At 39.7% G+C, this 144,179-nt stretch overlaps 2 protein-coding genes across 2 annotated transcripts in view; one reads left to right on the forward strand and one right to left on the reverse strand.

Moving 5' to 3' along the window:
• Window positions 1-900: 900 nt before the first annotated feature.
• Window positions 901-111,281, reverse strand: OSBPL10 (oxysterol binding protein like 10). Its single transcript, XM_071561136.1, has 12 exons — window positions 110,933-111,281; window positions 81,426-81,601; window positions 79,612-79,691; window positions 69,355-69,546; window positions 50,560-50,770; window positions 41,535-41,689; window positions 24,244-24,390; window positions 17,275-17,758; window positions 8,129-8,315; window positions 6,523-6,705; window positions 4,619-4,772; window positions 901-3,862 (listed from the first exon to the last, which is right to left on the reverse strand). Exons 1-12 carry the CDS (start codon window positions 111,217-111,219, stop codon window positions 3,818-3,820), a joined length of 2,301 nt encoding a protein of 766 aa, XP_071417237.1. The 5' UTR covers window positions 111,220-111,281; the 3' UTR covers window positions 901-3,817.
• Window positions 111,282-135,111: 23,830 nt separating this feature from the next.
• GPD1L (glycerol-3-phosphate dehydrogenase 1 like) overlaps window positions 135,112-144,179 on the forward strand; it is a 27,461-nt gene continuing 18,393 nt past the window's right edge. The window contains exons 1-3 of the mRNA XM_071561146.1: window positions 135,112-135,234; window positions 139,806-139,983; window positions 141,283-141,423. Of these exons, the coding sequence (XP_071417247.1) occupies window positions 135,182-135,234; window positions 139,806-139,983; window positions 141,283-141,423 (372 nt within the window). The 5' untranslated portion in view covers window positions 135,112-135,181. The remainder of the gene's footprint in view (window positions 135,235-139,805; window positions 139,984-141,282; window positions 141,424-144,179) is intronic.

The following is a 144,179-nucleotide window of genomic DNA, read 5'->3' on the forward strand; positions in this document are numbered from 1 at the left end:
CAAGCATCTGGCAGCCAGTGTTGCATAAGTTTTGTATCTCTTAATCATTACTGTTGAGAGCAGTGAGGCAGACAGTGCTGTTGGTAATCCCAGAAGAAATATTTTGACTTGTAGAAGCAATTTCATAACATAGGGGGAGAAAAGTCATTAATTAAACATCTTGATAGATTTACTCTTGAAAAAGCAGTTGAATGCTTTGGATTAGCCTTCTGTACTGAAAATAAATCATATTTGGCTGTGGCATAACCCAAGTGTGTAAACTGCTCCAAGACATGGCCTTGAATCAATGCCATGGGAAGGCAAGGAACACAACTGGGCAGTGTTTCCTACCCTATTTACAGCCAGTGTTGTTTTCTGTTTTGCATAAAAACAGTGTTCCAGCAGATAGTTTCCAACACTGTGGTTGAATGTTTAAAGAAAACCAGAAGGGCGTTACCTAACACTTGAAAAATGTTGACCAGGATCCTTGTGTAGTCTCTAAGCACATTTTTCCTTCCCAGGCAAGTGTCCAATGCTGCAATAATGCAGAGTTGTGTTTTAAGAGATATCAAGAATCTGTTAAGATCAAAAGGATTTCCAGAAACAAGGGGTCACCTTAACCTATTTCTTTTTTACTTGTCAAAATAAGGTGTATGTTCCCCAGCCTTTCTTAAAGCCATGGTTCTGCCCAGCCCCATTTTCCTTGGGTAGAGCTGTCCAGCTTAAACAAAAACTTACCTACAGCGTGTCTCACAGAATGAACAGGGCACAAAATCCCAGAACAAGCCAGGATTCAGCTGGCAAATGGCTCCTCAGAACCCTGCAGGCACAGGTACCCAAGTGCTGCACAACTCCTGGGCAGCCAGGAACTGGTACAGGCAAACTTATGCTCCCATGGAAAGAGAGAGGGCGTCCCACTACTAAAGGAAACAAATCTTTTATTCATGAGCATTCTCATTTTAAATTCACAAATTATGAAAGGAAGGCAAATCAGAAGAGACTGCCAGAGCATCTTTTAAATGATAAAGGTATAAATTTTTCTTCTGAACATTTCTAATTTAGGAAAGAAAAAGGTTGCATAGGCTTTCTACAGGTGTGCACACAAAAAAAATTGAAGTACATGAAGGTTTTACATTACAATTCAGTGTACATTGGCTACTTGAAAAGGAAAGTATTTAATTGCAATTCCAAGACAGCTATTGGAACGACCTACAGAATAAGGCTTATGAATATTTACTTTTCAGTCCTGTGAAATATACCGAACACATGACTATCAGAAAAATAAAATGACACTTGTGAATCCTATTCTGGAATCTCTCACTGATGGGATCTTTTCAGAAAAGACTGTTTCTGTGTTTGTGTCTCCCAAGTCACTTTGGGAAAGAACCACTTGTAATGGCATCAGGGGATTCTTACAGCATCAGAACAAAACAAAACATTGATCAGAGCACAAGTGGAATGTTCTTGGCATGCAGAACAACCAACCATGCAGACAGAAAAAATCTTCAATAAAATACAAGCAGAAAATTACTCAAATTTCTCCTTAAAAGAAAGGCTACAGCATCTCTGTAGCCTCAACAGTCACACCATCAAAGCTGAAGGAGGTCTACTCCTTCAGTGGCACAGGCCTGCATGCCTGACACAGAGAGGTTTGCAATGGCTATTTTAGTGAGTATGTCTTATTCTTTGGTGTGTGAGAGAGTTCTGGGAGGATGTTCCATGTGTTTCATTCTGCTTTGTCCATTGTTCTTTGTGATGATACTACAGGCTGTAGCAATACTTCTAGGTACTTACAGACTAACCTCTAGAACGTGAGTGGATCCATATAAAGTGAATTCTTGCAGGTGATAACACATTTTCCTGATGATACTTGGTAGAAGTTCGGTAAATACTACAACAGCATCATTTGGTTTTGTTACAGAAAACTATTACATCAACTATTCCTAAAAAATATTTTTTTCCTTAAAAAAAAAAGTGTCAGGTACAAAACCAAGCTCATACAGTCCACTTCTTTTAAAAAATAGGATTTAAATCATTTAGAATATTAATCTTTCTAATGTGCAAAAGAAAAAAAGGACAAACAAGCAGACAAAGTAGGATGTAGGAGGAAAAGGAAGCCACACCTTCATTAAATAGGGATCTGAAGCTCAAATGTAAAGATCTATTAAATATTATGTCCAAAAGAACAACTAATGGCATGTTTCCTTGTGTACACACCTCCGCTCAGCCTTTTCATTTGTTCAAGAGATTGACACCTACCAAAAAACCAAAATGCAGGATGCACAAGGACTGATGTGAGCAGTGCTTTGAGCTAAATATCTTTGTGTAACATCTATGAAGCATAAGTTAGTGTATTAAGATAGCAGACAAAAGGCACAAAATTAATCAGTACTACAGACAGGTTAGGCATCCATGCTACTGTGGGTTAGAAATACAGTGGTTTCTTTACGGGTCACTGTGGAAAGGAGCACTGAGCAGAAGTCAGCACATTTTACAAGTGCCTTTTGCTGCCACCTCTCTCAAAAACATCTTCACTTTCAACAAATACAATCTAAAAAGCAACAAAGCCTTAACACACATTTAGAATCCACTCTCAGTGTCACAGTGGTTTCCTTACAAAGCAAGTAAATTGTTACTTTTACATCAGAAAATTATCTGAGAAGACTAGTTGTATCATCTCAACTCATCCAAATGTTTCCTCTGGAAGCAATCCCCTGGGTCAAAAGGATAAGAAACTGGAATACAGGACTGCTTGGAGCCCTAACACAGATTAGGGACTCTGAGTAGCTCTTTTTCCAGAGCAGTCAACAGGACCCACCTCTGGGCTGGTGGGGAAAGCTCACACACAGCACAGCAACACACAAGGATGGGGCTCCTGCACAGCCTGAATGCACCAGCAGTGGTTCCACTGGAAAGGCAAAGGCTGTGACCAGCAGAGCCCAGTACTGCCATGCCTCTCCTACAGCGGGTGGAAAGCTGAGGCAGGAGTGAGCTGGAACACTGCAGTTTCATCTGCCAGAAGGGATTCAGTGGAACATTCAAGCCAGCAGTGCTGGCATGACAGTAGCCAGAGAACTACCAGAGCAGCTGGTCAGGGGTGACCAGAGAGATCAATTAAACAGCTGAAGTATGAACAGACAGAAGAGTGAGGACACAACGGGTTAGTGCCAACAACATTCTTGAGAAGGTATTGCTACTTCTTACAGGATGGCAGAAAATTCACACTCGTAAGTGACAGGAAACATGCCCTTAACTCAGCATCCCAAGAGCGAGCGCAGTCAGTGTATCATTCTTATGTCAAAGTGAGTTACTTGGTGACTGCTTAGACAGAACAACTGCCATTAAGAGACACGTCACATCTTAAGTGCAAAACATTTTTGGCAAAAGTGAAAAATAGAAAAACCTTAACCAGTACTAATAAAAAAGTATTTTCTTAAATACTAGCACAGGGCCTGATCCTGCAAGCACACAACTCGGGGAACCCCAGCTGCGCCCAGCCAGAGCTCTGTGCCCTAACACTTAGAGGAACAGGTCTTTGAATCGCTGTTAGTGTTTGTACTTGTTTACATGTAGTGTAAGTAATACACACACAAACACAGACACACTGTGTGTACATGTGTGTATTTATGGGTGTGTGCATGTGTGTCTGTGTATCTGGACACACAAAATGGTTCCTGAATAAACTCGAGCTCGGGTTATTTTGAGATGCATCATTCACAGTACGGAGCTTCCCGTGGGGATCTTCTGGTAACAGGACCTATCCCATGACATCCTGAAGTTACATACTGTATCAATTTAATGCCTTTCAGGTAAAGTTATGAGCAACTGCTCTCTGCCATCAATGGGTCTTCCAGAGAGGATTCAAGTACAGCCAGCCATCGCCCTGCAAGAAAATTAAGGAGAGTTTACAAACAAGATTTATAAATACTGGATCTGTGTGTGTGTCCACATAAAAACTAAAATAAGACTAAACATCAAAAAGTCACTCCTGTCATCTGAAAATTCTGTGTTTAATGAACTGACAAGTAATCAGGGTGGGAGGGAAAACTACCAGGGGGAAGAGAGGCAATGGGAAGATGTAACAAATAAACTGCTGGTTTAATAGCTGCACACACTGGCTAATGTGACAACAATTCCCTCTGTCAGTATTAATTCCCCTCCACCTTTGCTGCAAGAAAGGGCAAAGACAAACTCAGTAAAATCTATTTCCTTTCACACAAATGAAACCCAAGATGTGTTTAGGATGCCCATGCTTAGTTACATTGGATAAATATCCCTAGACTCTGCTCACTTGAGTGTGCTGAGACCAGGATTAGCAGAGGATGTGATCATGCAGCATTTGCAAACTAAGGGCTGGATTTTACAGAAAAACACACTGCTTTAAGGGCTTAACATTAAGTACCAAAAATCCACATCAAAATAAATCTAACTGAAGAAAAATGAACAAGTTTATACAGTAGAGACATGGAAAAATCCATTGATCTTCAAGAGCCAGACTCTGTCAAAAAGAGAATTTAAAGCAATGACTGGTACAGAACATTAGCCCATGGTAAAACCCACAGACATTCATTCACCTGTACCAGCATCCTCCTCTGTGCAGAAACACACAAAAGAGTCTAAAACAAGGGACTCCAAGTACCTCTTTGACAAAATATTTGGGTTTCCAGGGTGTTGCGAGAGCTGCTCGCTGCCTCTCCTCTGCTCGCTGTCTCTCTTCAAGGCGGTGCTTGTGTTCCGTGGCTGCATCGATGTTCCCTTCCTTCAGGGAGTTGGTGACATGCTGCCACAGGTGCCTGGGGGTGGAGAGGGAGCACAAGGCACAGAGTGAGAACACCTCTGGCACAGCCCAGTGCCGAAGCTGGGGAGTTGCAGGCCACTGCCATGCTCTCCATGCTGGTTTTGCAAGTCACAGAGCTTGGGAACCATCACTCTCCTGGGATACCCATCGTGTTTGTGGACCAGATTTTCAGATTTGTCCAACTCCTGGTATTTTGCCATGCAAGCTAATTTTCTTGGCAGCTTCTGTTCATGTTGCTGACTCTTCACCACCTGAGGTTTCTTTTCTCAAAGCAGGTGGATTGATTTCCGGTTCACATTATTTACTGATGATCCACCCTCAAAGGACAGGCATTTATCCTGTGCTTATTTGTGGTTCATTTAAAGGAATGTCAGCCAAAAGCCAAGAGTGCATTAAATTGGGACACTGACTGTTTCCACCAGGTCACTAACAGAGGAACTGATGCACTGATCCAGGGAGCCCTTCTGGGTCTGTGCTCTACATTCCCAGTTACAATAATTATCAGTATATAGCCAAACGTGTTTCTCACACAGCTGACACTTCTGGATGCAATGCCTTATATCAGCCCAGCAGAAACTGCCCAGAAAAACACTGAAAAGAATATTAGAATCACAGAATGGCCTGGGTTGGAAGGGACCTTAAAGACCATCCAGTTCCAACCCCCCTGCCTTGGGCAGTGACACCTTCCACCAGACCAGCTTGCTCAGAGCCCCATCCAGTCTAGCCTTGAACACGCTCAGGGATGGGGCATCCACAACTTTTCTGGGCAACCAGTTCCAGTGCCTCACCACCCTCACAGTAAGGAATTTTTTCCTAAAATCCAATCTAAACTTGCTCTCTTTCTGAAACCAACTGCAGCTTTCATGTTTCCAGGATTGTATAAATGAGTTTCTGTTTTCTATTTGATAAACTGCAAATCCTGCAGAGACACTGGTTGGTTGCAATTTGCTTACTAGTATCTAAAATATACAGTAAATACACTGAAGAGCTACTAGTTTCCTTATTTACTGCATTCTTTTTGTTCCAAACTACAGGGGGAAATGAGTTTATGGATAAGCAGTCTTACAAGGAGAAAAATTATCTGACCCTGCACAATGACTCAAGACACTGTTGTACAATAAAGATGTTTACAGATAATAACTTTAACTCCTGATTTTAGATCCTCCAATAAAATGTTCCTAAATTCAATAAAAGAATTGATTTTTCTGAAGATAAGCATCAACAGTTATTGACAGTGAATAACAGAGTATGTTTTTTCCTAATGTACCTAGTCAGAGTTAGGTACATGATGTGGGTGCCAAGAGCCTTAAAACCACGGTGTGTGTCTGTATTTATAACTCACATTGCACCACATTTTATATACTTATATATACATATTCTAAAATATATCAAACATTAAATACCAGTTTAAATTATATGATGCAATACTACTTGCAACAAACTGACTAATTTGTCTGTCACGTTGCAATCACTCAAAGAAGCAGGTGAAAATACCGCATTACCGTTTTCCAGACGCTCATTAACACATCCATGCATTTTTCCTATCTACAAAATGGATGTGCTCATCACTGCAATGTAATTTATGCTCCAAGGAAGCAATACCCAGCTCCAGCTGTCTGTGCCCAGACTAATGTGCTGTAGGAAGGGAGGCATTTCTGAACCACACCATTCAGAACTGCAGTTTGCTTCCCTGCTCTGTTCCCACCAAGGGTCAGAAGCAGAGCACTGTAAGCCCCTGCCCTTACCTTGATTCCAGTGGGCCTTGCTTTGCTATGGGCCTGATCTTTTTCCTGATAACAGGCAGCTTGTTGGTGTCGATCACTTTAGTGTCTCCGTTGCTGTAGGTAAATTCCAGTGTACCATTCCACTCTCCCTGTGCCTTGCACACAATGGTGTTGGTGGGATTGTGTTTCACTTCAGCTGTGACCCTAATACAAGAGGGAAAGAAAAAGGACCACAGAAATAACTGGTACCATTTATTATCAACATATGAAAGCACCACATGGCTATGGTTACAAGCAGCTTTTTACACCTACAAAGCAATTTTTCAAACAAAGTAGTGATGCTGTCTCCAAAACCAAAGGACTCATCCCAGGAAAGCTCTTCTAACACAGCAACAGCTTTGAGATGACGTTCTCCCAAAGTACAGCAGTAGCCCAGCTTAAAACTCTGATACTCTGCTCTAACCCAGAGCTGGCTACCTCAGCAGCCCCAAACAACTCCTGAACTTCGTGTGACATTTTCAATATATGTTATCTCCACACCTGAACACAATGCTGTCAGAGACCAATGTCAAAGACTGCAGGTACCTTTCTTTTCTTCCTTTAGCTCTGCAGGGTTATTTTTCAGCTGCTGAGAGGCAATGATTAAAGCCGTCTCAGCAGCCCAAGAACTAGTCTGAGAGTCAGCAAAATGGACAAGTAGGACTGAACAACCAAAATGCAGGGGAAAGTTTTATATGTATGTCTACAAACATGACATATGTGCTTTAGCAAGGCATGTCAACTAATCTGTAAACTAAATTACCAAACTAATACCACACAACTTTACCAAATTTTCACTCACCTTGATGGCATGAATTATTAATATCCACTTTTCAGAAAAAATACCTGTCAAACCAGCCCATGCAGATATTTGCCTGAACACAACATTGAAATTTTTGACAAACATATGGAAGAATAATTAGACCAACTGAAATCAAACAGAGGTACCCATATAAAAGCACAGTCTTCTCATGGACACTGTGAGAGCCCAGAGTGGAACAAGAAAAGGGTCTGTGTATATTAATGATTGTGGCATCAACTTGAGCATGGAAGCAAGACAGGAAGCTGTCTTACACAGTGCCTCTTCACACCCTTAATAAAGGGGAACAAAAGACATGTAAATAACAGTTTCATTATCTGGAATTTCAGTACAAAAATGGGAGTCCCCAGTAGGGAGCTACCACTACAGGCAGTGACATTTTCGCTCCTCTCCAGGAGCTCCACCTGGAACACCAATTCATCCACAAGACACACAGAAGCAGCAGCTGATGTAGCAGAAATATTGCCTTCTCCACATGCATTTTTCTCATCCTGCATTTACAGCATCTTTTACAAGTGACAAAGCCTGGAGAGATACATTCACTTTATTTTAATGAGAGAAATATATCCAACTCAGTTAAACATCATAATATGTATAACTACAATAAACTGTGCTCTACAGATGTAAGTCATCTCCAACACTAATAGGAAAAGGAATTCAGGTATCTGTCTATAAAATATTCGAAGAGAAGAACTGAACAGACACCCCAAAGTCTTTCCACTGCAATCCAGTAGCAGGTAAAGAGGAGTGAGACAGTAAGTCCCGTACCTGTGGACCTTCCCTCCATAGAATGGCTTGGTGTGGAACGTGACCGTGGCGGAATAGCCCGTTCTGGCACAATTGATGTTGACTTTCCCTCCAAGCTCCACCCATGGGATGGTAAGTATTGAGCGAGCATAGGCACTGGGCAGGGTGAAAACATACTCCTCTTCGTGCTCCATCAAGTGAAGAACACCTGCGGAGGAAGAGGGTGAAAGTGAAGTGATGAACGTTCACTGATAAAACCTGACAATCACTGACCAACTAATTACTGTCAACAAAATGTACATCCACAGAGAGCATCATGAGCAGCCCTCCTTGGAGGAGGGTACTGTCTGCTAAGAAAGAAAGTCGGCTCTCTGCAACAAATTTCTCCCAACAAACATTTTCGAAAGCACAGATTTAATGTGTTCCCTGGGGTCCCACAGGGTAACAAACAGCTTATCAGATAATCTGACTGGATTACTCACTTTGTATTACTAGCAAGCAATAAACTGTTAAAAGCTGGGAAAATTTCATGCAAAAAGCCACACTGAAAATTCAGTTGCTTGCTCAGTGTCAGATCGTAATCTGCCTCCAGAAAAATCATGGGCATGGCCAAAGGATTCTTCACCTCTCCATTCAGTCTGGCACACCCACGTCCTCTCCACTAATTTCCTACTGATGCATTTGTTGGTGGGAGTGAAAGGCTCTCTCTAGGTCTGCATGGGTACAACTAGGAAACATGCCATCTAGAAATCCCCCATTAAGTTTGCTCCTTAATTTCCAAATCTCTGTTTTCCCACACAGTCTCTGCAAAAATCTTGCATAACCAAAGAGGGGCCCAGCAGGGTCACGGCTCTACTACCACCAATACCAGTGTCTCTGCCAGGCAGAGAAAATTACTGGCAATTGTATCTCATTCTGTAAAAGTTCCTCCATCCTCAGGACTATGAGGTTGTAACTAGAAACAACATGCAACAGCAGTGATTTTTCAACATTATTTGGAACCACAAAGACAGTTGCCTGCCTGATCAGACCTTTGCTTCCCTTGGGGTTAAGGATACAACTCTATCCCTGCCATAACCGTAGTCTGGTCTTCAGGAGAACAGGACATTAGACCAGGTAAAGAGCACCATAAACTGTGCACGCAGAGCAAGATCACGCCAAATGTCTGTAGTGTGTTGTTTATTAGAGTTTTATAGTCTTCTGTGTCCAGTTTATTAAGAGCTTAAAGGCAAAAATGACAGCTTTTATAATATTTTTTCACAACAGGGACTGAAAATAACCCATCACAGGAAGCACTCAGAACCCAGAAATATTTGGGAAAAAAATAAAAAAAAAGAGCAGGAAAGTTATCTTGACATAGTAATAGTATCTGTTTAGAAACAGGATGAGCTTGGGCCCATTTGCCTTCACCCTGCGGCAGGCAGGGGAAAAACACACTGGTAGTGGTATTGATTAATCTATCAGTTTGAGCGAATAAGGACACAACTTTTTCAAAGTGATCTCACATTTAATGATGAAAACGCACTAAACAGGAACACAACACTACTACTGCCAACAAGAAAATATGCCTTTAATGCTGTATGAAAACATAAAACCTAAAAAGACATTCAAAACTTAAAAGCACAGAGCTCTAACAGAACCATGATCTTAAATATTGGCTCCAGCTCACAAAACTAAATGCACGCGCAGGAAGCTCTGCAACTTGTCACTTCTGCATTTTTTAAACTGTTCCACAGGAAAACATTTGCAAACCAGAACACATTTATGCAGTTGTTCTCACAACCTGTGCAACCCCAGCCTGCCAGCAACAACACAGCCAGTGCTCCTACTCCAGCAGGTCTGACCAGATGAGTGGGGAGTGCAAAAGCACAAACACAGAAAAGACTCGTCTCAAAATGATCTTTAATCATTTCACCTTGGCAAGTTACAAGTTCCTGGTCTCATGTGCTGCACCCTCACCAGCAGAGAACAGCCAGGAAGACACAACTGGAAAACACACAGACACAGATTTTGCCTCAAGCTTCCTTGACTTCACATCTGCAGACAAATACTCTGGACTGGTTGCTCAGAGCCACATCCAACCTGGCCTTGGATGTTTCCAGGGACAGGGCATTTACAACTTCTCTGGGCAACCAGTTCCAGTGCCTCAACACCCTCACAGGAAAGAATTGTTTCCTATTACCTAATTTTAACCCACTCTCAGTTTAAAGCCACTACTCCTTGTCCTGTCACTACACACCCTTGAAAAAGTCTCTCTCCATCTTTCTTGTAGGCTCCGCTCAGGTACTAGAAGGGAAGCAGAAGCTTTAAAATAGATGATGACATTCAAAAAGGAACAAAAAGCCAATGGGTATTGATGAAACACAGAGAGGAAACATGACCATCTGTAGGTGGTCATTTTCCACATGGAATTATAACAGGTTTTAGACTCTTTTCTCCTCCCCTTCCCACTTGTTCTCCACCATCTTCATTATGGTCACAGGCAAGAGACATGTGTAGCCACCAACTGTGGAAAACAGTGTGTGGTGCCACCCATGAGGTCATGTTTCCTCAGTGTTAATGGTCTGAGCACAGACAACTCCTCACACAGTGAAAAAGCACTGTCCTGAAAGCATCAGCTTCCAACATGACAATTTGGAGGGTTTTCTTGTTGTGAGGTTTGTGTTTGGTTTTTCTAAAAGACAAAAGGTCTAACAGCAGTGCAGCAGGCAAGTGTGGTGTTCACTTCTCTGGGAGAACCTCGCTGTATTTGGGAACCACACCTCTCTGTGAGCTTCTCCAGAGCCCCCAACCTATCCGAGCCCTGCCACCCTCCTCTGACCATTACTGCACGTCCCCACATGAGAGCAAACTGGTTGATGAACACAATTCCCTTCTGGGTGACTCTAGGTTTGCTTTTGCCCCTCTGATGAGGTCAGGAGCTTTTTTCCTCCCTCCTTGAGTAGGAGGGATGCAGAGCTGCAATGCACACTGCCAAACACTTTGAAAGTGAAGAGCAAACAGCAGCAGTGACCTTCAATGTAAATATTTAACCACCACAGCAGGTGAGATATTAAAAACTGAACCCAGCTCTCTTGGCAGTATTTTTAGCATCTGGTAGCATACTGTTTGAATTCCTTAAACACCTGAATAAACACACTTTTAAATGGAGTGCTATCTCACTTGAAATACGACTCCAGCTCAATGATTCTAATCTAAGAGAGATTAAAGGGCAGATCTGAAATAACCACAACTTGATAATACTTCTAGCATTAACTTGACTGTTAGTTTTGCATTCCATTATTTGCAGAGTCCACATGCAGAACCTCATTTGACTGAAGCACCATGAACACTGTGGCTGCACTGCCACCTCTGAACAGAGAGCCCTGATCTCTCAGGCAAGAGGGTGCCAAAATCACACCACGAGGCAACGTTTATTACCAGTGTCACAAGAATTCATGCCCAGCCCTGCTGCATTTCAGTCTTTAGATATTAAAAGCAGAAAAACTAAACCCTAAGAGTTACATTAAAAAGTGTTGTGTAATTTTAACATCTGCTTATAAGTACCATTACATTGCAACTGATCTTTAAAAATATCTGCAGGAAAATACACAGGCCCTTTTGCTTTCCTTGCTTCCCTGCTGTAAAGGATTATTCATGTTTAGTTTAAAATTGGCTGTAAGTAAATACATGTCAAAAGTTGTAGATGATTCTCCCATTTTCAGTTTTAGACTCTCCCATTTTCAGTTTTCTGCTCTCACATCAAAGAATTCTTTCAAAATCTGCAAATTCTTTAAAAACAATCTTGAGCATTTAAAGGCAGCTATTATGCACAGAAGAATCAGATCAGGACTCTGGGAGGACCAGTGGATTTAGTAATCTAGTTTATTAAAAAAATGACACAGAGTGCAGAATTTTGCATTTTCCCCTTGGTATGTTCTCAACACCATTTACTCCTCCTTTTGACTACAGCAGCCTATTCAGAGTCACACTCCTCCTGATTCCTCAGCCTGCACTAAAAGAAGTGATGGTCCCAACATATCATTTCCCCAGTCTGACTCTTACATGTCCCTTAGTGATGCTGCAGCTTTGCCAATTGATTTTCCAGTAACACATATTGACAAAAAACCCAGAGGAGGCCCAGGCTCAATAAGCTGCTGAAGAGGCACGTGCAGTGTGACACTTCCCACTGACTGCGCCTCCAGAGATCAATCTGGACAACAAATGGTACGTGGGACACAAACAGCACGTGGCAGTTTCCTGAGTTAAGGGGCTCTTTGCTCTGCGTGCACTATTTGTAACTGGGCACTAAGAGGAGTAAGTGAGGTTCGAGATGAGCCCCACACAGGTGTAAATGCATCACCCATGGAGCAGACTGGCACAGGGAAACAGGAGGTGCCAGAATGGGGCTCTTATCATCTCATGAGCACTCCAGCCAGCTGTGTTGCACTGCTCATTTGTCAAAGACTGGAGCCACTTGCTAAATTAAGTAATGAAGGCCATGCTATATGGAAACTGTTCTGAAACCACAGGGCTAAAAAATATTAACACAAAAATTAGCACTTAGGACATAGCTCCAGTTGCATGGACTAAATCGATCTTTGGGACTGGTAAATTAAAAAGCCTCTAATTTCACTGGACTAGAAATTATAGACATGTACAGCTATGAATACATACACATCCATATAGCTGAAAAAAAGAAAAAAAAGAGAGAAAAAAATATATATTTCACTTTCTTTTAGATTTGTCCTGTAAAGAGCACTGAATCTTTTCCCTACCCATCAAATCTTTTCAGGGCTGATTTCAATTTAGAAAATAATTTTTGGAAGCCTATACCTCACTAGTTTTTAGAACATTTAAAATAGCAGGAGTAAAAACAGCAGACATAACTAGCCACTTGATAATACAGAGCAATCCACTTAAATGTACTTTATGCTCTCTGCAAAATTAACCCATGAATCAAAGATGACACTTTTTGTTGGATTTTGCTGGTTTGGAACAAAACCCAAGAGCAGAAAATGCACAGGCACAGCCCACACTGAGGGGTGCTCATCATGGCTGTTCCCACTAAAGCATCCTTGCCCTACAACCAGTATCTGTTTGAAGATTCTGTGGCACACATAAAAAACGATTAAATATTTACATTGACTCTCCTATCCCTTGCTAATTTAAATCTTAATGTGATCCTATTCATTACAGCCCCTTCTCCCCCCTCACTCTCTCATTAGTACATAATTAACGTTAACCAGAATTAGGGACTGCACAATGCAACATGAAGCCTTTTATGCAAAATACCTTCTTTTCTATTCAGGGTAGCTTTCTCATGAGGAAATTCAGAGCTGACTACTCGGAAGAATGGGGGTTTTGTTATATAGTGAAGAAAAAAGTTGAGACATTTAATTAGCAAGCCAGATTTAGACCCCTCATAACCAGAGATGAAGAAGGGCGAGCATATAAAACAGCTTCTCACATGGATTTCCAGCTGTGCTCTCCCACTTTTTCTGCATCTCTGCAACTGAATAAACAAACAAAAACCACTGACAAAAAAAAAAATCTTAGTCACTGTGAGGTGCAATATACAGGAAAAATAATACAAATAAGATACTGAGCTGTACCCTTTGTACAACACCATTCTGTTCTTAAATCTACTCTTTAAATTCTTTTAGAGGGCTTTGTACTTGACACTCCATGCCAGCTTCTAACAACAAAGCATAAAAAGCAATATGCTCTATATATCTAAGGACATTCTAAAAAACATGACACAAAACCACCACAGAAACATTACCAGCATATTCCTTTCACACTGCGGGTCCAAAAATTCAGTACTACTTTACCTCTGCAAACAGCCAACTACAGTAGAAAAGGCTTCACTGAAATGTTTGAAGGACACACAAAACTATTCTGCAGGGAGGAAAGTTTCAGAACATACCACAGTTGCTTCTGTTCAACATTAAGGCCACAATGAAGTTTCAGGTCATCATAGAATGGTTTGGGTTGGAAGGGACCTTAAAGATCACGTAGCTCCAATCTCTCTGCCTTGGGCAGGGACACCCCCCACTAGTCCAGTTTGCTCAGAGCTCCATCCCACCCAGCCTTGAACACTTCCAGGGATGAGGCAGCCACAAACTCACTGGGCAACCTGGTCAAACAAAGCTCTTCTGATACAGATCTGACTAGAACAAGATGGGCACTCTCTAACACTGAATTATCCAAATTATTAATTGCAGCTCTGTTTGGAAGGAATTTACCCAACAATAGCATATGATTAGTTTGGCCACCCAATGTACCTTGAGGGGACGGGGGCAGGGAGGGACCGGAAAAAAAGGAGAAACAGACAAAACTCAGGGTTTTCTACGAGTCATGAGATGTTACTTTGTCTCTTATCAAAAGCAGGATCAGTTATACTTCATTCCCAAAAAACCTCACTTAATCTGCTTTTAATACTTTAAAGTAAGATCCTACAAGCTTACCAGACTACCTCGTTGTGAGAAAGCTTCTCCTGTGAGGTGGTTTTGGTTTTTACCTACCTTAACTAGCTTTGCACACCTTCTGACTAACAATGTGTCTTTTCACAGTCTAAAGCACGAATTGCTAGACTAACTCAGCCCATATGAAATGCTGCAAGCCTACAATGTCCCTAAATACAAGGGGGAAAAAATCTCCCAATTGTATTTTACATTAAAAAATTATTAGGCCCTGCATTACCCAACACGTAGGCAGTTAAATGCCTCCCTGACATCTGATCCCATCAGATCTCGGAAGCTAAGCAGGGTCAGCCCCGGATCAGTACTTGGATGGGAGACCTCCTGGGAAATGCCGGGTGCTGTAGGTTCTAGTCCTGAGGACTTCACTGTCACTGTCCAAGCTCGCTCGGCCGTGGCAGATGAACCTCAGGACTTAAACGGTGGGGCCAGTTCTGCGACCGCTGAGCCTCACCCAAAATCCACTGCGCAGGCTGGAAGGGCACACCCACGTGGGGACAGCCCTTCCCAAATCTTTGTTCGCGAAGCCGAGCCACACACACCCAACACGTAAATACAGACACAGGCTTTCCACATTTTCAGTCCAGCAGCTATTGTTTCCATTTCAGCAATCTATTCCCTGGTACCTGTGCTGACCTCAATCTACTACAGAATTTATACTTACGCAGCCCATGAAAAAGAAGCATCTGCAGTAGAGTCTAATTTTTGCACAGCTTGACAAATCTACACACCAACTTAATTAGAAAGACTTCCCTGGGACTAAAATAAACAAACAAAAAAAATTAAAGAAAGCGCAGTTCTGAGTGAAGAAACCACACTGGAAAGTAAGCATTTGAAACCAAGGCTGGCAGGCTTAGGCTGGCTGTTTCCAGATGATAGAAAAGCTTCAGTGGTACAACTTTTTGCTGCCCATTACCAGTCCTCAACATGCCACAAAAACACTTGGGCTGCACCGCGGTTTCTCTGTCAGTTCCCAAAAATGCTGTCACTGTGGAGCTGCATGCTTCTGCACTGCTTCCATGAACAAAAACCACAAATGGTTAACTATAAACTGGTGAACCCAAACTTCCCCTCAGAACGCCCATCACAAAGACAGCAGCAAACCTTGCAATAAGAGTTTGCCATTGTAGATGTTCCCCAAAGCCACCCGGCACTCCTGGGATACCTCCAAGATCATAAAAAAAAAGGGCGACAGGGAAGAACTTATTCTCACAAGCACACATTAAATAATCCTTGGTGTAGCAGAGTGGTTAATTCTTAGACCCTTTCTCTCTCAAAACTGGGACACATCAGGACTTTGAAGTCTTAAATAATCCCCACAGCAGACACCCCCAATCCCAGGGAACTGTGTGCGCTAGCAGCAAAAGAAAGAAATTTCCCTACTCCTACATAATCATAAGTGACTTTGTGTTTAATTTTATTTCCATTAAATAGTTCCCTTCACTGAGCAAAAGAGTACTAGAAAGGAACATGTACTGAAAAAGTGCAGCAAGATAAGCCAATGACTCAGGCTGGCAGTAGTACAGACAGGAGAGTGACAGAAAGACCAATTTCCCTTCTGACACTCCCTTTCCTTAACTCTGTAATAAAAGCAAAATACCTAAATCATAGGAAGGAGGAAACAGCAATGCTATTACAGACTTTGTCATAATTATATCAAATACAGTAGTAAGAAGTTTCACCTCTCTTCTACAAAAAAGGGAATCTATTGCCATCAGGAAAGAAGCTACTGTAAGTCCTTTTCGCTGGCTGAGTTTGTCCTTTAGTTCTAGCTGGTAGAAACAGCTGAATATATTTTTATGTTTTGGTGCCATCAATAAGCAGAACCAAATCACTGCCTTTCCCACTCTACCTTTTTACTAACTTTAATATAGCATTTAACATAATGGTGACAAAAAAAGCATTTACTGTAAGCTGCCCTTGTACTTGTGAGACTACAGTCTAAAAACTGTTTAAGACAAAGCACTTAAAGACCATGCACAGGATCTTAACTTCAAATGGCCAAAGCAACTCAATTACCTCAAACCACATTAATGTCAATGCATTAACAGTCAGTAAGGACACCAATACATGTAGTGTTTATCAGTTCAGATCATCCATTAAGGATTTGCTGATTCCCTGTATTTCTGAATACAAGCTGAACAATGACTTGTCACAAAGCAGACTGAACATATATGATACAGAAAATCATGATTTAGACATCTACTACATGACCTTTTAGACAGCTTGAGAAATCCACTAACCTTGCAAACACTATAGGAATCATGATTCTTCACCAAAACTATGAAAAAGAATGTTAGGCTTATATAAATACATGGCGTTTTCCCATTGCTTTGTTCCAGTTGGGAATACCAAATCCCATATTACTTCGAAAGTGAGCAAGACAAATAAAAATATACCTACAGAATACCTGTCTGTAGCCATTTCTTACTGCAATTTAATTATATCTTAAGTACGGCCATATCTATATTAACAGACTCTCATCAATATGAGCACACATTTATACACATAATGTGCAGTTCACATTCTGTCTGGATAGAAGAAGCTTCCATGAAGTCTACAGTTTTAATTCCAAAGCTCACAAAAGCAAACAGTCATAAGGTTAAAATGAAAGGTCAGAGGAAGCAGGAAAACATATGCACTTCTGTTGCATTGACACCCAAAATATGAGCTCAAAAAAAATCAAAATAAAAGGACTTTTCTTACCTTCACCTACCATAGAAACACCTATTGACATGCCCATAAACTTGCTTTTGGTCCATACGTGAGTGTTCACACACATTTTCTTCTCTTTGCATTCACAATAAAAGCAAGATACCGGTGGATGATGGGACACTTGTTCAGCTACAAACCTCAGCTTGTAGCATGGGGACTGGTCCTGGCTAAAATCCTTGGTTGGGTCCTTAGAAACCGTGGAGGCACCATTAGTTCTGAATGCTTTCACTTTATCTTTAGGCACATCCCACGAGCAATGAAAGGTTTCACCAATTATAGGGTTATAGGGCTTCTTGGCAACTGCTCCCTTTCGGCCTTCGTGAAAAGCTGTGAGATAATACTCCACAAAGCAGATAATTCTTTCCTCCGGAGTGGCTCCAGCTGCAATTGACAAAAACAGGTCTGGATGGGCCATGAAATTTGCATACATCTCCAGCAGGGATCTTTTCTCCAAAATAAATGTTGGAAGCACTACCTGTATGCAAAGCAGACAAAGGCAGATATGATTTCCCCATGATCAAACTACCAGGGGGAAGGGGGGAAGAACAGTTAGGACAGCTGCAATTCTGGCCTTGCCAAGTCTGGGGACAGTGTATTTTCTTCCCATGCCACAGCAATTTAATTTTCTTTGCAGTGTAAATAATGAGCAAAGGAAAAAGCAGTGGCCTTCATACCCACACAGGCTGCTTCCTATTTCATTATGATTCTCAAGAGCAGCTCACACAACAGGGATGGGCTGTTCCGCTCACATGGAAGTCTGTCTTTTCCTCTCCTCTTAGCTAACAAATCAGTCATTGTTTTCCTTGTTTACAGGACATAAAAACATACTTGAATATAAACTAATTTACATCAAACATCAACAAAACAAACTAATCATAACCCTTCTAAATGGGAAGGGCACACCCTCCCAAACTAACAGAAGATGAGTATTTTACATAAAAATTCACATCACCAACCTCTAAGTGGTGGAGAGTCTAAGGAGTACATCTATCCATTCTATCAAACATCTGGGTTCAGTATTTCCCTCCTGGGTGCCTGACTACAAATGTATTAGGTCCCTTACAGCCTCTAACAAATCAAGGAGATACAACCAAAACCAAGCCTCAACTGTACTTCAAGGGGAAAACCATTCCAAGGACCCTTTCCCCCAAGAGGCTATATATGCGAGAAAACACTCCCCATTTGACTCCCTCTGCCCTACACGATATGTCATGTTCCCTCACAACTCCCAAATCAAAACCCCTGCCATTCCTAAGCTCTCCTGTCAACCCCAGCACATCCCCTCAGTTTGAGATGGTACCATGCCACAGTGGTGGGCCCCTGCACGGCTTTGTCTTATTTCAGAGAAGTTGAAACAAAACCTGCACAAACTATTACATTCGTATCCTGGGACTAGAGAAGCTTCAGATGGCCTCAAAAAAGATCAGCACTGAGCACTAAGCAGTCTGCCCTGGAGGGAGCCCTCCCCAAGTGATTTGGATGCAGCCTGGAAAGCCTCCTCTGGCAACGCAAATGTTGCCAGAGTGACTCAACTCACAGTAACACTTTGTTAAAAGTTCCCAGTGAAACATCCTGGGGGGCACTGCAAGATAAACAAGCACTACAGGATGTAAAATAACATATTTATCTTCCTTCTTGTTCCCCCATGCTCCACACCTTACACAGGACTGTCCAAGGGGAGCTCAGTGGCTGCTGCTGCACCACCAAAGGAATTTCTGTCACACACAAATTCATCTTGAATTAAAGTGGCTCAGCAATGCCAGATGCAGACCAACAGCTGTCCTCTATCAAAGCAATTCTTCTGTTTTCCAATTTGATTATTCAGTGCATTTACCTTTTCCCTTTCCCAAAAGCAGGGGTTATTTACAGCAGGCAGGGAGCCACCCTTCATCACAAACACATTTGCCTTCCCTCTGCTGCCCCAGCTTGCTATTCTAAGTGGGAGCAAAGCACTGGGATAATGAAATAGAAGTTGTCAAACTTTTGTTAATCATTCAGTTCCTTTCAAAGAGAATTTGTAAACACTGAAAAGTAATTCCAGTCACAAGGGTTGGAGCACAGACTTTACAGCTGCACAGTAAGTCATGGCACCTCCAGTGCTCTGTTTGGTAACATGCCTGCTCATTCGCCCTCTCCTTCTGTATATTAGAGCTACACACAGACAGTCTTTTACAGGCTAATCATTTTTTACAAGTTTAAATATAAATCAAGCAAATTTCCATCTGTAATACTCCTCTGACTCTACTCTGTAAGGCTGAAGGACTCCACGGACTTCATGTAGTTTCTGCTACCAACCTAATGAGGCCCCAAAAGATAAAGGACCTTAATTTCACACTACATGTGGCAAATTACTGAGTGCTAAAGACAGCCTACAGTCCTCAGGGTGGTGTGACAGCAAGGGGGCAAGGAGATTGGTTTTCAGAAGTGAAATCCAAAACTTTGAAAGGCAAAGTGGAAAGGCAGTAGATTTACTTATTTTTAGTTCTTTAAACAATTCCATCTTACTTGCAGCATTCTCATTCTGACCAAATATTCATTACCCAATATAATCTTTTGAAAAATGCAATTCAGCAACTGAGATCCTCAAGCCAGCATCTCATTTTAATTTAAATTGTACACTAAAAGATCGGGTTATCAGAGGGGAAAGTGACAGGAAAACATAAAAAAACCCCATCACTTCCGCCTAGAAATAACAGTAGTGCCTATCATGAGTTCACTGCAGAGACTTGAAAGGGCAAACTCATTTGAATAAACAGCACTCTGCATCTCGTTATGTCCAAGAGCTTCTCTCTAAAGACAGTGACCTTTATTAGTACCAAGAGAAGAAAACTGCAGACCATACTTAAGATTATGCAAATTTTATGGTACAGTATTAAGACTGCTGTGGTTTCATCCTGTTGACTTGGTCTCAGGCTTCATATCTGCTCCCTCAAGTCCTAGGTGTGTGCTCTGCAGCTACATGTTTAACACAGCTACACCAACACAATCACTAAATGAGATGTTACAAATCACTGGACCCTTGAGTTTCAAGAATCTGTTTAAAATCTGAATAAACTCCACCTCAAATGATCTTGCTTCAAAAGCCCAACTAAGCTGGAAACTACATCCTTAATTGTGGCAGGAAAGAATCCACTGAGTTACTGAATTGTTCCCGCACAAGGAGGCAGATCTACACAATAAAAATACTTGAGTTTTTAAAGTTTAAACAACTCCAGTATTACAAAACATTGCCTTTTACTAAACAACTCACAGTCTCAAAGTTTCAATGTGCAACACCACCACACACTAATACAGTAAAAAAAAAAATCCTACCAGTCTTGTTTTTTTTTTTTTTATTTGGCTCTATCTTGGTCTTGGAAGAAATGAGAAAAATAGAAAATACACATCTGGAAGTACACAGCATTCTTCTTGCCAGCACTGGACTCCCATGCACTTGTGCTAGCACTCTACCTTCCAAGGGAATGAGGTTTTTGACTCTTCTGCAGCCAGACAGAATTCACTGTTCAGAAAAACACACTTAGGACCCATGTTCTTTATCAGGCTTTGGACTGGGCTACAAAAATATTTTTTTTGGTAACTGAAGTCAGAAGTGCCTAATTTTGAACTCTGAGAAAAAGCCAACACAACAACCAACTGGACAAAAGAAACTCTCTAGAATAAATATCAAGATGCTAAGGTCTGAAGCAAAAAATCTCCTGACAGCATTTTAAAATGTTAAAATAACCTCTGTTCCTATTCCTTCTCAGGCTTCAGGTGAAAAGGATGCAGTTTAAGAGGCACTCCTCTGTTTCCACTGAGATTAAAAAGGTGATATTGGTTCAAAACTTGGCTGTAACTTCCTAGATTTGAATTCACCTATACTTAATTAGGTCTGAATGCAATTGAAAAAACTAAGAGCATGGCTTCTTAAGAACAGAGATATTTATCCCCACTACCACTTCCTGTGAGCAAAACACAGGTGTCAGCACTGTTCCCTGCTTTCTTCAGAAATCCCACCAAGGTACCTCATGCTGAGATACCATTCTCTTAGAGGTACAAAAGCCTTTCCACTGTTATCTGTGTCATCGTGGGAATAAAATAAGCTATTTTCATGCCACCCGCATTTTAAAATTACAAGGTAAAAGTGTATTGGCAAGCAAAGTATAAACTTATGACATCGTGATCATAGTACAATGTTAATTTACAACAGGCTGATATTCTGCAGAATTACTGGCAGCCCTTTTACACAAAATGGCAATCTTTTATTTTTACACATATTAACTGTGTAGGGAAGGTGAGAGAATGGAGGGAAGTGATCACCCATCTGTACAAACTGCTAGCATTAACTGCAATCCATTAGATGCCATTTGCCAACAAATCTATCAGGCTGTGAGTGGGTTTTGGCACTATTTTTCATTTTTTAAGAGTCTAAAGAACAAACCACTTAGAAACTTACTTTTTCCCCAGCAATTCCAATTTTAATTCCAATTTAAAGTCCTAGCCTAGTCCAAGGCATCACTTTTGTACTATGTTCTGTTGCTGTGAAGTATTCCCCCAGCCAACTGTCTCTAGCAGCTGTTGAAGTCTATTTGGCCACCACAGAGTCCAGCCTGTTCTAGAAAATCCCCTCAGATTTGATACTTCATTGCAGATGTTTTCCTTCACAGCAGTTTTTACTGTTTAACTCCTCATCAAAAGGCACAGCAGCAGGAGCGAAGCACCTCCACAATGTTAAATGTGACTCTCATCACTGGGAAACTGCTGACAGCACAGACCAGGCCAAGGCTACCATATGCCATCACCCCACAGGAAAAGATGCTGTTTCCTCTGATAGAGAACATGGAGGTAATGACCACGCATCCAGAACTCAAAGCTACCAAGGGCTCAGGGAAGCTGTTTGTTCCTGTGTGTGTGTCATGTAGCAATCCACAGCTCACAAAATGAACCAAAGAAAGAGCCCTAGGGAAGAAGGCAAAGGAAAATGGAAACGTGCAAAGCATCCTCTGATACTAGCAAGTACTGTGCTACAACCACTTCAGCAGAGGCTGATGAGCATTAGAGTGATCTGAAATCTGACTTTCAGAGGAATAATGAAAAATGGGAAGATGTGCAGCCAACAAACCCAGCTTTACCATCACATGTCTGTGGCCCTAAGGGCCTCATGCCAGTAAGCAAAGTTGGTACAAAAAAAAGCAGCCAGCTGTCCTGTTGTTTTTTTTTTAATCCTCAAAATGGGCAGAAAAGTGATGTGCACATGTGGTATGTCTCATTAATACTTATCATATGTGTATTCGTGCATCACACAGACTACAGACAGATTTAACTCTGCCATATGCCTGTTTCCCTTTTCAGAGGGTGGGTATTATACACAGGCATTCCTGCCTGCTAATATTCTGCCACATTACACATGTAATAATATTTGTCACTATCCTTGAAACGGTGCTCCATGAACAACATATGAAATATGTTATCATATATATATTTACCTTCCTACTTTTCTTATAAATTGTCTACACTTCTCCTATTTACATTAACTGCATGTCTTTGGGATTTTCCTCCTCTCCTGTGACAAAAAGATGACAGTGGAAATCAGGAAAGAAAAAACTTGTTTATTACCAAAGACAAAACGTTTTGAAGACACAAGAACTAGAGATAAGAAATCTTAAGTCTAGTTTGAACATTATGGACTCAGACAGTCTGAGCAAATCCACACAGAAAAGAGGGACAGCTAAGAAAAAGCAAGGAATGTAAGAGAAACAAAACCAAAAGTGAACTGTATATAACCCCAGACATACTAAGAAGTGACAGGTATAAATTATTCACATATGAAATGATGAAACTTATGTTCTAACATTAATTTCTATGCAGCTATTCAACAGCTATACTTAGCAACAGAACAAGGGATTGCTCAGTCTTAAAAATTTAAGTATTTTTAAATACTGTCATTTGTTCCAGAGGAAGCAGGAAAGATTATACTGAGGAAAGCTTATTTTGTAAGAAAGTTATAGTAAAAATAGATTTTGATTAATATGGAAGATCAAAAGGAAAGCAAATGAACTCTTCTGAATATCAAAATGCCCATGAGAGAACAACTTCTGCAAAGCTACTTCATGAGCAAGGGAAATCCTCTGGTCATTCCAAATGCTTTATTATTTGGAGAGTGTGTGAGAATGAGCTCTTCTTTCTTGTGGGAAGTGGGTTGTAGGAGATTTTTTTTGAGGGTTTTTAAGTAGAAAAACCCTTGTGGAAGGAAAAGGTACTCCATATCTTTAGAAAAATCCACTTGATTGGAATGCAGACTATTCAGAAAGAACCATTCCCTGCTCTCACAACATCTACCTCATTTCCAAAACTCTAAAGACTTATAGGAAAATTTCTCAGACACTGAAATTGCTCTGGTCATATCAGCTTGGATAAGCTCATGATAAGACTAGTTCCAGGACCAGAAGGATGTACAGAAGGTCCAACTAATGAGCTACTTAGCACAGACAAGAACAGTGGCAGACTGAAGACTACAATTTCTTTACCATCACAGGTTTTTTTGAAGCTGACATGTAATTAAACAGAATCCAATCCACAAAGCAGTAATATCAGCACGTATCTCCTCCATCCATACAACTGCCATTACTGTTCCTTAAACCCTCAGCGCACACTGACTTAACATACATGTGGGATACATACACGCCACAGCGTTGCTTTCAAAGACTTGCCAAAAAATAAGCAGGAGTTTTTGGAGGGTTTTTAGTTATTTTTTACTTCCCTCCCCCTCCATATCTAAAATATCTGATGTGGTTGCTTCATGAGAAAGCCTGCCTAGGAAGAAACAGCATTCCATAGCTCTCTGGAACAACACCTTTATAGAGGCAAAATCCCTTATCTATAGAGGCAAAACATGCTAACAGGAATCAGATGCACACACACACACAGAAGGATGAGAAGAAATAATAATGAACAAATAAAAAAGAGATACAGTGTTCATACCCTGGTAAGGTCCATGCCAAGTTTAAGCTGAGAGATGAGATGAAGAATTACACTACGTTGATCATCCATGACTCCTAAATCCTCCTCTTCATTATCTTCGGTATCTGTCATTTCATCTTCGACAAGGATCAACTCAGAAGCTGAATGCTGAAATGAAAAGAAACGTCACAGTCTGGACAAAAAGATACAGTATGAGGGGGTTTTGCCCACTATATATGTATGAAAATGAAGCTGTCTCAACAGAACTGAAGACAGCCTCTGTTAAAACCAAGAAAACATACAAAGTCAAAATAAATTTAAAAATCCAGTAATAGATTCATAAAGCATTTTGATCCTTTCTTCACAATGAGAGTAAGTATCAGATGCTAATTTCCACATTACCTTCTCATATCTATATTGCAGTGATGCCAGATAAAAATCGTAACATATAAATGAGTCTTCCTTTCATTAAACAGAAGTACAGCTGAAAATTAGTTTTCAAGAATTTATTTCATAAATCTCTCCAGCAAATACTCACATGTCATACATAGATGTTGCATGACCTGATTTCACACTTTCCTTTTTTCTACTTTCTCTATCCAACTTATAAGTTAGATATCTAAGAAAGTCAAAACTATCAACTGAAGGATATAAAAAGACAACTACAATTGAAGAATATGCCTTTGTAAAATCCCCACAGACATTAGATTTTGGGGGGTAGGGCAATGCCATGATTCTTTATGACATTTGCAACACTTTACTCCTTCCCAGCACAATGCCAACACTGCCCAGTTTCCAGAAACACAGGATGAAGAGAGAGGCACTGTGCCATCCCCTTCAAGAGGAACTTTACAGCAGACACGGATAATGACTTGTGATATTTTAATTTTCCTCAGGGTGTACAATGTATTATTAACAATAATCTGAACAGGTGGTAGTTACTTTGTTCAATCCATTGAAAACACTCTGCAAGCCTTCCAGATATGTATTCAAATAAGCTTTTTGTACTTCAAGGAGAAAAAAAAGTTGGATTATATAGCTGTAAAATTACAGCCCAGCATTTCATTATTGCCCAAGGACTCCGTGCTGTACATGAGACAACACTGCAAAAGTTAGCACTCTGTCATGCTGAACAGCGTTTCTGCAGAAACAGCTACTTTGTTACATAAAATGAGACATTTTTCATCTCACTGTGCAAGCCCATGCAACCGAGAAGTTTCACTAAAAGCAGCTGATACCCAGAAGTGGGTTTCAAAGAAATATTTCTGAATGATGACATTAGAGACCCCTCAGGTGAACAGCAGCTTGTGTAAAGAGAGCTCTGAAATTTAGTAACTACAGATGTTTCCAAGATTTGAATAAAGTATTTTCTCTTTCTTTTTTTTTTAATTACATACATGTTTAGGTAGCTATTCCTAAAAGAATAGCTATTTGGTGAAACCCAAGGACATCTGCAAGACACTTCACAGTTGCTTTATTTAGAAAGTAGAATATGTAGATTACATAAAACAGAATCTGGTGAGCTGTAACCTCAACAGCTTGGAGCTTTTCAAAAGGACAAAACCACACTTTCTTCTTCCCACTCCCTCAGAAAATAAAAGGAGAGAATGATAAGCCCTTTTCTCCCAAAACGCACAGCATTATTCTCCAACTGACGCCTCACTGACAAGTTCAATTAACATAAAACCTGACAAGCTCATACAGAATCATCAGTCAGGGAGGCAAAGGCAGCACAGCCTGGCTCAGTCATACAGGCGACCATTCGCTTGGAGGGAGCGTGGAAAAAGCAGTATCAGGACTTACAGTAGATGCTTCCACAGGAGGCTTCCCTTTGATCCAGCTTGACCTCATTGAGAGCACCGAGCTACCAAATAAGCTCTGCTGCTTCTGCTACTGCCATGAACTGAGCTTGCGGCAAACAAGCTCCAGCAGGAATTAACAGCGCTAGAAAAAAAAGCACGGGAACCTCCCCTCCTCACTCCCACCCCCTCTTCTTTTTTTTTCCCCTTTTTTTTTCTTTTGCTATCCAGTGGGCAGGAGAGCGTGCACCGGATGGCAATCTGCTCCTTGCATTTCCAGTCACATGGCACTGAGATCAGTGAGCTTAAGAGCACACAGCTCCAACTGGGAAATGGTGCTGCTGTTCCCAAAGGATATCCTGGTCAGCTGTTCTCCAGAAGGGAGGGGAAGACACACGAGTGTGCACAAGTGTGAGAGAGTAAAAGAACATGTCGGCAGGTAACACACTTTAAAGTGAACATGTAACATCTGTGTAACCTTTAGCTGTTAATAGCATCAGAAAACAAATAAACTACCCATTCACAATTCTGCAGAATAAATCATATACTAAGAATTTTCTTTTTCGCTCAGAGATTGTATATTCACAGAGAGACGGAAAATCCTTCTTTCTTTCCTGCTAAAATAGGTATTAAGTTTTCCATGTCTTTTAAATGTTACTAACAAAATAGCAATTGCTTTTCATTGCTACCCTATGAAAGGTCCATAGTCAGGGCAAGCCACTGTATAAACAGAAGGTGCTCAGGAAAGCAGCACTCGCATTGCTGTAAATGGAAGACTTTCTGCTCATTGGGAAGGGTAAGTACAATGTAGAATTAGGATCAATCGTGTATAATGACCGTACTGTAAGGACTAAAATTTTAATTACCTTAAATATCCCTATTTTAAGGACATGTGGAAGGGCACAAAAAACCCCCACAAGTCTACTATTACACTTATCAACTGTACTAGTGACCTTCAGCGAATGACAGCATTTGCCTGCATATTTTATCACTTTCCAAGAAAAAGAATTTAAAGAAGCAGTTTACAATTTATGCCACAAGAATTGAAGATCAGTCATCTTCAGCAAGCAAGACCTTTTCTCTGCTCCCCTCTCTCCATTATCTTTCCCAGGTAACTTCTGTAGTGCTTTTTAGGACACATAAAATAGACATTTCTTTAACTAACATATTTTCTTAAAAAAAAAGACCATATGTAAGCTTAACACAGGGTGAGTCACAAAATACAAAGCTAGTGTATCTTTGAAGTGTCGTAAAGTCTTTAATTCTTTTTGTTTCCACGAAAATAACATGCAGTTTAGTAGTATCCAACATTAAGCACTCAACAAAATGCAAAAGATGATGTCGAGTGAGATTATCCTCTAATAGCAGGTTTTCTGAATTATCAGACACAGATAAACTTTGTTTTTAGCTCCTCCTGTAAAACATAACTGCAAAACTGACTGAGGAAAGCAGCATGTGCTCCACTTCTGCACGGTCAGAGCATAATGCAAAAGCCATTGAGCTGTGCAGTGCCCAGCCTGGGAATGAACAGCACAGCCTCACTTAAGTGCTGACCCTGAGAAATCCAATACTGAGCCCGTTAGAAACCAGCATCAAACAGGGGCTTACATTTAAAATCATTTTAATCAAAAATCAGTTCACAACATTGGGCTGAAGCACCAGGGTATTTCAGAAAAATTTGAATAGAAAACAAAAGATTATTTCTAGAAATCCCACAAAGGGATGCATTTCAAAGTTTAAACACCAAAGACACAAAAACACACACTGGCAGAGAGCTATTTTAAACAGGTCACCTCATTAGAACTGGGATCAATTAATTTAGAGAGGTCATCTGCTGGGATACAAAACGGATATATTCTAGTCAGCAGTCTCCATCAGAAAACATGCTGATCCTTTTTTAACAGATGAAACCTGAAAGGGAAAGAACTTGTTTCTGAAGGAAATATTTTGCATTTTAAAAAATTACTTCAGGAAAAAGATGCTTGGACAAGGCTGTCAAAGGCTCACGGAGTTAAAAGCTGTGCTTCCATGAAAGGGCAAACATGTCTCTGTTCTTCTAAAGCCTCTTCCACAAGTTAATCTTCAAATTAACTGCTGTGCTGGAAATTAACTTTTAAGTAATTAATACAGATACATGGCTCAGAGTTTGGGTTTCCAACATATTTCACAAACCATATCAGTCAGAAATTATGTCAAAAATGACTGGATTTCATCCCTTTTATTTGTTGGAAGGAGAAAAAGGAACGCATAGAATCACAGTCTCATTTAGGTTAACACAGAACTCTTGTGATCATCTTGTCCCACATCCTGCTCAAGCAGGCACATGTAGAACCAATTGCTTAGGACTGTGTTCAGCTTAGTTTTGATAATCTCCAGGAACTGAGACTCCACAACTTCTCTGGGCAACCCATGCCAGTATTCAACTACCTACACAGCAAAAGCACATTTTCTGATGTTCGGACTGATCTTCATGTGCCTCTTGTCCTGTCACTGGGCACTATAGAGAAAAACATTTTTAAATACATTTATAAGATTCCCCTGAGCCTTCTATTCTCCAAGCTGAACAGTCCCAGCTCTCAGAGTCTCCTCATATGACAGATGCTCCAGAACCTCCATCACCTTTCTGGGCCAGTGCTGGACTCACCCCAGTAAGTCCATGCCTGTCTGGCACTGGGGAGCCCAGAACCACACACACCACCACAGATGTGGCCTCACCTCTGCCAAGTAGAGAGGAAGGACCTTGACCCACTGGCAACACTCTTCCAAAAGCAGCCCATCATGCTGTTGGCCACCTTCGCCACAAGAGTGCACTGATGGCTCCTGGTCAGCTTCTTGTCTCGCAGGATTTCAAGGTCTTCCCTGCAAAACTGCTTTCCAGCCAAATGGCTCTGCTCTTGTACTGGTGCAGAGGGCCTTACCCTCAGATAATCCCAGACACAGGACTTGGCATTTCCCTGTGCTGAACTTGAGGAGATTCCTCTCTGTCCAGACTGTCATGGTCCCTCTCCATGGCAGCTCATCAGCCACTCCTCCCAAGTTTTTTATCACCTACAAACTTTCCCAGAGTGCACTCTGCATCATCATCCAGGTCATTAATGAAGATGTTGAACAGCCAGCCCCAGTAGTGACCCAGTAGTACACCACTAATGACCAGCCTCCAACTGGACCTCGCACCACTGATCACAACCCTCTAGGCCTGGTTGTTCTAACAGTTTTTAATCCATAACACTGCCTGCTGATCTAATCCATACCCTGTCAGTTTGTCTATTAGGATGTTATGGAAGAGAGTCAAAAACATTAGCAAGGTTGAAGCAAACAACATCCACTGATCTCCCCACATGCACCAAGTTAGTCACTTCATTGTAGAGGGCTATCACATTGCTTAATCATGATTTCCCTTCTAAATCCATTATGACTACTTCGGATTGCCTTCTTGTCCTTCATGTGGTTGGAAATGCTTTCCAGGGTCAGTTGCTCATCCACCTTCCCAGGGACTGACGAAAGACTGACAAACTTGCAGCTGGCCCAGATGTTACCACCAATGCCCCTTCTCATCCTTCTTGAAGACAGGAGTGACATCCACTTCCCTCTAGCCTTCATGAACCATTCCCAAACTCCGTAACCATTTATGTACAACAGCTGGTCAGTTTTCTATGACACTGAACAACTCCCTCCCTGCATCCCATCAGGCCTCCTGTAGTTATGTGTGTGCAACTTAAGTGCTGCCTAACCTGCTCCTCCTCCACAAAGAGGAATCAGTCTTCCTCCAGACTTTCCCTCTGGCATCAAAGGTCTAGGATTCCTCATGGCTACTGTTACCAGTAAAGACTGAGGTAAAGAAGGAATTGCAAAGCTCAGCGTTTTCTCCATCACAGTAGTAAGCAGAGACCATGTATATCCTGACAGGGACACATTGAGGATTTGTACAGGATTCATAAGGTAATTCCTCGTATAATTACACAAAAATACTCTAAGAATCTTCATTCAGGAATGAAAAAGTTTTTATATATTATAAAATGGATTGTCATTGGGAGCAAGAGGATTAATCTTAGGAACTTAAAACATCCAGATAAAAATACATTATTTTATAATATTCCAAGGGAAGTATTCTTTAAGTCCTACATTCAAAAAATTGCAAAAGACTGTTAAAAAAAAACAAAAGCACTGTATGAAACATTTCTGCATCAAGAGGAAGACGGAATAAGATAGCAGCAATATTAAACAGAATTAACATTTTCAGACTAAGCAAGGATTGACATATTTTCTGTAGAGTCCTCTAATTATCATTGGCTCTACTAGTGCACATAAAAGTCAAAGGCTTCACTTTGATTTTCAGGTTCCCTTCAATAACGATATAGGTTTGCAAGCATCATTTACACTTGCATTTGTGTAACTTGAGAGCTTGCAAACAGGTTTTCCGTGGGTGTAAGATTAAATATAACTCTGTAAGGTCAGGGAGCTTTAGCACATTTACAGTAATGTGAGAAATTGGCCCCATAAGATTTTCAGCAGTTTCAATACCAAAGTTAGAATTCTTTTTGTAAAGCAGATACAGTAAAAATACCTCAAAGTAGTAACATATAATTAGCTGTTAGCTTCTTGCAGGGCTTGTTACTGCATTGGAACTGACAAAATGCACTGACTTGTGCATCACTTGTCCTCTCTTCTTCCATCAGGTACACACACACACATTTAACTGCACTTACTACCAGCTGTAGGATGCACCTGCTAGAAACCCATGCAAGCTTACTGTACCCATCCTTCATTAGCACTGATTTGACCCTTAAATGTAGTTTGGCCAGTAAGTTGTACTTATTAAACTATTTTATGTAAAAACTTACACATTAACATGCTGTTGCGGTGGGCTGATCCTGGCTGGGTGCCAGGCACCTACCAAAGCTGCTCTATCGCTCTCCTCCTCAACTGGACAGGGGAGAGAAAATATAATGGAAGGTTCATGGGTCGACTTAATAATAGGGAGAGAATCACTCACCCATTACCTCACAGCCAACGCAGAACTCCACTTGAGGAAATTAGTTTATTACCAATCAAACCAGATTAGGGTAATGAGAAACTAAACCCAAATCTTAAAAACACTCCACCTCCCCATCCCTTCTTCCCAGGCTTAATTTTACTACCTCCTACACCTCACCCACAGTGGTGTAGGTGGACAGGGAATTGGGTGCAGTCAGTACTTCACACCTTGTCTTGGTCACTCCTTCCTCCTAAGGGGAGCAAGGACTCAAGATTCTTCCCCTGCTCCAGCACGGGGTCCCTCCCACAGGGGACAGTCATCCACAAACTTCTCCAGTATGAGTCCTTCCCATTGGCTGCACCTCCATGGGTCTCTTTCACAGGGTGCAGTCCTTCAGGAACAGAAGGCTCCACAGGCTTCACTGTGGACCTCCATGGGCTGCAAGAGGACAGCTGGACTCACCACAGTCTTCACCACGGGCTGCAGGGAATCTCTGCTCCAGCACCTGGAGCACCTCCTCGTCCTCCTTCTTCACTGACCTGGGTATCTGCAGGTCCTTCTCTCACAGTCTCACTCCTCCCTCTGCTGCTGTTCTGCAGGGTTGGCTTTTCCCTCCCCTTCCTAAATCTGTTATCCTAGAGGCACTACCACCACTGCTGATGGCTCAGCCTTGGCCAGCACCAGGTCCATCCGGGAGCCAGCTGGCACTGGCTCTGTAGAACACGGAGGAAGCTTCCAGCAGCTTCTCACAGAAACCACCCCTTTAGCCCTCCCACTACCAAAATCGTGCCACTCAAGCTAAATCCTGAAACATAAACTGAAACACATTTACTTCAAACTCACCCACTGTGAAGACTGATATCTGAAATCGTCATTATCCACACACTTCTCTAACTTCCAAATGCATTGTCATTTACAGATTATCGACCTAAAGCTTAACTGTAAAGGAGTAACACCTTTTTAAATCCAACAAGATCTCTTTATATAAGGTTTTCCACTCTTCAAGAAAAGTTCAAATAAAACAAAATAGAAAATACTCTTCTCAACATTTACCACTACACAATCTAAGCAAAGGAAGGCCAAAAATAGGGCTGGAAAAGTGGTGCTGGAGTGAGCTCAGGTCATTGCTTGAGCCCTGTCCTCCATCTTACTGTAGTCTCATTTATGCTTTGTTCCTCGTGGCCCCATGACTGATCATTGCAAAGAATGAGTACATCAAGGATAAAACCTCAAACACAACAATATACCATATGCCATTGTAATGTTGGCATCTGGATACCTAAGTTCCAAAGACTTTCAAAGAGAATTAAGGCTTTATTTTTTTTTTAAAGCCACTTAATGAACTCGGAACCGAAGCAGAATTTAAATGGAGAATTTAAAGAGCAAAACTTATTACCCCTGTACACTTCTATATTTCATCCTGAAAAAGGTTTCTTAAAGGTAACAAAATAGGCAGACTTAGCTCAGCTGCATTTTTTTCATTTACTCTGAATATTCATAGAAGCTGTTTACTGCTTCTGTCAGAAGCTTTTGCTTTAATTGCTGGGAGAAATTTGTCATAGTATTAACATGAAAAAGGCTCAAAGGGGAACCCACCCCACTCAAGCCCCCCAAAAAACACACCCACAGTCACACTTTCCCTAACACCCAGTCATTATGGTTTCAATATAAAAATGATGAACCAAAATTAATTTATAAAATACAAAGCAAATAACAGATAATGCCAATCAAGTGAGAAGGATTACAAATAAACAATTATGCAATTAAAAAGTGAACACAGTATAACTTACAAACAACAAGGTTACGGTAAACAAAAATATCACTTTCTTTTTGTCATCTACATATAGAACCAATTGGCAAGACATCTGCTTTCTCCTTCATACAACTGGATGAAGGAAAAATGGCATAATAGGAAGATTTTCTACTTACCTTGAACTACACATACCAAGAAAAACAATCCAGGCATATTTAACTGCTCCATCTGAGTGTGGGGTCAAAGCTTTTATGTAATCCTAGATATATTATTCAGCACCGATAGGTGAAACCTGATATTACTTGGTAGAAAAAGTTTACATCAGGAAAGAATGTCTCCAGAGTGCCAGAAAACTAATTTCTTACCCAATTTATTATTTATGTTTGGTAATGCAGATCTCCAGAGAAAATAAAACTCTTCAAACTAGAACTATCAATGATTAGAACGTCTCTTTTTTTGTGTGTATGTATAATTTGTATATATTTTGTGGTTTGTAGTTTGGGGCTTTTTCACTGCATATGCTAAACACACTTGATGTTCAGAAAATCTCTCCAGCTGGGGACAAGTGCAAGGATCAAAGTGTGGCAATGTGAGCAATCCGTCTATCACACAAGATTAATTGGATACAACATGTAATAGCAGAGACATCTACTGAACCAAGAAATACCTACTCCTCGTTAGGAGATAATCCCAGCACTGCAAAGCAAGCAAGCATAGAAGAAACACATCTTGGTACCAATACTGTGGAAATAGAGACAAGCTGACATATAGACAACACAAGCAAAGCAAATGATCACAAATAGGTCTGCAATCTTATTCCTTCTCAACAAAAACGATCTGCCAGGCATCTGGAGGAAAGCACATTTTCTAGATAATCACCATTTAGAGAGCTTTACTAATACCTTTTTGTTCATGTTTTCCCGTAGTATGTCTGGGAACAGAAGTCTTTTCATCATTAAAGAGCAAGCTCAGAAAGCTTTCATTTCCTGCACTGCAGATGACTTTTACTCTGACCTGTGACCACATTCAGGGCTAAATGTAAAAATAAGGCAGTGATGAGGACCAAATAATGTAAGAGATTTCAGGAAAAACAGGGCTAGTTTCTTGTTTAAAGAATAGGAACACATCCATGTAACAGGAAACAAAGAGCACCTCTGTTTACGATGCAGCATAGCCTGTGTAAGGCTACTCAGAAAAAAAATATTTGAAATTAATCATGAAAGCGATAATGTTTAAAAAATAAAGAATCAATCAGTGACTAAACATCCTGTTAAACAGAGATCTTCATCTGGGTTATGTCCAGCACTGTAATCATGTTATGCACCAAATAATGTTTGTTGGACAACGTTGTCCCTACATGTCCATCTCCTCTTCATAAGACAACTCCTCTTGCCAAAGCTGATTTTCATAAACCTTACACAGTCAGTTCTGAAAATTGGCTGAAAAGCAGCTAATTCCCAAGCATGTAGTCCACAGGAAAAGATTAAGTACCAAGCACTAGTCCACACCTCCTATGAGCACCTTTCATAAAATAAGGGCTACTGAAGTACAGTACTGTTTAATCCGAACCCTAAAACACAAGAGGACTTTGCAGTATTGCATAAATTCAGTAAGAATCATGAATAAATATATTTTATCTCTGGTGTCATCATAAAGGAACAGTACCATGAGACTATAAAAAAATGCACAAAGAGAAAAGCCCCATGGACTTGTCCTAAATTGCAGCAAAAAATCCTTGCAGGCCAGCATAAATCAGCACCATCAGATACACAGCATCAGACCATAAACAATTCTAACAAAACCTATTCCTAATGAACTACAGCTACCAGTGAAGAAAAATTTCCTGAAGATACTCAGTTTTATTTTGAGAATCAAATTTTTTAGAAGCAAGATGTCTATAAATACAGAATCTGACACTATCCAAAATAAGTTACTCAGAATGTACACGCTTACAAGTCACACAGTGCAGCAGAACAGGTTCCAGGCACTGGCCAGGCAGCACTTCAGACTATGAGGGGTCTGAAAGTCACACACTTGTAACTTCTGGGGAGCTAAAGACAAAAGACTGCACTGAGCTGCAGGTCGGTGAGGTTCTTCAGCCCTCATATTCCCATGCAGGGAAAGACAAACACTTCTTGCTAAAGGACACAGAAGGTGGGTCTCCAGTTGGTCACCAGACAGTATAGCACACTGATAAGGAAAGGTATCCTCCTCAACTGGGGTTTTGTCACTGGAGCAAAGGTTCTAGAGAAACTGTAATAGTTTTGCAGGGAGCTCATGGGACCCTCCACTGTTGGAGGTGTTCAAGATTTGAGTGGACATGGCACTGAGCAAGCTGATCTGATTAGCCCTGCTCTGGGCACAGTGCTGAGCTGCAGGACCTCTTGAGGTCCCTTCCAACACACAGTACTCTCTGATTCCATTATGCTTTTGCTGGCAAAGGCCTGTAACCAAAACATTAAGTGACAGAGCTGAAGTCATTCAACCAGCTGTAATTCTTTTTTATGTCACTTTCTATGCTAGCTAAGAAAATTTATGGTGAAAACTACTGCCACATTAGTCAATAATATACCATTCATGTATGCAAAGAGGGCACAAAAATATGGACAACTAAAAATTTAACCTTTACAGTCATCTGGTCTTGCATTACTAATCTACATGTAAATCCAGTTCTCACAGTCCTATTTCTTGTATGCAATATCACATGTCAGCATATTTATAAGAGCACAGAAATGGTAAAGACATATTAATACAAGCAGTATTAACAATCTTTCTTCAAGACAACACATTTATTAAACCACCCTGACTCTTTCCACAATACACACTTGCATTGCTGCAACACAACAAAACTACAACAAAAAAAAAAAAGAGAAGAAAAGCTGCCTCAAGTCTTTCAAAAGAAAACCAGAACATTACAAATCATACCAGGAGGTTTAATGCATATGTGAAACAAAGTGAGCTTAGAAGATTGTCATCTTCTGTACATCTAACTTCTTGAGGCCAGCAGAAATCTCTGCTTGCAGAGCATCCAAGAAGTGTTCTCAGTCTGATGAATCGTTTGGTCCATCCCAGACTGCAAAGACAACTGTGCAGACTCTCTACACTACAATGAAGGAGAGTCCTGTCTCTTTCATCTTCTTTCAACTCCTTCCTCTGAAGCAAAGTTTTACAATTAAATACTTTTATTCCAGCTGGTTTTTTTTCACATTTGGGGTTTTTCAAATAGAGAAATCCCTAGAATTCATCACCACAAGCTGAAAATCACTTCTTTTTTTTTTCTAGTAGGACCAGATGGAACAGTTGAAGCCAGTTGGGATGATGCTTCAGCAAGCAAGATAAAGCAATGCCAACCTGAGACAAACACTCTCTGTAGAAGAGTTCAGCCCAACTTACTGAAGTCTGATTAAGTAATTAATTCTTAAGGAGATGGGTAAACTTACTAATGGGCAGTAATGACAAACCCACATACAAAAATATAATAAGAAATAAAACTAAGAGCACAAAGCAAATGAATTGGCACATAACAAATCAGCACACAACCCTGAAACAAACTTAACTCTGGCTTCAGAGTTCCTTTTGCAATGGGCACAGGTTTTATAATGAACAGAGTAAGCAACTGATCCATTTTAACTTCATTTTTAAGTCTTACTGCAGGGGAATTCAAGTTCTTTATATTCCAATGATTAGTTTTCACTAACTTTCAGTAGTAATTATGGAACACTACATGAATCAGAGCCTCATGTTTATTCAGACTGGATGCAGATTTTATACTAAAGCTTCATATTTTTATTTTACATAGAATATTCATCTCAATTATATAGATAGCAGCTGGAAAACATGCATTTTGGAGGTGGGAGTGACTCAACAATATGCAATGGCTTTGGCTGGAGCCCAATTTTCATTAATTATTTGCATAAACAATTTTACTAGAGGATTATTTGCTGACACAGTAGCTATCCCAGAAAGCTAGCAAAAAAACCCTAAAATCAACATTAGCTAGATTATCTTAGTCATTGTCAGGGCTGCTGTAGCAGGCTTAGGGGCATTTAATTCTACTTTTAGTGTAATTGTACATTTAATCCTTAAATACACGTTCCCTTGATTATCCTTAAATATACCTTCAATTGATTACCTCAGATTTCATTTTATAGATGGTCTGCACAGTGAATGGATTAACTGCTACCATCTTTGCCTAGAGATTAATTTAGCTATCTCAGTCATTACAGACCATTCACTGTGCTCTTTGGCCCAAAAAACATTAAATCATGTAGAGGACAAAAAGCAGAGCACATGTAGAAATCCTGTAATGTCTGTACTAAACAGTGAAAAGGGACTCTGTGATACTGCCAATGTTATTTTCTCATCCTGATCTGTTCTTCTTCCATTATTGCACTTGTGGCAAGCACTGTATGTTCAGGGCTAAGCTCATCTCACAACATCAATTATGCAGATTTATGGCAAGTACTAAAAGGAACTAGGAAACACTACGAACAAATTATACTAGCAAACAATCCACAGACCTGGGCAAGACACAAAAAAATTAAAGGTAATGTTGAATTAGAAATAGTTTCTTTCATTTTGCTTAGTTTCTAAAATTACAGGAGCATTTTGAAAATCATTTTTGGCATCTCTAACACATTCTGTAATAGCTCTAAAGTCTCAAAGTTCAAAGTCATAAAGTCATCATTTTTATCTTACCTTCAGATAAAAAACAAATACAGCTTGAAAGAAAGTGTCACCCGAAGAAACAAGGAAAACTACAAACATTTAAAATTAAAAACTAAACAATTCAGCACCTCCTCTAAACAGCACAGTTGCCTCTTACAGTTGAAAACATGAAGGTTCAGACCATCTAGGGCACTAAAACTTCTTTAATAACCTGGACTTGGACTGCCCTTGCAATCATTATCACAATTAAAACCTGGTTAGCAGTTAGATAATCAGAGCTAAGAGCTCAATCCTGCAGAGCTAAAACTTCAATCCTATTAAAAAGACACTTCAATATGGAGCACGAGTGCAGCTGCTCGTGGGCACAAGCAAGGGAAACTAACTTCCACAAGTTAGGAAAGCAGAGAACCTGCACAAATACCAGCTCCCCAGGATGGAAAGAATCAGCTGGCATGGCATTTTAAGGCATAAAAATCACACGAAAAGAGCTCTATCACAGATGTAGCTACAGCTCAAATTTTTAAATAATCCTCAACTAAACTGTTAGAAAATGAGTCCTTCCCTTTCAGACCCCACATATCAACAGCCTGTTACCCATTTATATTTGGCTGTCAGGGGAAGCATTTGGCCTGCAGCTACATTTTGTCAGCTTAGAGTGGGAATTCTGACACCTCAAATGACAATTAATTGAACTGGAACAGTAGCTCACACATGGAAGTGACTCACATCTTTATTCTACTTTGGCACTGAGTTTATTACTATAAGATTCAAAATAATCAATTTCAGCATTTCTCAAAAGGAATTTCAAAAGTATTAACCCTTAAATGAAGCAAGGTCCTGTTTATGGCAGACTGAGTTTATTACTACAAGATTCAAAATAATCAATTTCAGCACATCTCAAAAGGAATTTCAAAAGTATTAACCCTTAAATGAAGGAATCAAGGTCCTGTTTATGGCAGACTGCACACAGACCGAGTTCACATCACAGCTCTGGAGAGTGTACTATGGCATATTCCATAACAGATTTGTCCTGTTCTGCTTTAAGGGAAAACCCTACAAAATACCTTGAAATTATAACACAGCTTATGCCAGAAAGTCCAGAGTGGTTCACTAGGGGATGCACAGAAGTATTTTATATCAACTCACATCAGATGGAGAACAGTTCTGTTCAGTTCAGCCCTTATCGCCGCTTCCTTCCACCTGATCTTTCAGGTGGACAGATCAAAAAAAAAAAAAAAAAAAAAAAAGGAAGAAACTAACTAAAACTCAGATGCTTATAAAGTTCTTTTTTTTAAAGTATGGAAAATAAAAGACAGAAGTTCTCGATCTGGCAATTCGCTGTCAGGGTTATTTGTTTCAGTGAGGATAACAGGCTTTAACGTCATGCAGCTTTAACCTACATCACAGCCCTAAAAAAACTGAGCAGGGAAAATGAAGCAGCATGGCAAAATAGACAAGGAACACATAAAAAATAATCTCTGCCACAAAATCTTTTGTTTTCAGAACTAGTTTAAGCAAGATCTCAAATGATATCCCTGTACTTGGAAGCAAGAAACACCCTAAAAAACCAAAGCAAGTGAACAACATCATATTATCTAAAGAGAATAATCTTTAGCTGCTATCTTATTTCACCAGAGGAGAAACTTGGCATTTGTGAAACCCTGACAGTGTGACAGACCAAAAAGAAAACTTTTACTTTAGTTATCTACATCATGAAAACTCAACTCCAGAACCTACTACACTGCTCAAGAATGCTTAAGTATTCAAAGAAAATTGCATTAGATGAACCTTGCTGTTTCAGAGAATTGTGAAGGTCCACACTCCTTCATAAACATATAAAAACCATGGCAGAAAACAAGTCATTGTTTTGTTAATGATGCCGCTTAACACACAGCTGCAGTGTCTGAATGTTGTGCTGAAAATCACCAGTTATCCCTATCCACACTCACCACCTGGTCCTGCTGCCAGGAAATTGCTGCCACTGGCAGCTGGATATGTGGGAAAGATTCCTTAGCAGCCACCCACATCCCCCAGCTCTGCCCCAGTGCAACATCTCTGTTCTCTTCTGGAAATCACTGCTGATTTGCTAAATTTATCTTTTACTTATAAGTAACATTCTTTCATATAAACAGCCAAGTCTGTTGCTCCTCAAGGGTAGCCATTTAATGGCTTTTTCTATTTCAGGCTACAGGTCAATCCACAATTTGTTTGGTCTGTACATCCACTATTTCAGACTCAGAGCCAGCCAAAAGGCTCCTCCCATTCCTTTGGGGGTGTATCTTCTGACGAAGAGATAGAGGTTGTATCATAAAAACTACAGACTTTTAATACAAAAATCTAGGCCCAGCCGAAGAAGAGATTTTGATAGCACTGATACAGGAGCCAGCACTCTCTTCTCATAATTTCTGTAAGAGCAAAACTCATTTCTTTTGGCAGGTGCATTTTGAAAGTTGAGGCCCATTAATACACCACCAGCTTCTACAAGAAATGAGAATGATCCAGTGCCTAGTTGGTTGGGTTTTTTAAGGAAAATGATTAAGAGAAATAAGCTTCATTTGAACAACACTTGTGTATTCCTCTTTTCTCCTACACTGAGGGTTCTGCATTACAAAGAGTGCTACACTTCCTTGTTTGTATCAATCTCTCCAAGGGTAATCCCTTCTCAATAAATCATGAGTTCCACAAGCAAAGCAGTACTCAAGCCACACACACAACTCAGTGTCTTTCATCAGCAAGTGAAGGGAAGGAGATTGGGCTTTAAAAAAATTGGTCATTTAAAAGAAGTCATAAATGGATCAACTCAACTGTAAAATAAAACCTTGACACAAGTGAAATCAGCTGCTTCTCTATGTTCTTGCTGCAAAGCTCAAGCTTCTACATCCCATTTGGCTTTAGTGGATGATCAAGAACAAAAAACCAAACTAAAACAAAAAACCTAATGAAACAAATGGGTTCAATAACTCCCAAAACAATATTCTTAAATAGCTCATCTTAAAAAACACACTGTAAGAACTACAGGTGGCTTATGTGAAAAAGAAATTAGACAACTTCCTAATAAAAAGCTATTACAGGTGATTCACATGTTATGATTAAGAGACACCAGGAGTAACAGAATTTGAAATTACTTTCTAAGGAAGAGGACCAAAGTAACATGTAATAGTAAACAGAAAAATGTGGTTTATCATCATATTTTCTGAACCACATTGAAATCAAGATACTACAAAAGAATGGGAAAGACAACTTTATTGATGTTCTCATCCATTACATATTTTGTTAAAGGTGATAAAATTTAACTTAAGCCATTCCACATTCACTGGTAGAAAAGGGTTTCTTCAGCTCTTTCAAAAACGTCTTCCCAGTTCCCCAGGTCTCAGGTGCTCCAGGTGCCCTGTAATCTGCAGGGTCTCAAAGTGAAGTGTTTTCCTGGTGGGCAGCACTGGTAAGTGAAGCTGAAGAAATTTGTCATGGTGGGAGATTTTCAGTGCATGAGATGTCTGACACGCAGCTGTGAGTCTCCTCAAAGAGTCGATGCTTCAGAACTGCCCTTTACCAAGTAAATGCCACAAAAGCACAAATCAACTGGCTGGCGCAGGATGATGTGGACAAGTTCTGTCCATAATCACTTAACAGGAAAAGGAATCAGAAAATAACACAGTTTTTCAACTCAAAAAATACTACAGTTTTATCAGCTCTAAGAATCTCTATACCCAAGAGATGCCCAAGAGCAACATGGAAGAACAAGTAGCAAGCAAATGTCATGGTCCTAGTGCCTCCCGTCTATATCAAACCAGGATGAAAAACAAATAGCTTTTTTTGGTCACCAGTACAAAGAAATGTGTACCCACAGTCTGTTGACTGCTTTTTTGACTAAGAGACTGTACACTTGCCAAAGTTCACTGACCTAAGTACCTCAGAGAAGCAAAAGCACAGAGCAAAATCACCAACATATTTTTCAAGGTTGTAGAGTGCACTTTTGCATGAAACGGCATTTGCACAACTAATTTCAAACAAAGAGGATACTGCAAGGACAAAAGTACAATAGTGAATTAACAGAAGTATCCACCATTATACATGGTTTGCATCTAACTAGTGACCAACAGAGACCAAGCATGCTCACCTCTGGGTTTGGGTGTAGCGTCTGCCCGTCCTGGGATGCAGATGGTACTATTGCCCACGTAATGTTGGCACTAGCAGATGATAAGGAGCTGAGGGCACCATTTTTCAGCTGTTCTTGGGAGTGTGACTTGGGGCCAGGCCATCCCAGGATACCTTCTGAAGCAGAAAATAGGTGTCAGCTTACAAGAGACAGATCACAGACTTTTTCCATTCACATAATCATTCTACTAATCTAAATGAATTGTTATCTCTTCTCTGCTTCCAGGCACAGTTTTACTTTAGGAACAAAAAATCATGTACTTTATGAGCTACCTTAAGGAATTTCTCAAATTGTATCCCTGCTTTTGGAAGCAAGAAACACTCTAAATAACCAAAGCAAGCATCTTATAGGCCAATTTAAGTGTATTTGGTTTTTTTTTAAAGTCAATGAATGTTAGCCCTACCACCAGACTGTATAATCCTTATGTATTATTCCATCTGGCACACCTTGGTAATTAAGCAGATATTCTCTACCCACTATTTTCACAGTTATGAAGCTATCTAAGTAAACCCTTCATTTTTCCTGCCTAAAATGAGAGTTTCAAGCCTAGCAGCTGTATTTTATTTCTGTCTGTACTAGTCACAGCTTTTTCTAGATTAAGTGGTCCCAGGACAAAGAAGTCTCACTAGAAATGTACACATTAAATATGAATCAAACAGAACTTAACATCAGAACAACCCCTGTTTATGGGGGCACTTGATTTCCTGGATGGGTCTGTATTTAAGGATGCCATGACTGAAAGAAGGATCAGCTAAGGCAACTGTACTGTTGTTCCTCCCTTACTGCTCTAAAACACAGTATCAACAGTCCAATCAGTAGCCCTCAGCACAGAACTTAAATTTCAGCTATTAATTACACGCTGCTATAAATTGTAGAGATATGAACAAGAAAACTGCAGCTCTTCAGTCGTTACCATCATCTGTATATGAATATACAATTAGTGCCACAGGGAGGAACTCCTCTCATCACTGACAAGTTTTCAAGGTGATGCAAAGCAATGCAAAGTACATTAAAGAACATGCAGTTTCTCTTCTCCATATCACCAGGGTTACCAGAGATTGCACCCTAATTAAAGTAAATGGTTTGATCTGGTGAGGCAGCGCTGGGTAGTACTACACTAACACTTTCATTATTAAAAAACAAGCCACAAATCCTACAGCTGAATTCTCAGCAAATTTTAAAGATAAAACAGTTACAGAACATTGCTCTCATCCAAAATGGCATTAAGTTACAATGACATGACAAAACTTCAGATCTACTTGCTTAGCTTTTGTGGCACCATCTTTGGCTGAAGAAAGTGTAAAGAAAGCATAAGCAAATAAGTATAAAATGATTTTCAAAGATCTAACTAACCAACAGGAGAAAAAAATCCAGCTTTTTCTCTTTTTTAAATGTATATTTCATACAATTACAAAAATTTCCCCTTGCCAAAAGAACATCATCTCTGTGGCTCTGCTGTCAGGAGACATCAAACATGTGTGAGAAAATGACAATATCAAACAAAAGGTCATTTTCTTGGATTGGTTCTAGATATTGGCCCTACACCTCAGGAAGGTAACACCTGCCCCCATTCCAAAGGCAGCATTTAAATCAATACTCCCTGTTGGTACACACAGCAAGGGATGAAGGGCACGGCAGTCACAGCATCCTCAGCAGTCACTGTTCCTCAGTTTGCTGCTAGGAAAAAAGGATAAACCCAGATCCCTCAAAACAAGCTCTGATTGAGGAGATAATCTGGAGGTTGTCTTGGCAGATGCAAAATGGGCTCTCACTGCATGGGAGGGTGGAATCACAACATCAGCATTAACAATAAAAGTCAATTGGAGAAATTAAAATTAAAATGTTGGTTTCTTGGAAGAAAATCACTTATTTGAAAATCATTAAAAATGTTTACTGTTTGGGCAGATTTCAAAGACAAAAAAACAGCAAGTTAAATTTTTTTCACTTTTTCCCTTTTGAATAGCCACAGTTTTATGGAGCATGCCTATGGTTCTCACCCTTTATTACTTTGCAGCAACAGATCTCAATCTATTTTTCTGTTTCTCCCCGTCAAACAGCTGAATATTGGATTGATTACTACTGATATTTTCCTATTAAAACGACACTAAAGAAACTGAACTGACTTCTCTTTGTGCCAGCCTTTGAAAATTCTATCATTTCCTGGGGCTATTCATTTTCTCTTTGCATGCACAATGTATTCGGCCTTCACTGTAAACAGTTACTTTTAATTTTTTTCCCCAATTTATGTAAATAAGCACAATATAAAGCTCCCATTTGAATGAATACCTTGTGCTTCAGGGGAAATTCTGAAGTGTGAACATTTACTTCACCATCACTTTCATATTTTTAAAAACACTGTACTGGTTCTCCTCTTCAGTACAAACCCAAGACTGTTTCATTCATGTTTCTCTGCACATTTTGGTCTCAGAGAAACAGAAACTGTTAGACTCAGGCAAGCACGTTTTTCCTTCTGCCCCAAGGACAACACTACCCCCACAAAACCAGAAATCTTGTCAGTTTAATCAATTGTTAAACAGAGCTTAAAAGCACATCATGATCTCGCTAACACCAACAGGATGCCAAGAGTTAATGTCCAAAGGACAATAATAAAGCACATGTGTTCCCTCAACACCTCTGCATATGACAAAAATTGTTTTGTTAAACTGGCTGCCCGGAACATGACTACTTTGCAGAATAGAAATATGCAGTAAAAGATATTAGTCATAGACCACGGAAATCTAAATAAATAAAAAGTCACCTCTCTGAAAAAGTTGAAAAAAAAATCATGCCTTGTTTCAAACTGCCATCAGGGAACATTTGATGATCTTTAATCTACAAATCTTACTCCGAGATGTCAGCATTCCCATATCATCTGAAGGGATCTACAATATCAGCCTACTTTTCAGGCAAAAGCAATGTAAGATGAGAGAACTTAACAAAAATAATCTTAAAATCAACTAAAACTAGAATACAATCTCCATGTAGAAAGTGAAAGGCCACAACAAGATGGCTCCTACTTCACTCACAGTATCAGTTTTCCAAAAATTTTCCCTACAGTTTTCCAGGTTTTCTTTCAGTTTTTCAGTACACCTAAAACGTTCTCATCTGCACTTGTACAAATTTTTCTTACCACAAAACAGTAGAGGTAGTTGTTGTCTGTGCCATATCAAATCAAATCAAGTTCTTTTATTGGAATTCACTCTCTGGAAACTAAGCTGCCATTTTAAATAACTTGATCCACTCTGATGGAGTTGCCATCTTTGCCACTTCATGGGAATCAAAAATACCTATCACAAGTTCAATTCCTGTTCTTATGGAGACTTCAAGGAAAAAAAATATAAAAACTAAACATGTTGTGAAAAAGTTTATCTTCAGAGTAGGAAGAAACTGCTGTCACTGGTTTTTTTTCAGACAGACCTTTTTCTCTGTTCTGAATCACAGCCAAAGACAACTGGCAGAAAGGTAAATTGAAATCTATTTTGATACATTTCAAAGTCCTAAAGGAATTCTCCAGGTAGGCAGTCACAAATTATATAAAAGCATTCACAGCCACACAGCTACTTTACTATTTGCTTTAAGACTATGCAAAGCACTACACTAACTAAAACAAAACATCTGTTTCTGCAGCAAACAAGACAAAATTAGAAAGGATGTACCAAAGACACAACTAGTAAAATCAGCCAGATCTCTTCTACCTGCAGGGTGTTGGTCCTGTAGTTCCAGGAGTGAAAACCAAGGTCTGATTCCTCTGAAATTTCAGTGCATTTGTACATATAAAACAAGAGTTCTTGCAGAAAACACCTGAAAATTAGCTCTTTTTCCTCTTCCCCTCAACACCAATTTCCACTGTGATGGACACACAGCAGACAAATCCATCAAGGCACATAAACAAAGCACAGCATCCCAACACAACCTACTATCCTTTCCCTACAGCAATGCTATAGTTCACAAGCATCTGTTTCAGAGGGCATAAGAAGCTTTATCCCACATAAGTGCCCTCAGGAGAAATGTGTTTTCCCTTCTATAGATGCACAAATCGGTAGGGAGGGAAACTTTCTCCAAAGAGAAAGCTTACAGGACATTTTTCCATTAGGCAATGTTGACAATTTCCTTCCATTGCTTCTGATTTTCTAGGTACCTGATGAAACTTCAAATTTACTTTTGTATAATAATTGATGCATGAAATATGCTTAACACCTACCTCAACTCTGTAACAAGAACCTTTCTAATTTTAAGTCCTCAGGTCTTGATTTGTAGACTACAAAACCCCCACATCTATTGATTGCACTCTTACAATATACTGTAACTACACTCTAACAAATAACCCCTTAGCAACGCACTGGTAGCCCTTGAGGACAGACCAGTATTAAACCTGGATTCCTTCCGCTGCTGGGGATGGATGGGACAGTTTTGTCTCTCCACTGAATCCCCACAGGACACTGAACCAACAACAGCAAGAGGCAGCTGCATATCTGCTTTTCAGAGGAGAAAGACAACATTGCATTATTTGCTGATGCTCTGTGGGGGCAAAAAGCAATGTTATCTTGAAATGAAAGAACATATAAGTAATAATGTATTAGCCTTTAGATAGAACAGCAAATTGTTCTGCTTATTCTTGACAAGTCTGGCGATGCAATTAAGGGAGAACTGACTGATCATGCCAAATTTAGTAAAGTACACCAGTAACAAAGAGTATGTTCTTTCCTGCCTTCTTTGCTCACCTTCCCTGCCCAAATGCCTTTGGAGGCTGGGGGACGGATAAGCACGAACAAGGACTTATCTGCTCATTTTTCTCTCTTGTCATGTCAGCTGCAAGAGAATTCCTACTTGTCATTTGTCACCAAATTGAAAGCATCTACGTTGCCTTTCCCATCCATTTATTTTCTCCAAAAAGGCGGCCATAGAGACTATAAAGTTCAAGTATATCCACACACACCTCCAGAATCACCTTCAATCCATTTGCTGCCATGGGAGCCAAAATAACAGCATTTGCACATTCAAATGAACCTCAGAAAGTCCAAAGTGAGGATGAATTTAGCTTTTGTTTTTGAAAATCTTCAGAAAAATGAAACATTCTGTTTTATACTTTGGAAAAGTGGGCAAGGGAGAAATAAAAAAATATAGGAGGGAATTCCTATCAGGCACATGATTTATTCAGTAAATTAATTATTCTGTAAAACACAGACTAAAAGAATTGATTGATCTGTGCAGGTTGCCAATACAAGAGAGGATTCTGTCTGCCAAAACACTAAAATAAAAAAACAGATTTACAACACAAGATGGTAAAGCTACATTAAAACAAACATAAGTTTGCTCTGCTCACAGTTGGAAGGAAGAATGTTAACCATGCCAGTCAACAGGCTTGGGGGGCAACTCTTCTACCAGAGGATACAGAGGTGAAAAGAAATAGCACTAGAACTTTTAAAGTTTGAAGTGAAGAAAAAAAAGTTTCTTCTTCATGTTTTTATTTTAAAAGGCACCTGCTACATGTCTAGATGCCAAATGAACTCAAGCTGGTGACCAGCAAATACTTTACATGTACCTAAGTGGTGACATTCTTGGCTAAAAAAGAAAATCCTTGGTGTTTTTCTTCCTCCTACAGAAAGAGCAAATTTCCAAAACCTGAAGAAGTTAGTATGCAATTCCTCATCCTCAACTCACACTACGTGTAACCAATACTTTCAGCTAATAATACACGTCTCCAGCACATTTTTCAATGAAAGAAAAAAAATTTTAAAAATTTAGCCAGTGATCAGTGCACGCATTTTAATAATGACAGCTAGAAATTATTTTGACATTATTTGACATTATTTTGACTAAAAAGTACAAACACAGAGAGGATTTTTCTTCACTGAGTGTTCTTGTTGATGCACTTCCAAAATCAAGCATTAACAAAAAAGACAATCACAAAAACCCTTCCATGAAGCTTTAGAGTGGAAATAAAACACGTATTGACTGGCCTTCAAGACAAGATTGAAGATTTCAGCTTAACCTTCATGTCTGCTTCTAGGCTTGAGCTCTAAGACTGACAACTCATGAGAAACGTGAAGTGGAAAAATCATGTCATCCTTAAACTATTGCATGACAAAGGATGCCATAAAAATATTTTAAGTCATGACCTACACAATTGCAGATTCTGGACAAGATTCCACTAAAGTAAATGTCAAGCTGCTTTCCTTCTACTTAAGTTACTGGAAAACAAAGCAATAAAAATATTTACATCAAAAGAAAGGAGAGCTTTTTTTTTTCCTGTTTAAAACAATAAAGGTCTGTAAATCCATTTAAAATAGAAACTATTTAATTCTAATTTTCCTGAGTGCTTTCCGTAGGTAGTAGGTCAGAAATTCCCAGCTACTTTAAGTCCTTGCTTTAGAAGCTGCAAGGCCTCCAGTGCACAGGGAAGTCAGCAAGGCTTGTGTAATTGGCCAAAGACCTCCAGGACACAACCAGAGCAAAGGTACAGAGAGAGCAGATACAGATCTACTTTAAAGGCAGTTCTCTCTCTTTTTGGCATAACAGTGAGGGCTTTCAATGCTGAAGGAAAGTAAACTTGGGGTAAATTCAAATCACCCAGGCTAAGCCACTGATATTTGTCACACTCCTCCTGAGCAGGGTTGTGCTGCCGGGCTGGACTGCACAGCTTCCATGGACTGCAGGCTAGAAGCAATAGAGTAGGTTATCAAATTCCTATCTTGTCTCTCCCAACAGAATTCTGTGGATCCTGCCCCACAATGCCTACCCGCATCTTTACACTGTGCCCCAGGCCATGAGACAGCACTGGGATGCAAACACTCAGCAATAAATAGCATAGGGCCATCTCACAGGAAAGGTGTCTGAGACTTTCCACCAGAGGAGCACATGGCTTTTAAACTAACAAAAGCCATCTTCACCTGACACTGACAGTAAAGGTCATCTTTTTTTTGCACCTTCTGGGTATGAAATTAAAAAAACTCGCCTGGAGGACACAATCGAAATATATCATCTCAGAGTTTGCTGGAGGATTACTTAAAAGCATTAGTCTGAATAGGTATGAGAGTGTGTGCAGCTTTGATGACTCAAACTCCACCGACTCAGCAGAAACATTCAAATCTATCAAAGCATGCCTGGAAAAGATTAAGTGTGTAGGAAAATCAGTAATCAAGACTTGTAGGCCAGGTTCTTTCAGGCAACTGTGTTGCATAACAAGGCCTAGGGAAAAAAGAAATTGTTTCACAGACCTTCAGTCAGGGAGAAGAGACTAAATATTTCAGCAGCTTTTAGTTCACTTCTTTTTTTTTAATTTTTCTTTTTTTTTTTAAACTTCCATACCAAGGAACAGCCCACGCACACACTGAAGAATTAACTGCTTGCATCCAGGTTCTCACAGTTACGCCAAAGATGCTGGTGTTACAGAATTTTGATTCCTGAAAGGACTCCTGTACAAGTCTGTATTCTTAAAAGGGACAAACAAAAACACTTACTACATTTTATTAAGTGTTTCAAAGTCATGACTTTCTTTTTCTTTTATTATTCCTCAAAAAAATTGGGGATTCCCTTTTAGCAGTTACTAATGTTCTATTTGCTTTTCTCTGTTCTTGTCCACAGATCCTCAAAAATCATTATCAAGTCAAAATAGAGACACCGATTTAACAGAGTACTTGGACTCAGATTCAAGGACATGTAACTTAAGTCATGACAGTTCACTTAGAACACACAGACATGAAAAACAACCTTCAGTGACTTTGAAACGAGAAAGTGACTTTTCTTTAAAGGATGCTTTTCATCTTTGTTTCAAACCATTCTCTTTTGGAATAAAATTATATTAAAGAATTTAATTAAATACACCTTATCATTACTATTTAGGTAAGTGCAAGGGTTTTTTTCATTTTATACAAGAAAACCAAAATACAGAAATAAGATTTTTTTTAATTATGTTCCTTTATGAAATATCGGAATCTGGATGTGGGAAAGACATAACATATCATAGCATCGGTGTCAAATATGTTAACACTTTTTTTTCAATAACCATTTTTACACCATTTGTCTACTTCTCAGCTAACCCTCTCACATTTCTATTCTTCTCACAATGGTAATTGTACCCAGATGCCCCAGCAGCCCTGAGGGCATATCCTGCCCTGCAGTAAACCCACTGCAAGTGAGGACAGGAGGTGGGTTGTTGTGGAAGCAAACACAAAAAGCCACTCCATATCCAGAGTTCTGCTGCTGCTGCTTCTCTTACATCAACTCCTGCTCCTGTTCTTAACACTCAGCAGTGCAGAGTATGAGTGGGAAACACTGACCACCATGTCAGAGGGCTGAAGGTCCAACTTCCAGTATTATGGACAGAGATGTAGAACTGAGTGGACTGAAAATCCTGAGCTATGTGGGGACTCAGAGGTTCATGCTTGCAGAGCTTAATGCAGAATCACACTGACATTTTAGGCTCATAAAAATTTGCCAAAATTCTTTTTCTTTAAATAGCAGCATGGTGAGCTCTTTGCTGATTTAAATAAAATCACAGACTGAAATAAATCCAGCATCCTTCCATGTAGAAAACTAGAAAAACTATTTTCACTATAGCACGGCATAACATTAAATGTATTTTTATCAAATAAATCTGTATTGAGATTTCAATGAGGAGGGAAAAAAGGAAGAGGGGAGCAGAACAGGCCAAAGCAGGGGAAGCAAAACAACCAAACCAGTTCCCCACTGCCATTAAGAATAATGGTTGATCTACCTCTTCTCCATGCCCCCTTATTTTTTGTGTTGGTCTCATCAGGACCTGATTTATCTGAGAAGACTTAGGACAAGCTCTTTTCCTTCTTTCTTCTGATTTCAATACATTCTGTATTTTTTTTAAACAAAGAGTTTGATGTTTGACACTGTAGCAGCTCACAAGCTGCTCCCCCCAGTTTGCCTCCTTGAGGAATGGTTAATTTTGCTTGCTTCAGTCTTATAATATAATACCTCAAGGCATAATAATAATACCAAGAGAGCTTGTGCTCACCTGATGACAGAGTCCTGTTATGATGATGGCCCACTTGGTGCATGCTTTGCTGCAATAGACTCAGGCATTCTCCAAGGCAGCTCAGGGTGGCAGCAGAGGTAGCTTTTAAAAGTAGCAAGTCCTGATCCAAGGCAGAAAGTGGCCCAGAACTTGGGAGAGCTTCAATGGCTTGTACAAGATTCTTCTGTTGTCCTTCAACTTGGCTCATGATCTGTAAAGGTCCAAAAACATCTGCTGTCATAGGAAATACCACTGTGTGGCTGTTAAACTCTTATGGATTGAAATAGTGACTAAATGTGAAGAACTATCACAAATGGATGGTAATGTTCTGATCCAAACATACCATACACTTACCCACAAAACCGATGGGCTTGAGACTACCAAAGGCCTGTAAAAATGTCAAGACTATGTTAGAGAAAATCATCTCTTAAAATAGTAGGTTCACAGTAGGTTTAATAGTGACTCACACTTTCTGAAAGTCTTTGTAGGGAAAAGTGTGAAAATTCCACTTCCTTCTCCATTATTAATTTAGGTTTAGATTTTCTTGCCTTTGTATGTGATCTGAGACACTCAAGAAAGTTACAGTGTCCCTCCTTCTTCTTTCCTACATAAAATGTCTAATCGCAGTTTAAAAAACAGACATTATTCATTTCTCAAGCACCAGTAAGGAACTGTTTCTACAAAATATGGTAACTTGTAAGTTCTCAGACATTAGCATAGGATGCAACTTAGAGTACTTATTTAATACCAGATATGGATACCAGATGTGAGGGAGAAAGTGAACCTGTTTCTAGGTTTGGACCATTCAGATGAAGATGAAATGAGTGCTTGTACAGCAGACAAAAGCATTATTTGAGCAGACTGCTCTTTCAAAACCCTAAAGCTGAAAGAAAAAGGACATGTACAAAACTTTTCTCCGCTTTTACCATCTGTAGCCTGTAGGGAATTACACAGGTACACGACAAGCCTCTTACACTTACCTTGCAAAAAACTTACTGTAAAAACTTACAGGTTTACACTCGAGGTATCCAAAGCTTTCAGAAAAATATATCTGAAGACATCATAATAAACAAAGATTCAAGCTCCATTTGTCCACACTACTATACTGTAAAAAGGTATTATGAACTTCACAACTCTTTTATTACCATTATTATATTTTCAAAGTATATTGTGTGCTTCCTGTAGCCTCCCTATGCTGTTATAAATATACTGATTAAAAAAGTGTATGTTGAGTGCACCAAAAAGCTAGAAAGGAAACTGAACTCAGAGACGCAAATAACCATTCTTGCAAAAAAAGAATTACATGAAAAGCTGTTGATGCAGTTCAGAAAGAAATTCAGCCAAATGCCTTGCTGAACGTTACAATGATATTTTAATGATCAACATTTAAAACAGAGGCCAGCACTTCAGTAGAAGCCAGAGACAGGTTTAATTCCCTTGGACAGAAAACAACACCAGCCAGAAGGCGACCCAGAACCCCTCAATAGGCAGCTTTAGGGACCCACCACAGTCCCAGGCAGTGCTCTGCTTTCACAAGCTGAACTCCACAGCATGGACAAGGGGGTTGTGCTCCAAGATAAAGCAAAACCAAAATCACCACAGTCATATTCATGCAAATCTTCCTCCCTCAGGAAAAGGGTACATGAAGGCAAACTGGAGGAATAACTAGGAGAAAAAAGATGACTATCTCCCTGTAAGACTAAACAATATAATTGCATGGCAAACTGCTTCTCTCCTTTTCCCATCCTGCACGTGAGTGGAAAACTGAAAACCTGACATTCTCATGCTTCACAGCAATAGAAATGTGTTATTTTCATATCTAAGTGACTAGTTTTCCTACTTTCCTTTTTTTTTTTTTTTTGTGAGAAACAGCTTGTATTTCCAAGATTTGCTTCCACAGGAAATAAAATCAAAAATAAAACTTAAAAAACTTCATATATTTCAATTATTCTTTCACCCTTAATAAAGTACAATTATATTCTACTGAAGGTAAGACAGAAGAATAATAAACTGGTCAGAGAGCTAAGGAAACATTTGGAAAATTAACTGAATGTTTGCAGTTATCATCCAGCCCAAAACATTATAGGCTTTTATCAGCCATATTCTTCCTAGACTATGAGAAATTTCAATAAAATCAATGATTTATTCTTCTTTTATCCCAAACAAGGTGTTGCTTTGAGTCTTACTGTTCTGTAGCTGACCTGAGATGGCTTTAAAGTGCCTTTTGATCCATCCTTTCATGCTACAGTTGTGACACCAGCAGCTGTTCTACAGACCTGACCCCGCAGAAGACACAGCAACTTCTGTGTAGGATTCAAAGTATTAGAACTTGCTGAACATTTACTTTTTAAGCCCTGATCAAAACCATACAGTTTAAGGCACTGAATAACCAGAACAGAGGAAGAGCCCCACTATTCTAGAGAGCGACAACAACTCTGTGGCCAAAAGGGCAAGGATATAACACACATTATTGAAATAACTGAAACTTCTTTACATGTTTGCCAATTTTCATTTTAAACACTCTGATGAAATATTTCAGGAGAGTTTAAGTATAGTTGCTCTAAAAAGAGCAAATCAAAGAGGAGTCAACAAAAACACCAAACCAGGCAAGATGAAACTCAATAAGCAGAGTAACCCTTAACAGAACAGCCGCTAAGTTCTGCAGCTGCAACATTATCCTCCGGCTTACTGGTGGGTCTGCTTTTTGATCTCTCCCAGTACAGAAGAGGCAGAATGCCTGACTTATCAGCACTCTAAGCCAGTTTCAGAACCTGAATAAGAAGCTCTGATTTTGAGAAAGATAAACTGTAACTTTCTTTTTCCAAAGTGAAATAACTTGCTTGATTTTGAATGACTTTGCTCTTACACAGGTTATTTTTGCACCTTACCATTCTCCATCCTTTCCATTTGTAAATACAGACAGCTCAAAGGAGTAATTCTCTACTTCTGACAACAGCAAAGGCCATTTTTGCCCCAGTCTCCTCACCAAATCTCAACCCAATGTTTGTCTTATATATTACATATTCTTCTCTAACATAGCAAAGAAACTGCATTTTTCAACAAATACACTGAAACTTCAAAAATACAACTCTAGGGTAGACATAAAATAGAAAAACCTGGAACTATTAGGACTACATGTATTAAAAGGAATTACATGCATGCAGACATCTAGCATTAGTAGGCCTGCATTTACTTAATTGTAAAACGTTCAGTAAGAGGAAGTCTCATGGAAGTGAGACACCATCTCATACACATGGTTTGCTCTTTTCTCCATCTTCTGCCTGCTGTAGGAGAAGAAGCAGCTGACACGTGCTCTCTATCAAGAGCTGCTCCTGAAGTTTGAAGGAGATTCAGACCTTTTAGCCTGGCAGAAATTCTTAGGTATTGCCTGTGTTCTTGTGGTGGGTTGACTTTAGCTGGATGCCAGGTGCCCACCACTCCCCTCCTCAGGTGGACATGGACAGAAAAAGTACAACAAAAGGTTCATGGGTAGAGAGATAAGGACAGGGAAGTCTCTGCCATTCCGTTCTCCTCGCTCTCTTCACCTGATCCGGCACAGGGTCCTCCCACGGGAGATGCTGCTCCATGAACTGCCATCAGGAGTTTCCCACAGGGTCACAGCCTCCTTGGGGCATCCATTTGCTCCAGTATGGAGTCCACAGGCTGCAGGTTGATACCTGCTTGCTGTGGACCTGCATGGACTGCAGGGGGACAGCCTGCCTCACACCATGGTACAGAGGAATCTGCTCTGGCACTGGAGAACCACCTTTCCCTCCTTCTTCACTGACGACCTTGGTGTCTGCAGTTGCTCCTCTCTTCTCTGGCTGCTATTGAGCAGCAGTTTTCTCCCTTTTCTTCAGTCTGTTATCCCAGAAGTGCTACACCATGGCTGAGGGGCTCACCCTTGGCCAGCAGAGGGTCCGTCTTGGAGGCAACTGGCATTGGCTCTGTTAGACACAGGAAAGCTCCTGGCGGCTTTTTATTTTTGATTTAAGGCTTCAATCTGTTTCTGAGACTGTCAATTACTAAGTGTAATAATAAACTCTCTATTCAAGATTTTTCCTCCCATCTTACAACAAAAACAAATAGAAACTTCTAAGGAAGAAACTGAATATCCACACCTGAATGGAAGAGTATATGACTGCTCTTGACATGATTTTATTTTAAATGCTCTTGTTATTCAGGCTCCAGGAATAACAGGCCTAAGTCTGTTTGTCCAGGCCAAATGTGTATTATGATATTCAGAACATCTTCCTTTCTAGAATTAGTGTTCCTACAGGATTTCACCAAACTAATACAGTGCATCACAACAACCTAAAGCAAACACCAGCTTTATGCCATCTATAAAACTACCCGATCCACAGCTGCTCAGGGGCATCTCCCAAGACAATGACTTCAAATTCCCCAAAGCAAAGTAAGAATGATATCCATATTACCTCGAAGGGCAAGCAGACACTCTCCCTTTGTCATACAGGAGCTGGCCAAGAAAATAGGTAGTGTCACCAATCCTGTATTTTGATGTAATGATTTAAATAATTCAGAAAATCCTACCCTTCTTTTAGAATCTAAAGCATGAAGATTCTTCAGACCGCCCCAGCCACAATCTGATACACACATGAGCAATTTCAATTTTAAATTTAGTCTGAATTTTAATATTAATCACATATATTGAATTCTTTTATAGTTGATATTAGGATATGCCTACCCATGTGTACAAAAAAATCCAAAACACTCCAAAGAAGGAAAATGTTCTTTTAGTGCTGAAACCCCCCAGAAATTCTGTATCGTCAAGCTCTTCTGTGATGTGCTAGAAATCATTCATCAAGGAGACATTCTGCTCCATCAGTTAATAACTCTTTGTCTCTACCGTGGTAATCTCTGCACACCATCACTAGCAGCACATTGCTGACTTATCTCTAGGCAATTCCTCTGAAAGATTTAATGCAGTGATTTTTATTTCTAAATCCTTTCCATTACTGACTGCATGCAAGTTGAAAACAATTACTTAAAAACATGGGAAAATAAACACAACAATAAAAAATGCTTATATGAAAAACAGAGCATCTGTAAAAATAAATAGTTGTGCAGAAAAATCTTTAGATATTTAAATAGTAATAGAAACACAACATGCATCACTCCCTTACAACTAAGTCAAGATGTTCTTATGAGAAGTTTACTGCTTACAGAGCCTGGTAAAGAGCCAGTTTGCTGCTTCATGGGGGTTTTGGCAGGATTTGGTTGCTTGCTTGCTTTGTTTGGTTTTTTTTTTTTTAATAAAGTGTAATATGAAAACACAATATCTCTCTCACACACACACACACACACTTTCTGGAAATACTGGTTTCTTGCTTTGTAGGCAATAGTACCAGAAGAAAAGCACTTCAGAAAACACTGGGCAAGGACAGGAGGTGAGACCAGCTTTTCTAACTACTCAGCAGTGTATGAGGACCTTGGTTCTCATTGTTAAACATGGACATACCACAGGGGTTTGGGGTTTTTTTCTGTTATTTAATATTAAACAATGCCTTTCTTAAAAGCAAAAACAGATGAAGGACAGAAGAGAAGAAAGTCCACACACAAAAACCAAAAACCTTCAAGTCATTGTAAACCCCATACAATGGGTTGCCACATGAATGTAACATCAATTCCGACCTTGAGAAAAGACTCGACCTGCAATCCTGACCTGTATTTCATCAACAACACAAAATATCATATTATGAAAATCAAAAAGTTAAAACAGACAACTAGTATCAGTAAAAGGAGAATATACATATATATACCCATACCTATATATACACACACATCCACCAAGAACATATCGAAATGTAAGGTAACACCTGGAACTCCAATGTCACTAAAGCAATCACACCAGTCACTAACTGGACACATTAGCTGCCAATCCAGCTCAAGTTCAAAATTCCCACACCATTTCCAATACAATTTCACACCTTCAACTATTTATTCTGAGAAAGAGCATAACCATACATGCAAAAAGACTACGGTAAATACTGTTAATCATCAGCTCAAAAGGTATACCTTGCCAATTGACAATTTGACAAATTAAGGTAACTTCTACAAATGCATTAAAGTGGGGGCGGGGGGGAATGCAAGGAGGGGTTTGGTGGTGTTCTAATTTAATGCATTTTTGTTTTGACTTAGGCAGAACCACTACAGAGCAAGTGAGCTTTTGCCTTGACCTGACTTCTGGAAAGCATTCTCAGACTACTCAAGGCCACTTGCTCTGTGCATCTTACTACTCAACAAAAGACATTTTCTGAAAAGGACTTATAGACTTCTCTCTTTTCTTCAGGAAAGTCAGATAATAGATCTTTTAACAGGATTCCATCAATGGCATGCAAGCCAGGAAGGCAAAATTACAACTCAATACATAACTAAAGTGAAGGAGCTATACACAGAGGTTACTGCTGGAAGTACTGCAATATCTAACAAAAGTCTCTTACCAAGACAATTTTGCATTTCAGCTTTAAAACTGTCTAGTGTAGAAACAGGTATGAGACCAGATAACTAAAACCTCGCTTATTTTCCACAAGCAGCATATCTGCATACCTCACTTCCAATAATACCTGAGCTCTGGACCAAAAAGAACCTCCTTGAGCCAAACAGGAGCAAATTCTACCCACAAAGCTTCAATCTGGATGAAGACCCACCATAGCCTCTGTGAACATTACTGTGCTAATGAGAAAAAAGATTTTAAGAAAGGATCCTAGAACACCAAATGAGATATTCTGAAAGCATCATGGAAAGATGGAACCAGATAATAACACCCGCATCAGCTGTCCTTTCTTGATCACTCCTTCCCTCCCACAACAGAGAATGAGTACAAAATTCTCCTTTATTGTCACCTCAGGGTAGCAGCCAGCTTGACCTCAATTATCTTAACTCAGCAAACAATGAACAGTAAAATTGGAATTACTTGTTATATAATAGTTATTAAGGCTTAGACACATACATCCTATCAAAAAAGCTTCAAAGGAGGAAGTTAATTTTCACTTGGCATGTAATTTGCAGACAGAGAGACAAGAAGTGACAGAACAAACAGAACTATGCCTCTGACAATCAGGATGGAAGCCAATCACCAGGGTACGATTCTTCTTCTCTTCAGACCTTGCCTCCACTTTCCTAATTCAATTTCTTTCCTCCAAGGAGAATGAAAACAAGCTCCTCCCACCCCCATCCATTATTTTGTTCTCTATTCCCTAACCAGGAATCCACATAATCTCTGTTATGGGAAAAACTGAAAAGCCACTTGCTACATACCTTCACTGCCTCAGCTAACAAAGCATTATTTCCTTTGGGGTTTTGTTTTGGCTTTCTATGCTCAGCCTTCTCACCATGACCTCAGCAGGGTGGCTCCTTGCAAGGAAAACCTTACAGAACAAGGATCAAATGTCACTAGGACAGAGCATAAAAGCCAAGTCTAAGACAACCAGGAAAGGAAGCAGAACTGGCTCAATTTTTCCCTGTTCTTACATACTCCTCCCAATCTGCTGCTTCCACTCACAGTGCTGCTGTTCCACTGGTCACCATCAGCATCTCCAGAGGCTATGAGGTCTCCATGGATCTGAGCACAGGATTTACTCTCCAGGGAACAGCTATTATTTACCTACTCCTATCATGAACATTTTTAATTGGCTGGTTAATTTATTCATATACTAAACATGATCCTATGCTCCATTATTTACACATTAGATTTCTGTTTCCTATCTTCAAATTCTGTAACTCAGACACTTGCTGCATATCCTTATGCCTCCCTGACATCCGATCCTGTCAGATCTCGGAAGCTAAGCAGGGTCAGCCCCGGATTAGTACTTGGATGGGAGACCTCCTGGGAAATGCCGGGTGCTGTAGGTTCTAGTCCCGAGGACTTCACTGGCACTGTTCAAGCTCGCTCGGCCGTGGCAGATGAACCTCAGGACTTAAACGGTGGGGTCAGTTCTGCGCACGCTGAGCCTCACCTAAAATCCACTGCGCAGGCTGGAAGGGCCACACCCACGTGGGGACAGCCCTTCCCAAATCTGCATTCGCGAAGCTGAGCCACACACACTACTATTCTATTTTGTGAAGACAAAATAGAATTAATAATTCACTAATCATTTGATGAACTACAGACTTCTTACTCATTGGCCTGCTACCCTGTAGCTTACTATCACACCTCCAAGCTCCCTTGCTATTAGTTGCACAGCTGCAAAAATCAGACTGTATTCTGTAGGTCTGCATACTATTGCTTTAATCCATAAGGGTGCTGGATTTGGAGGAGGGAAGAAAAAGGCAAGACGGGTCTTCTTTGTTGGGGGGTCTGGAACCCTTAAACATTCCTTGCAGTAGCAGAGGAGGAAGATTAATCTATCTTCACAAGAAATACTCAGTCTGTTGCAACTCAGGTAGAGGGAAGGAAGCTCCTCCCTTCCTTCTATGCTTTAAAACAGGCAGAAGCTCAGCAAGAAAAGGAGCTGACCTAACAACCTGTTTTACTAAAGCATCTCTCTGCTCAGAAGAATGAAGGATACACTTGTAAGATCTGTCTTCAAATACCAAAGAACATATGACATGTCTAATTGTCAGCATTCTCCAGGACTTTATACAGACGCTTTAATCGTATGCAAAACACTCTCAAGGACACCCTGAGTGTTCTCTGTGGGTTTCTATAGAACTCTGCTTCTTACATCGGGAAACAGAGACACCAGAGAGAACTTCAGAGCCCTTGCAACACATATGCCAGTTAGTAAAGAGGATTTAAGCAGTTCTGGCAAGATCCCTGAGAATGCCTGCAAAACAGCTCACCAACTTTAGACCGAAACAAATCAGATGCTTTTCCTTACCACACTTCCTTATGACTACAATTCCAGACTCAAGGTTAAATGCATACTTTCTGTATTCAATCTTTCCTTCTCCTCACCTGAGAAATGAGCTACTGAATGACAGAAAGGCAACTGGGGCAGGGGTGAGAAGACCTTGTGTCCCTGCAGACAGACTCAGACAAAAAGTTCTGATTTTGCCAGAGAATATTTTAGAAGACAGATAACCCTGGATTTTCCAAAACAGAGGATGCTTTTAATCCTAATCAATACTCTGAGATATCCAGCTTCCCTTGAGTGGCTTCAAATTTTATAGCTGGGGAAAAAATAGCTTTTCCTGTCATCCTTCCAAAATCTCCCAGTTATTCTGAGAATCCCTTCTTTCTCTCTCCCAAACCAACAAAAACTTTAAAATCTCTTCCCTGTGGAAAGGAAGATTTACAAACAAACCGAAGTATTATAACACTGGTGGAAAATAAAAATCCTCTGATAGTGTCAGCTGTCTTAAGAGTGTTTCATGGAGCTACTACACAAGTCTTTAGGTGAGAAGGGAAATCTTTTTAGTAAGAGCTGGCTGCCATAAATACACAAGGACATGATTCAGAAAAATTGCATCAATGAGCATTGCTTTTCCCCACAAATCAGAGTGAGTGGGCTGTTTTTCTGCAAAATGGTCACTATCAACCTACCACTGGTCACTTTGCCACTGGAGAGAGGTGTCTGGGAATCTGGCACATTGCAGGGGACATGACAGGTTTTCTTTTTTGCCTGTTGCATTACAGCTCCCTGTGAATACTCCACACATTTAAGAAACACATGACATTTGCTACCAGATGTACAAAAACACAACTACTAAGTGTTGGTGGGTTCCCCAACTGTGATCCTTTTTCTCGAGTATTTTCTAATCTCCCAGCTCTATCAGCCATAGCCTACTAATAATCACCTATTGAGCTTTAGCATTTACTATCAAAGACAACTCAAGGGGAACAGAATGTTGGTGTCTTGAGCTAAAACCATAGAGAAGAGAAAAAGCAAACAGTTACTCCCAAGGCTGTTGCCCGCCCCCCTCAAGTTGCTTTCAGTGATCCAGAACTAAAAATTAAAGAAGGAAAAGAAAGGAGTCTGCAAGTTCCAGTAAACCTTGGATGGCAACTGGCTGCCATCTAGCCAAGCAGGAAGTACACTGTTCTATTTTAAACCACAGAATGCAGCACTGAGAGCACAGTTTATAAAAAGCACCTTGTGGGAAATTATTCTTATGCAATTTTACCATAAAAGTTACCTCCCTAAGTCATTATTTTTAGCAATTAAACATTACTCATAAGCAGATGTTATTCTATGGGCTCTTCTGAGAAGCAGTTATTCTTACACAGTTCACAAGCATCATTTGGCTGAAATTAACAGCTATAGCACACGGTTGGAAAACATATTTTGATTACCAGCAATTAAGGCACATTTGTGAACTTCAAGCATTCCAAAGAGCACCTAAAAGGTTGCTGCTAGGCATTAAGTCAACATCAGCAATCACAGGAAATTACTATGATATAGCATACTATTGATAAAAGGGGGGATTTGGACTGAGTGAAATTAGTCTTCAGAAGAAATAAGGCCATGTTGAACGTAAGTTATACATTTCAGCATGAGGAGCTTCAAGGATGAGGAGATTTCTCTCAGAACACTTGGTGCTAGAAAATATAACACTGAATCTTTTTTAATTTTTATTATTCCATTCCACCTAGGAATACAAACACATATACAACCACTCAAGATAGCTCAATATCCCATACAGGATTTATACAAATTTCTGATGGACAGTTCCAGTGCTTCCTCCCTTTCCCAAGACTGCTTATATATCCTTACACCCCTCCTTCCAATTAGCCATCTAGCTTGCAGTGTCCAAAAATAAAACAAAATTTTGTTTCTGCCGTTTAAAAAACTCTCAGGTGTGCACTATACACTGGAATGACTTTCAAGGCAGATATTACTTCCCCTTCCTACAGTCAATTCACCTCATGTTTTCTGAAAAGCACGTGAGCTGACAGCCTCTTGCCATTCTTGAGTCTTGAATATGGTGTACCTCTAGAGCTTGTGATAAAGCGTTCCAAACCCATCCCTTGGCCTTCTCCCCATATCTCAAAGCTGATTGACAACTGGTTTAAGTTGACATCATTAACTTACAGCACTCAAGTGATTCAACATACACTCCTATAATTTTGAGTAGTCAATTTGTGACATACTGTAATATTGCTTAAGTATCTTTTTACAGCAACTTTTCCACAAATCCATGCCTTTTGTGTCTGCCACCCTATACCTATCAATAACATTGCAGTTGAATAACTGGGGTTCTCAGAGAAAAACTGCAAGCACTTATCCCAGAACACAGCAGGAACCATCAGAAAAACATGCTAAGAAGTATGTGTAAGAACGTAAGACTATGGGAAAAGAAAAATACATGAACCATAATAAAAATTAGAAATAATTCATCAATCACAGGTCTGAAATAAGATAACACATAGCTACCCCCAAATGCCAGGCAGTAGAAGGATTGTAGGAAAATTTATGTCCCAAGTCAAGAACACTAGACATAAAGAACATTAATCTTAACGGCGTTTCACACACTGGGCCGGGGGAAGACACACCTTCTGTTCTTCTCAGGGCTTTTATCATCCCTGGCCCCCTCTCTATGGGGGCCTTTGAACATGTTTGCAAGGACTTATCTTTTACTCATACCAAGGACAGTTTCTCTGGAATGCTGGAGGAAAAAAACATTTAAAATTGTCTTTGGGAAAGATGTTTCTAGGCACAGAAGTCCTCCTAAGCAAAACAATTCCAGATCTCCTCGCCATAAATCTTACAGAAGGGTCTTCTATCCTTACAACAGTTATACTTCTAGTAGCTCTAACACAAAGCTACTTTAGAGCATATGTCAGATTTGGGCAGATACAGTTCAGCTTTGCTGGTTGGATGATGTGTTACTATCCATCATCTTCTCAGCTGTATTTTAAAAGCACATTGTCAGAAGTCAGAGCTGCAATCAAAAGCCTCCACATAACACAGATTCCAAGGCGCTCCAAACCTGCAAGCCAAGCATTACCAAGATCATAGTAAGGACATGTAACAAAACCTGTTAGAGATCAGGCCTTTGTTAAATAACTGAAAGCTACAGTGCTTACTATTCATGTTTATTGCAAACTCAAAATGTTTCCTGGGTTTCTCAGAGCAGCATACAGCACTTAAGGTGTTACACAAGGAGCTGAAGATTATAGTAAGCCCCTCAATAAAAGTATATAATAATGCAAACTTAATGGTATGCTTAAAATATATGAGCCATTTCTATGGTTACTTTCTCCTTGAGGGCATTTATGTAAGTACTTTCTGTACTTAATATTTGAAACTTGGCTAGCCACCTAATATTACATTGTCATCTATTACCACTGAGAACATTCAAAAATATCTTCTACTTAATTTAATAAAAATAGCATGTAAAAAATAGCCCATGTATCTTGGAAGCAGTAATTTGCATTATAAACAGAGCTGCAGAACATGCCCCTTGTCATGTTCAGGGTTTGCTGTGATACTGCCTGCTGCACCAGCCAGGCATCCAGAACCCCACAATGAAACCCAGGCCATGAGATGCAATGCCCTGATCTGAGAAAAGATTTACCAAAGTATGTTTTCTCTAAAGCTTCAGTTTCAAAGTGCAAACTCTAACTTGAAACTACTGCAGTACTTGTGCTTTAACTGTGAAAGAAAACAGCCTGTAGTTTGCAAAAAATGCAGGTATATGTATGATATGCTACGCTGTTTAATATATGCATATAAAACAGTTGAATTTTGTACGTAAAACAGAAGTGACAGTTTGGAAGGTACACAAAAGCTGAAGACTGAATTCCCTTCAAATCTGACTTCTCTCAAGCTTCCTTGGAAACCTACCATTTCTTGAAATTCAATGAAATGCTTTAATAACTGTAAAGAGTAATTTTAGCTTCTGTGCAAGTTCTAAGAAAACAAATGCTTCAGCAATCTCTGAACACAGTTATACACATTGTATTATCCCTAATTTATAAACTGCCACTTATGAAATGATCAAAAATCATCATCTTTGCACATGCTCAATTACTACTAAACTACAGGCTGAAAAAAAATCATGACAAGAAGCCATGTTTAAATTATTTATATTTTTCAGATTTGGAGCAGGAGTATATCAGAAATAATGAGCCAGGTTCACTCTTGACATAACCTGTATGGGCAAACTAATTTTAGTAGAACATTTGCTCTACGATTCCCATAGCAACCTTAATTCTCCCTGCCTGGGTATCTGGAATCCAGAATGACACAACCTTTTGAATACAAAACCAAATGCACAAAACAAAGTGTAATTTAGGAAGGTGTAACTTATATGCACCCTTAGTGACCTCAGAAATATTGCAAGTGCAAGAAAAAGGTTCAGAGATCACAAAATTACTCAGCTCATGTTTATGTGATAATAACTATTGCTTTATAATATTAGAATAATCTACATCTCCTTACCCCCAAACTGAGACAGGTAGTACTACTTACTGGATAATTTTTATAAGCACATGTACATTTACTACTGTGGGAGGTACCAGAGTGACACTGTCAGAGATTGAAGCATCCCTTTTACTCCCTGAGGAGAGGTGTTTCTATTTATCTTAGCAGTATTAACTTGAGGTAGAATAAACAGACATAGGAGATGAGACATCTATAGACAAGTCAAACAGCCTCCAAAGAAAATGCCACAGAAGGCACCAAATAACTGCATCTGTCCCACACGCTCTCAATCCTGGTTTTGTCTGTAAGAAGATAAGAGCAGGCAATGACTCAAACGCTGCTGCACAGCCAGAACAGTTCTCTGCGCTCACACAGGTATTTTCATACTGCACAAGGATCACACATTTCCAGAAGTGGGGCCAAGAACAAAAAGTGCAATGGCAACAGTTGCAGCTGCCCTTTTTAGACCTCATGGTAGGTTTATACTGTTACAGGTTTAAAGCCCCTAAACAAATTATAACGGCTCCTGTTAAAATACAGCTGGTAGCAGCAACCCTTTACGCATCAGGCAGCTCAGCTGCAACTAAGCAGTTAAACATACTCATAACACAGATCTGTATTACAGCACTTCTCAATTCAAGAAGTGTACCTAATCACAGCTAAATAGGAGTAGGTACATTAGCATGTTCTATGCCAAATAAATATCAAAATGCGAATTAAGGCTTAAGGCCTCATTCACTTTCTATTGACTTCAATGAACACAGAACTGACCCAAATATTTTCTGTTTCTTCCCTACTTGCTAGCCAAGAAGAAATCATTGCTTTTTGAGAAACAACTGGGTTTGGTTTGAGTTTTTTGGAAGCACTTCTATATTATCTGTTTAAAGGTGGAGACATTGGTCCCTGTTTTCCATACCCAGATAATTAAAATTAAAAATTGCTGACAGGGAGTTTGCAAACAAATGAAAGTGCAATATATACAATATATATATAGATGCAGTGTTATTAGATGTAACCTATTAAGTAAAATAGATCATTTTCTGACCAGCATCTATCTATAGACTACTTATTTTGTATATGATACAATGCACTTGATGAAAGATGATCAACAGGATGAGCCTTTACCTTGAATTTATTATGTATAGTGGGGAGGGGGGCAGGAGAAATATCTTACATAAAAGTCCAAGAAAAAAATGGAGAGTTGTAACTAAAAAAGATTAGTCATCTCTGTTCTTTCCCTTCCCTTTCCAAAACTGCCACTCACTGTACCACCATATTATTTGTCCAAATCAACAGAAAACAAGGCACTCCAATTTCAAAATTGAAACAGTATAAGACTTTCTGCAGTACCTATTAAAGATGAAATTCCTTGGCCAATCCAACTGAGAAACCTGTGCAGAGTGTATTTACTATACTAGTTCTGAAGTGCAGGAAGAATCTAGTTAAAAGAATCAACCACAAACTGCCACAAAGAAAACATCATAAAGCTACCATTTATACTAAAACATGTCTAGAAAGAAAAATGGCCATGATTTTAGGTAATTAGCTCTAAATCTGACTAGCAAAGGCACAGCAGCACAGAGCTCAGCAGTGCTACTGCAGATACATTCCATGGTTATCAGCTCACCCCCTGATAAGGCACCTACATTACTAAGCCAGAAAGACTGGTTAGCACAGTTCAGCAGTCCAGGTTACATCCACACCTTAGGTGAACATAAGACCATTTTCATCTCCTAAAAGCAAATATTTGACTTATTACTCATGCAGGCCTGAAGGTCATTTTCGTCCCAAAGCTACTCACTCTCATCTTCCTACACTCCAAAATCAAGTGAGCAGTGCTGGTGAAAGCAATGATCTAAAATGTAGCACTTTCAATTTACACAGACATAATAATACACGAACACATTTCAAACAGTTCAGAAATTCCTTCACTGACTTTTCAAAATTGTGTAAAAATATATTTCTCTGGATTTCTTTTAGTTGACCCCACTGTAAATAATTAACGTGAGTTGCTGCACAATCCTCACACACTGCAGTTCCTGGTTCTTTAACAACAACAGTAACACTGGCAGAGGTTGCACAACAGTCACTCACACACCCCCAGCAAAAATAAACACCTTTCCAAGATGAAGTGTGCCACTATTATTTAGTTCAGGGACAGTTCAAATTTAATATGAAGTGTGATGTGGCAGCTTGGCTTAATGTTCCAGTTAATTTTAACCAACTACAGTAAAGAAATCTGCAAGCACAACTCTTACCATAAATTTCTAAGAGGATAATAATATGCATAGCTTAAAAAACAGAATTCAAGACCTTAGAGACTTAGATTACCGTAAAATCACTTACTAAAAAATTAGCTGAAAGCACCCCTTTAATGCAAAGTTATGGTCCAAATAAAAAGGTAGGAGCTCTAATAATTCTGCATAAAGTGCAACATGTTGCAGATTAGTTCTCTCAAATTAATGTACAGTGAAATTTAGTTTTGATGTAACATTCCACAAATCAGTACGGACCAGACTATTAACATCAAGTTAACATAGGCAAAAATCTGATTTAAGAGAACAATATTATTTTAAACACATAATGATGAAAAGCAATGCTTCTGAGCTCATTTTCAATTCAACACTATACAAAAGTAGCTTGAATATTAAAACATAACTTTTTATAGCAGTCAAAAGCTCCATATTTATGCACAATTTTAACTTAGCAAAATTTTGAAAAAATGTAAAATTCTAATTTCACAATAAGAAACACTTATTACATTTTGCAGACCTACACAGGTTTTTTTACTACATTTATACAATTCTGCATGTCAGTTTGGTGCTAAAAAGGCATCTTTGCTACAATTTGTTTTACACTAAAATTCCCTATGCTGTTAAAAATAAATCAGTCAGAACAGATCACAGAAGGAAACAATATGTTGTTTATTCTTACTATGAAGGGGAAAAAGAACCAGCAAGTATTACCAAACATGATTGCATTACATAAAATATTGGAGTATATTTTGACCTATTAGCAACATGCAGATACACTTCACTTTTTTTCTAAATAATATGGCCAAATCAAGAAAGCCCAGAATTGAGTTGCAATTTCAAGTTCAACACTTTCTCAGGAACATTGTCCAACTAGTGAAGACTCCGTGTCCCGAGCACAGGATGCTTCTCTTTTGCAGCACTCCTGTTTTTCACAGATTTCATATGTAATACAGTAGCATTATCATAACAGTGTTTCACAATTTTAAACACACATTTCCTCTCATTTTTCAGAAGCATACCAGCCCCTTCCATTGATTCAACTACCTTTTTTTTACTTTGACTACTATTTGCAAGGTGCAAATTAGTTAACATAGTCCTATTTATAGTACAATAAAAGAAAGTTTATTTGCATGTCAAAGCTTCAATGACTTCACTCTAACAGGGGAACACCAACACAGATCTGCAATCCTCCTGCAGTCTCTTCCCTTCATCTGAATCATACCAAACAACTTTCAAATAAAAAGCAGAGATTTAGGTGTTAAGGAAGGGATTAATTCTTCCTTATTGTACTTTCAGTTCCTATTTCTCCTCCCTTCAGATTAAAAAACAGGACTGGAACAGATTTAACTGCACTTTTATGAAGGACTCTGGACCCATCTCTTTATTGATAAATTTAGCACAGGAGGGTAGATGTAACAGTCACCAATTTACTCAAATAAGGAACATGAATAATCCCTGAAAAAACAGGCAGCATTTACCTAAGTCTATTGCATTCACTCTGGAAAAAGGGGGAGAAGGAAATGCTCCGAGCATGGCATTGAATTAAAATCTGCTTCCTTAATCTGGAAAAAAACCACATTTCACAACATGGAAACATCAAGCAGTCAAGCAGCCTCTTGTTACATGAGACTGGGAAAGAGCACAGAGAGTCTGATTTTTACACTGTTATGCTCTTCTTTAAGAAGTAGCACACAACAAAAAAAATATCCAATACACAAAAAGCTAAATTTCATGTGTCCTTAAAAACTTAGCTCACTCATAATTCATCTTAGTACCATCTTCCCCTCGCTGGAAAGCACTCACTTCTTTTAACCTTCAACCATTACTGCATCTTCAATGTCTAAGAGGTTTTTTTTCTTACTGCAGCCCTCTAACAGGAACTGGTGCTGCAGGTGAACTACCATCTGTATCAAGCAGAGCAAAATAATTACCTTCCATCATTACAGATTAACATCCTGTAACATTTACCTTTTTGGAAAGACATCCCATTGCAATACACTGCAAACAAAGGAGTCAACAATTCACAGCCTCTTCTGCAGGGATGATCCCTGCCCATTTAGTCACTGTTTTACCATAGGTCAGTATTTATTTCTTCCAAGTGTAGTTTTTCACAAGTGATAACTTTTTCCCCTTCTCAACTTATTATGAACAGCACATGCACTCTCTTTTCAATTCCTTTCAGCCTTACCTCCCTTCATTTGACAAAGTTGCAACAGCTCCCACTGTTTATTTTATTTATAGGTTTAAAGTGCATTCTTAACACAACCTGAGAGCAAATACATTTAGTGTGCTAAAAACAACTTGGGGGAGATGATTGGTAGACTGATACAGGATATTTTCATTATAAATAAACAGATGTGTTTTGTATAATGTAAAGAGAACGTGGGTGACATTCAGACAACAAGCTCTTCACTTTTAATGTTAGCTAGAACACAAACAAGCATTCTTCATCAGGATGTGCAATTTAAGTCTTCATTGCAAGCACACACCAAGAGTTTATTCAAATTCTTAACATGAAAGATAAACCAAAAAATAGTACGGAATGAAAGATGAAAGTGAGTTCTGTGAAATCTACCATATTATTTAAGCTAAAAACTCTGTACTATTTTTGTTATCTATAAGACAGACTTAAATCAGTATACAAGTTATACTTCTTGAACACTGGTAAACAGGCTTTGAAAGGAGCTTGTTTTTTTGTTTGGTTTTTGTGCATTTCGTACAGACAAAGCATTCTTCCACTACACAGCCAGCAATACAAACCTAATAAAGTTAAGACTACGGCCATATAGGAACAAACTGCTGAGTGTGGGGAACTGTGCCTTCGTTCACACATTTGTCAAACTTATTCAAGTACCTTTTTTTTTTCTTATATTTAAATGCTTCAGGGCCCACTTTCCAATCTGAAAGGTTTTGCTGAACAGCTTCAAAGAGTTGATCCTGCAGTAATGCACCACTGCAAAGTCTGGGAGCTGTAGCCAATCTACTTCATTTTTTAAGCATGTGTGCACACTAACTTTAACATCAGCATAAAAAAGTCTGTATACACATGACCCAAAACTGAAACAGAACTAAAGACCACCTCTTGCTCAGTGAAGAGATCAAAACAAAGGAGGACACAAAGAGAATTGTTAATTTGTCAGACTCAATTGCTTATTCTAAAGCAAAATAAGCACTTCAGAGTTAGAGCAAAACATCAGATTTTTATCTCTTACCTCTCTGACTTCATGGAGTTGACCAGAACGTTGGCTCTTCGCCCTTCGAGCAGCTGCAGGTGATTTGTGATGTGTGATGGTCACAACGGTTGGCCCACTTTGGCTCAGGTGTTTCTGGCCACTGGGGGATGCAGAATTCCCTGTCCCAGGTGGCAGCAGAGATGAGCTTCTACTTCGTGAGGAGGAAATGTTCTAGAACAAGCAATGGGACGGTGATATTTTCACACAAGAAATAATTTACAATTCAGACTATAGATTTGTGTTCTAATTTCCTCAAAAACCTAAATCTGGAGGTGTAACTGATTTATTCTTTCTGAACCATCTGCATTGCTCAGCAGAGATGTTCTTGGAAACATTAAACTTACTGCCTTTGCTTCTTGGCTGGCCTGAAATTGGCCTTCGCAAACATCTTCACAACTTTTTACATAATAACACGCCGCTAACTTCTTAGAATCCTACTTTTTAGGAAAGCTTAGAAAGGATTTTGCAGATAGCGTATCAGCAATGCCAACACAAATAATTTTTATGAAACCGTTGACGTACAACTCACCAAACTGGTGCGAACAATAAGCAAGAAAAAAATCTTAAGGCTTTTGTCTGATGAACATCTGAAACAGTGTAACACTTGTTGTTTGCAACATCAGAGGACATACAACTTTGCCAAGGCACCACAATTAAACATTAACATTTAAAACAAGACATGGCTTAAAAATATCAACACACTTTGGAGTAAGCCTGGGATAAGCCCTATGTACAAAAAAGGCCAGAAATAAATCTCTCCAACAGTATCTGCAGTGTGAATACTTTTAACATGCAACCTACAAAATCAGTCAGAACATTCGAGAAGTTTTCTGTTATCAAACCATCTTGTCAGTGTTGCTGTCTCAGTCTGTTTTCTGCAGACCTCAAACACAACTTTTCCTGGAGGTCTGTATGACAGTAATTCCCAATCAAGCACAGACAGGCACTAGAGCACCATGGGACATCATGTATAAAAGTGCAAAACAGAAGGGCTTTTTCCTTTGAACTGTTGATTGCATCTGTAAAGTTAAAGCTGAAACAGGGTAGCTTTTAGCTCATGAAACACAAACCAGTTCAGAGAGTGGCATTTAGCAGCCCTTTAAGAGAGTGAAGTAAATACAGAGCCTCATGGGTGACATAATACCATTTCCCCTCTCCTATAGCCCCTGAGCAAGCACCATGGGGAGCTACAGCATCGCCGAGACTGTCCCCATCAGCGCTCCTGAGACGGCTGCACAGTGCACAGAAGTACTCCTTGGGTACCACCTCTCTCCTTATCCCTTACAGGTCAATTTTCACAAGTCGCAGTAATTTCATTAAAAGACTTTAAATCCAAGGTGGACAGGTTCCAACTAGCACTGGAATTAAAGTCAGGCCTCATGTTACCTCTGCACTGACTAAAGGGTGAGGCAGATTATCTGGCACTGCCAAGGAGGAAGAGAGAAGTAAATTACACAATTGCTCTGCCACACCCACACAAAACTAGACTTCAGACTTTCTGAGCTATTTGAGGGGTTTAAAAAAATGGGTTATCACATTGCCAGTGTGCAAAGAGCTGCTAATCTCACAGAAATAATTATTCCATTGGTCTGGACTTAACACTTACAAACACTTCCAAGAATGACAGTCTGACTGGTTTTGAAATGAATATATTCTTTTCTACCATGGCCAACAAGATTATAATAATAAACACTTGTTCAAAAATTATCCTTCCTGGCTGATAAATTACAATTGTATTGAAAGTGGATTTGACACTAAGGCAAAAAAGCAGCACAGGCTGTAATTTTTCAGAAGGGCACAGAAGGTTGTCAGGTGTAGGATTCATCTTCCATTTGAAAGAACACTGCTTAGACACAGCTACAATTAAGAGACAGAGGAAAAGGTATTCAGGCAAAAGAATGTGATGAGGGAAACTGGGTGTCACTGAATTTCCTTTTTTAGTACAAGTTTCACAGAAAAAGGGTATTCCTGATGTATATAGTAACAATATACTCTACTGATGTTGGTTTTTTAAACTGACTAGCATCAGAATACTTCTACACCAAATTTAGGACAAAGAGGAAGAACAACAAGTTCATTTCTTTCATCATAAAATCAACTTCCCTTCCAGATTAATAAAAAGGTATTTTGTTTTTAAAAGTAAATCTTTTGATAATCACTGACATTCTAATATTACGGAATCACAATATTAAAAATACTTGGCTTCTGCTTTCATAGAGCTAAATGGATCCTAAAACTCAGAATAAACAGCAGCAATGTCAAACAGTGAGCTTAGCCATTAGCTTTGCTTAAAAGAAAACAATATTCTGTGAGAAGTGAAGTTTTACTATGTTTTGATTTTCTTGGGGGAGAGCTTCAGATCTGCAGATAACAAAAGTTACAGAAAACAAATACAGAAAAATCCATGCACTGTTTCTGCTTAAATACAGGAAGGAACTCTAGAAAAAGAGTCAGCTTTCAGGAAAAAGCAGCTGCCAAAACAACCTCATTTAACCTGCACACTTTGAGAGACAGGTTCATAAATTGGAATGCACATATACTCTGAAGTCCATACCTGTATCATTGGCATTATTTGGCAGTGCAGGGCTATTTTTCCTCAAGACAGAATTTCAAACCACAGAGAACTCCCTGCAGCTGACCCGTGGATCACAGGCTGTCCTGCTACAGGGACAGGTAAACTCAAACCTCTACATACCTAAGTATGTAGCAAGGGCTGCCCATACCCACAGCCTGGTGTGCCTGACACTCGGGTCCACGCCTTGCCCTACAACAGAGATATGTGATCTTCAGGGAAAGACCACCTCTGCCAGTGAACCTCTCCTAGAGCCCTCTCCTTCTCTCAGCACAAGAGAGTTATCAATCCTATGCAGCTCATCCAGCCAGGAAGACTGGCAATCTTGAATTAGCACATCCAGCCACACTCTGTGCCATGTATCAGAGTCAAATACATTGGTCTGGGATCAGGTCCTACAAGTCTGTAAGCAAGCTGACCTCACCTCTTCCTTTTCTGTCCCTTTATACCCCTCATGCGTCTAGTGACCCAACCTTTCCAACCAACATGCCAAAAACCTCCATCAGCCCACATCGTCTAGCACCTCATTTGGGATTATTCTTTAGAGGACATGTGTAACACACAACCCTTAAATGAGCTCAGCACCAGGACCTCTGGCTACCCATGAAGCTATCTCGAGGCAAGGCCCCATGATAAACATAAAATTTCCAACTTACAACTTGCAAAAGCAGTCACACACAGAGTGCAGGTGAATGTTGGCAGGAGGCAGCTTTTACAACCACTCAAACCTTTTGAGGTTGGACTCCACTCCTGCACTGCCACAGAGAACAGCAGCAGAGCCCTGTGCCTGCTCCATCCACAGAGACGGGGGCGGCAGCAGCATCCCATTCCTTCTGACAGTTTCTTTCTGTCATTGTCAGAAGAGGAACTGCACACTCAGCCCCTCAGGCAGTTTTGAATTTTACAGCACATTGTCAACACCTATGTCCCAGCCAAATACTTGACTCCTCTTTCGCAGAATTTCTTCTGATTAGACACATGGAATGACAAGCATCCCTTCTGCACTGACACACAGCTGTGCAAAAAATCAAAATTTTCTATTTTTGTTAAAATTTTATAACTTACATGAAGTTTTCCACTGCTAAAAACACTCTAATTACACATCACACTACAACAGTCAAAGTCACTCTCACAGGAAATCAAAGCAATGACAGTAACTGATGGATCTTTATTCCTAATCCCCTGCTCTTTCCCCCAGGGCTGCTTGTATGACTGATCTGTCCCTCCAATCATTATCATATATCATTTCTTTGGTCTCATTGCTTTCTGGCTTGCAAATAAATAAATATAGTGCAAAATCTGATGAAAGGAAGACATAAGCTCTTCAACAATTAGTAATGCACGATTCCAATAATGAGTCAAGAAATTCCCAGGCTGAAGCATCCCAAAAGGATTACAAATATTCTTCCCTGAGGCTACACTTTACCACTGCTCCAACAGCTTGCGTGCTAACAAAATGAAACCAATGAAAGAATAGTAAAAATGCTAATAAAAGATTAATTTGTAACTTGCGTTCATCTTGGGTTTGTGACCTAAAGTTAGCTAAAGTATGCTTAGCTAACATAGATTTGGGTTAAGATTTTTATTTTAATACTGTCCAACCCCAAGATAAAAAAGCAGTATAATGAACACTTCCACTTGGATATCAAAACCCCTAACAATTAAAATAATGTAATTGTGTAACAGTAAGTTCCAACTGTAGCAATGTTTTCATGACTCATTCTCCCTGGAGATTGCTCTCCTCGTTCACAAAGCTGAAGTGTTTTTCACCATTTACCAGAGGCAAACAATTTTGTTTATTTTGGAAAGCAAATGCAATGTTCCAGAGATCAATAAAATAATTTCTGAAGTGAATTGTCATATCTGTTTATGGTTGATAATCATCATTTTCGCAGGCTCTGTGCCACAGATGTTTTCCTCAGAATAATAAATACTGAAATGACACTCCTTTACTCGTCTGCATACAAATAGCACAGAACCAATCCCTGCATGCAGCTTTGGAGCTATGAGAAGTCACACACTATCAAAAAGTAATTACAATTTTGAGACACCACCATTTAGGATTTTAATTCCCATCTACTTCTTTTCCAATGCATCCTAAGTAAATAAACACTGATAAAAGACAAATATGGACAGAGTTCTGTTTCATTTACATTATAATCAGTCACAAATATTAAAATGCAAATGGCTGAATCTACATAACATCCACACTTCAGCACTGGAAATGGACCAGCTTAGGGTATGTTTTGCACATTTCTGTCAAGCACCATCTATGGTACTAACTTTTCTGACAGAATATTACAGTGCTGCATCATCTTCAGTAAGGCAGTATGTGTCTTCTTTTTAAGCAAGAGACTGATAATCATTCCATCGTAAAATCTTTTCTTCATCAGGAATCATTCAAGCAAGCTCATATTCAGTCCTAAATGGATTTTCTTCCATTCCTGTAGAAGGATTTTAGAAACAGAGAGCTGGGAGCAACTCTTATCTTCATGCAGCTTCCAGAGGGAGGAAAAAGAGATCCCAAACACAGACCTATCTGCAGCCAAGCACTGCTTTCTTCTCAGCCTCACTACTGTAAGAATTTCAAAGCATGATTTAATTAGAAGTGCCATTCTTTGGTTGACTTCAATAGGTCAGTGATGAGAAGAGGAATCAAACAAGCACAGCAATGGAGGGAAGAGTGAAGCTCAAAAGGGAAGAGGTTTGATGTGTGTGAAAGAACCAAAACACTCACAAAGACTTGAAGTTTTCACTAAAGTGGCTTTATGAAAACAGTTATCATGCAGATGTTAAAAACAGCCAGTCAATAATCCACTTAGAATGTAAAAGTATTTCTTTGGCCAGTCATTAATAAGGCAAAAAGAAACCCAAAGATCTATGAGCTATGATACCTATTCTTTCAGCTGTTGAGGAAAATGATACATCTGCCTCAATGATTTGATAAAAGTGTTAACCTCAAACTTTCAGGCATTTCTGCAGGTGCTGTTTAAAACCAGCAGAGAACCAGAGATGGAGACACACATTCCTCAGTCAGCTGGTCAGAGCTAAGTCCTTTTTAGTAGGATGCCATTTTTACCGTTTCTGATGCCCAAATTAACACAGAACCAGAAACATGACAAAGCCCACACGAAGGGTGGCAGCAGAATGAAGGGAACTGGACTGCAATTTACAGCTGCAGGGATTCAGAAAATGAGTTCAGCTTAAAGATGAATGCACACCATCCAATTTTTAACAGCTATCTCACTGTGCAGCTCCAAACCAAAAGCTGGAACAAGGGAGAGTCCACCATCTTATTCTAGCACAGATCTAAACTGAGTTACAGTGTGAGCACAGTATAAGACTGAAGCTACTTCACAAGATAAAGGTTTCTGTTCTCTGTCACACTCCTGATATATATACACTGAGATATACAAGAGTTTCATACAAATCCAGCAACTGATCCACACGTTGGAATTCAGAGCTGTTATAAAAACCTGTGTGTTTGCTTTTAGTAGTGCTTTTACAGCCACCATCATTAACCAGTCAAGAAAAAAGGGTTAAGAAACAGAAGAACTAACCAACTTGTGTCAATTCATGGATACAAATTTATTCTTGGAAGCTACCACAAAAATTATGCATAAGCCTATTCCTTCTTGAAAGCATTTTATATCACTGAATTCAAATTTGACTAATGCTTTAATTAAAAATGCACAAAATATTCACTTAGAATAGTCTAAAAAAACCCAGCAATCCTATCCAGACAGAAGATTTCTCCCAAAACAGTGTGATTTGGCACTTTTGGAGGTTGAGCAATCTGTAATTAAGTGAAATGAGACTTCTATGGGAATACCAAGAACATTAAGACTGTCTGACAGCATGGGAATTATTTGCCAGAGAACACTATCCTTTTACTGCTCTTTTTATCATTAAGATGTAAAATTCAATTAAAACAAAGTCACAGACTTAGCTTGTGTTACATCCACTTGTTAGCTGTATAGCTCACCTTTGGACCATTCACTAGGATGCAACTAAATTTAATCATTAGTATAGAACGGGGGGTTTGATTTTTTTTCCCTAATCACTTCTCTGTTTCATTTCCTCCACAGCTCCAGTCCCCAACTGAAGCTTTAATGACAGCAAGGACAGCAAGCCATTCAGGAGCATTTTGAAGCAGGCAGTAGCTCTGAAAAAGGAAGGAAACTAGTGCTGATCTAGACCCAGTGCAGGAAGAAGGAATGCTCTCCTATGAATATTTCACAGGAACAGTAACACGGTTTCAGTTTTGAAAAACATCTTCCAAAGTATCACATTTTCCTGTGAATCTCCTTTCATTAATAGTTATTCAAGATTTTGACAAAAAAAAATCTTTTAAAGTGCATGTTTCCCCTCCCATACCAATAACCACTATACTAAAGTACCTTCATCTACAAGAGAAAAAAAAATCTTTAGGAAATGAAGCAGTTCTTGATTCTCTTACCTCATACCAGGCAGTGGTTTTTAAACAAGAAATTTTGAGGAAAAGAAAGAAAAGGAAAAAAAAGTAATAGAAATGCATTTTTTCTAGTTTCTAGAGTCTCTGTGAAGTAATCCCTTGTAATCGATCTCTGATCTCCAAAGTCTAATCATTGTAGCATTAAAGGAAAAAGCAGAAAGAAGTTTGAAAACTTATTTATAGATGAAACCCAAGTTAGCACTATATGCAAGTTAAAGTCAGGGAAAATATGCCTCCCAGTTAATACTCTAATGCTGAGAAAATAGGAGAGGGGAAAGGAAAAAACTAGATTGAAAAAGAGAGAAATCTTATCAAAAGAAAGGTTCCTGGGAACAGGTAAGTACAATGTTGCTTCAAGTACAGACCACTTCGGGAGTAAGGAGAGGCAACAGTGATTTGCCTGAAGCACATGAATTCCCAACATTTTATTTTCTGGACTGTTAAGTTTAAAAATACAGAAGATACAAATTTTCTACTTGCTCTGTAGCTTACAAAAGTAGAAAATTAAGAGTGCTTCACTAACAAACATTTCAAGTGAAATATAACCTAGTCTGATTTTAGATGTAGATTTGTACTGCATAACTAAGAAAAATATTTTAGTTTTCTTCAACATTTCTATTTTATACTCAGCGGATTCCAGCAAATTAAAATGTGTCTATACCAAAACGCATCTCACAATCAAAATGCATCTACTCTGCAGCTTCCTATGCCAAGTTTCTCTAACTCGTCATTTTCTAAGAAAAAATGCAAGAACTCTCTTTCTGCTGTCTAAAATAATCTTGCATTTAGTTCCTTGGTTACATATGTCCACTACCTCTCATTCAAGGAAATCTGTTTTCCTGCACTATGAGCCTATGAACCAGAGGAAAACCAGAGCAGCTGAAGGTCACCAAACAAGAGTACAAGAAATAGTCCAGAGAGATGCTCCCCATTATAAGCCCTTCTTGTTTCTAAAAGTTGTGTCTTAGATATTCTGTGACAGACTCTGTATTTAATAGCCTCCCACTCATTTAGTCAAGACTCTCTAAAAATATTTTGCCTTTCAAATACTTTTCAAATCTATATACACCTTGGCATCCAAAGCATCTCAAAATAACCTTCAGTTTTCATTCATGTCCTTTTATCTTTAACCATTTTTAGTTCATTGAGACTGTCCACACCAATATTATTATTAGCAGCTAGGAAATACTTTGTATTCAGTCACTGGAGAGCATTTACTAACACTGCAATTCCCTGACTTGCCCTTTCCCTTCCCATCATCAGAGAAAATTAGTAGTACAATGAAGTCAAATTTCATCACCGAGTTCATCCCGCACAGAAGAACAACAAATGTGATGAAAAGTGCTTTGCCCCACTACAATCTTCCATTTCACAAATAGAAGGGGACTGATAAAAGTATTCATGGCAAGTATTTGACACAGTTACAGCAATCTAAGTATTATCCCTTTTGTTTCCTGTTCATTTCCTCATAATTTCTAAAATTGTTTCCTTTTTTGGACCATTACTAACTGCTGTTTATTTTCACTGTTATGACACCAAGATTTTTCTCTTGACATACTAATTAATTAAAATATACAAAAATATGTAGCTACTATTACTGCAGGAGCTCAACATGGGAAGGTAGTATGAAAAACTCTGAACATAATTTATTACTAAGTGCAACAGTTTTTACCTAAGGAGGAAAAATGATTTAAACTTCACTTACACAAAGATCAGCTTCAACTCAATTACTGCTAGTCTAGAATGAGACTGTGCTAAAACAGACACCACTACAGAAAGACAAAAACAAATCCAGTATTAAGAAATTTTACAGAAATTAGTAGAGAGTAGAAGAATCAGCATGCCATTGCACAGGCCTACAGTATCATATATACTGAACAGCAGTTCTACTGCCTCATCACAGTGCACTGCAGATGCTAAACATTTAAATGGGTTCAACAAGTGACCAGAGAACTTATCAAGGAACAATTCATTTATGGCAATTGAGTACAAAAAGGTACCATCTTTTATCTAGCACAGTTGCTGAAGTCAACAGCAACTGTAAGAGTATCCCAAAATCAAGTAGAGTTCCACCTTTCTGAGCAATACTGAGCCATATCTAATAAAAACCATCTTGAAGTGGCATGCACAAGAATTCAAAAAGTACTGCAATATTCAAGGTCCTTGTTCTCCTTCAAAGGGTTTTACTTACACCCCATTTGCTTCCTGACAAGTCCATCACTCAAAAATAACAACAAAACATTGGTTGTACTTCACTCACTTCAATGAATGGCATTCTCCTCAAAATACTGTTCACCTTTAAGGATACTCAGGATCACAACTTTGACTGTAGCTAATACAACACTGATATTCTCAACATCTTGGAACAAGGGGGAATCCTTTCAGCTTGCTGTCACATGCTTTTTTTTATTTTAAGTGGAGTAAACAATTAGTCATGAGAAAAACAATCTTTTTTGTTCTCATAGGATATCAACAGAAATGCTTCAAGGACTGGAGGGCAGGAATTTTTGTGTGTGAGACTTCACATTAACAGCAAAGCCGTACAGGAAGACAATAATAACTTTTCATAGGGGATTGCGTTTGTTTTTAACATCTCCCACCTTAAAAGTGCATTCAAATTTAATCAGATTAATGTAATTTCTACTTGGAGGTAGGAAACAGCTTCAACCCATCATTCTGCTATTTTTAAAGTCTACATGTGGTTTTTTCACCTGCACAAAATATTTGTCCGATGACAAAACTTCTGACATTATTGTCAAAGAGAAATAAATATAAATCTTATTACGATGATCTGTTTCAGATTTAGTAAAGAAGATGAAGATTGACCACTGCTAACATCTGTCTGAAGCTTCAGTAATAAAGGTCACTAAATCTTAAGATATTAAATAAAACTAATACCAGTTAACACTTAAATACTAATCAGGACATCACATCAACAGGTATTTATTCATAAACTCTTGATTCAGCCACTGGATTAACCATCACTTCATTAATTTCTCATAAATAGGACAACACTGATTTATTAAGATTGCTCAACTAACTTGTCAGCTTCAGTTAGTGACAAACAACAACCTGCTTTTATTGAAAGAACCTCCAGACATCAATCCACTAACTACAGCATCCAGATCATGCTGTTCTTCACCGACACAACTTAAAATGTAATAGTTACTTTTCCCTCTTAATTATTTACCTTAGAATTACCTTCCTTGTGATGTTTGGCACAAGATTGAAGCTGAGTTATCCAATATTGTTTCTCTTTTGCATCAGCAGCTAAAACAGAAACAAGAAAATGCAGAGGAATCACACATAAATCAATACTTTTTTTTTGTACAAGAGGTGAAGGAGCAAGTCAGAGGGGAGAAAGATTATGGATTAGAATGCAGCATAAATTCTAACATATGCTGCTCAACTCAAATATGCTTAAGTTTTTCAGTACAACACATATAAGCCTGTAATTAAGGGGCTGTGGCCAGCTGGAAGACATAAACTTAGGAGTCTTCTTCATAGTTATTTCCAAGTGTTAGAATAAGTAGAACTACCTCTAGATGACTTTATTGTTTCAAATTTTTCATTCACTTTTGTTTTACTTGTCTCTCTTTATGAAGGGCAAGGGTCACATCTCAGTATTAAAATAAGTAACAGCTACACACTCAGATTGTCAGTCAGCTCCCAGACAAGCCAACAGTACCCCAGGTACTCAAGTACTTCTTTTTTAATGCAGTTCAGCTAAATCCCTCTCAAAACATGTGCCATTCACGTGCAACTTAAAGACACAAGAATGAAAATCACAATTTCCCCCACATATCTTTAAAAATCTCTGAAGAGTTTGTCTGCAGACTATATCAGGTGGCTTCTGATTAATATTACTATGTCTGTTTAGGAGAGAAGTTTGGTTTTGTCTTAAAAACCCCACTATTACAGTAATCCTGATTAGGAATGGCAATACAGAGTTGATAATTTCAGTAAATATTTTCCCTTACTTCCTCTGCTATTAAGTGTCTCAATGATTATTGACTCGGCATAAAAATTATTTACTAATTTGAATGAAATTCATAGACTTCATTAAATTAAAAGCAGCACACGGTAAGCATTTAATAAGCTCAAGGGTTGGAAAAGCATGATAATGAAACAACAAGTGTTCATGAGTTCTAGCTATGCAAATTCGAACACATTTTAACAGAAACCCTCCCTGGTTGTTCCTGTTTTTCACTTCTGTGTATAGAGCAGCAACACACTCTACCACAGAGGACTCCTGCATGCCCAGTCCCACTCAACAACTGATAAACTGTGGTCAGAATGAAACTAAGAACGCTTTTATTACACTGCATTACATGTCACATTTTTATAGCAGTTAATTTTTTATAAATTAGTTGGATATAAAAGTATTGTGATCAATTGACCACACTGAAAATACCTTAGAATCAGAACATGGCCTTTTCTTTAAATATTCCAAAGGAACTCCTATACTCTGTATTGTCTTTGCTATACTTGGGAACAAGGGAAGAGAAAATTTTTATGTTACAGGTGCATTCAATTACTCTAACTAAGCCTTACAAAAACATAATATCTTCACAGACTCCCACTAGCAGTTTCCCTTCTCTGACCCATCATCAGATTCATTATTGCACATTATCTGCAGGATGGTGGCAGAGGAGAACAATACTAGAAATTAAATGCTCTGCTGTGGACAGCAACAAAAGCTTTTTCTTCCTTTGGAAGCAAATAAGATGTACCATTCAACCAAAATGCCACGGTAACAGATTATAGAAGGCACCTTGAGGTACCTTCCAGCCCTGAAAGCCTATATATTGTAAAGTCATATGTACTTAACTCCAAATTACTCTTCCACTGTGTCTTATAGTACGGTATGTAATAATACAGCTGTATAACCGCTACTATCTGACAGCAGAGGGAAGTAAAAGAGAAATGAGATGACAGAAGAGATGCAGAAGTGGGAAAGCGAGACAAGAACCACTCAGCTGGCACCTTTAAGCAGCACTGTACCTTTTAACTTGTACATCTCTCCATTAGCAGAGTAGACCACCAACATGTGTGGCACTTCATCACCGGGCGATATTACAGCTCCAGCTAAAGACAAGGCTCCTCGTGGCTTCTGGTTTTTGCTTTGTTCATTCACAAAATACTGCAGAATCCCCGTCTCAAAGTCCAGCACAAAGTACCTGTTGAAATAAATTACAATCATATAACATTTCTGCTGAAGTTTTTCATATATTTACTCAAAGAAGAGACTGATCTTAAATCAAAATCATAAATAAACAAATGAAGTTAAAGTAATATTAGTAGTAACTCCATTTTATAATGTACTGTTATTTTGATCATTGGGCTTGATTTTTTAGGGGCAGGTAATCTATTCTTTTATTCACAACACAAACTATTTTACACTAAACCACCTGCTAGGACTGCAAGATCATACAAACAAAAAATAAACTAATGCATTGCTCAAGTGCAGTAGATGAAAGCAAATATAGTCCAAACTTAAGCATGTCAGTCTCGAGAGCTGGAAATGTACTTTCTTTTTCCACAATTAAACTTATTTTTCACAAAAGCAGAGATCTTACATTCCATTTCCCTGTGGACATCATCTGTGCTGTTACACAGAACAATTATTTAACACTTTAAACAGTAACTGCCTGGCTCAAATGAAGGACAGTCTGCTACAACCCTCAACAGACCAGAGTGAAGATCACACGAGAGCAGATTATCCCTTCAGCTTCTTCTGAAAAAAACACCCCTAACAATCTGGCTAACACTACTAAATGAGCATTTTTAACACATAATATTTCTACTGTCCCTCTACCTGGGATTAGCATAGATCATATGAGTTTGTGTATGGTATTTCAGAAACTGTGATTATTCAAACTTCTGTAGCTTTGTATATCCCAAATTTGCTCAGGTTACCACCCTCTTTGGAAGTGGCATTTTGTCTTAGCACTTTCACATTATCTCCATATGCAGAACATCTCTAACCTTTCCCATCAACGAGTATTTCCAGGATTGTCTTCACAGCCAATTGAAGTTACGGGTCATGACCTGCCCATCTCCTTAGTCAAGGTGAGTAACTCTGGACATGATGCACAGAATCATTACCCACGATTTACAGAGCTTTAGACATTTTGCTTGGGCAACCTTCCTTTGCCACAGTTACATCTAACTCTCTACTGCCACTGCCTTCACATCAGAACAAAGATCAAATTCTATTCAAATTATTATAGATTAACAAGCCTGTCCCAAAGAATTTTAAGCTAGTGCATCACTACACCCCTCACTTCTGCCCTGACTCCACCTCCCACAAAGCACCTCTGCATCCCTTCTCCCATGAAACAAATGGAAAGCCTCCCCTTTGCAATCATGAAGCACAATCTCTTCACCTTCCCACTACAGGATATCTTCGCCACAAAAAAACGACTAAGGCATTACAAGCTGAATGCCATGTTTTCCATAGTAGGGTTAAAAATAAGGATGCCCTAAACTGCCAAAATTCCAGATTATCTTATTGGCTTACGCTGCACCAGTCCATAACCTTCCTATTTTGTTTGACTTTTAAATGGGTTTATAATATTACTCTCCCACTTAAAAAGCATTTTTCCTCTTCACATTGCTTAGTAGGGAAAAAAAGAGGCACTTAACTGCGGGGGGAAACAGCAGAATTGTAAAACACACAATAAAAAAAAAGTCAAACTTGCACATTTCATAGGAAATTTTAATTTTGCTCATTCTCCATCTTCCTTGTCCATTTTAGGAATATCCGTTACATACTCAGGAGAAAAAACAGGGCACTGCACAGAAGCAATGCAATGCCCCAACAGCAGCTTGCCCCTAGAGCTGGTCCTTCTCCCCATCACCTGAAGTTCAGCAAACAAGTTCAGACTTCACATGCAGTAATGTTGATTCTGAGCCTGTGCCATCCTCATTATAATTTCATTGTCCTTCTATTGGTCAGGTACAAATAATTTATTTCAGGCCATTTTTTATTGATTACTATCTTGTAAATCACCACTGTGTTTACTAATCTACAACTCTGCAATTAACAGAAGGAGGAACAACAGCTAAAGAAAACAAAAAAAAAAAAAAAGAAAGAAAAAGAGAGGCAAGAAAAATAGCCTCTCCTCCTATCAAGACCAAAGGATGTGCGGAAAGAAGTTCCTCTGAGTCGATTAGAACAGAATCTGTTATGTTACATAAACACTGGAAGCAATTCAGCTCAGAGATCTTTACATGCTAGATCAGCAAAGCACTCCCAGAGTGACTGTAAGCTCCACAAAGATGGGGTTTGCATTGCCATAAAGCTACTCCAGGGAAGGAAATAGCCATTTGAGTACAGAATACACCTTTACCAGCATAACGACATCCAAGAGCAGCGCCTTCTGCAAATTCCTAAATGCAGAGATGGCATCCCTCCACATCCTTGTTATCACAGCTACAGCAGTGGTGTTAACTGGACCTTGCAGCCAACCACAACCTATTCTGTGTACAGTCTCGGAAAAGCAGAACATTACCATTGGTTGTACCTCAGGTTTTCAGTATTTGTGATGCTGTCTCAGATGCCTGTAAAAGCACACAACGTTTCCAGTAGAAATCAAGCAGCAATCTTAAGGGGAAAAAATAACCAGTTCTCACAAGCCTTCACATCACCCTCAGCGAGTATCCTGCCGCCTTCCTTCTTGTCCCAGAAGAACCAGAAACTTTTCTCAGGCATCTTGGCCATGACACTGTTCACACCACACAGAATCAAGTATTTCCTTTTCAAGGGTTATGGTTTGATGTGCAACTCCCCTCTTTACCTTTCACACAGCAGTGTCACAGACAAAGATAGACAGGAACAAACTGCACAGACAACTAGAGCCTCACAAAAGAAGCAGGGGCTGAACATACTTTGAAAACTGCTAAAAGGATAGAAACAGCCAGGAGAAGGAATAAGGAATTAAATGTCAACTCAAGCAGCGCCAGGTTTTGTACAAAGGAGATGAGGGAGGGAGGAACATAAAGGTATAGAAAAAACAGAAGCAGCTTTCAAAAACATTTTCTCACATCACAGACCAAATGATGACCCAGTTCAGACCATCACAAAAACACCGGAGAAATGGAGACCAGATTCTTTCATTAACTGAGAATGGAAAAGCATTACACACACAAAGCAAGACAGAAGAGAATGGTACATGTTACCTCTTAGAAGTGTCATGTAACTGTATCAAAAAGACAGGGATGTCTTTTAACTTCGAAGTCATTTGTTCTGCCTACCCGAGAAATAACAGCACTAACCTCTCTACAACTGATTCATCTTACCAGCTAATCCTGCATTTCTCTACTGGCCTTGCTCACACCTTTACCTATAATTTCTTATTTCTGTAATGAAATTACAGATTAACAGTGATGAAAACTAACATATTCTTTAGAGAACAGGCAGGCAGGAAGTAGCAGAGCCAAGTTATGTACTAAACACACAAAAAATTAGTGTTATACAGAAATTAGGAATTAAGTGTTACTGACAGACACTTCCAAAAGACAGCTAAATTTTTCTGGTTTTCTAAAATTGGAATAACTTTTAATAGTCATTAAAAGAGTCCATCTAAAGGTTAAGATAGAAAATTCCCACGTTGACACATTTTAAGCAGTTTTAACTGCATAAGCACAGTTCAAACCAGACATGCAAAATTACAGGCAAGAAAAAGCTGGCTATTTCACAAAAGAAAAGCCAAAGGATTCCTCACTTTAAATTCAAATCCATTCAGAGACTAGAGGCTTCCCAGTACCCTGGCCCAGCTTCCCACAAGCTCCTGGGATTCACCAGGATACTTCCACTCTGCCATTCCCAACAAAAGCAGACGCATTACCAGCTGATACCAATTACAAGAGAAAACATTCACCACACTCAGCAACCTACAAGTCTGACACTACAAGAATTGTTACTTTTTAAGTCACCCATGAGTTTTTCAATGTGGCCTGATAACACTTCATTCCTCTTCAACTTCCCATATTTCAAAATCAGTCATCTCCGAATAAACCCTAAGTCTTATAAATTCTGCAACTGTCTTAATTAAACACTCATTGTGTTTCACACCATCCCCTTTATGCATTCGCTTATTCATTTGCAGCAATTTAAATTTTTTTAAAATGTCAAGCAGAACAAACATGACATGTTAGGAAGTGCAACTATCTTGTCTTCTGAATTCTTAGAAAGGAAGGGTCAAACACTACTAATAAACTATTTCAACTGGATTTGCATCCACTGAAATGAGAATGTATTATAGTAATAAATATAACATGTTCATATAATTTGATAGTACTATAATAGTTTATTCTAGGTTCCCTATTCAAGAAGACTTTAAGAAAAAGCAATGACTATGCTTTAATGAGGGCTAAAATGCTGGTAGTATAGCAGAGATGGAAGGAGTCTACCATTAGAGCCTGTCAATAAAGAACAGCAACTCTACAGGTCTTCCATGTAAACATCTGACTTTTTGGCATCACAAAATACATAAAGACATCAGAAGCACATGGTATGAACATTTCCCATGTAATTTACTCACCTCACTGGATTTAAGATTTTCATTTTCCCATTTCCAGTCAAATTAAGCATTTCCATATTCTCCAGTGGAAATGCATACTTTAATACGTAAATAATAAATAAATTACTCACAATATTTCTAGGCATTTCATCATTCACTTGCACATTCACGACATGGTCCACTGTTCACTGAAGCTGCCACTCGGTTGCAAATCTGTAATGGACCCAAAGTGCACCCCTGGCAGAAACATAACACCTCTTAAAATAAGTTCCTTTCTCCCTTTATTCTGAACACATCTCGGAAACCATCCATCTGAACCCAGGTTTTCCCTACTGTGTAATCTCAAGAAGTTTTCAAGGTAGGATTGCTAATCTTTCCACTGTTTAATGCATTCCTAAGGATTTGATTTCTCCTCACACCTTCTTTCCCAGGTAAGTCAGTTTTCTGGACCAGATTTCATACATCTAGTTTGAATTCATAATGAGACAGAGGGGTTTTATATAGAATTTACAGCTGGACAACTGCAGTCCCAGTCAAATCTTCAACTTTTGATTCAACCTTCTAAAAAAAACTCCCCTCTTTTGGAAAGCAGCATTGTATTGATTACATCCCTGGGTTCCTAAATTAGCCACACTGGAGCCCATGCTTCCAGTTGGACTGTGTCTAATCCCAGACTTTATGTTTAACATTGGTATGGGAATGCCTGCACACTACACTAGCACAGACAAATCCTTTTGACTAAAGACAAAGATGTTCCAATTTTCCACAATCTCCAAACAAAACAATGGTTTTCATTATATAATGACCTAACACAACAAGTACCTCTGGATGGAGAGGGAGATGGGTTGTTCTACAGCAGGCTAGTCTTATTTCACCTTTTGGGGGATTTTTTTTTTCCCCAGTTACATTCCCAAAGATGGACAGAGGAGCTTTCTCTCTAAAACACTACTTTAGCCCTTATACAGACACCTTGTCTCCTAAGCCAGTCTCACTTTATCATCTACTTTTTATTTTGCTATAATGCTAAAAATGCAAATTTTTAAAATACATTTATTTGAAATCAGTCTTCACCTTGATTTAAAACCTTAATAGGCAGCATCACCTTCCCTGTCATACGAGAAAAGTAACAATTAATGTATTTTCCCTTCTTAGACTGCTGAACTCATCATTCTAGACAATACACTGCTGACAATATACTATGCTCTACTACATACTTCAGCACCAAATTAATGCAAAGAACAGAAGCAGCTCACAACAGAAGAATTTCACCACCTTCTAGTTCAACCACTTCATTCTCAATATTTCTGAGTTTCCAAACATGTGTTTTCCTTTTGCTCCATTCCAATTTCCCCCAGTCACTGACAGCACATGTTCTTCAGTAAATACATAATCCTCTAAAGGAGTATTTTCAAGAATAAGGAATCAAAGGAATCAAACTACTCTATAATTCTCTTCCTTTTTTTTTTGTTAGTTTAAAAATAGATAAGAATTATAGGATAGAAAGTAAATCGCTGTGTCAAAGAAAAGCAAAGTTTATGGCTGCAGTAAATGAATGAGATGTCACACAGAAATATTTCATTTTTAAGAAACTGTATCTTACTAGGCCATCCTGGACACCACATTTATGCAACTGCTGAATTCTTTTTCTCTTTTACCTTGAGCCATAAGATTAATGGAATTATTCATGCCCATGGAGATAAAGCATGGCACACACACGTTTGACAGTCAAGGACTTGATTATTAAAAATTATCTCCAAAGTTGTCATCTAAAGACAGATGATTAGGAGAACATGCTTACATTTCAGTAACTCTAACATGCTCAATTTATCATTTTCTAACATAAGAAAGCGTAAGAATAAACATCAGGAGTTGCTTGAGGGATGCTTTTCAGGAAGGAGGGAGGATAAATAGGCCTAAAAATAATGCATCCATTTCTGCCCACGGGGTTTGAATTCATACAGAATGGTGGGAAAGGACATTCATCCTATAATCTGTGCTTAAGTACAACACAGACAGGCCAAGGGGTAGCGATTGCACTTTAGGGGCAAACACACAAACAAAACAGGAGGTCCACAGTTGAGTTCGACACCACAAACAGCACTCGCTGCTCCCAGCCCATCACACCTGCTGCCCCCAGCGCTACTTTGTATCATTCAGTGGTCCTTGATACCTTCCTTTCACTTGCTCTAAATTCGCAACTATTTAACAATTAAGCAGAGTCAATTTTTTGCACTGTGGATCAAGAGAAAAGGTTAGCAGTGACATAACTGGGGGAGTAAACAGGCTGCTGCAATTTTAACTGTGAGAATGTTATTATCCAGCTTGATTCAGGTTACAGATTAAAAAAGAGCTTCCAGGCAGGAAAATGTGATTTCCTTCACAAGAAAAACAACCAAGACCTAAACTAAAACAAGAACAGAGTATTTACGTGTCACTTCTAATGATCTGATGTAATGAAAGGATGTTAGCCTTTAGAAAGAGACACTTCTATGCGACTCTGACACAAGACACAGCGAATGTGCAAACACAACCAGTCACAAGCAACAGCAACTCCATTCCCCAAGTGAGGGGAAAGTAACGCTGTGTCTGTAAGGGACAGGGCTCTGTAGTTCAGTTGGTCCTCACTGAAGCCACCAGGTCCGCAGGAGTCATTTGCAATGATCTGGATGCCAAAACGAAGGAAGCTGCCTGGTTAATCCTCTCTCATCCCACCTTTCCACCTTACCCAGGAGCAAGACTTCACACCTTTGATAAAGTCAAATGACAGAGACTTACTCTGGAGCATGAATGAACTGCTGCTTTACTACAAGTCTGGTTGCAGCGCTGTTCTGTACCAACCAGCAACAAAAATCCCATCAATAAACAATACAGATATCAGAAATCAAGTGCTTCATTTTCTTAAAGTGGGGTTTGCCTTTAGATGTTAAGTTCAGCCAGTCATCCTCAAGAGGGTGCAAAGGAGTTGAACACATGCACTTAGTCAAGGAATATTCTGTTTGGAAAGTAGTTTAAGACTACCCAGAGAAACAACTCTTAGGAGAACCTATTGCCAAACTTAGTGAGAATCACTAAGTAAATTAGAAACACTGACTCATTTGCTTTCATTATCATAACAAATCACCTACAGGAAAAAAAAAAAAACAAAACAAAACGAAATTCCACTAAAAGAACACCACCTAAATGGAGAGGGGAAGGGAGAAAAGAAGGACACACACACACTAAAAACTGAGAAATTGAGTTTCTTCCCCAAAATAATTATGTGTGTGTATATATACACACACAGAATTTTTCTCACACACACATACATACATATATATACACAGATAGATACACACACACACACACACACACACACACACACATATATATATATGTGGCAGTTAAATGCCTCCCTGACATCCGATTCCATCAGATCTCGGAAGCTAAGCAGGGTCAGCCCCGGATTAGTACTTGGATGGGAGACCTCCTGGGAAATGCCGGGTGCTGTAGGTTCTAGTCCTGAGGACTTCACTGTCACTGTCCAAGCTCACTCGGCCGTGGCAGATGAACCTCAGGACTTAAACGGTGGGGCCAGTTCCGCGCACGCTGAGCCTCACCTAAAATCCACTGCGCAGGCTGGAAGGGCACACCCACGTGGGGACAGCCCTTCCCAAATCTTTGTTCGCGAAGTTTGGCCATACATACATACATACATAATATATATGTATATATATACATATATATATATATATATGTATGTATAATGAGACAGAATCACAGAAGGTATGGGGTTGCTGAGTTGGAAGGGGCCCACAAGGATCATTGAGTCCAACTGAGACAATCAATTATGTCTAGTTTGTGAAAGCTTTTACATACTAATATTTGTAATTCTTTCTACTCACCTTAGCAGTTATCAAAACTGTTGCTGAACAAACAGCTGCATCACCATATAGTTTTAAATGTTTCCCAAAATTACATCAGCCATGCCAGGAATCTTATTCTTTTCTGTAACACAAGCCCCACTAAAACTGTAAGCAATACAGGAATATTTGACCTTGCACAAAAACACTTCACTTTTTTGCTTGACACTTTCTGTAGTAAGTTCCAAAAGATCTGACAGGTTTGGCAAACACACTTCACACCCAAAATTGCCTAATGCTTGGCATCAACTCAACTTTCACAAAGGACTTATAAAATATAGAATGAAATCAACAGCTTAGAAGGTGGCCTAACATACCAATAATACAACTCTCCAACAAACTAAGCAACAATTTCTGGAAGCCTGAAAAGCTGAACCAAAGGCTCTACCATGTACATCAAACATACTAAGAAAATGTAAGCATTCACAGACCCATGTGAAGCAAAGCAATCACAAAGGCAGCTGCTCAGAGCACTAATGACTCCAACAGTGACCGACAGTACTATACATTATTCTTTCAAGTCTCTGCTTTAAGCAGGGACATGCACACACACAGAGAACACATCGCCAGGACAGTTATATATGAAGACAGATCAATAAGGAAGTGGGATTTGATCAAGGGCAGTATTTTATGGAGATTTCTGTCTGCTACTTGCCACATTCTGAAGGAAACTTCATGGCTTGAAAAGAGACCTTTGCTCTTTCTGCTACTTGCTATTACAACATCCACAAGTTAATCAAGTACATCCATTTGACAGCCTGGTTCTCACAAAACATAATGAGAGACAAGCAGCAAATTCAGTCACCTATATAACGACCCCACAACATACACTGGGAGCCTGGAACTGCTGGTTTTGTCTCAGTATTACCATGCAACAGAATTTAAAGAAAACCACTTCCCACTGAATTTATGTGAGTCAGCCAGGTCTAAAACACAATTTGATCTCAAAATACTATAATCTATAATCCAAATTCCTTACTATTTGCAGCTGCTAAATTTTGGCAATCCCAAACATAAACACCCCCAAAAACGGCTGCTAAAGAAAAACATCCATTCAATTGAAATATCTCCTTCACCCTTAGCAACTATTCTGCCCTCTGAACTACATTACTAGAAGGCCATAAAATGTATGAAGGAAGCAGTAAACCTCCACAGAGTCACCCACCCTGTGTCTAATATACACTATCTTCTGCTGGCCCCATCCTAAACTTTATTGTCACTTTCCTCACATGGTGTACCAGTGATGAATCAAACCCCAAACGGCAGAGCCAAAGCTGGTTTACGTTTCTCTGACTTGTGCCTCCAACTCTTCCTCTCTCTCCTTCAACAACTTGTATTCCTCACTGCTAAGAATTATCCCAGCACGACTGTTATTGGATATTATATCCCATCTAGGAAAGGCACCTGCATACATCAAACATGTGTAGATTTTTAGAGCTCTCTTTTGCTGCCAAGAATTACTGACTGTAAACAGAAAGCACTCAGCTATGAGACAACCAATATGACCCTGAGCTTTTATGCCTGATGTTAGTTAGGATTTCACTCGAGATAAAATACTTTCAGAGACTGAAATATTAATGGAGCAAATAAAAAAGGCACAGAGAATGACCCTGGACAACAGCACAAATGCTGAAGTTGAAAAGGAGACAATCACTGGATGACAAATCAAGAAATGGCCTCACACCTCAAGGCATGAGTATCAGGCAAACCGTTCAGGTGATCAGACCACAAAACAGACAAGTAGGTCAAATTACAAGGCTACTCTCGCTTCAAATTAAGAGTAGCTGTAGAGTAGTTCAGCTCCTTTCAAGTACTGTTTTTTGCTCAATTTAACAATGAGAGTACGGAAATTAGGAGTATCATTCAAGTCATATCTTGAGCCAATTACACAGACAAAAGGAGTCTGTTCACTCAGCCCAAGTGTTTGGCCTGCGCGTCTCCAAAAGCCAGGCAAATTATCGACACAGGTGAACCCTAATGAGTCTGTTCCTCATGGGTGAATGAATATCGTCCCGTACTCAACAGTAACAGCCTGCAGTGGGAAGTCAGGAAACTTCGGGGCGTTGACTTGATATAAACAACAAGGAGTAAATGTCAGGGCAAGCAAATTGGCCATTGGAGTTCTTTCCAACTCATTTTTACTGCTTACTGGAAACAAAAATTGCTCTAAGACACACTGTAAAAATCCCAAAGTCCAGGAAAGACATGTGATTGTATTGTAAATTCTATTCTAACAACTGCACTATTTTGTATACAGTAATTATCAAACAAAATTGCTACACCACTGAACTACCCCCACTGTTACTTGTCTCTTCCCTCTTTTATTGAACATGAAACATAAAAGGCTAGATAGGATTCATAAACTCTCTTAATAAAAAAAGTCACCAACCTAAAAGTTTTCAATAGTAAGATGTTGCTAAAAATTAATTAGAACAGTCACATGTCATGTTTTATTGAGGTAGAACATCAGTTTTATTACAACCACTCTGCTGCCAACAAGTGAGGGACAATTTGCAGAGGAAATGGAGTGGAGGGATGCAGGAGCAGACAAGCAGAACAGGACGTGCCAAAAGGTTTTCATTAAATCTACCGAAAACTAAATAAACAGAAATCTGAAGAAACATTGGACACTACATTCTAAAAAGCACTCTGCTAGTTAGACTTTCAGCCTCTATCCAGAACAAAACACACTTCCACACTGGGTTGCATGTACATTAGGTTAACGAAGATTGAGGGGCTTCTCTACTTCTCACCAATTTCAGAGATATTTAATTCTGTTCAAGATACTGATATCAGACTCTAAAGAACATGACATTCCACTGGAAACTAAAACCCTTCCAAAAACTATATTTAATCAGAGAAGCCTTAGGGAATCAGCACAGACATCCTGTTCATTGTTTGCATTCTGTGTGAGCAATTCCATTCCAAAACTACTTTACTGAAGAAAATACATAAAAAGTATCTTTGGTATTTCTCAATATATACAATTCCTTTAGGATGAGTTAACTAAAACGAATGGGAAAGAAAGGTTAGACATGAGTCCTTTAAACTTCATATCACTTGCATTTAGGTAGAAATACAATGTCTCGCACATTTACACGACAGGCCACAGCAATGGTCCAAAATAAACAGTAACTATTCCCCAACAATCTCAGTAAAGTGTTACATCACATAATATGGCAAAGTGAAAAAAGGCAGCCCTCGGAAAGCACAAGTGAAATCAGTTGTAATTTTTCTCTCTCTCTCCTCAAGGAAGAATTGCTGATTTGCAGTTTAAAAGCCTAGTTCAGCTGAACTAGGCTTCCCTTCGCTGGTGTACAGTCAGAGCTCCTGCTCTGCCATCTTCAGCCAGTGGCAGCACCAGCACTGATCCCTGCACTGCCAATCCAATAATGAGAGCTGGAGTCAAAGAGTAATGCACCAGGTCAGTCTTTGGGTACAAGAGGAACTTTGCAAAGCCATCCATACAGCAAATAAGGAATCCAATTCCTCCACAACTACATGCATCACACAGAAACCACTGGCCAGTATTTTCAGCTGTAGGTCTGTGACAGACACACCTGACCCCAGGCCATAATTGGTTCAGGCTGACTAAGGAGGAACAAGTCTAAGACTCTGTGCTGAACACGAGCTGAGAAGCTCCTGGCTCATGCACAAGGGAGTGAAGGTGCCTCAGGAAAACTATTTCAAAAGGTGGTTTCAAAACCCAAAAATGCAAGATGACCAACGTACAGAACAAGGTAACAGAGCTAAAAATGAAGACACCTATCTTTTTCACACTACCGAGAAGCAGTCAATTACTTCGCTCCATAAATACCACCACCAGGATGGACCCAAACTGGAGCTATCCCTGAACTGCAGTTGGACTGCATGACAGATGACTCTCCCCCTGAGCAGGGATGCCTCCCAAGGTTTAAGATTCCTTAACGGAGACCTAGAGATTCTTCTTTACCCTAAGCAGAGAGATCCCTTACCCGTGACAGACCCTTGGGAACAAACTGATAGCATGCTGAGTTAATACTAATGAAATATTGCTAATCCACATAGCTACTTAGCATTATTATAAGCACTGTACATTGGACATAAACCATTGTCCAAGTCTGAGACTTAAGACTGGATCCAGCCACACATACTCTCCATAAGGAATTAAGAAAGCAGGGGTGTCCTCTGAACCTCATGACTTAACATGAGGGTCCTCCTTACTCTTTGCATCTCTGGTCTCTGAGTGAATTATTCTGACTTGATTCCAATTCAATTTTCCTGTGTATGTTTCTTCCACTCAATAATTAATAAGGTCAACCTTGCCATCAAGCTTGTTCAACCTTGTTAAACGATTGCTAAACATTTTTTAATTCCACTGAATTTACTGAACTTTGTCAATTCAGTATTTTACGTCAACAAAACATGCTTTGCACTGCTCAATACCAGCAGACCCGCCAAATTAGTTTCCACTGTACTCATACGTTAAAATTACAAAGCCCATTTTTTTCAGGAGCCTCCTACATTACATTATGTATGTTTCTGTCAAATCTCCTGTTGTGTCTTAGTGAATTACTGAGAAGAGTCATATTGGCTGATCAGCTGGCAAGCAGATACTTTCAAAAATTTGATGTCATTCTTAATACAAAAGCAATCAGTCTGCTCTACAAAATGGCATAAAATCCATTGGATCACTAAAATTCACTAGCAACTTGTTAAAAGCTTAAGTATGTTTTCCTTCAGTTACCAAAAGCCTACATCTTTAAAAATTGTTGCAAGCAAAATTGCTCTACCACACTAAGTTCCCTTCAGTAATGACCTAGAATTTATTTTAGTGTCTTTCCTGCAAGTGCAGTCCAAAGAGTCCTTCCACCTAGATTTTCTCTTTGCCCCTAGTTATGAATTAAAAAAAAATGATGCAGTAAGTACTTCTCAACTTTTCAACTTGTTTGTAACTTTCTTCTAGTTTATTATCAAATACTATCAACTGTTTGTAAACAGTCTAAATAGATGCTTTTCCTTAGCTGATACTTTGTGTTACGCACAACAGACAACATAACATTCCATTTTTTCCCTTCCCCCTCTCCCCAACCAACAAAATAACCCCTCTTACTCATCATATCTGAGACACCCAAATTACAATCAGAATTACTCAAGAAACAAAACAGGGGGAGAGGGAAAAATCCCAAAAGAAATGTTAGTGCCAACTGAAAACTGGAACTATAGAGAGAAGAATTTCTTTAACAATCATTTCAAAAAACTTACTATTTCTCCATAGAAAACATTGTAAAGAAATATTACTCAGTTACTTTACACAAACTCTGAAGTCCTGTTTTCTAACAGAGATCTGGCATTTGAAGGTCACCCCTTCTCTGCAGTGCTCCTTGGTACCCACTACCTGCCTCCACACACTCCTCGGTGCTCACACTGATCCTGCACTGCAGCACTTGCCAAGGCACCTTCTCTGCTTTTCACTGAGCTGGAGCAGTGACAAGCAGACAATATGATAAAAGAACAGTGAAAAAAAATATGCACAACTCATCTGGAGGAAAGGCCTCAATAACAGACTGAAACATCAGCAATCATTTTAAGCATTGCCCAGACTCCTCTAGCAGGCCCCATGCTTTCCGCTGGAACTGCAGCTTGCCCACTGGGCAGTCCCTGAAAGAATGAGAGCTGGAAACAATGCACAAGAATTTCAGGAAGAAATTCGATAGCAGGAATTTCAAGAAACAGAACTTTTTTCCTGTGAAGAGAAAGACATAAGATGGTAATTTTTTCCTTCAGCAGTATAAACACACCACAACTTAACTGAACCTCTGAACCCACTGCTGGCAAATGCACACAGAAAGAGGGTGGGACTGGGCTGGAGTAAACCAACTCCCAAGTGCAAAATACTCTCCAAAACAGAAGAGACCCACTATAACAAGTTCAAGTACCTAACAGAAGACAATGCAACCAATAAACCAAAAAGAGAAGCACAGAACAAGTGGAGATTATAAATAAATAAATTACCAGAGCAGAGATAAGTAGTTTCCATATTTCCAGAACCTAGTTTCGTAATTTTATTATTTTTCTTTTAAAAAGCTTGCAATCCATCATTCCCATAATTAAATCCAATTGAGAGGATTATTTAATGAAAGTTAAAACTCAACATGAGCAGAGTAGGTATTTCAGTCTCTCAGACATCTGTTCCTGATGTCCTTACACCATCTCAAGTAAAAACCTGTGAGAAACTGCACTATATTTTTTCCTATACCAGCTGCTTTCTCTGTTACTACTCACAGTTTCATTAAGCCATCCAGCTCTCTCAACTGAGAAACCTATTCCACACCTCTTGTGCTCAATCTGTTCAAGCACCATTTCTGAAAAATCAATTTTCAAGCTCAAGGGGAATAAAACCCACAAAAGGCTTCATGTCATTGACCTCCTCTCTTGAACCTGAGGTCACAGCACATCTACCTCTAATTTTTAGCACTTTTAACACTCACGTCTGATCTTCTCACTCTAAATGTTTTCTTTTCTTCAGTCCACCTCCTATAGCACTACTCTCCCCTACACTTTCTGTTACAGTATCAAAAGCAAAATCAAATAAATGGGAGAGATCCTTAGAACACAGAAAGGAGGACAGGTGGATTCATACCATTTATCCAATCCTACAGAAAAGCTTCATATTCAACTGCCCACCCATTTGTTCGGAGCAAGAAGGAGCAAGATTATATCTGGCAGCTGCTCGGCCCTTCTCCTCAAGGCTTTAATTCTTCCATTTAAAAACTATCCTAGAGGAAAAATAAGAACCTAAAGTTATGAGCACTTGTAAGCAGCTACAGTCTGCTTAGACAGTCCAGCTACTTCCTGCAGCTCAGCCCTCAACCCAGGGACTTCCATGAGAACCCTTGTGCCCAAGGAGCAGCCACCTAAGCCTCCTACCAACTCTGAGCCATCTGGCCCCTCGACAGAAGCTCACAGGGAGACACCTCCAATACTTTTCTCACACTGACAGGAGCACAGTGTGCTCCAGGAAGCCCTTATCTCTAGGTGTGAATGACCTGCCTGCCTTTATTCCACAGCACAGCAAAAATACAGTATCCACGGCAGGATTTCTTTAGGCCAGCAACACTTAAACCACTGAATGAAGTGAGCTATGCCATGCCTGCAAGCCATCCTTTGGGACCAGGGGCTGTGAACCAGCTCAGTACAGCTCAACAACCATCACCAGTCACAGTTCACAGGCACAAATGAACCCCAGGCCATGCAGAGCAGAGCACACCAAAGCCAGGCTGGGGCAATCAAACCACCAGAGCAAAATGCATCACCTGCCCACACCCTGTAAGCAGCACAGGGCACACAAGGACATAAAGGCTGGAAAAGCACTGGATTACTGGAAAGCTGCAGAACGAAACCAGCAATTTGAACCTCTGAGCCCCTGGCAAGGACAGAGCAGCTGAACAAGGTGGTCACAACCTACAGGTTATCATGGCAATCACTGCAACTGAGTCTCATGTTTGTACTCTCATCTGAGAGCTTTGCTCAGGATACTGGCTGTTCTCTCAACTCCTTATGACTATTGTCTAAATTAGTATCTTAATTAGAAAAGAAGGAATAGAAGTACCAGTGGTTTTCCCAACATAATTACATTTTCACTGGGGTTTTTACTACCAAAATATAACAACTGGAGGGAAAACTAGCAGTCCTATTAGCAAGTTATTTAATGACAGAAGAAAACCCAAGGAATTAGAGGTTTCTGGTGCTCCAGCCTCTGGTTGTGTTTTTCTCACCCAGAAGCAGAGACCTGGCCAGACAGAACAACTCCCAGAGCAGGTGCCCCAGCCTTCACTTCTTGGGGAAAATTACCAACTTTTCTCTAATCAGTGGAATCTGGGACTTGGGAGAAGAAAAGAATGTTCTGAAATAAGACTCAATAGCATGTTTGGATGAAAGTGCCCTCCCAGAAGAGCAAGAGACAAGAAGGAAAGGAAAAGAAAAATACGAACCATGTGTTTTATCGGCAAACTCCAGATCCCTTGCACTATCTCCCTGGTGATGAATTTCCTTGGCACACTAAACTGCATTCCTTACTGGGTGTGGAACAATTGCAGACATACTGTATGAGGCTGGTAAGCATTAAATAAAATGTATACATAGATTTAACTGGACAGGACTGAGATCAATTATAACTGTAGTTTTCACAAACAGAATATATAACTACAGAAATGCCTTGGGGTGTCCAAAACACCTTGAACAAACAAAACAGAACACAGTTAATGGCATCAGAGAGGTGGAAACAGAAAGTAAGTACAGCATGATTGTATAGTCAATTTAAAATAAATTCACTTAATTTCACAGAATGATCTTCTACAACAGGAAGTAACTATTAATAATATTACCATACAATGTAAGACTGGCAAGTATAAGTAGTTCGTATTATCATCATATATTAAAAAAATGGCAGAAAAAGTTTCAAGTATATTCAAAACTACTCCTAGTTTATTTTTAGATCAATTAGATTTCATCTTGACATCTTTTCAATATTCAGAAGTTACTTTGTTGAAGCCAACTTTTTAGGACCAAAAACCTAACAAAGAAAGGTACTGCTTGTACTGTATTACAATAATGCAACCCAACAAGGTTCAAAGCAAAACCACATCCTATTGATGGATATTATTGCATAAATTTCCAGTTAGCTGCCTTGAGTCAGCAAAGTTTTCTAGAGGTTATGTCACAGTTCACTGACTTCTTTGCCAGACCTTCACAGTTCATCCTCATTTTGCAATGCCCTGTCCTCAGCAAGAATCATTGCCAGGAGCAGAAACTTCACTGTTACTTTCTAGTCCACAGCTAAAAACATCATGGAATAAGATACCTCAAGAAATCACAACCTTCCTGTAAACTGAAAAATTAATGTTTAGATTTGAAAACCATTTTGTAATCCATGAAAGCCACCTGCAGACCACAGTTTTAGATCAAGAAAAGGAAAACAATATACATGTAAACTGGTGATGATGTAAAGAGGGAAGATGTACTCAGTTAAAGAGATCCAGCATCTCTTCCTCTAACCTCAGTAGGGTTAAGCATCACATCTGATGCTTTTTCCAGTTTTGTGCAGTACCTATGGGATTTTCAGATGAAAAATAAAACTTTTTTAAAAAGAGAATTTGGGGGTTTTTAAGAAAACCCCATCATCATAAATACAATGTTAAAAGTTTAAAAAATAGAACAGTTGTGCTACAACCCATGAGTACTTAAAATCCATGAGTTTAAGCATTTTATTCTTACTGAGTAATGCATTACAATACTGCAATACTGACAAGGATGTAAGCTTTTTTTTTTCTTTTATTATGACATGTTCAAGGTATTGAGACCATTTCCAGCAGAACAGAGAAGCAAAACAGTTTGAAGCAACTTTTCATCTGACATATGCTTGTCTTCGTCAGTCTAGATCAGACTTACAATGCCAGTACAAAGCTTCTGTACTCAAGAATCTGGCTCTCTGATACCCGCCTCACATTCATCTAGTGATTTTTGGCTTGTGCACATAACTGCATTACTCATATAATTCACGTGCAAGAAAGTCATAATAAGAGCTGATTACCATTTGTGAGGGGGAAACAAAAATTTTACAGGCAATTTCCAGGTAGAAAAAGACATTTACCTGATGCCAGGAGCCAGCAGTTCTCAAACCAATTCTTCATTCCTCCCTCATTCCATACTGTGCTTCTTATATAAATCACTGAGGGTACATTCCTATAGCTGCTCTAGACACAAAGTATTATGATATATTCTAAGTGAATACATGAACTGCCAGATACTTTCTAGCAGGCAAATGCTTTCTGAACACAGGTGTTCGAACAGTAATATTTGTGCAAATTTATAGAATAAAACATCTGGTTTTAAACTTGTTCTGTGTTTTAACTGAAGTGTCTGCTATTTAACTGCAGCTGTTATTTTCACTTTCAAAATGCAGACAATTTATCATGTAGGTTCTCAAAGTGAATCACATGAATGTTGGCATTTCTCCCAATCGCAACTTTAATTTAAAATATTATTTCACTGACAGAACCTGCTCAACAAGTAACATTCACTCCAGTCATATATAAAGGGCTGAGAACTCACCTGTGTTACACTAATGTCATTTTCTGCGAGCTGCATACATTTTATATGCATATATACACATAGAAGAAAAAAAAAAAAAAACAAAAGGTCAGTAAAGGTCTTGCTTTGGGAATTTTTGAAGTTATCATTTTTTGTCTTCCTTTCTGTTTGTTTTTCCTAGCATTTGAAATTTGTCTTTTTATACACAGTCTAAATGTTACTGCTTGGGAAGAGCAAACATCCAGTGCGCCATTTTCTTTACACACCACACAGAAGAAAATCCAATATACAAAGTAAGGATCCTGATAGCAAGATCAGAACACTGGTTCATTTCCAGCTCTTCTCCACCTCAACTAGTTCAAATAAAGCTTTAGAGAAACCAGACCTTTCTTACATGCTGCATCATTTTAGGATAGTCTGGAACATTCCAGTTTTCTGTGACAATACTTTACAATAGCTCTCCCTTGCCTTTACTCTTAGGACTATTAATTCATTGATTGAAATGAGAAGTTTAAGTTTCTATGTTTGGTCTTTATCCTGACAGCTGATACACAGCCATCTTTACAACCGACTATCTTGCCAACACCCTTTCTTGAAAGTACATGTGTGGAGTCCACAGAGTCTATGAGAGGGTGGTTTCACCAGCATGCTGTGAGATATGCAGTGCATTAGCCACAATCCTTCTGAAGAAGTACTTAGATTTGTGAGCAACAATTACTTCCAAAAACCTTTATGCATTAGGTTGCTGCTTTATATATTTATTTCTAAAAATACTGTTCTACAAAAATCCACATCATTGTTCAGATCAAAAAGGAATACTTGTAATCTGTAACAAGAAAAGAGTTTCACCATCACATATGCTTGAATTCCCACATAAACAATACTGTGTTTAAAAGGGCAGAGGCAAGTCTGGCATGTTAACAGACGTCCAGGTGGACACTGTCAGTAGCTTCCTCTGGCTGCAATTCACATCAGTCCTCTATTTGCCTGAAATAAGCTCTGCTATGGAAGGCAGCAAAGGGAAGAAAGCAAAATCAGAAAAATCCTCCCTGTACTACACATTCTGCAATTCAGAAAACACCACTGTGCTCACCACTTCATGTGTGCTCTCTTTATGGCAGTATTAAAACTAATAAATAAGAGCAAATCATCTCACTTGCGTTTCCAAGGCTTAGTGCTGAATTCATGTTATACAATTTCCAGACTTTTTATTTAAAGAAATAAAGGTGTAGCCTTGTGCTGTCCTCAGTTCAGTATCTACTTCCCTCTCCCATCTGTCTCTTCCCTCTCATAGAATAGAATCACAGAATGGCTTGGGTTGGAAGCAACTTTAAAGACCCTCTAGTTCCAACCCTGCCATGGGCAGAGACACTTTCACTACATCAGGTTGCTCAGAGCCACATCCAACCTGGCCTTGAACACTTCCAGGGATGGTGCATCCTCAGCTTCTCTGGGAGATCTGTTCCAGTGCCTCACCATTCTCATAGTAAAGTATTTTTTCATACTATTTAATCTAAACCTATTCGCTTTCAGTTGGAAGCTATTCCCTCCTGTCCTGTCACTACATGCACTTTATTTCCGTAAGTCCTCCTAAACCTCCCCAACCATCCTACATTTTTCCTTCTTACCTTATTCTATTGCCAAACTACCGTTTCCTTGTACTTGGCATAATAAAAATAGGATAAAGTTTGATGCACAAACACAAGGGTCACAAAATGAAACCCACTAAGCAGGTAAGATAAAACACAGGCCAAAAGCAGAGAGGAGAGGAGAAGACACAACCCACACTACACCTTATGGCACTGAAGGCAAACCTTTCAGCTTAACAAAAAAAAGGGGGGAGAAAAATTTCTTCATTTGATTTTCAAGAGCAGAAGCTTAAACAGAAAACTTACTGTGATAAAGCCCAAAAATGCCCCCAAAACCCCTCCAAAAAAACAAAAAAGCAACCCCACAAGACAAAAAAATCCTACCACCTTCAGGAGAGGTTTTTGTGCCACTGCAAAATGCTCAATACATGTAGCGATGAACAACACATGTTTTGCTTCTCCTTTGTGTTGGTTTGGGCTGGGATAGAGCTAATCTGCCTACAGTTTGGTACCTTCATGATCAAGTTCATTATCTTCCTCCTATCATCATGATAAAAACAGTACAGAGAAACTTGACACAACTCCAGATAATGGCAAAAGACAAGAAATTGGTCATTTCTGATCCTCCCTCCTCCCTTTTTTTTAATTTCATACATTCAAGCAGAAGAACAGCAGAATGCTTAGTCTTGCCTGCACTTGCTTAAACTGGTCTCCTTTTACTAGGAGAGTTTTCTTCCTGTATCAAATCTAGAAATACGCATACACCCCTCCTGGTGAGGTTAAACACACTACTCTGACTACAGTGCACAGATTTTCCCACAGTTGTGAGCATCCCTTACATAAAAAGCATCATCGTATCTCAAAGATGTATCAACCAGCAATAGTAATTTCGAGATTTCAACTTACAACTTACCCAGCTGATAGCCCAAGTTCAGTCAAGTACCTCAAGGCACCTGCAAATGCTGTACAACACCTGTGATACCCAACAGCAACCACATTTAGCCTGCAGGAGCATCCTGGAACAAGCACCAAGCATACAGACATTAATACCACACATCAGTGTAGCCCTGCCTTTTATTTTGAAGACTCATACTCCAAATTTCAAACTGCTATTTTATCAGAACGATACCCCCAATAACACTGCTAGGTTGCACCAAGCTCACAGTGAATGATAAAGATTATGGTCCATCAATACTTGGTGCATCCAGCTCCTTTTCACAGAATCTTAGAATGTTAAGGAGTTGGAATGAACCCTAAAGATCATCCGGTCCGAACCTCCCCTGCCAGAGGCAGGGACACCTCCCATTAGACCAGCTTGCTCGAGGCCTTATCCAACCTGGCTTTCATCAAGACCAATTAAATGCATTGAAAAGCAGTTAAAGTGTGGAGCTAGCTCAAAATATAACTAAATGAGGTTATTTGAGTGAGTGTATTTCTAATACAGTTCCTTGGCAATCAGTTCTTGATTGTGGAGTGCTTAACAATGACCTAGATGGGGGAAAAAATCATCAGCAGCAAATACTGTCAAAATAAAATCATACAGTGATAAAAAAGTCATAATTGAAAGATAAAAGATTCACCTGGAAAAGCACTGACTCATAAAAATTCAGAGTAAGGAAAATCTATTGATTTTTTGTCCAAGTAATTCTTCTAACTAATAGTAACTTTCCTCAACTACATTTTAAAACTGTCTTCTGCAAACAAATAATTAACTACTATTTTTACCCCCACAAAAAACAGGGTCTGCACACACCATGAGAAAGCCCAAGAAGGATCACTGGGGATATGCAAAAATGTGCCAGCCGTGGAGAGAACATGGTGCAGGCAGACAGCTCCCACAGCACTCCTTTCCGACACACATTTCCAGCAAAAAAAAAAAACAGACTAGTGAAGTGTTACCCCTCATTCTGACACTTCTGGCACACATTTGGTAGTACTATGGCATATGTTACTTACTGGATCAAGAAGTATACTGGGTACCAGGAGAAAACAGACTAACAAGCACCTGAGTGTTGCAGCTTAAGTAAGTAGGAAATAAGAAGAGTGTGGATAAGGACATACCTGTCTGGAGAGCCCAGGCAGCATCAGGGAACATGAGGTCTCAGTGTTGTAATCAGACTAACAGCTAAATTTATGAAACAAAATTAACAACCTGTATTTAAAGCAATAACCAACTGAGACCTAAAAAGTTAATGGTCTTCGAACTTTTTAAGCAGGGAATAAACATTGAGTTGAAAGAAACAAGATGCATTATCCATGTATGTGATCCCCAGCGCAACCACAACTGAAACTGCACACATTTCCAGTGTCCACATGTGAATAAAAACTTTGAAATACAAAGTAATAATCAGGACAATCATAAATTATTAAAGCTACTGGGAGAGCTGACTTGCAGCAAGAAAACTTCATTGGCCTAGATACTCCAAATACAGACAAAAGACAACCACACAGCCTGCCCAAAAAGACTGCACATAGAGCTTGAATTTTATAAGAGGTATCTTCAGTCAAAATAATGATATTCAGTGAAGAGTCAATGGCTGAAACACACTAAGTACAACAGGCAGTTTTTTAAGCAGTGATTAACTTTGCCCAAATTGTTCCCATAGCTATGGTGAAGAATCCTCTATCACCAGAAGATAAATTATCAGATACAGAACATCAATACCCAGAGAGAAACACAAGTCCAGATATTTAGAGAGAAACACAAGTCCAGACACAAGACAAACCATGGCAAATTCTATGGCTTGTGCTGCATAACTGAGCAGTTAAGAATCTACACTCTTCAACTTTAAGTTACCTACTAATCAAATGCTATCTTGGAAAGTGAATGCAGCAGCATTTAGAAAGCATTTACCAATCATTTTTATATGCAACAGTTAAATACAAAGCAAACTTAAGTCTCCTTACATTAGGTTCCAAAAAGTAAGCAAACATCTCAGAAAGAAAACCACAAAAGCCTGTAAGACCTAAAGCATAATTACAGAATCACAGAATGAACTGGGTTGGAAGAGATCTCTGAGATCATCAAGTTCAACCCTTGATCCAACATCACTGGGATTACGAGAACATAGCACTCATTGCCACATCCAGTCTCATCTTAAAAACCTCCAGGGACAGAGAATCCACCACCTCTCTGGGCAGCCCATTCCAATGCCTGACCACTCTCACTGTAAAGAATTTCTTTCTAATATCCAACCTAAACCTCTTCTGGCAGAGCTTAAGCCTGTGCTCTCTTGTTCTACTGCTGGTTGCCTGAGAGAAGAGACCAATCCCCACTGCCTACGATCCCCTTTCAGGTAATTATAGAGAGTGATGAGGTCACACCTGAGCCTCCTCTTCCCCAGATTAAACTCCAGCTCCCTCAGCCTCTCCTCATAGGGCTTGTGCTCAAGTCCGTTCACTGTCCCCAGCCTGTAGCGCTGCATGGGGTTGTTGTGGCCAAAGTGCAGGACCCGGCACTTGGCCTTGTTGAACCTCATCCAGTGTCAAGATACTTGGGGGGGGGGGGGGGGGGGGGGAAGCAAGTAAGTAAGTGTATTAAGACTTTGGAAACAAATTGCATTTTTAGATGAACCAAATTCACTACTTTTTGTTTCATCATTCGTTGTAATACATATTTAACAAATACAGTTTTACATTAAAAAGCAATAGTTATGGCAATTTTAGCAACCTTTCCACTTAGAAGGTTCAGCCTTTTAATTACATCATAAAAAACAAAGTAAAAATATTAGGAGAAGTTAAAGCACAAATATATTCTTCTTATTAAACAATTGGTTTTAAATATAAAATGACTGGGGCAAACTTTTGAATAGTTATATACTCATAAAATGACTCCAGGCACATTACTTAGTTTAACAACTTACTGTCACTTCTCCTACATGAACAAAATCTATATGCATGAACTGGTGGGGCTTTTTAAATAAGCCAGCAAGTGCATGTGTGCTACCTCTAACCACATTATCAGTGCCTTGCCAAGCACAGAGATCATCATCCACAAGGCTAGCAGCAAAATGAGCCAGTAATAGCAAAACCCAGATAAGGGCAAGTGCCTGTTTCAGTGTCAGTGCCAAGTGCCACTTCTTTTCACTGTCTGAGAGCAAAGTGTGACATCTGGGCAAAAGGAAGACCACACTCTGTTTTGACTGTCACTTCATTCCCTCTGGTACAAGACTGCTGCTTAGCTCTGAGTGCACTTGCAAATCCCAGATATACTGCCTGAGCGAAAATGCCTGACCCTCATCTGTTTTAAACAGACTTTTTCCTACAGTATTATCAAGCATCTTATGCATTAAATTATTATCCATTATATGACTTTATCCTCTGCACAGGCATAAGCAGTCCTGACACCTTTTGAAAGGAGCAACTGAGGACCAAACAACTTGGGTTACCTGCCTGAAGACAAGAGAGATGTCCATGGCAGTTCTCCAACCAGAATCACCTCCACAGCGCAAACCAACTCCTTAACCCCAAGACCATCCTTTTCAATTTCACCCTGAGGTTCAACGTTGTCCTCTTCCAAATGTTCCTTGCAAGCATCACTGAAGGGCAAAGAATCACAGATTTCTCAGCCTCCCTCTTACCCTGTTAAAATTCTTTCTTTGACTGCTGTTTGAATCACCTCCTTCATGCTCCCAATCAAGCTGGTTTAGACGGAACAGCAAAAGCTGCTCAAACTAAATCAACCAGTCTGTCATTAAACCAATTAGGTTTAATCAACCACTAACTAAACTTCTTAACTGAAACTTTCCTACAGAGAAATTACAGATATATATTTTAAAAGATTGATTTGTTTCTTTTTTTGTTTTGTTTTCCTTTAAGTGAGCATTAAGTGAGCTACGGGGGCAAAGGTTTCAATAGCAAAAAGTGAAGGGAGGAGGAAAAAAGAAAGTTTACATTTGAATGTGATTATTTTTGCTACATAGATTTAGGATTAAGAAAACAGATTAGTGCCTTAATCCAAAACAGAATTTACTAATAATTGACATTTTGACATTTTAAATTCCAAGTTTATTTAAAACTAATGGCATACTCTTAATTTCAATAACGTAAGATATGCAACTACTGCACATTCAGCACAGGAAATATCATTTGCTCAAGAAAACTAAAATAAATTGGGTTTAAGTAGTTTTCTTCCTTTTCACATTGCCTCCTATTAACAACAGAACCTACAAGTAAAGGGAAAATACAGTTTCTAGTAAAATCTATTTTGCAAGTAAAATCTTTAATAGAATGTTAGCACTATATTATAGAAATGCCTTGCAAATTTATGGGTTCCACATTTCCTGACAAATTATAAACAAGGTTCTAAAACTTCAGGAGCAGATTTCCAACAACAGAAGAAACAGAGAATACTGCATCTCCAGCTCCTTAAAACAGAGTTCTCCTTTCACAGACTCCACAAACAAAAGCTAGAAGGTTAAATGCTGTAGAGATATGCCACAGAATCACACTAAGATGAAAAGATAAACAGTGGAGAGGTTGGCGCTAATCTGATTCTAGTAAGAACATGAAAAATTCCCTTTTCAGCAAACTTCGCAAACATTAAATAAGAGCATGGATATTTTCTCCTTCTCAGATACTGTCTACTGTTGGAATCCTCCCTGTGGTTTATTCTTATATTAAAAAAGAGCATTTATTTCACCAGCGTTTATTTCGCCTCCCAGCAGCTATACCGATATACCTACAGAACTACAGTCACACAGGTTGTTCAGTAACCATCTACTCAATTTTTTTTCACCAGAAAAAGGCCACAATTCATTGCTAGAACAACCTGACTGGTACCAGTGAAGAACTGGCAAGTACTAGAGGTGCTAACTACTCCAAAACTCCACAAGCAGATGCATCAATCACAAAATTCAGCAAAAAATGGACTAGTTAATTCAGAAGGAGAGGGAGGTTATTACTGTGTTTGAAGATACCTTCATGAATTCCCCTTCTAAGAGGTCACAGTCTCTTTCTCCAGGATATATGTATAAAATGTTTAAAAAATGGAAGTTACACACAGATTTTTGTGCTACAGCACAATACAGCGTTGACATCTTTTGTCAACATACTCAGAAAACCCTCCTGTAACAGGTACAGTCAGAGCAGCACAACCTCTGGGAGCCAACCAAGTCAGCCCCTAAAGCAGCACTCAAGTCTGCTGGTTCTTCTGGGGGTATCCCACCTGCTGCTCAGGACACTGGGAATAAGCATGGGTCTTTCTGGGGTGGCAGCACTCAGATTGCAAATGTCCCCTGCAGCAACACAAGGCAAGAGATTACACCACAGCACTGCAAATCCAAAGAAAGACCCTGAGTGCAAAAAATTCCCAAATTGCCCCAAAGTCCACTTTTTGTTGGCATACAGGGAATGCAGCTAACCCCCAAAAGAAGTCTGGTGGTGCTGAAGCACACGAAGTACATCAGGCATACACACAAAATAAGTAAATCCCAATAGAAATTATTTGTAACAGTACTTCAGCTGAGAAAACAATTATTCACAATTTCATAGTAAAGATAACCAGATGCCCCAATCTCTCAGAGCAGACACAAGTGTTCCTACGTCAAAGTGTCTGGTTTTAGCTTAAGCTCTGCTTTCCATATCCATACCTGAAAAAATCCACAGAAAGTTACAGACTTCAGGAGAAGCTCTGGATGCCCAAGCCCCTTGACACCTGTATCACACAACAAACTGCCTCAACACAACCAAACAAAACACCCTGGAGTTTCCTTCGGCTTGTCAAAAAGGAGAGGAATCACCTCACTAATTTCCAGATCAGGTTGTTCCTGACCTGCCAGAAGAGAACAAACAGATTTCTTTAATAACAAACAACAAACCCTCAGAAATTCTTAAAACAAGAAGTAATGCAGCGATCTAGATGGACAGAATTTGAGGTCTTCAATCACTTCAGTTAATGCTTAAAAAATTAAATGTTACGGCTCAGTAATCATATTCAGTTGCCTCATCCAAAATCAGACTAACTTGCATATGCCTGCTAAAGGAAGATTTATTTTAAAAAGTGACATTACTTTATTATAATTTCAATTAGAGTAATTTCATCAGACTTGTAGAGGCTACTCTGCACACTAAGTGTTGAATAACCTAGGAAGGCCCTTCAATTTCAATTCCACATGGCATGAGCCAACATTAAACACATTTAAATTATTCAAGCTAATGGATGAAGAGCTTTAAAAAAGAATACTCCAAATCCATGATAACTGAACTCTTGACAGGTTTTGCTTTATTTCTCCATTTTATTTATATTCACACCATCTGGCTGTATTGATCATGCAGTTAAACAATCTTGTGTTTTTTTCAAATTAAGTAAATTCAAAACTAATTGGTATGATCATTCAGTTACACATATGCTCTTGACTGATTGGTGGGTGCCAGCAATGAAGTCACTTACTGACTTTTGTAGACCAAGCTCCAATTCACAGAAAACATTCTGAAACAAAAATCCAGGAGGCCAAGCAGACAACCACACTCAGGCCCATGAGTTGCTACTCATTTATTGGACATTACATAACATGACTAATTTCTACAAGCCTCAAGTTTCAACTGATCTGCTTAGAACTTGTATCAGATTCCACATACCAAACCACAGACACGCACATCAACAGAACAGAGTAAGTGAACAGAGTAAAAAGGTAACTTATCCTAAAAGCTCTCTACCATCACAAAACACAAAGGGCCCAATTTACAGAAAACAAAGCATGATAAAGCAGCATGAAGAAAGACAGCTAAAACTAAACAGACATTCATTTCCAAGTGCTATAGTAGAATTAAGCAACATTTATCTTTTTTCCATGTTTTCAGATAGTATTTTCTGGACATACACAAATTGTATGTGCTACTTCCAGCTGTCAGCCTCATCAAAAATTTAATCTGTTTCCAAATACAACAAACAGGCAACTCTAGACGCAGAGATTTATAAACAATTAGCTCTATTTTGTAATTTCACCAGGTTATGACCCTTGAAATCAATGCAGAGTAAAAAGTGCTACTGTTTCTACAAGAAGAGATGGAGGTATGAGGGGGAAAAAAAAGTGGGGCAGCAGGGCTTTTAATTTTTAGTCAAGGATTTTAATCTGTCATTTTAGGTATCAAAATGTGCTTTTTCCTTTTTAAACAAAACTACAGGAAGACTTCATAAATCCATGAACAGATGCAAGTGTAATGTGAACCTAGAACAGAACTGCAGTAACCAAATGACAGTAAAGGGCCTTCTTCATGGCCATGCATTCTGCAGTCTAGTTTTATGGAGATGAGTGTATATCCAATTCACACCACATTCATTATCACTTAAAGCTGGCACACCTATGCAAGGTCTCCAGTGTATGGAAATAGACCAGCTCCTGAAACTCTTCAGGAAGCACTGCTAACATTTCCTACCACTGATTTAGCCACACAGGAGTCAGCACCATAACATCACTGGCATTTGTGGAACTCTGTCACTTAAAACTGCTTTAAAATTACTGTCAGAACATCAAGGTCCCAGCCATTCCCATGTCCTTACTGCTGGTGATCACCTAATATAAGCAACAGCAGGTTTTCATGGGATTTGGGGATTTTTTGTTTTTTAAAGGTTTGTGCAGAGATTTACATTAGTTCTGTACATGTTCTCTTCAAAGCACTTTCTTCTATTCAAAACAATCACTCCGATGCCTTACATTGAAAGTCCAATCTTCATCCACTAAGAGGACAAAGTTTAATAACAAAAAGTAAAACATTAATGCAAAATCTTTGTTCTTGTTTCAACAGATACATGTACTGCATCAGTAACACTCTGGCTCCAACTCTGCCAAAAATTTCACACTGCAACTAGACTAACACCAGTCCTTCCTCGGGACTTCCACAGCTGCACGTCAGCCAGTCCACACCCAACAAACTGCACGACCTGGGCCTGTCACCGTACCAGCATAAATTAGGACTTGTCAAACAGGTAGGACACAGCAACAGAAGATATTTCACTGAACACAAAGGTAACTGTTTCCACTGTCCCACCCCAACGCCAAAAAAATAATAGTAATAATCACAAGCATGGCATTTCCTCCATTTATTTTGGGAGGCTCTCAGCCGGCTTTTCATTCTCTGGTTATCCAAGATAACTTCACAGAAGCCGGAGACCAAGGTGATGGCACAAGGAGCTAAAGCGGCCGCTGCCAGGCAGGGCCAGCAGCATGTGCAGCGCCAGCCCGGACCTGCCCCGCCGGGGGCAGCGCTGCGACCCCGCACCGGGGCACCTCCCTGACCCTCCCGTGCCCAACTCGGCTGCGGGAAAAAACAAGTAAGCCAAAAGAAGGAGACCGGGCGCGGCGGGGGAAGGCTCCGGCGGGGCCGGGCGGCAGTGCTGGTTGCCCGGGAACCATCTTGGGGGTGGCCGGGCCGGGGGTGAGCGAGGACGCGGCCCCGCAGCGGCGCCGGGGCCGGCGCGGCATTACCTGCTCTGCCAGCCCTGCAGGAGGTTCGTGTATTTGCCGAGCGTCCCTTCCAGCACCGGCTCCCGCCGCCTGCCGCCGCCGCCCGCCGCCTGCGCGCCCCCCGGGCTGGCCGCCGCCGAGCCGGGGCTGCCGCCGCCTCCATCCAGCCTGCCCGCGGCCGCCGCCCGGCCGGGGAGCCCACGGCCGGCCGAGGAGGACGAGGGAGACGAGCCCGCCGACGTGGGGCGGCTGCTGCTGCGGCTGCTGCTGTTGCTGCCGCCGCCCTCGCCCGCCGCCGCTTTCTCCATGGAGCGCCCCGGGGGAGGCTGCCCGCCCGCTCCGGCCGCGGCTGCCGCCCGTGCCCGGCAAAACCCTGACTCACAGGCGGCGCTGAGAGGGGCGGCGCCCGGGGGAGAAGGGGCCGGGCCGCGCCGGGCGAGGGAACCGCCGCGCCGCCTCCTCGCCGGGCGGCGCGGGGAGCTAGGCGGAGGTCGCTGCCCCGCAGCCCCGCGGGGTCCCGCCCGCCGCCCCCGCCCCGGCCCCGGCCCCAGCCCCAGCCGGGGGCAGGACGCTGCGGCCGCGGGGGCCGCGCAGGGCCGTGGGCCGCACACGCGGAGGCACAGCGCGAACGGGGACAGGCACAGCACGCACACGGACTGCATGGTGCCCGCGGCCGGCACACGCCGCGCCGCGCGGAGCGCTGCCCCGAGGGACACGGTGCGGGGCGGGCATGCGGGGCCGCGGAGCGCACACCCACCCCGCCTCCGGCCCCGGCAGCACCGCGCCCCGTGACGCGCCCGCCACATGACACGGGAGCGGCGGGATGGGCGCTGGGACACCGCCGGGCAGCGGACAGACAGACAGACTGCGAGGGACACTCGGTGCGGCTCTGCCCACCGGAGCGCGAAGCGCAGCGCCCCAGGGGCTCCTCTTGGTCCAGGCGGATGCGCATCACTGCCTGTCGCCATCGAGCGTGACAGCGAGGAGGTGACTGTCCGTGGTCCAGCACACCGGCAGTACGGCCGTGCCCGCACACAGGAGGTGGGTGCTGTGCCCAGCAGGCAGGAACGCAGCATTCTTGCTCAACCCACAGCTGGTAACCTGTATCAACAGACAATGAAAGTCACATCATTTATCCAGACTTTGGAAAAAAAAAAGTTATTATAAAGCCACATTTCTTGAAAACAGATGATTTAACGTCAGGATCACCATAAAAAGCTAAGCAGGTCCTTGTACAGTCAGTTTTGTACAAAGCTGTGTGGCTACATACCCTCAAATCACTCCTGTGGCCATCCTTGCTGCATTAGCCAAGCGCCTCAGTTTTGTTAACGATGTGTATCTTCAGAACATACCAGAGTTGTAGGTATTCTTGTCCTATTACAATTGCAGACATGAAATACAGAAGAGATTCTCAAGAAGCCTATGAAAATTATGAACTTGGCTTACCTCCTGTGCTTTGGGAAGTTCAGCAGCCCTGTGTACTAGAGGATTTTTGAGTGTACTGAGTCTCATGTGTGCCCTGTGTTCTGCACCTCAGAAGACAGTCAAACCATCCAAATACACACACTGCTAGATGGCTACATTCCCTATATAAATCAGCACAGAGAGGTGGGATGCTAACTTAGATTCCCAGTTTTCTCTCTGGAAAATCCTACCACCATATGTGTTGTCATTGGGTAGCTGAAATGTTGGGAAACCTGATCCTGAATTTTGGGTGGTTAAACTTCTCAGTAGCTAAATACTGAGGCTCTGTGGTCTAGAAACTTGAATTTTAGTATTTTGTTGGTGGAACGTGTAATGAACATCTCTTGTGGTACAGACAAAGGTTAAGAACTTGGTTATTTTAAAAAACAAAACATTTTAGTGTAACTACTTTCCCAAGTCAGAGTTGTTGTTGTTTGAGATGTTCATGTAAAATTCCCCAGTCATTTTTTACTATGGAAAGAAACTCCCTTACCACAACCTGAAAATCCTCATTCTTAATCTCGACTCTGCTTCTGATGACCACAGTTTTCACAAGACATTGGAGTGAACAAGGCATGCTCCTTCAGGAAGCTCAGATCAAGCTCGCTGGGTATAAGGATGAGACCCCTTCATTTGTCCTCGTGTTCCAATGACAGCCCAAACTGTGGAACAATGTGCTTTAATGGGGTAACTGTGTCACCACGTCAGCCACTGCAGCACATTATGTATGTATATTCTACATTATAGGTTGCAGGCTGCCATTGCAACAGTTTTCCCTTGGTCGTTGGGAAATGAGGGAGCGGCTCCCGCTTCCCTAGCCCAGGGTACACCACGACGGGAGAGACGACACAACACAACACAGCCAACGAGCCAAGGAGGAGCTGAAGCAACTTATTGACGCAAGACACTTTCCAGAACAAGGGTTGGTTCCCCAATCCTCACTGGACGAGAAGAGGATTGATAAATGCACCAATAATAACACAGCAATAACCATAAAATGACAAACAGGAGACTGTGCACAACAGCCAATAGGGACATGACAGACTCAAATGGCAGGAAAAGAGCCCTAAGGGGATTATAGGAACAAGAACCTGGATGGGGATGACTAAGGGAAAAGACAACTGGGGCGCCATGTTAACTTTATTATAACTGCGTCATAAGTGTTTTAAAGTCTTTAAACAGTTGTAATATTATTTTCCTTGTCATCTTCTGGTGCTGAGGCATCCAGCCTGTCATCATCATCATAAATCCACTTTGCTATAGTAGGATTTCCATTGTTTGTAACTTTGGTATTCTCCCACAATAGGTAAAGAAGGCAAAACTTTCTGCCTTCCACAGAATTTGTTGGAAGATAATTCTTTGATGAAAATAAGCTGTCTTACACATGAACAGAGAAACCTCTCCATACCTTTCTAGACAATAAAACTCCAGTAACAATGGTGTGCTCATCAGGGAATCTCTGACATAAAAGGGATAACAGGCCATCAGTATATTATATCCCCCAGGAGGATTTGGCAAAATCAGAAAACATGCTTCATTGCTGGTAGAAGGATTGCTGTGATAACAGAGGGAGTCCTACAAGTTATAAACTAGTTAATAGATGTCTAACAAAACACAGAAATAAATGACCACTTTTGTTATAGAGGGTAAGCACTGTAAGCTGGGATGTCTGTTACTCAGCATCTTCTTAAATCAGAGTTAAAACTAGAATCAAATGTATAAAAATAGCAGAAGTATCTCACAGGAGTGACTAAATCACTGATAAAATGGCAACCGAAATTTAATGTTGCTAGAAACCAAAGTAAAGCACATGGGGAGCAAATAGCTTTTACTATGCATGCATGATGATCTGTAAATTAGCTATAACCTCTCAGGCAAGAGATCTTTGAGACATTTTAAATAGTCCTCTGGAAACCCCATCTCAGTGTTCAAGGGTAATCAAACAAACAGCTGTGATGAGCCCATTAGGAAAGGCAGAAATAACAGCTTGCTGCTATATAAACCCATAGTACAGCCAGTATCTATAAACTCTGCATTTATAATATTCCTTCAAAAAGGACAGAGTAAAAAGAGAAAAGATATAAATGCCAGTTTTTCTATGAGGAGAGAGCTCACTGAGCAGGGTTTTCAGTTGAAAAAGAAATAACCAGTGTATAAAACAATATTCAGGTTAATAGAAGTGATTCTTCTCTGTTTCTCATGAAGCAAGTACAAGAAACTACTTTGACACATGATTTATACTGATAAAACTCATTGTTATGAGACGTTTTGGTATGCCAAACATCTAGAAAGTTTAAAAATGCAATTGGTTCTGAAGAACCTTGAAAAAAGGTTGACCAAAGTGTTTTGAACGTATTCAAAGTTCAGAAAGGCTCTAAATTTCTGGCTCCTTGAAGATTATTTACTTTATTGATTGAATAATCTCTGCCCAGTTCTTTCTCTGGGTCATTCTCTAGACACATACTCATGAACGGAATAAAGTACACAATTAGATAGACCTTTACTTTAACCTATAGTACAGCTTTTCATGTAAATGTGAAGGAACACTAAGGATTCCTTCTTATTGGTTAACCTTTTTAGTCAAACATTTGCACCGTATGCAGCTTTTATATTGTATTTAAGCAAAAACAAATGTGTCATTCTTCTCATCCTTTTCCCTTCCCAGTGTGTACATGTTATTGCAACCTAATAGAGCTAGACAACCTTTCATAGCAATCTTGGTATCAGTGAGCCCTTAACCTTATTTATTTTAAGTTATTAATGTTCTACGAAATTACTGTATTTATTTTACTAGCTAATTGTCTGTCCTAGTAGAGCTAGACTTCATGGTAATGCACACTGACTTGGTCTGATGCAATATTGCGTGATGTACACTTTGTTACAAGTATTGTTATTAGCTATTTATTAATGCAACCTGCCTAATGAAGGTTTGCACTGTTTCCAAGGTAACAGAGCTGCTATGTTACAGTCCTTCTTTAGAATGTTACTTTAGCTCTCTGACCAAATCAAAATTTTGCTTGTTTCCTTAAGAACCCAAAAGAATGAAAGCAACTCATTATTTATCCCATCTCTTAGAAAGCAAAATATCTGTTGAGACAACAAATTCAGTACTGTTTGCCCTTACCAGGAAACAGACGTTTCTCTATCCTTTGCTAAGCTACACAATTTTAGCTTCTAGATCAAGGTCAGCTCATAAACCATTTGCTAAAGTATGTTTCCTGGACATCCTGGTTTAGGTTTCTCTGCTTTCTTAGCGCTCTCCTAGAGAACACTTTTCCTGAAAGTACTTCCCAGTTTCTTTTTACCTCCTCTCACCACCAGATTTCCACTCAACTTATCCCCATCGTAATCACATGGAGGAATTTAGCTATATGGTCTACAGAAACTACTTCTGCCCAGGATACATTCAAGCCTTGAACTTATTCCAGGGAAATGCCCAAAGGCTTGCTCAGTTTTACCATCTCCTCCTTCTTACCCTTCAGAGTCCTCCTGAGACACTGATTTATTTCACATGAACTTGGGAGACTAAATCCATCTGTCACTAAACTGTAGGCAATATTTAGTGCAAAAATCTACCTCTGTGCACTACTATCACCATTGTCTATAGATGTCAGCCCTGGAATGACTCCTACATGATTCCTAAAGTTCAGCCATGCCACCTACACCAAGCCTGTTCTCATTAGTGCTTCCCTAGTTGTCTACAGTGAGTGGCAGAGAGCGAATGCAGCAGGTGGAACAACTCGCAGCAGCAGCAGGTCCTCCAGTCCTTCCTTAGATCCAATGCTGTAGACTCCTGGACTGGAAAGTTCACAAGAAGTAGTGACTCCGTTAATCTGGCCGTTTTAATAACTCTGTACAAGAATTGTAACATTCTATCTTATATAATTGTTTCACTTGGATTTATCAGCATCTCATCCATGAGTAACACACTCCAGACCTGAGAGATTTGCGAACATGCAGAAACTGCCACTAATTCTGCAATCTGCCAACTTTAGCATTAGGTTTGCTGCACCACCATGTAGTGTATCCTGCCTCCCCGGTGCCTGCAAGCCTGCAATGTATGCTAAATATGCTGCTTTGCCATATTTCACTACATCACCAGCTTCTCATCCACCATTATCCACCAACCACCCTTTTAAACCTCACTTAACTCAAAGCTAGTGACAGGGAAACATTTAGAAGAGACATGGCATGGGGCAAGAGTGCCCAAACTGCCTGTGCTGCCAGAAACAATTGAGCCCAGGAAACAGACACTTGGGTGCAGGTTAATTGACTCTACCACAAGGTGTTACAAATTGATGTGGACTGGGGCTTGCCCTGCCACAACCAGGCTCTCACAGCTTGTTCACTCAGCTATAGCTCCCTGCTCTGTGATTTGCAGGTTAGACCAATTGAAACAAAACTTGATCAAAATGTCTGAGCCTCTGGAACACAAACTTTGGACTGGTTAGCCAGAGAAAATATTACTTTATATCGTGCATATTATATATATGTTTGCATTGGATGTCATTAAATGTGCACAAGGAAGTGATGTGTATGGCAACCATGACGAAAGGTATTTTCTGCATAGCTAGAATCAACCCTTTGAACTACAATTGGAAACAAATAGGAAGCCAGTGTATGAAGAGACTAAACGAGCATAGGAAGCTAAGTGAGCACGAGCATCACTGACACTATGTATAGCATATTTTAGCTAGTGGTAACAGCCTTATTTTGTGCCGGGTAGTCTTTAAACCATTTTTATAGGTACTCACAAATACGGTTCTTTAAAATAAATTTATTCATACACTGAGACAGAAGAGAACACTGAGATTATATAGCATAACCAGCTGGATAACAGAAAGACTTTTTGGTTTGATGTGGAATTACAGATAAATGTCAAGATACCAAATCTTAACAGTGTGGCATTTTTACCACCCATTTTTCTAGCTCTCTAGTTAAACATTTAGGAATTTGAAAAGTATACCAGCCTACTAAAGGTCAAATTCAGGTTCAAACCAAACTGAGTTTACTCAATGCTGCTCTCATAACTCAAACCAGTGCTCAAGCTCTTTTATCCCTCTTTTTGGGAGAGCTGGGTGGCTCCGGTGCAATCTGTCAGATTTCAACATTTATTATTCATAAGGCTGTATATAACTGTAATAACACCCAGCTTGGTGGCCATCCACTTTCTAAATGAAACATCTATGCACCTGTAATCTTAGGTTCAATCTGTAAAACCATTTGCATATCCAAAAAGTATTGCTATAGAGGACTTACACTGCAGAGTGTGTATTTATTGATAAAATAATGCTAGTTATTGCTCCTTGGGCTCTGACCTCATACTCCACCAACAGCGATTTGTATAGTTGTTTGGTAAGAGCAAGTGAGAGCAGTTTCACATGCAGTATTGTACAGCTTAAGAACCAGTCTCTTCCAAACTGGACCTGTCTCTAAGCCCCTTACTCATCTACAGCAGAGCTCCATTTATTCCCATCATCTTTAAAAGTACTATTTAGGTATTGTTAGAATCCACCACACAATGGGATGACAGTTAAAAAAAAATGAAAGAACCATGCACTAGAAATCAAAAACAAAGCACAAACTGCACAAACTTTTAAGATTTTTTTGGCCCTAAGAAAAGGAGAAAAATTGAGTTCATAAAACTTTTTAACCACTACTTATACAGAAAGTACTTTTGATTACAAATTCCAGTCTCCATTCTGCAGGCAGTTTCACCTGCAGAAACCTAATTGAAACAAATACAGGTTTCTAATGCAACATGAGTGCCTCCTTTTTTACCTACAATTCTGCATTAAAAATACTGGTATGCATTTCAATATATGTGATTGAAATATATAGTCATGACAAGTGACAGAGTATGTTTGAAACACTTTCTGAAGCTGCAGAATCTCCTACTAAAACATGCATAATATTCACTCAATTTTTCATGGAAATGCTTTAGAAGCTGTGCTGATTATAGAGATTCCCAAGTTTTTTATCAGTAAGGTAAACACACACAAAAAAAGCAAGAAGCTTAGAGCAAATCATGACACCTCTATTTTAACTGCCTTTTGCAATCAAAATAAATCTCTTGTAAATTCAATAAACTACTGAAATATATTTTGTCACTCAGTTTAAATTTTAGCTCCCATCAATAAAAACCAAGAAGTGTGTAAAAGGGACTAAAAGGCAGTAAAACTCGGGGTTTTTTTATAATCTGAGGGTTTATAGTCTTGGGAGTCATACCTTAATTAACTCTAGAAAGTGTAATTATCCCAACCTAGAGATGACAATTTTTTTTGCCAGGGTTCACCACTGATTGATTTTTAATTTGGCTGATAACAGACTAATTACAAGAGCTCATGAAAAACCAAAATTTTCTTACATATTAAAATAAATAAAATTACTTTTAAAAAAACCCCAAAGCAACCATAAAAGAAGTGGGCTGCATATGGCCCAGCTCATGCAAATGAGTGGCTAATACTTTTGTGGTGTGTAGGATTAATATTGATACAACAGCTAGGAATCATTACATTCAGCAGGACCCCATAGGATAGAATTTACTGTTGTCTTCACTGATTCTGAAAAACAGTATAAACTGTGGTTTATAAAGGCCTGACAAGATCATTTATCTGATCCTTTTCTGGTTGCTGGACAGAAAACGACAGCCATATTTTTTTCTTCTTCTCCAGTGAATTTGCTTGTAGGGCTTCCTCTCTCATATCACACTCAGCCTTGACAGAAGCATCCAGTGGAGATAACCTGAAATATGCAAAGAGCTGAATTATGATTCCGTCCCTCTGGTTCCTAAAACTCAGCTGTCAGCTTTGATCTTTGACTTTTGAGAGCCTGTTCTGCAAAACAGAATGTGCATTCATATATGGTTTGATATAAGAATATTTGTGATGATTTCAAAGGTAGGAAAATGCTAATTTTTTAGAATAAGCATAGTACAAGTTCAGGAAGCTGCCATTTTTCAGTTTAACTTTTCCTGGCCTTCGTCATTTCCATAGAGAATGTCTGGAACAGGCACTCCTTTGCTGCAGTTTCACAAATCCAGACACTCTAAACACTGAGTCTGTCAGCTTCAATCTGTCAAAAACTTTCCCTTACTATTCTGTGTTACAGCCTAAAAATAGGGCTGTGCTTTCAGAAAATGAGATAGCATTAAAGTTATGAAAGTTGATGAAACAGATTCCAGACAGTAACAACCCGCAATGACAGTGAGAGGAAGAATCATGGTGTATGCACACACAGGCAATTTTCTTCTTCTTTTTAAGCTCCACAGAAGATTGGAGGTGTTTTTTTTACTTTTTCTGACATCCTGCTTGTATGAAATGAAGAATGAATGTTTAATCTTACTATTCTATTGGGGAAAAATAGGAAACAATGCTGGGGAATCTTGAAATCTTGATAAGGAGAGGTCAACCCCTAACTGACAACATAGACATTGGATTTCTAAAATAAGATCTTCTCACAAATATTCAAAACTGTCATCAGAAATAAAAATTTAAACAATGTAACAAATCTTTGAATGGTCTAACCCAAAACTTTCCCCATCCAAATTAGGCTTCACTTAATCTGATGTCAGATTTAAAAACTCTCTAAGCTCTCCACATACTTTTCAAAAGGGTTAATGAAAAACAAGTAGAAGAGATTTGAGATTTTAGCATAAATATAAATGGAACAGGAAAGGTCTTATAAACTCATACACAGCATGTGCTTCACAAACCAGAATATTATGGGAAAACACAGCCCATATACTAATTTAATCTGATCCCAGATTCCTTCATGTCAGAAATCAAATTCGTACTGCTTTTAGTAGAAAAGAGCATAGAATCCTATTGCTAACAGGGGGGAAATTGGCTTTATAGGCAGAAACAAAGACAAGAATCAGTCAGTTTGGAAAAATTTTAGATATTTATTTCTTTTGCTAACAACAGTTAGGACTGTCACACCACATTCAGAACACCAGCAAGGTCTTTTTAGCAGTTGTTATCACCTTATTTTTGCTAGGAAGTTCTGTCCTAACCAAGTTTAGACAACACTTTCATAGCAACAAAAGTGGCTGGTCTACTTTATAAATTCCAGTGGAGATGGAGCTGCTCCAGTGTCAGCCTAAGAGTGTAACGGGGAGGTTGCCAAAAAAGGCTTCGGAGGCTACACATAAACCAAAGTGTCAAAATCCTGGCAGTTAACTGCCAGGAAGTTTATAAACCAGGGGAAAAGAGAAGACAAGGCTCTGACATAACCACAGCATTTTTTCTATCTCATGGAGTTTCAGGAGGAAAACTGATGATGTTTGATGATGCAGTGCACCAGAAATAAGTCCGAGGCCATCACCCACAGATGAGCATTTCAGGGTAATTTGAATCTTAGGAGAATATTACAAAGGCAAACATATCTAAGCAAGCCAACCCAAGTCAAAGCACAAGAAAGACAAGGTTTTAAGGAAGGAAAAAAGGAGTGTTCTCTGCATGAAAGCAAACTGATGTGCTGATGCCATAGGTTTTAAGATTATTTTTCTTTAGTTTAGTAGTTTTGAGGAAAAATACGACTACACAAATTTTATGCATAACACTTCTAACACATTGCTTGCACTCAAGTAAATTTTCTTCACAGAGGATAGGAACTGTTTGTGCATTCAAAGGTATTAAGGGCCTTATTAATTAATAAATATGGGAAGAAATGCATGAAGTGCTTTCTTTCAACTTTGTTTTTCCTAACATTTCCCTAATGTAAAACTAGCACAATTCAATGAAGTTGTTTAAATGCAGTATGGGTCCTTCAGGCTTGAGTCTTGATAAAAGAAAAAAAAAAACAAAGGAAAGGTAGAAAAATACTCTTGCATCAGCCTCTTTCTCAGGAAAATTCTCCACTTTAGTTCAAGTCAAAGGAACTAAGGTTATCAACCTTTTATTCGGCCAAGAGCTGTTTGCTTCAATGAAGACTGGGGAGATAGAAAGAAACAGCAAAGCAATATACAGTATAAGTTTCCAGAAAAGGCATGAATATCCATTTGTAACATAGAAACAAGGCAGTACTTTTTTTCCATTTACATCTGTAACATAAGGCAATTAATGTTTCTCCCTTGGAGAATCAAGTTCTTTTTTTCTCCTGAATGCTGGTCGTAGCTTCCCAGGAATGCACATATGGAAGGACTGACCAGGAAGCACAGCTTCCTGTTTCACTGCCTTCTGAACTTCCTCTACATTCCTTGTGCTCTTAGTGGCACCCTTTGGGAACAACTGCACCTCTGGAAAGTTTGTACTATATAATGCAGAAGATGAAGAAATTTAAACTCAACTGGAATCAAAGCACTTAATGTAGTTGATCTCTGCTATGCATCCGGTTTCCCAGAGTCTACTTAATGTCATGTAACACCAGGAAAAAAATTAAAATAGATATTCTAAAGGCTTAATCACAGCTCTCAGTCTCTACAAATACAACGGACAATGGAAAGAAGCTCAAACACTGTTACACAGTATACACAAAAGCAAAAGGTATCATTAAAAGTAAAAATGACATTGAGAAGGTCACCTTTTTCACAGTGGCCGGTGCTGAAATGCATGGTATGTTTAGGCATCTCTTGTTCATACAGATCACAGGAGGCAGTGAAACTGCAGCATAGAAATGTAAGAAGTACAATAGCTCTGCCACTGAATGAAATACAAAAGTGCAGTTTTATCCAGGGTACAAGAGTACATTAGAGTATCTGGGGCTGAATGAAAACTGAAGAATCAAATTTGCTTTCTCATGAGGGAAAAGAATAATGAAATTCAGGACACAACTAAAAAGCTTCAGAAAACACTTATAACACTGGCAGGTTTAGTATCAAATCTAGGCACATTATTTAGACCTAGCTCAAGATCTACTCAGTCCAGAGCAAGGCTTCTAGCAGATGGATGGCAATTAAATCAGGAGACATGACTGAAAATTCAAAATGTCAGCAAAAAGGAGGACTTGGGTACGAAGCTCAACTCCACAGGGTATGAAGAAATATGCATGCAAAGCTCAAAGTCAAACAAAATAACACCCTAAGCCTTACATTCTGTGATAGGCAGCACAACCCATGAAAACATGTCACAAAAGACATGTAGGAAGAAGCAAAAAATCCAATACATTATGTCATTTTGCAAGGATGCACCAGCATAGTGTATAACATCAAAAAGGAGACAATGAGGGCCTCATTAAGTCTGATTAATTCCTCACAGGAGTTCTACCAGGAGATGAATGGACTGCCAGCAAGAAGGCAAATGAGAAATGCATTGCTTTGTGCACCAGTGTCCAGCTTAAAACTAATGTATTGCCAGAACAGCAGAGTTTCTAATAAAAAGCCACTAATCACAGAAGACAAGCAGTAGGACCTAGATCTCACAGTGGTTAGCTTTTGTCACAGACATATTGTATTAATTAGGCTATATTTCTGTAAGTTATAACAGTGTCAGAGGGGGGAAAAGCCCCAACATTTGGATTTAAAGTAATTAATATCCTTAATCTTACTAAGAAGGCCACACTCAGAGGCAAAGGGAAAGCAAAATAATTCAGCTTATCATGAAGACATCTTCCTAAAAAATAAAAATGTCCTCACAAATTATGGAAAAGAGCTGGAGAAGTTCAAGCACTTCCAGTTTCATGCCCCTAGGAAAGTTCCCCTAGGCCTAACAGAGCATGAGAAGGGAACCTGAATGCATTAATTTGGGATCCACAGAGCAAACAGAAGAGCCAAAAGGGCAAATGCATTTCAACATCGTAGAAAAAAATATTCCACTTAAGCATGGATTCCAAAGAATTCAGCAAATATTTTAACATGAAACATGTTCTGCTTCCTCAAAAGGAAGGAACACTCAGGGAATGTGGCTGATGCCAAGCATTATTCTTTGCTGAATGCATTCTCAAAATCTTCTAGATACATGTGCAACAATCTATCCTGCAAAGCTTATGTCTTTCACTTTTTCTTTTGAGAAAAGGCTAAATCATATTTTTCTTTAATCCAATACTCTAATTAAATCTCCAGTGTTTAAAGGTGCAAGAAGTGCCCTGTTAATGTGGTAATTAATGACTACGAAGCCAATTTTCCATTTCATTATAATTTGGACAGCTCACACACTTCAGAAGACTTCTAATTGTATTACCGATGATGAATGTTGAATGGTCAAAGCTTGTGTGCGTTTTGTACATTTTAGTGCCTTCAGGCCAATACACTAAACAATTTAAAACCTTCAAATAAATACTCTTGCAAACTTGAAAGCTAAGCCATAAACTACTAAGTTCAGAGTTATTACAGCAGAACAATTAGTCATGCCATGGAGTTTATGGGTACACAGACAAAAAAAGACAAGGCATCATCTCTACTAGCAGCAAATATGAGGATCTGAATGTATGAGAGATCTAATAATACTTGTTCTAAAAGATACAACAAGTTTTATAGCAGTTATGAAAATAAATACAAACAACAAGAAGCTTCATTTTCTACAGTGTGAATTTATTCTTGAATCCAAAAGTTTTGTACACCATCCTGGTATCCATACTTATGTATTAAGTGTAAACTAGAATACCAGAGCAAAGGAGACAAGTTTGCAGAGATGGGGATAACTCTAGGGAGGGTAATCTCTTGGTGCTAATAATTGTAAAGAATTTTCCTTTATAAACAAATTGATACAAAATAGGCTATCAAACAATGCTAGAGCCTCTCCTCTACATAAAAACATAGACATTTTCTTTTGAGATAGTACTTTGTGGCATGCTGTTGATTCTCAAAGCAGATTTATGTAAATAAAAGTTAAAACTCTCCCCGTGAAGGTTTCCACTGATACTTACTTATATATGGTATTATCTATTGCTGTCTATCTACTGGTATTTACTGCGTTTATTTCCTATCAGTAGGGACCAAAACTCAACTCTTCTTCACCCTATTTCTAAATCAGTATGATTGCATCTTACACACCCATCGTTTATGCCTGCAAAACCCTATCTACAGCAAGTGGGTTGGATGAGTTTTGAGGATAAATACTTCAAGAACATTATTTTAGGTCTGAAAATCAAGTAAATACATATAAATATTACATCTAATGAAGTATTTCTATCCAAAATTTAAGAACAGGCTTCCCAGGGAAGTGGTTGAGTCACCATCCCTGCAGGCGCGATGCTTAAGGACATGGTTTAGGGTAGACTCGGCAGTGCTGGGTTCATGGTTGGACTTGATCTTAGAGGTCTTTCTCAATGTAAATGATTCCATGATTCTATGAAAATTAAAACTAGTGATGAAATTGTTAACAACACCATTCATTTTATTTTTCTAAACACTTGCAGGGATTTATTTTTTTCTGTCACTTCTCCCACATTCAAGTAACCAAATGAGGCATCACTCAGGAATTTGGAACTCAGACCTCTTTTGGAAATACCTCTGCTGAGCAGGGATCTAAATTAGCTGCTAAAGCAAATTAAGCAATCCATAATTTACAGATTTTTAGATTTTAGATTTTGCTAATGAAGAACAATCTTTCTTAACCAGAAAGGGTGGAGACTTAAGTCCAAAGTGGGATATTAATTCAACTCATTTACTAACTTTAAGAATCACAATAAAAAGTGATATGTTTAGTGGCTGGAAACTTTGCCTTGTGACACATCTTGTTCAGAAATGCTCAGTCTAATGCTGACCTTGTCTCTGTCATGGTCTTTTGCTCAGTGAGTTTGCATACAAGCTCTGTAAACCAATAAAGTCCCTGAGTGTTTGAACTTCAGCTGCATGAGACAGGTTTATCGTCCAGAAACAGCAACTCCCTCTAGCGCCAAAGGAGCTTCCTCCTTCACAGTACACAAAATTAATCTCCATTGAAAGTAATTCTCTGCTAATTAATGTCGTGCTCTTGTTATAAAGTTGCATTCAGGAGTCTTTTCTCCTGTTACTGTGTTTTGTTGTATCTGCTGACACAACTGTTACTAAGGCACTAAAATTTAATAGACAAAAACCATTTTTGTACTTGCAAATTAGGACAGTGTTGGGCAATGATGATTTCTTTTTTTCTTTGAAACATGTGATGTTAAGCACACTGAAAAGCTTTGGTTTACAAACTCAGACCCTATCAGACTTGCATTAACACTGGCTCACTGCCAGCTTTGAAGGCTGTTTCAGAACTCCTCGCCCTTTTACAATTTATGGCAAATGTGAGATCTGCAACTAAACAAAAAAAAAAAATTAAATCAGTCACAGTTACTCTGGATGCTAAATTTGTCCAAGGTGTCAATACTCAGCAGGTTAATATGCATAGAATCTACCACTGATTAACAAACCTGAAAGTTGCAACACCCTCATGGGAGTTTTTATCCTCTGGAGATAAGATAAATAAAAGCCCAACGCCCTTGAGTTACAAACTAGCTGCAGCAGATCAGTTCCACGGAGAACATTCCATGCTGGCTTGGTATGCTGATAAGAGTCTGGATGCTGCTGGTTCTATTAGACTGTATACAAAATTATACTGTACACAAAGGTTACTGAGGTTGTCACACTCAGTGCAGAGAGCCTTCACACACAGGAGGATTGCACAGCTTGCATTGTTTTCTAGTGCACAGCAATGGAGCGGCACAAAACTGAGTGGCAAAGGCAAAAAACCAGCCCACTGCTGGTAACAAATAAGATTACATCTCATTAAAAGTGACCGCAGGCAGCAGGAAAGCTGTCCTACCTCCATCACAGAGAGAGGACTAGCCTGCAGTGCCAGACCTGCCCTCCATCCTCCGCTGAGCACCATGGGGGGAAAAGAACAGGAAATAAGGTTTATAGAAAAGATCTCTCTAGAAACTCCTGTTACAGTGCTCTAAAATTAGATGATGATCTGATGTCCAAAAATATGCATTTTTAAACCTTCACAGGACCTTTCATTATGACCTACTCTCTAGAGCAAGGATGAACACAGGATACGAGCAGCTGCCCTGCTGTCTTAAGGTCAGGAGCTGAGGTACAAGATGTGTGTGGTGGCGACTTACAAAGCACACAAGCCTGGGCTGTACAGGTGCCTTGTACAGATCAAGAGCAGCAACGTCTGTCTCTGCATCTCTTTATCCTGCAACATGGCAGAGGTCTATATCATGCCCCAGCTAAAAAAGCACTAAGTCAGCACACAGAGCATTAGGGTCTCTATAGTGCAGACAGAAGGGGTGAAAACAGTGGGGCCAAAAAAATGACGTTTGTCCCAGTACAACTGCCAAATACAATTTGACTTTCTTACTCCTGTAGCTCTTTCTCTCTCTCTCTCTCTCTCTTTCTTTCTTTCTGTCTTTCTTTCTGTCTTTCTTTCTTCCCCAGTCCAACCTGAGGTTTCTCACAGCTTTTTCCTGACCTATTTGTTTACAGTCTGATCCAGCTTTGCACAGTTGCCCCATATCATAGCTGCCTGTGAACAGAGCCTGGAAGATGGGGAAGAGATTCCAGAAAAGGCATATGGAAAATTGTGGTTATAGACTGGTCAAGATAACTGCAGCCCATAGGCCCACTGAGGGCCCTGGCAGCAGCTTAGTTAAAATATTTTGTAAATATCTTTTTACTATTTATTTCTGTTTAAAAATGGAGTCCCTTTCTCATATTTCTTTCTCCTTGCTACGTCAAATATTCACGAGTCCATGCACACCTAGGCTGTCATTTTGCTTAAAATGAACCAATAGTTACTTTCTGATTTTAGTACTTTACATTGACTGTTTCATAGTGAATTCATACTATTTATTGTTGCACAAGGTTTATGTGACAAAAACCATGGTCCAAGGTTCTGAGTTCAGTTTCTCTTGATAGAAATGACAGTTTGCTAATTTGCTCCAAAAAATGACAATGGCATATAATCAAATTTGAATACAACAAAAAAAATCGATTATGGAACTGCATACAATTTCACATAGTCTTTGTCAATAAACACTATTAAACAGTAATAAATTGACTTTCAGACGCAGCCGCTGACAGTATCAGCTAAGTATATTATCAATCTAGCAGGGATTGCTGGGCAGAATTATTGCTAAAAATCAGTCAATACATCTTTCTACAATAACTTTATCTGAATGTTTTCTTCAGACCGCATAAGGCTGAATATCTGATAAATGGAGAGAAATGAAGACATACATATCTAAGTCAACAGTCACTATGTCAATGGAAGTGCCTTCACTGTCTCAATCCTTATTTTGGAAGTCCCAAATGTCACATGTTGTGTTACTAAAAACTCGTAGTGAAAGCACTGGGACTGTCTTTCCAGAAAGCTGGAAGTTTAGTTGCGTGCAGTTAAAACTCATTCTAGATGTATTAATAGTCACTGAAGCACAGTAGAGAGAGATTCTAAGGCATCTATCCTGATTCCAGGTTGTTGGACAGCACATCAGGTCCCATTATGGAGGTGAGAACTGTGCGATCACTTAGCTGTGCTTCCCAGCATGTGAATGTTGGTTACATTCATGAATTTATGATTTCATAAATCAATTGACCAGACAGCCATCTTACATCTTCACCAGCTAGAAATAGTTTTCACTTCAAGTCCAGACACTTCTTTACTCTCAGATCCTTCACTGCAACAATGTATTGGTGTCAAGTGCCCTTCCAGTGCTGCCCAGTATCAGCATGATGCCAGAGACAGCACTGTACATAACAATTCAAGACACCAGTAGTAGTAAACCACAACACTGAGAGAATCCTTACTATTGCTTGTTAAGAGCTTGCAAGCCCACTTAAAACCCTCTTACATGAAAATGTGGAGCAACTATGCCAATGAATGTGCAGCAGATCTGCAGCCATCTGTGGCATCACGGTCATAAGCAAAGAGGTGCAAACCATTTCACGCCAGTTAAAGCTCAATTTTTCTAGTTGCAGCATTCCATGAGATAACAGTACATGAAGAGAGAGACCTGGTAGCATTTTTGTTTCCAGATGAGAACAGTTTAGCCAAATGGACATTAGCCAGTGCAGTTTGCCTGAAGTTCCAGATTTTAATTCATTGCACTCTTTTTTCCTCCCTCAATAATCCCTTTGCAGTCAACAGGCTGCAGGAGAAAAAACCCACATGATTAAAACCTTTTTTTGATTAATAACTTTGCCAAAATTCTACATAGAATTCCATTGAAATAGGGATGAACAGTAAATATTTTCAATTCACTCTTCCTAAACCTCATTTATACTCTGTATGTGCTTGATAATAGTTCTATGCAGCTGTAGGAACACAGTTCCATGGATTGGGGCTGCCCAACAGTGAGAAGCTCATTTTAGAGTTTTGTAAGAGAGTGAGTCCCTGCACTGCCTGAAAGGCAGAGAAACTACATGAGCAAAAGTTATCCATGGAGCACAGCTGGAGGGGGGAGAGCAGGACACAGCTGCAATAAGCACCAGAGTAGAGGCACAGGTTAGTCTATAGCAGCTGTAGGGGTCACACTAGAGATTCTGATTTATGCTTTGCAAATTGAAAGCTTTATTAAAGCTGATTGTTTAACAACAGGGATCTAGGCCTATATCCTTACACCACCACCATTTTCGTAGGTTCCGTAGCTCTGCTTTGCAGAGGAAAGGTTAGAAAGCAAGCATGCCCCACATGCCATCAGAATAGTTCAGTGAGAAAGGTGAGATGAAGACTAGTTCTGTTTCAAGAAGATAAGAATGGAAGACAGAAAAGAAGGGAATGATTTCAGGTCATCTGCACTTCAATGAAAGCAGGAAAAATGCACATCTGTAGAGCATAACTTGTCTTTACATTTTCTTTTGTAAGGAATAGATTTTAATGCTGTTTATATATAGTACAGGGCAATGAGGACCAAATCTCCTAAAAACAGTTCGCCACTGCCTAATATTGTATGCAAGAAACACTTACCTGGCAGACACTCATGTTCCCAAAGATCACTTTTGTGTATTGCCCATATAATTCTGTCTCTGTTTCATATTTAGACTCTGTATTCCAGAATACAAAACTAATAGCACTAAATTGTTTAGTTAGACTTTTGACTTCTTACATTAAGGGCTGAGACAGCTGTTCAACAGGTTAAGCTAGAAAAAGTGGATAAACACAGTTAATTCTCCTTTTTGCTTGCTGCATGGTCGGCATGAATTACAACTTGTGTGTCAAAACAAGGTAGGGGAAGAAAGTGAAGAAAGGGGAATGGGCAGCCAAGGGAGGATGGCCCTTTTACTGACCTGAAAGGTTTACCACACTGTGACTTTAATTAATGAAGTTGCTACACAAAAGTTTACTGGAATAACTTGTAACAAATTGCCATCCGTAATAGCTTATCAGAAAGAATTACACCATGTTGTGCAGGCAGAGGAAAAAACAGTACTACCATTAAGTTGTAATATACTGAGAGAAAGTCTCTATGAAGCTAAAATCAGATATTTTATTTTCCAGATTCGTCCTTATTTATTAAGCTTTATAAACTTAGGTGCTGAGCTAGATTAAAACTGTCTTATTCCTGTGAATCCTGCCTCCAAGGAAAGTTGAAAAATTTCTTTCTTCTTTGAGAATAGAGAGATGATATATTTGGAAACCTGACTTATTTTGAAGGTGCCTGTCAAGCTTGCATGAGCTGGGTAGTTCTCTATAAAGTACCTCTACCACAATGTAAGAAAAAGTAAAATGGCTTTTAACCCTCAAACCCCTTTTTTCCTCATTAGCTTTTTATCCTCAAAAGTGCAGATTAGTCAGTCAACATGGAACAGGACTAGAAAGGGAAAAACATTCAACTAAAGGTGCAGAGAGCTGACAAAATAAACACAGATAAGAGGTGGGAAAACAGGTTATGTGAAGAACAATGAATAGGGAGTGGAGGTGAAGGGGAGGGAAGGTAAAATATTTGTCCTTCTTAGTGTTTTCTGGCCTTTATGTGCATTTCTTTTTTTCAGGACTTTAAAAATACCCAGCAGTGATTGGAAATAAACCCCTAAAAACTAAAAGCCAAACCCAACTCCTTCTCACTCTGTACACCTTCAAAAGAGTCAAAGACTGTGGGACATGAAGAGCACTTTCTTAATTCTATTATTCAGTTACGTTTATGTTTAATTTAACAGGACCTCATTCTCATATATATATTTAAGATGCTTTAGAAACTGAGGTGTCTTATGAAAATACTAATTATTATATCTTAATCTTCTTCCCCTTGAGTTCACCTACTCAGAGAGGCTGAGCTGTGCTGCCTTATCCATATCCATGGTTACAGTACTAAAGAATTTGCAGACTTTTGTCAGTCCCACACTCTCAAAACATGATGCATATAAAAGAAATTCCTACAAAGTCACCAGAATTAAAAATTGCTCACATTGTGTTTCAAGACATTATTATGTTCTGGTGAAATAATTATCTAATTATATATAGATCAGATTTTTATCTTTTGTACAGAACCCTGAGAAGAAACTAAAAGGAAACTGCTATTTAATGTTTTTAAATATATCCTAAGAAAACTTTTTTTAATAATAATATATACAATTTGAAAATCAGCTTAATAAATGGAGAATTTCCGAGTAGTTAATCAGGCCTTTTTTTCAGAAACTTGCAATTGAAGTTAATATTTTATACTATTGGAGCTCTTCCATATTTTCTAGTTGCCAGATGTGTGTGCTTTATACAGGACTCTTTCCAGTTGTAGATTATCACAGACATATCTTATTATCTCTGAGTACTGAGTTTTGAAAGGAGCTTGTCAGGTTTCAATAAATCCTTGGGCGTCAGACAAACAGCAAACTCCCTAGAAAAAGAGGAACAGGCATCTCAACAACATCTAGAATATTTAAAATAAATCAACACATTAAGCTGTAAGTGCAATGACTCTGCATGTAAGTAGTTTAGAACAAGCAACTGGAGAATACCAGAGCTTTAGATTGGCCTTTTATGAGTTGCTTTTTTTCTCCTTAATGGCTGCTTAATCCATGCTGTATTTTCAACACCTTGTGTAAAGTCAAATGAAGCACAGAAGAAAAGAAATAGATCTACCTCTATTGACATTGCACCAACAAACCATTTAAATACAGAAGAAAACTGGAAAACAAGAACCGCGATCTCATTATTACTCTCTCCCCCATCCAAAATGTATTTTTATGTTATCAATCTTTTCCTTTTTTGCCATGTAATTATAGGTACCATACTATCTGCTTTCTGATACACACTAAATAAAGTTGATAATGACTTAGTCTTTTGAGGTGTTGACAGATCAAATCTGTCTTATCTTAGTGCTGGTTTAATAAACCCAGTTGCCTGCTTCAGCTGTCAGAGGAGCTCATACTGCTGCCATAGCAAAATGGGCTTAAGGGAGCATGTGGTCCTGCCTCAGCTGCTTCCATGCAAAGCCCAGAATCTGAGTGCCTTAACAGCCATAATTCAGGCAAACAGTTGTCTGACTTGATCTATTGGAACCCAGAGCTGTCTGTCACTTCCCTCTGGCTGGTGCTGTGTAAGGTTTAGGAGAATGGAATATGCACATGAGTATCTGTGACTTCAATTCATTGATTATACCTGGACTGTCAATGCTACACCATCAGAATGTGCTTTTTTATGAAAGAGCCTGCTTGCCTAATTTCCCTGAGATTTCCTTTCAGATTTCCTTTGCAATCAGACTCTGAACTCAAGCCAACAACAAACAAAAAGCAATTTCTTCTGCCAACCTTGAAAAAAAGATTAAAATCTCCAGCTGAGGTCAGCTTGTTCTGCTAGGCTGGGAGGACAGTGCCTTCAATCAGTACAGCCAGATTGCCTGAACACATCGTTTGAGTCCACAGACGAGGCACAAAACCAAATCTTTTGTTCTTGGTAACATTAATGATCTGGTAGCACTTGTTTTAACAGTAAAAAGGTTCTTTCTTGCCCTTTCTTCTCCACTGTCTGCAATGTTTTTATGTAAAGGTTTGGCCACTTCTTACCTCAGATGCAGCTTAAATAAATCATAGTCTACAAATTGCCCTGGCAGCCAAGAAGGTAAAATGCATTCTGGGGTGCATTAAGCACAGTATAAGCAGCTGGTCAAAAGAAGGGATTATCCTGCTGTATTCAGCATTGCAGCAATCTCACCTGGAGTACTGTGTGCTGTTCTGAGCCCCACAATTTAAGAAGGATGGAAAGGTCCTTGAATGTGTGCAGGAGACGGCTGGTGAAAGGGCTGGAAGGAATGTCCTGTGAGGAACAGAAAAGGACTTGGGGTTTGCCTAGTTTAGAGAAAAGGAGGCTGAGGGGCAACCTCATTGCTCTCTACAGCTTCCTGAGGAGGAGGAGAGCAGATGCTGATATCCCTGGTATCCAGTGACAGGACATGCAGGAATGGTTCAAAGCTGTGCCAGGGAAGGTTTTAGACATTAGGAAGCACCCCTGTAAGGGTGGTCAAACATTGGAACAGGCTTCCTGGAAAGGTGATCAATGCCTCAAGTCAGTCAGTGTTTAAGAGGCATTTGAACAGTGTTCTTAATAGCACACAAACCATTGGTCAGTCCTGAATTGGTCAGGCACTTGGACTAGATGATTGTTGTAGTTCCCTTCCAACTGAAATATTCTAGTCTTCAAAAGTCTCAGTTTAGAACGGCACGGGTAAGCCTCCATAATGTACTTCTGCAATGCATCTGAGGGTTCTTCAAGATGAATATGTGCTTGTATTTTGGTTGTTTTTCAAGGCTGTATAAACTTGAACTGTTTAACTAGACTGGTTTAGTTCACGGTGAAAATGTATGTTAAAGTTCAGGTTGCAAGTTGCCATGACCCTGAAGTGCTTATATTCAGGCTGTACTTTTGGCAATATTTTCATTTCCCTATTTCTTTAAGTATTTAGACTCCAGTCCCTTATTATTCAATCTTATAGGACTACCCCTTCCCCAGTCCCTTAGAAGCTAGGCTATATATCATCAACGTTGGTCTCTCAATGCCTAAAGCAAGCATAAGCAAAACACTCTCTCCTTGGACTCAAACAACGAGTTAAGGGTTTTCTCAACATTAGGAAATGCTGCCAGTGGAAATAAAGACACTAGTGCAAGCAGACTGTATTTAGGCACGTTTTGTTCATTTTGGTTGTTGTGTGGGGTTTTTTTCCCTTCTTTAATTTGTTAGCAAACTGTCAGTGGGGTAAAGGAAAACCCTGCTTTTAAGCAGAAAGGAGAACACCAGGTAGCAGTTCACACTGCTTCAGTTATGATCAACCAAAAGGCAACAGAGTAGGTCCAGCATTTCCTCTCATATAGCCTCCAACTGAAGGAGCATTTCAGAAACAGCTAACACCATCAGGCCTCTAGCAAGCCTTTTGGAAGAAGCACAAGAGAAGAAATCTTCTGTGATGAAAACTCAAAAGGGTAATGTCTTGATATGTAGTTTATTTCAATAAAGAGAGAGGGGCACTGTCTTTGTACAGAGACAAGAGCATTGTAACAGAATCACAGAATCACAGAATATCCTGAGCTGGAAGGGACCCGCAAGGACAATGAAGTCCAGCTCCTGGCCCTGCACAGAACAGCCCCAAGGATCACACCATCCACATTGTGCAAATGTTTCTTGAACTCTGATGGACTTGGTGCTGTGATCACTTCCCTGGGGATCTTGTTCCAGTGCCCAACTACCCTCTGGGTGAAAAACTTTTCCTAATATCTGACCTAAAGCTCCCCTGACACAGTTTCATGCCATTCCTTTGGGTTCTGTCACTAGTCATCAGAGAGAAGAGATCAGTGCCTGCTTTTCCACTTCCCCTCCTGAGGAAGTTGTAGACCATGATGAGATCTCCCTTCAGCCTCCCCTCCCAAGTGATTGTTAAATACAGCTAAAAGTGTCAGTAGAAATACACCTTTGATGGAAAAGTTTGTAAGAGATGACCCAAACCCTTCTTATTCAAACCAACAACTCATCCATTTTTTTTTTTCCCTTGGAGAAGCACATGGGATGGAGAACAACATGATTTTGGCTGAAGACTGAGGGGAAAGGAGTATTTGAAAGCACTCATATTTCCCTTGTTAACATCTCTCCCAGCTTAACCTGCTTTATTACAGGATACACTGGTTCCTACACACTTGAGTGATTCACAGCCTTACTCCGGAGTTATACAGTGCTACTCCATCACTAAGAGGGAGCAGAAGAGTTGTGTTGTTATGTGTGTGACTGAAATGCATGGTGTTAGTTCAGCAGAAAATGGTGACAATAAAGATTCTTCCCTTGTACTCACCACTGGTGGGGCCACACCATGAGTGCTGTGTCCAGTTCTGGGCCCCTCAATTCAGGATGGACATTGAGGAGATGGAGTGAGTCCAAAGAAGGCAACAGAGCTGGTGAAGAGTCTGGAGCACAAGTCCTGTGAGGAGCAGCTGAGGGAGCTGGGAGTGTTTAGTCTGGAGAAAAGGAGGCGCAGGGGTGACCTTATCGCTGTCTGTAACCTCCTGAGATGAGGTTGTAGCCAGAAGAAGGTCGGGCTGTTCTCCCAAGTAACAACTGATAGGACAAGAGGACATAGTCTTACACTGCGCCAATGTCAGGCTGGACATTAGGAAGAATTTCTTCACAGAAAGGGTGATTAGGTAGTGGAATGGGCTGCTCAGGGAGGGATTGGAGTCACCATCCCTGGGGGAGTTGGAGGAAGGTCTGCACATGGTCTAGTCGACATGGTTGTGTTCCGTCGTGGATTGGACTGGATGATCTCCGAGGCCTTTTCCAAACTAGTTGATTCTCTGTTTCTGCGATATGGCACAGTGCCTGGAGGGCTGCATTTCCCTCCGTAGCGCCCGGGAGTCAAGGGCAGCGCTGCGCTGGGGCCGCACTACAGTTCCCGGCACGCCGCGGGGGGCGATGCGGGCGGTGTCAGGGCGGGACGGGGCGGGCTCCGCTCGGAGCTCTTCGCCGCGGCCGCTGCGGGGCTGCCATGGCCGTGCCCGCCGGGCCCCTCAAGGTCTGCATCGTGGGCTCGGGGAACTGGTGAGTGCGGGCCCTCCTGGGAGCGCGGACACCGCGGCCGCCGCCCCGGCCCGGCCTTCGCTGCAGCGCTGCCTGCGCGGGCCTCGCTGTCGCTTCCCGCCCGGCCGGAGGGAGGGAGGGACGGAAGAAGGGAGGGAGGGCTGCGCGCCGCGGCCGCGCTCCGTAACGGGGCGGTGGCTCTGGGGAGTCGGGGCGGCGGCGCTGGGGGCTCGGGGTAGCGGGGCTCAGGGCTGAGGGCTCCGGGGGTGGCGGCGCTGGGGGCTCGGGGTGGCGGCGTTGGGGTCTCCGGGGATGGCGGCGCTGGGGCCCCGCAGCTGCGGGCGGAGCGCGGTGCCGCCCGTCCGCGTGTGGCCCGACCTGCCCCGAGGTGATGCCCTGATGCACTCGGGTGAAGAAGCGGCATAATCGAGCCTGGAACGATTGCTTGTGAAACACCCGCCTGTTCTACGAGGAAGTGGTTTTAGTGTATTTTTAACCTGATATTTGTTGTGTGCTCTGTCCGATGTCAGGTGACGTAGACATCAAGGATGCTGAACATTTTATTTTTGTTTCTCCTAATTGCGCGCTGCCTGTAGGGCTTCGCTAACAGCCCGCTTGTCAACAAAAGTCTTGTTCGGGCTTTCCTATGCTCCTGTTTTCCACGCCGGATCAAAGAAGTATTGCGAGACGCTAGGTTATTTGAAATGTCTTTTTTTTTCTTCTCAGATTGTTTATGCTGAGGCGCACTGAGAGTTTTATTTCTACCTCTCTTGCTAGATTATAATTAGATGTAAATAAATTTGCTGCAACACCCACTGAAGGCAGTAGATTTACTTCAAATCATTCTTCAAGAGGAGTATCATGTTAATAGCCCTTTGTTTGGTTTCTTTACCTATTTCTTTGGGGTTACCTATTTCTTTGACTTCTTTATGTATTTCTCTACTATTCCTGATCAAAGTTTTTCTACTGGGTCCCTGTTTACAGTGAATAAGTTAAGTATGTGTTGTATAAATACACCTTCACAGTTTATCACTTCAGTTACTAATGCTAAGCATGCATTATTTCTGATAACATGGGGTTTTTAGGCACTAATTCTAAACTCAGAGGAGTTTAGATTTAAAGGAGGTACTGTGTTTTATTAAATCGAACTTGCCAGTCTTTTTTTCAGGGTGATCTTAGACTTGTTGCTCACCCCTTGCGCATTCTGTGCAATTGGCTTTTGCTGATGTTAAAAATATCAGCAGCTGCCAAGTTGTGTTTTAGTTTGTTGAGGGAATGGCTGACATCTCAGCACAGCATCTCTTGCTTTCCTTGCACTGGCTTGTCAGCTGACCATGGAGATACTGAGCATGGCAGTCGCAGAAGGAAATATACAGTGAGACCTAGTCTTTTGGGGGTATTGTTACTGTTCCATACTTGAAATCTAGGGAGAAAAAAAAAGTTTGACTGCCTTTATATTTGGTTCACTGTGAAGCACACTTGAAGAAGCAAAAGGATTTACAGATATTGCCTACTAGTGATAACCACGTGCACATATATTTTGTTTTCATCTCATTGGATCAGTTTAATAATAAGAAAAGCTCCTGCCTAATAGGATGAGTGGGTGGCAAAATGCCCACATCTTCTACGCTGAAAGAGAGAATGCTATTACCAGGCATCAACTTTTTCCTTTCTATTCAAATAACTTTAGCTTATTTCTTGGGGGGGCTGTGGGGGGGTTGCATCAGGAAAGCAGAAGCCAAAGTAATCAAAAATTGAAAACAGTAATTCTTGGAGAAGTAAGTGGTTTCTTCCTCAAAGGCCGTGGGATGACAAGTAGCAAACCCTGACTGCAAAGAGCACTGCAATTCAATATGTGCAACCATTGTAATAAATTTTACTTAATCTGAATTGTGTATTTTTGTGTCTTTTTGAACTGGGGCCTGTTGTCCTAAAGTGGAAGCATTTAATGCTTAGAAGCAGGGGACTAGAAAGAAATAGAAACATTTATAAACATCTGATCATTGATATTTGGGGATTATGTATTTTTGAAGCCTGAATTACAGGAGTGTGTGACTGGTGATGCCTAAAATGTAAGCATGTAAGTAGCTGATCTGAGTGTGGTTTGGCATCTCTAGTAGTTTGGAGACTGTGGGGTTTGGCGTTCTCTGAGAGGTGAGTGTGTTGGACAAGTGCCAGTATCTGTACAGAAGTCTTTGCCTTCTCACAGCCCTTTGACCTGTATCTGGGATGAAGAAAAACTCTGAAGGAGCTTGGCAGGACAGTAACCATTTAGAAGGGTTGAGCCAGTCACCTTGGATGATAAATTACATCCAGTCAGACTTGTTCAGTCGGTTTACTCAGGAAAGGTCACCTTAACAATGAAGTTGACTTGTCAGGGGTCACTTGACACCCGATGGAAGATCATGGGACAGAACAGATGGCTCACCAGGCATGGAAGAGCAGGAGCTGGATGTTTGCTGGCCTTGCCCTTTTAGGGTTGCTCAGCTGGTGGATAAGTGATTGTGTTCGGATCTTTATGAAGGGATAAAGAAGGCTCTCGTGAGTGTGGATGGAGTGCACCTTGGGAGCATGCCTTGGTGCCTTGGGATTCCAGGACAGTGTCCACTGCAAACACTGCTTTGGCTATGTACTGTAGCCTGCTCGTATAACACTTCCAGGGCAGATTAATGAGGTGTGTGCATAGCCAGAATTTAACCTTCATTGTTTTGTTAGAACCAGTTTTTCATTAACCTGATTGCCCAACTTGAACAGAAATTAGATTTTTGCAAGAGATGGGAAGTTACTGATCAGAGGGATTCCTACAGCTGGAAATGTTCTGTAGAAAGATGGGAGGAAAAGCTTGTGACTTAACTGAGGGACAGTAGTAAAGCTGGAGTTAATAATATCAGCATCACTTTTGTACTGTGGTCTGCACTACTGCTGCTATCGGGGCAAGTTTGGGAGTTTCTGTGTTCTGTGCTTTACTTCTAAAGCGATAGGAGGAAAGCAGAGAAACTGCGAAATGGTCTTAAAACAGTGGTGCAATATAATGGGAAATGAGGAACTAGACAAGCCAGTCAGGAGAATCTTTTTGAGTTTAGAAACTAAGACCACATAAAACTTTTTAATACTGCATTCAAAGGCTGAAAAAAAGACAGCTAAGGCATTTAAGTGTTAAATAGTAGTGGAAATAATGTCTCACTCAAGTAGTACACTGCCAGACTTTCTGCTGGCAGACTGAAAATCCCAGTGGCAGAGTTGCTGAATCAATTATTTCTGTCTTGCTCTGTCACCAGCAAGCACAGAGAGTATACAGTGAAGTTCAGAACTGAAGGCAGTGGATTTGCCAGGATCCAGACTTTGTGTATAAATCAGTAGTAAATGTGCTTTTGTTCAAGGAACTCAAAGCCCTGTCCGAGGAATACATACCTGTGTTATGTGTGATGTGATTGGTGCTGTTTGTCTGGATCTGAAATTCGGGGCTTGAGCTGGTGAGCTGTGATGCCATTGCAGCAGAAACCATGCTGTGTGCGTGCAGATACAGAATATGACCCTGATAAGAGATGGCTGACAACTGTGCCTTCATTATCACTTTCTGAACCCAGGGGAGTTTTTAGTGTGTAAAGTGCTATTAGAGAAGTAAATCCCAGTCTTTTAGCTCGTACAGTTTTATGGTTTAACTGAAAAATGTCTGCCTAGGAGACTATAATTTTTTTCTGCCACTGCTTAGGATGTGACCTTAGCCTTGTGATGGCACACATTTTTAATACAGCACAGTGAATTGAAGCAGAACAAACCTTTTTAAATTTTTCTTGTCTGCTGAGTAGGTTATCAGTAATTATGAAGCTACCTCCTTATCCCAGGAAAGGAAGTTAGGGTAACAGGTTTCATAAAGTTGCATCTTTCTCTTCTTTATAGTGTTCATGTCAGGAATGAAAGGGAAGTTGTGTTTGTTCCTACTCTTGTAATTTTGATTAATTTCATTATTGCTTGAAGATTTGAGAAGTAAAATTGATGCCCATCCTATAGGTTTCACTGTGTGCTGTTCTTGGGGAGAACATGAGGCTAACAGTAATGGAATTGTCTACCTGCAAATTTAGAGGACGCTGGTGCTATAGTTATATCTGTGAGCTTGGCTACATAACCATAAAGCTTGTAACTTCTGCAACATATAAATGCTTCTTGGCTTTCAATGCCTGTCAGTGTTGTACAACAATTGATGGGTCAGTCATCTTAGCAAAGATGCTTCTTGTCTCTTAAGGTGAAAATGATCCATTTTAAAAAATTTAGTTTGTCACTTTAACCTCTACTTTAAAGATATAATTTATTTGATTTGGGGGAAGTACAGAAACCTAAACTCTCACTGAATAGCCAATAAGCAGAAAAAATAAATAAGGATGTTTTCAATAAATGCTTCAGTCCAACCTACTGCAGATATATTTGAGAGAAAGCAGCTAGTGTGAATGACTGATGTATTTTTCCACCTGTTACTAGATCTGCATGGTAAGTGGTCAAACAATCTGTGAATTTCTGATTATTTTAAAGGCAATCTCTTTTTTTCTGGAGCAAAATCATGTTTTTTGACACTGTTTTTGTTTCCTTTCCTGCAGGGGTTCTGTGGTTGCCAAAATAGTAGGCAATAATGTAAAAAAATTGCAGAAGTTTGCTTCCACAGTGAAGATGTGGGTCTTCGAGGAGAACATTAATGGGAGAAAACTGACAGATATCATAAATAAAGAACATGAAAATGTAAAGTATCTCCCTGGACACAAGCTGCCAGATAATGTGGTAAGGCTCAGAAGCTAAATTATACTTATGGAGCAGAGAGGATATTGCTTGTGCTGTGAATGGAGGTAATTTTGTTAACACCTTTTGGGTTTATAATATTTCAGACTGTAGGCTATTTTACTGATGACATCAGAGATTTGAATAAGTAAAATTATGTAACTATGCAGTTAAGTAAGTCCAGTGCACTGTACTCTCTTTTTTCTTTTTTTTTTTTTGTCTCACTGTTGTCTTTATGTTACTTCAGTTTCTGTATAAAGAAGCAAATGTGAAAACAAGGCCAAAAGTAACAGCTTTGACCATACCCATTAAAAATTTTGGCCTCAGCTTTGGAAGGAAGCTGTCTGGTCAGTGAGAATTGATGTCAGGTATTCTGAGCTCTTTAAAAGTATGGATGAGAACTAGAGTGTTTCTGAATCAAACTGTGCAGTCAGAGCAGCGTGTTAGTTGTAGTGTTGCCAGGGCAGAACGGTTGGACTCCACACGTGTTGTGTTGATGTGACAGGCTTGGGGGTGAGCAGGGGGTGACTCCTGCCCCAAAAGCATTATAGGAAGAGGTCACTGCAGCCGACACTTCAGTAGAGCTGCTGGACAGGAAAAACATGGATTGCTGTGCATTGCAGTTTTCTCTTTAACAGTAATGCTGAAATCCCATTTCTCCAGCCTTCAGCAAGTGTGGTGTTTCTGCTGTCCTTTACCTGCTTATTCAGGTTTGTTTTCCTTTTAAATAGGCGAAGCTTATTGCTACATTTTAAACCTAAGTGTTATTTTAAGGTGGTCAGGTGTTAAGGTAAAGTGGAGTTGCCAAGTGCCTTAAAAATAGGTCATCTTCTTAAAGGGTAAACAAAATCTAAGGGTGTAGAGAAAGGGAATATAAACTAGTAGGTGTAAGAGGCCTGGAGAAGAAATTTGAGTGTGTAAGGAACTAAGGAAACTACTTTTCTCAATGTGATAATTTATCAGAAATGGACATTATTTTGTCAAAGAGAAGGCAGCTTCTTATTTTATGTTTTCTTTCTCAAAGTACTTGTTTGAATGTTGCAAAACATTTTGAATTTTTGTGGCACTAACCATGCTGGTGTCTGTGAAGGAGCTCCTTTCAAGATATAAAATAGCTTGTGTAAAAGCTTAAATTCTTTTGGTTATCTGGGAAGTTTATGTTACTGGTTATTTTCAGTGATGAAGTGCAGTAGTTTGTAGCATTCAGTATAAGACCAAACTGCTTTTACTTTATCAGATACCACTTGTGTCTAATGTTAATTTTAAGAAGTTATGTGGCCTTTCTCTCCCATAACTACACAGGTTGCTGTCCCAAACCTTAATGAAGCTGTACAGGATGCAGACTTGTTGGTTTTTGTCATTCCTCATCAGTTCATTCATAAAGTCTGCGATGAAATCACAGGACGAGTACCCAAGAAAGCACTCGGGATAACTCTAATAAAGGTATAATAAAATCTTTTATTAATAATAAGAGTGCATCAGTGACTTTTCTAAAACGAAGTGGCTTGATAACTTTGATATGAAAAGTCTCTGTGCATTATTCACTTGATTGTTCCATTAAACCTTTCTAGGTGTAAAATTAGCACTTGTCTCAGTCAGAAGTGGTTGTTACACAGTGTTTTATTTTAGGTGAGCACTTGCAGGAAGAGGAATATGGGGCTGTTCACAGGACTTTTAGAAAGAAAGAGGAAGTCACTATGTGTTTTGCACCACTAAGCTTTTCAGTCTTTTATTTGTTGTTTCCAAAAGCATCATTAGATGAAGACAGAGCACAAGCATAATGCTTTGATTGTTAATGCACATCCCACATGCTGAGTTGATGATTTTAAGAACTGCCGAGAGAATTTCACGTGACTGAGAGGATAGTGCTCTTGTTCATGTCAAATGTTATGTTGCAACAAGAGAGTCTGTTCAGCATCACCTAAAAAGACAGTTTGAGCATAGGAAATAGAAGGGGCCAGAGGTGCAGGAAGTGTTTTCACTGGAGTGTTTGTAATTTTGCTGTGAGAAAATTTTTAACATGTGGATTAGCTTATTTTTGGAGTTGTTTTTTGGATGAGTGGGGTTTTTTCCCCTGTGCATTTAGTTGCAAATAATAAGCTATTTCCACAAAGTTTGGAAGATCCTGGGTTGTTGTCGCTTTGTTGAGGTTAGGCCATTTTCTCAGCACACATTCCCTTGTTTACTGTCATTTCTGGAAAATGATACCTTTAAGGATCTGTGCTCAAAAAGAACAAAAAACCCTTATCATTACTTCCTGCAAGCTTGTCTCTTTAGTTTGGCTAACTAAGCCCATCAAATCTGTATTGTTTTGTCAGTGCTGGCCTGATATCGCTGAAATGCATAAAAAAGTAACACTTTCCAAGTGTTTCCTGCTGCATTTTGTAGAAAAACTCTTGCTATGATAGAAGGGTAAAATAAGGCACTGCCGCAAGGGTTGAATGCATAGCTCAAGGTTAATATTCTGCTTTAATTTGCTAAATGTGATATCTGTTCTCTTACCCTTAGTGATAGAAGTAACTGATGAAATTGATGGAGTAAATGAGGATTTATGTCTGCATATCTGAAATCAGCGCCCTGGGCCTATATTCCCTTTGGAATTACTGTTCTGGGAACTGATTACCAGTGCTTTAATGGAGTGTTGATTAATGACTATGTTTAAAAAATAAAAAGGAGGGGAAACACTTCTCTTTAAATAAAAAAAATAATCCAAACCCCAAGCAAACAAAAAGACCTCAACAAGACAAAAATCCCATGCATAGTGTAGTGGAAGTGAAATAGTGGCACCTGCCATGCAAAGCAGGGTTGGTTATTAGACAGCTTCCCACTGTCATATTGCAACACTGCAGCTGTTGGCAGCCTTTCCAAAGAAATACTGTGGGGCCCCTCAATATTTTGGGTGAGAATGCAAAGTACATGACCATTTTTATAAAAGGGCGTAGTTGTGCATCACTGAGAGTATCATTTAAGAAGAAAGAGCAGAGATTTAACACAACAGTGAAACCAAGCAACAGCGGCAGAAATGCATTCTTTCCTCTACTTCTGCATCTTCTTTATGCATGCTGTTTTCGTCAGTGTCATATTTTTCGTGTCATATACTCAATGCTGTTAAAGTGGCTTGTGTTAAATTTGGCAGTTAAAGTGCAGTTCCGCTCTGAAAAATACCATTAGGGGGATATCTTGTTTCTGTGCTTTCTAAATTGCTTGGCAGCTTAGCAGTGTGTCATCTTTTAGTCTTTTTTTTGTTGGTTTTTTTTTGACAGTCTAATCTTCAAGCAGAGCCTAATGTCTGATAGTAAAACTGGTCTTTGGGAAATAAAGACATTTGTCTGCTGGTTATTATGCATTTCCATTGAAACATTTGCATCTGTGTTCCTTTACATAAGTTCTGTATCTATGAAAACCTAACAGATCACTGTGTGGATGTGGGGGGAGAATCCTTATACAGCTTACAGTGCACTACAGCAGTGAGCAGGGAAGCAGGGTGGGTGAAAGTCTTTCAAAATACTCTTCAGGCAACTTCAACATCACTCTTTTTTTCATGTACCTATTACAGGCCCAGGGATTGCTCTGACAGGTGTGTTAGGATGCAAATTTTAAGGTCACAGAATTGGACCTGCGTTGCCTGGGGACCACTGTTGCCCAGTGAAAATTCCCATGTTAGAGCCTTGGGTTTTGGAGGAAGGAAGAAGGGTTTGGGTTTTATTCTGTCATCTATTGTCCAGTATTGGATTTAACTCTGTAAGAAACAGGTACAGCTCTCCTTAACGTTTTCAGAAGTTGCATCTGTTTCACAGTGGACCAAAATTTGGCACCTAAGCCTTTCTGAACTCCTTTCACTTGCATGAATAATTGTTATGTAGGTATTTGCTTTTTTGGAGTTATTCCCAATATGTGCATGCTTTTCTGTTTACTGTTTGACTGCGTAGGGAGGGGGAACTTTACAGTTATTGTATGGGGACATTTTGACACTGCGAGGGGAAAAATCCAACAAGTGTATGTGCACTTGCATTCAGATTGTTTCTGTGTGGCTCATTAAAGATACGAAAGCAGATCTGTACATTAAGTGATACCAATTGAAACATAATGCAGACATGCAAACACTGTCTTAATTGGCAGGTTTTATACAGGCATTTCTGCATGTTCCTTGATTGCACCATGTTATTTAAGGAACAGCACCTCTGCTCTGTGGAAATGCA

Source organism: Pithys albifrons, chromosome 7 (genome assembly GCF_047495875.1).
Source record: "Pithys albifrons albifrons isolate INPA30051 chromosome 7, PitAlb_v1, whole genome shotgun sequence".
Classification (NCBI taxonomy): Eukaryota; Metazoa; Chordata; class Aves; order Passeriformes; family Thamnophilidae; genus Pithys; species Pithys albifrons.

What these genes read in the sequence shown, in the direction of transcription:
- OSBPL10 (XM_071561136.1), bottom strand. Translation starts at nt 111,219, where the DNA reads ATGGAGAAAGCGGCGGCGGGCGAGGGCGGCGGCAGCAACAGCAGCAGC. An exon ending in TGTTTCTATGGTAGGTGAAG is followed by an intron (nt 8,316 to 17,274) that starts GTAAGAAAAGTC and finishes CTTCCTCCGCAG; the next exon opens with GTGTTCTTCACTTGATGGAG. An exon ending in TATGGAGGGAAGGTCCACAG is followed by an intron (nt 6,706 to 8,128) that starts GTACGGGACTTA and finishes CTCTTGTATTAG; the next exon opens with GGTCACAGCTGAAGTGAAAC.